Below are 144179 nucleotides of genomic sequence, written 5' to 3'. Positions count from 1 at the left end.
TCACCACATGCCAAGAATTGTGTTATGTGCTTTACAAAGGCTTTATATAATCACATTTAATCTCTGTCGCATGTTTTGGGCTGTTTTTCACAGAGTGTTTCCTGTGTGTCTTGCACTATGCTATGTACTTTCTATACGTTATCTTATTTAATCTCCACAGTAAATGTGGAAATAATAGTATTATCTCTATTATATTTATATTATTATTTCTATTTTATAGAGAAGGAAACTAAGACTCAGTGGAATGAAATGATTTGCTTAAGAACACACACACATAGAAATAAGTAGATTGAAATTTAAAATCTGGCTTTCAAGGAAAGACCTGAGTCCTTTTCACACTAGGATGTAGTGTTGGGTTTAGGAAGATGGGGAGGAGAGTGAAATGTCTGGTTCAGGTGTAAGATTTTTCATCTGATCATTCATTCAACTCCTTTTTCAAGTCATTCAGGTTAAAACTCTTGGAGGCATCCTTGACTTTCACAACCACATTCATTCTACTAGCCAATCCTTCAAAATATAGTACAGTTGACCCTTGAATGACGTGGGTTTGGGCTGCCTAGGTCCACTTATACATAGATATTTTTCAATCGTAAATACCACACTACTACATGATCTGCAGTTGGTTGAATCCATGGGTGCAGAACTATGGATTCAGAGGAACTGCAAGTTCAGAATGTGGACTGTTAAGTTATACTCAGATTTTTGTCAGCATAGAGAGTCGACACTCCTAACCATTATGTTGTTCAAGGGTGGACTGTATATCCATAAGCCAACCACTCCTCCCCACCTCCACTGCCACCACCTTAGTCAAAGCCACCATCATCTTTCATTTAGATGACTGCAACATCTCCTGTCTTTCACCTTTGCCCTTTATGGCAGACACTACTAGCTGTACTTTAAAACCCATTAGTCTCTTTATATATAGACAAAGAAATACAATGGGATACACAGCAATCCTGCTGGACTACATACCCTAACATTGCTTGCAGTTAGCTGTAGGCATGTGACTAAGTTCTCATCAATGGAATGTTAGCAGAAGTGACAGGTGCCATTTCTGAGTCAGGTGCTTGTGACATTTGGGCTTGCTTCCTCTATACCCTCATCCTCTTTTTCTGTCTGCTGGAATGTGGATATCTTGACAGTCTGGCTTTGACCTTGCAGACCATGACAAAGCCCTAGTTGATGGCAGAGCAACAATTTGGAAAGGATCTGGGTCTATGAATTACCATGAGCAACAGACTTGCCCTCTGGACCTGAAGTATTCACATTAGGGCTGTTAAGAGAGAGACAAATTCCTTTGTTCTTTAAGCTACCATAAGGTTGAGTCTTTTTGTTACAGCAGCCTAGCTTTGTCCTAAGTAATACACCCTCTACGATCTGTATTCTACACAGCAACCAGAGTAAACCATATAATAAGTCATATCATTTTACTTCTTTGCTTAAAACTCTCTAGGGGATCCCTATTTCTTACAGTGTTGAAGCCAATCCCCTTAGAATGGCCTACAAAATCCAACAGGACTTGTCCATACTGGCACACCTGTGTCACCTCTCTGACTCGAATCCAATCATTTTCCCACCAGCCCATCCCCTGGCCTCTTTTTTATTTTTGAACATGTCAGGTGCAGTCCCAACACAGGGTCTTTGCCTATATTGTTCCTTCTGCCTGGAAAACTCTTCCCCAGATATCTGCATGGCTCATTCCCTCACTTCATTACAGTCTTGTCTCAAGTATAACCTTTAGAGAAAGGCCTTTCTGGACCACCCTATATGAAATAGCATCCCCATCACTAACTAACTAGCCCTGCTCTACTTATCTTCATAGCACTTATCACTAGTTAATGTTATGCGTTTGTTTATTTTCTGCCTCCTCCATTTGGAATGTGCACTCCATGAGGGGAGGCAATTTCATTCACTGCTATATCCCTAGTGCCTAGAAGAGTGCCTAGCACACAGTAGGGGCTCAATAAATTGTTGAATAAATAATTTTATTCATTGATCTTCCAACATCTCCACTAAGTCACTAACTCTCTGACTCCAGTGTGCAAAAGAATCACCAGAGGTGCCTGTTAAAATGGTGGCTCCTGGGGTCACATCCATTCAGATCAGATTCTGATTCAGTTGATCTGTCATGGGTCCCAGGAATTTCCTTAATGTACACATATACCCACCCTCTATAACTTGGATACGTGGTAAGGTGACACCTCTTTGAGAAACACTGCACTAGACTGTAAGCTCCAGGAAGACTTTCTCAAGATTGGATCCATAATGCCTTGCATAGTGCCTCACACATAGTTGATATTCAACAAGTATTTTTAAATAGATCAATAAACAAATATTTACTGCAGTTTCTTAGGTTCCAGGCACTCTCCTGGGTGCTGTGACAACTCCAGTGGAAGCACCTTAATCCTTAAACTTATGTGCCCAATAGTCCAAATCCCTTAGGCCTGGGAGTCCACCCAGTGCTGTCCCAGTATGGACTAAGCTGTTCTTTAAGGCAGTGCCTTTCTCAAATTTCATGCTCACACAAATCATCTGAGTATCATGTTAAAATGCAAATTCTGATTCCATGGGCTTAGGATGGGCCTGGGATTCTGCATTGCTTACAAATTCCCAGGTGGTGCTGATACAACTTGTCCATCAGCCACACTTGGAGCAAGGCCTTAAGCTAAAAAAGGGTAATGGGCATAGCTAGCCAGGTGATTGCTATTTACTTGGGGCTACTTTTCTGCAGAGAAACTTCCTTGCCTGAAGCCCAATGGTAGCTGCTTAATTTTCAAGCTCTACCAACAACCATACATGTTTTAATTAAAAAAGACCCCAAATCAATTAAGATAGACATCTCTGCAACTATAAAATTCACGGATGTAAATTGTGTTGTTGTTTTCCTGAGGGGGATGGAATAATGTTCCTGTCTTTGTTTAATTAAAAAATGAGACAAGGGAGGCTTTCACAGTGACAGACAGATGCCTGAAAGTGCTGCAAAGAACTTGGATGAGATAATTTTTGTTTGGTGAATGTATTAGTCTTCTGGTCTACCGCAGACTGAGTGGCTTAAACAACAGACATTTATTTTTCACAATTCTGGAGTCCAAGATCAAGGTGTCAGCAAGTTAGGTTTCATCCTGAAGCCCGTTCTCTTGGCTTTTAGGTGGCAGCCTTCTTGCCCTGTGCTCACATAATCTCTTTGTGTGCGTGTTTTGGAGATGGTCCTAGCTCTCTGGCATCTCTTTTTATAAGGACACTAATCCTATCTGATCAGGGCCCCACTCTTATGAGTTCATTTAACCTTAATTACTTCCTTAAAGGGCCCATCTTCAAACATAGCCATACTGGGGGGCTAAGGGCTTCAACATACGAATTTTGGGAAGACACAAGCATTCAGTTGATAATTGAACAAGACCTAGAAACAGTACATCTTGTAATTTAGGCTACCTGTTTGGGATAATATGGTGGCCTTTCAAGAATCCTAACATTTCCATTGTTACAAAATTCTTTTGCCTTAATGCCCTAGAGTCCAGAAGTTCCCCATGACCACTGAAATGTCCCGAAATTAGGAAAACAGTAACTACTTACTCATCATGAACTTCTAGGCATTTAACTCTGGAGTTCCTTATTTAGGCTTCAGGGGATCGCTGAACTCCCCAATATTTAATGAAACATTTATCTATATACATAGGTATGTACTATCCGTGAATTTTTTTAATTTTTAAAGTTTTAAATTTTAATTGATGCATAGTCAGTTTACAATATTGTGTTAATTTCTGGTGTACAGCATAGTGACATATATATATAAATAAATATTCCTTTTCATATTCTTTTTCATTATAGGCTATTATAAAATATTAAATATAGTTCCCTATGCTACATAGTATGACCTTGTTTATCTTGAATTTTTTTCCTAGGGAGAGAGTCCACAGCTTATATAGAATTCTTAAATGGATTCTGCGATTCCCCAAAGGTTAGGAATCTCGTTAGATATGAGGACAGTTGAGCTTAGAACAGGGGATTTTGAATGGTGGGGAAGAAATGTACAACTTTATTGCAGTTTGTTTTACTGTGTTTAGTTTTATGGATCTCTTTTCCTACATTATCTTGTGTCTTCCTTGAGGGAAAGTCATACTCGTCTGTGTTTCCCTGATGCCCAGCATGGTGTCTAGTACAGAAAAAGTACTCAACACATGATTTTGAAACAAGGAATGAATCCAGGCTGCTAGAGTAAGGTGGGAGCTCAGGGAGGAGGGTGCATTGAAGCACAGGGCTCTGGGTATCTAGGTCCCCACTTAGGTGAGTATGGACAGAAAAGACAGAGGCAAAGAGTATCCAGAAGAAACTTCAGTTAACTGATGCTTATTACAGGGCTCAACTTCATGTACACATATTCTTTTTGGGGTCATCCTCAATGGAAGGTAAAAATCTAAGTCTAACATCTCAGCTCTTCTTGTTTCCTAGTTAAGACATGATGTTCAATCAATAAAAATGAATAATTTAAATTCAATATCCCTCTGTCACTATCAGTAATACTTTTGTGAGTGATGCAGTACTATGGTAATTCAATTTGTTAGTCACTGCCACACTTTCACATGACAGTCTGCTGAAGTTGTAAACTTAATTTACTCTAGGCATTTGGTACAAGTAACATTGATGGGTTTTGTCGTTAAAAGTATTGATCCCCCCCCCCGAAAATATCTCCTCTGTATTTGTGTTTATTGAGTAAATAGGCACCTGTCTGGTTATGGAAAAAGTTTTTAAGCTAAAGAAGCTTCTCACTTGGTTTTATGCATACTTTTGTTGAACAACTTAGACTCAGAACCTCAGAGTTCGGAGAGACCTAGGATGTTGTGTTGTCCTGTTTGCCCACTTCCAGGGACAGCTTTTTATCATCTAGGGTACAGACTCCCACTCTGGATAGCTCTCACAGAAAGTTCTCTACAGTGGAGATAAAACCAACTGTTCTGCAACTTTAACCCATTATTAGCTCTCCTGAGTGATGCATGGTAAATCTATCCATCAACTGCTTGCCAGCCCTTTCTTATATTTCAAGGCTATTTGCATGTACATTCAACATTTTTCTTGTCTAGGTTAAACTTTCCTAGTACTTTCAATTCCTTTTCATTTGACAAGGTTTCTAGCTCACCTCACCTACATCATACTAAAAAACAGAAAATATTTACAAACAATATGATAAGTGGTTAATAACTAAAATAGATATGAGGGGGATTGCCAAGATGGTGGAGTGAAAGGACACATAGCTCATCTCTCCCACCAAGAATTACAGACAGAACAATTTGCACAGAATACCTACTGAACTTCGGCAGAATAGCTCTTACTTTGGAAATACAAGAAGAGTCCTCAACAAAATGGGTAGGAAAAAAACAAAGAGGAAATTGGTTTGGGACCTGTCCCACAGAAAGAGAGCAGCAAAGGAGGAAAAGTGCCCTTATGCTGGGAAGCCCACTCTCCAGTGGGGAGGTCAGCAGGGACAGAAAGGGAGCGTCTGAGGCTCAAGGGAGAAAGCTGCAGCCACTTGGCAAACAGAACGGAGAAAAACCAGCACAGAGGGTATCTGCGATCCCCAGCCTGAGATGCGAGCCTGCAGGGAGAGGCTGAGCAGGGCTGCTGGAGCTCGGGTTTCCACGGAGGAGCCCGGGGAGAGGACTGGGGCTGACTGTGCGGAGGCAGCCTCAGGGGGCCGGAGTGTGGTGCGGGCTGTGGCTGGGAGTGTGTGCAGAACAGAACAGCCTGCGACCCCTATAAAAAAAGCAGTACTACTGGTGTGCATGGCGGAAGGGGCACAATGCAGCCAGGCCATGGCCACTGTCTCCACTAGCCCAGAGGGTATTGCTTGGCACCAGAGTTGGCGCACATTCTTGTGAGAAGACAGGCAGATTTCAGACATAGCCATCTTAGCAGCTTGCACCAGGACAAAATCCCTGGTGTGCAACTCCCCGCCGGAGGTGGGGCTGAAAGCTGAATCCATACCCAAGGGTCCTACAACCCCACAGGCAGGACTGAGATTTGATTCCATACCCAGCAGCAGTGGCGGATTTGGTCCACTGGTGCCTTTGTGGACCTGCACCTCAAAGACAAATGAGTCAAGTTCCGGTGCAGGACAGGGGCGGCTTTGGTGTTAACAGTGGGCCTGCGTACCATACGAGGATGTGGGGCTGGGGTCTGCGCGGACCCTGTGGCACACCGAGGATCCATGTGTGTGACTACATGCTCACTGTGGCGGGTCCTAGTGCCTGACGTCAGCAGATCTGCATTGGTGGCTCTGCAGGTGCAGAACCTGGGGGACACCAGAGCAGGTTGCCAACATTGCCACAGCTGAGACGGGGACAAGGGCAGCATCAACAAAGTGCACTTTGTAAGCCCACATAACAAGTGGCAGTCAACACCACAGAGGGCACTTCCTAGTGGACATCTCCTGTGGAGGAATACTTGGGGGCTCCTCTTCCAGTGGAAGTGCTCCAGCCCTGCCTATCACACCTCAGCTCAGAAACAGGCCTGGAAGCCTCATTCCAACAACAGGGGAGCAGACCCTGCCCCTGTTGTGGCTGTGACAACCACAGACCAAAGTGGAGGCCCCGCTCAATAACCAGGGAAGGCTCTGGTCACCACAACACCAACCACACCCCCAATCAAGGGGATAATAGCCAGTACACATAGAGGAAAGACATGACAACCATCCATACTAAAAACAACCTTCATGACAAAAATGTTAGATGCTCGTAGTCTACACAGGAGTGCTCCCATTTGAAAAAAAAAAAAAAAAGCCCTTCAAGACCATAGTAGATAGCCAATACTCCTAAATCCATAGAGTCAGAGAAATATAAGGAAAATGAAGAAGGGGAGGAACCACTCCCAATTAAAAGAACAAAAGAAGTCCCCTGGAAGAACAAACAATGAAGTAGACTTCGAGGGTCTACTAGATCCTAAGTTCAAAAAGGAGGTGATAAAGCACTTGAAGGAAATAAGAGAGACTATGAATAGAAATGCAGAATACTATAAAAAAAAAATAGAAACTATAAAGAGCCAATTAACATCAGAAAACTCAATTGCTGAGATAAAATCCAAGCTAAAGGCGGTCAATAGCAAACTAAATAATGCAGAACGAATAAGTGATTTAGAAGACAGGATAATAGAAATCACCCAATCAGAACAGCAGACAGAAAAGCAAATGAAAACCAATGAAAGCAATGTAAGGGACCGATGAGATAATATAAAGTGTGTCAGTCTATGCATAATAGGGGTCACAGAAGGAGAAGAAAGAGAAAAGCGGATCAAAAAGGTATTTGAGGAAATCATGACTAAAAACATCCCAAACTTGAAGAAGGAAACAGATATTCCAGTACAGAAAGCACAGAGGGCCCCAAACAAGAAGAACCCAAAAAGACCTACACCAAGATATAGTATAATTAAGACAGCCAAATTTAAAGATAAAGAAAAGATTATAAAGCCAGCAAGAGAAAAACAAAGAGGTAGTTACAAGGGAACCCCCATAAGGCTTTCAGCTGATTTTACTACACAATATTGAATATATCCTTGACTATACTTCTGAATATGTTCTTGATTAAACTCTTAAATATATTCTTCAATATCTCTTTGAATATAGTGGCTATATTTAAAATATTTTCTTAAATATGCCTTTGAATACATGTTTTTGAATTTTGTTTATTGAAATGTAGTTGATTTACGATGTTAGTTTCAGGTGTACTGCAAAGTGATTCAGTTATATGTATACATACATATCTATTTTTTCAGATTCTTTTCCATTATATTATTAAAAGAAATTGGATATAGTTCCCTGTGCTGTACAGTAGCTCCTTGTTGTTTATCTATTTTATATATAGTAATGTGTATCTGTTAATCCCAAACTCATAATTTATCCTTCCCCAACCCTTTCCCCTTTGGTAAACATTTTATTTTCTATGTCTGTGATCCTATTTTTGGCTTGTAAATAAGATTTGCATCATTATTTTAGATTCCACATATAAGTGATATCATATGATATTTGTCTTTCTCTGTCTGACATACTTCATTTAATACAATAATCTCTAGGTCCATCTATGTTGCTGCAAATGGCATTATTTAATTCTTCCTTATGGCAGAGTAATATTCCATTGTGTAAATTTACCATGTCTTCTTTATCCAGTCATCTGTCGATGGACATTTTGGTTGTTTCCATGTTTTGGCTATTGTAAATAGTGCTGCTATGAACATTGGGGTGCAGGTGTCTTTTTGAACTATAATTTTCTTTGAATATACGCCCAGGAGTGGAATTGCTGGATCATATGGTAAGTCTATTTTTAGTTTTTCAAGGAACCTCCATACTCTTCTCTACAGTGGCTGCAACAATTTTCATTCCCACCAACATTGTAGGAGGGTTCCTTTTTCTCCACACCCTCTCCTGCATATATTATTTGTAGACTTTTGAATAATGGCCATTCTGACTGGTGTGAGGTGATACCTCATTGTATTTTTGAGTTGCATTTCTGTAATAATCAGTGGTATTGAGCCTCTTTTCATGTGCTTTGTTGGCCATCTGGATGTCTTCTTTGGAGAAATGTCTATTTAGGTCTTCTGCCCATTTTTTGATTGGGTTCCTTGTTTTTTGATATTAAGCTGTGTTAGCTGTTTGTATATTTTGGAAATTAGTCCCTTGTCAGTTGCATCATTTGCAAATAATTTCTCCTATTCTGTAGGTGGTCTCTTTGTTTTGTTTATGGTTTCCTTTGCTGTGCAAAAGCTTTAAGTTTAACTAGGTCCTACTTATTTATTTCTGCTTTTATTTCCATTACTCTAGGAGCTGGTTTGAAAAAAATATTGCTGCATTTATGTCAAAGAGTGTTCTGCCTATGTTTTCCTCTAGGTGTTTTATAGTATCCATTCTTACATTTAGGTCTTTAATCCATTTTGAGTTTCTGTATATGGTGTTAGAGAATGCTCTAATTCCATTCTTTTACATGTAGCTGTCCAGTTTTCCCAGCATCACTTATTGAAGAGACTGTCTTTTCTCTATTGTATATTCCTGCCTCTTTTGTCATAGATTAATTGACCATAATTGTGTGGGTTTATATCTGGACTTTCTGTCCTGTTCCATTGACCTATGTGTCTATTTTTGTGCCAATACCATACTGTTTTGATTACTGTAGATTTGTAGTATAGTCTCAAGTCAGGAAGAGTGATTCCTCCAGCTCTGTTCTTCTTTTTCAAGATTGTTTTGGCTATTTGGAGTCTTTTGTGTTTCCATACAAATTTTTATTTATTTATTTATTTGCTCCAGTTCTGTGAAAAATGTCATTGGTAATTTGATAGGAATTGCATTGAATCTGTATCTTGAATTGAGTAGAATGTCCATTTTAAGAATATTGATTCTTCCAAACCAAGAACACTATATATATTTCCATCTGTTTGTGCCATCTTCAATTTCTTTCATCAGTGTCTTATAGTTTTCAGAGTATAGGTCCTTTCCCTCCTTAAGTAGGTTTATTCCTAGGAATTTTATTCTTTTTCATGTGATGGTAAATGAGATTGTTTCCTTAATTTATTATTCTGATATTTCATTGTTATTGGATAGAAATACAACTGATTTCTGTAATTAATTTTGTATCCTGCAACTTTACTGAATTCATTGATGGTGGCCTCTTTAGGGTTCTATGCATAGTATCATGTCATCTGCAAACAATGACAGTTTTACTTCTTTTCCAATCTGGATTCCTTTTCTTTTTCTTTCTTTTTTATTGCTGTGGCTAGGACTTCCAAAACTATGTTGAATAAAAGTGGTGAGAGTGGGCATCCTTTTCTTGTTCTTGATCTGAGAGAAAATGCTTTTAGCTTTTCACTATTGAGATGATGCTAGCTGTGGGTTTGTCATATATGAACTGTATGTTGAGATATGTTCCCTCTATGTCCACTTTCTGGAGAGTTTTTTTAATCCATAAATGGATGTTGAATTTTAAGCAATCACATATATATATACAGAATGTTATACCAAACAAAACCTTATGATAATTGCAAACCAAAAATCTATGATAGTTATACACATACACACAAAAAGAAGTCCAAACATAACACTAAAGAGAGTCACCAAATCACAAGAGAACAAAAGAAGAAAATGAAGAAAAAGACCTACTAACCAAATCCAAAACAATTAACAAAATGGCAATAAGGACATATATGTCAATAGTTACCTTAAATGTAAGTGGACTAAATGCTCCAACCAAAAGACACAGACTGGCTGAATGGATACAAAAACAAGACTCATATATTTGCTGAATGCATTCTTGACAATGCTCTTGAATATGAAGAATTCTTGTGAATGTAACCATGTTAAGATAATCTTGAAAAAATATTGACTTCCTTTTATACAACAGCATATTCCTAGGAATGCATTCTCCTTATACCCTCTGTTTCATTCTTTCTTTCCGCCTCTCATTCTCCAGCTGTAGCAGTAGGCAGCTAAGGCAGAAATAAATTGAATGTTCCTCAAAATGCTGTTATGAAGACAAAATAAAAACTAAAACTAAAAATGTGAAAAAGCAAGGAACTTAAGGCCAGTTAGCAAGCTGACTGGCAAAATTTTGGTGATTTGACAGACTTATACATGGTGGATGATATTTATGGCTGTAAGACATGGCATATCCCCTGCTGCTGGTGTTGGGGAGTTTATTGCCTCCTCCCTGGTCTTCTCTGTCCTTCAGATGAATTTCTTGCTGCTGTCAATCAATAAACTCCAACAGTCCCATTAAATCATGCTTATTAAAACGATGTCTTGAGAGCATTATGTTAAGTGAAACAAGTCAGACAAAGGCATAAGATATCACTTATATGTGGAACCTAAAAAAGACAGAGAAACAGAGTAGAGTGGTGATTACCAAGGGTTGGGGAGGGTAATGGAGAGATACTGGTCAAAGGGTATAAACTTCCAGTTACAAGATTAACAAGTCTGGCGATCTAAGGTACAGCATGGTGATTATAATTAGTAATACTGTATTATATACTTAAATGGCCCTAAGAGAGTAAACCTTAACTATTCTCACTACAAAAAAAGAAATGGTAACTACGTGAGGATGGAGATGGTAGCTAATTCTATAGTGGTAATCATTTCGCAGTTTATAAACATGTCAAATCAACATATTGTATACTTTAAACTTATACAATGCTATGTGTGAATATATCTCAGTAAAGCTGGGGGTAAAAAACTATGTCTAAAATAAAAATGGGATCTGAATATCAGCTTGATAAATTACCCTTTGAGTAAATTAAACCACATTAGAGCATAGACATCGTGATGTCTACTTTTGCTTCTTTGAAACTTGTTTTTTGTTTGTTATTTAATTTAGCTTTATTTTGCTTATTTTCCTTTATTTCCACCTTATTGCAGATAAATGAGGTTTCTGGAAAAATGATCTCAAGTTGAATGAAATATGAGAGATTACTGTTATTTCTGTAGTCCTCACTGGTAGAATAATTTGTTTGGCAGTTTATTTCAAAGTCTAAAGAAATTCCCAAAATTTGTTATACTACTGCTGGAATCATTTATGTTGTTTGATCTCTAGCTATACTTTTATCTTCAAAAGCGATCAAATTTACTTTTGCAATTGCATTTATTATCCCAGGTAATTCTGAAGTCTTGATACATGTAAAGTATGGAGTGGGCCCTGGGAAATTTATTTTAGGATATATCTATGTGTTTCTGTCCTGTGCTTTAGGAAGCATTCTGGAGTAGGAGCAAGGATTGAAAAGCCAAACATGTCAGAACAGCTAGGCAATCTGTTTCCCCTGCTCAGGAGAAAGAATTCATATGTGGATCCCAAGGAGGGTGATAAAGATTAGGGGTTGGTATTACTAAGTCTGTGGTCCTCAAACGTTTGCACCAGAATCAACCGGAAGGCTTATTAAAACACATATTGCTGGGCCCCAGTCTCCAAATTTCAGATTCAGTAGGTCTGGAGTGGGCGCCTACGTTTCGCATTTCTAACAAGGTCCTTGGTGATGCAGATGCTGCTGGTTTGGAGACCACACTTTGGGGACCATTTCGCTAAATGACTCTCACTGGCTCTACCCAAAAATAAACACTAAGAGAATTGCTTTTCAGAATCCTTCCTTTAGGAACTCACTTCAAGTACACAATCATACTTGTATCTACACATAAATATATATACATTTATTCACATTTATACTGTACTAATTTTACTGTTAGCACTTCAAGGTCTGTGGTTGAGTCTTACTTGTTTTTGATTCCAGGCCCCTAGTTGAGTAAGGGTTTGATAGATTAAATTATGCTGTTAACTTTTTTCTATAAAATAATTCATCCAAAAAATTCTTAGAATTCAGTGCTAGGACAAAGTTACTTTATCTGATTTTCCTTGTTATTAGGTAAAGAGTGTTGCATAATTCCTCCACACCACTCTTGCATTGGCTGCCAGGAAGCACAGAACAATTTTTTTACACAAATGTTGTACCTATCATTAATCACGTTATATAGTCATATTAATTAATTATATTTATATTTTACAAATATCTCTTTATTACAAAACTTTGACTTCATTAGTCTGGCTTTAATTGTTCATGTTTCTCTGTTTCTGTCCTGTCATATCTTTAATTAAAATGTATCTCAAATCCTTTACTAAAATAAATAAATACATAAATCAGTGGGGGGAAAATAATCCATTAGTGCCTGTAATGGGAAGAATCGTAGTGGACATGCGCATCTGGGTAAGTGGCCTTCTGCAGCCTTGTATGCAGACACCAATTCCAGAACTCCTCTTGTACTTTCCTTGGGGTAGAATACATGTCATCTTGGCACTCACTGCCTGTCTGCTAGCATGGGTATGATGTGTCTGCTTGTACAACAAATGATATTCATTACATATTACCCTTATATTAGTCCTTTGCCGAGGCAGGAAAAGGGGCACAAAATAGCTCTCCTGATGACGCATATTTCAAAATGCTTAAATTATATCTGGGCCTGATTATCCTAGATATACATTATTTTCTTCTACTTTTGGACCTTAGGTTTAGGAGATCGGGTTGAGGGATGCTAAGAGGAACAAATCTTCAGAAAATATGATACCCTATTTTCTATTGAAGAGCTGTACATAATCAGGGACGATGAGAAAAACTGCATTACTCAGAAAGAGGCTTTTCCATAATACCCTGTAAAGCATCAGATGCTCTTTAAAATTGACTTATCGATGTCAAGGGAGTGAGCATAATGAATACAGCACAGACGTGATCAAGAAATGTGGTCTGTGTTAAAAAAAAAACCTAATTGCTACTTGCTGAATCCATCCAATAAGATATGTTGTCCCAGGAGGCAGGCTTATGGAAAGAGCATTGCAAAAAGCTACACACTGTCACTTAGAAGTTGAAATGAGACTGTCAGCATCCAACACAAGATGCACAGCATCGCTCTATGTTCACCCAAATCTCCTATAACTTCATCATCATTATCTATGTCTGGACACAGACTTGGTGTTCAGATAATGGCTATGCAAGATTTCCAATAAAAGAAAGTTCATGAGGTTAGCTAGACTTGGTAAAGTAACCTGGTTTTTGCCATTCACTTTCAAAGAAGATTTATTGAGCACCTATTGTGCTCAAAGTACTGTGTTAGCCACTTCAGGGAATACAATGTCTAATGAGAGGGGTAGTCTCAAGGCAAACATAACTACTATAGCTGATGTCAGAATATGAGAAGGGCCTTAAAAGGAGTACACAGTATTATGGGATTTCAGAGGAAAACAAGATCAGAACTGATCGGGGGAGTCAGGGAAGGCTTTAAGAAGGAAGAATATGCACAGCTTTAAAAAAAGTAGGAAACAGGCTTTGGCGGAATGGAGTGGGGTGGTAGTAGTGGAGTTCTTAATAAAAAAAGTTATTTAACAAATGAAATAGGTCTTGAGTCTCTTCCTCCAAAAGAATATGTTTTGAAATTTTGATTTTCTAGATTTATAGACTTTCTTCCTCCCTTATTTTCTCAAGAATCCACTTTAATACATGTTTTTTTAATGTAGTGTTTCAAAAAATGTGGTATGTGCAATGTCACCCAAAGTGCACAGCTGATAGTTATACGTGTACAGGGTGATTCTTTATATTTTAATAGTCACATCTTCAGTTTGATACGTAGTTGAAAAACATTCTAACTCATATATCAACCCCATGATTTCATGGATAGTATAGCTTAGGAGGTGTAAAAAGTAAACCAGGGACTTGATTAAAAGAAAATGTTGAAAAAATAATAATTAGGTCTGGGGAACTCCTTTTCCCAACTACAAGTATATGTGTGAGTGTTTGAAAATATTGGAGAAACCTTAAAGTCTACAACAGTGAAAATTAATGCCAAATTAAGCTCCAAATAAAAGGTACCATTTCTGATCATTGAAATGATCATAAGATTTTGTTTTTAAGAGGTTTATGGTATGGGAAATACAGTGATGATAAAAAATACAATTTTCAGTCACATTGTCCCAAACTCCTCTAATGCCAGACTCATTATTTGGCAGGAACAATGCTACCCGATAATGAACTATTTTCTATTCAAGGCAGCAAGTCAAATATTCGTTTCTCATTAATAATTCAATGTGACAAATTTATTACCTTGAAGGTGCTGCAAGTCAATTAGACAATGGGAAATTGTGTCTTCCTTTCAGCCCATTTAATTGGCTTCCAAGTGTGACATTCATCAAAACCTTGACTTTTAATGTAAACTTTATTATATGAGCCAGAGTTTGAGTCTGACACTGGGCACGCTTGACTAACCCTCAGCAGTCAGGGGCTCCAGAGCCTTCAGAGAAGCCTGGTCCATCATTGCTGACATTTTGCTGTAGAATATCAGGGCCTGGTTGTACAGTATCTCTCTTGCTGATGCTGGGCATGGGAGAAACAGCCTTTAAGATCTTTCTGAACTGTATACATTTTTGGCATTTGCATATCTATCTTTAATGAAAGCTCATGATCTTCAAAATGATGGGACTGGTCTAGTTTAGAGTTTCCCAAAGTGTGGTATATGTGCCAATAGTAATATACTAAATTCTTTTAGGTAGAACACAGATGAAGATTTTTATTTGGATTTGGGGGATTATTTCAATTATTATAGTTTTTTTTTACAATAGATCCATAAATACTGAAATAAAAATGTTCATCTGTGTACTACTGAAAAGATTTCATATGACTAGGACAAAGACCCATCATTTATAGATGTGACAGCATAGAATGAGACCAAAGTAGATGTTTGAATGAAAACTAATTTAAAGAAAATATTCAGTAGATAATAGTACTGCTGATACATAATGCATGGAAAATCATAGTACTGGCAATTAATTCACATATGGAAAGAATTGTGTAGGTGGATACAGATGGCTGAATTTGGGGAACACTGCAATCTGTGATCAAGGTTGGCTTTATACATTAGGTAGAATTGATGGGTGATGTCAAGGGAATTCAGAGTCCTTTTCAAGCTAAAGGACTTTCCTTCATCAGTCTGCCTGAGGAGATCCCCATCATCAGTTTTGCATCCTACGTATCCCACCGCAAGACTCGTGCCAAGGAAATAAGTATTTAAACTGGGTGAAAACTTTATGTCACAGAAAAATATACCATGCGTCATTAAGGGTTAGTTTAATCTGATTATCCAATCCATCATTTCTTATTTCCTGTGACAGAGACTAGGATCCTGAGTAACGGGACATAGGATCAGCAAGGACTTGTTGGAATGGGGAAAGAAAACTCATGAATGTGGATTCCTACTTCTAGTCCACCTATATGTTCGGGTAGGGTGATTCAAAAGGACAACCTTTGCTTTCAGGACCCCATGCTCTTGTTTCAGTTTTACACTCACTCAGATAGGTCTTCCTTTAAGAAACTATGCTCTACTAATCCAACCCAAGGAGACGTACAAATTAGCGAAAGATTATTCCCATGATAAAATGATGGTTTCATTGACCAAAGGATTCAGTGCTGGGCACTTATACATGTAGAGCTTCCTCCACACATGGGATGTTGTTAGAGCAAAAGTATTTGAGAAAAAGACCAAAGGGGACAGCAAAACTTTATTTTTTTTTATTGAAGTATAATTGATTTATAATGTTGTGGTAGTTTCTGGTGTGGGACAGCAGAACTTTAGAAAAAAAATGTTAGAGCCAAATGTCCATGGACATTTCATCTAAAATGAAGAGAAAACATCAGGGAGAGTTAAGTGAAGAAGGTCGAGTTTGCTTTTCAGTTCCGTTTACTTGTGACATATTCAGGAATTCATTTCATTAAATGAAACTCTCGCTATAGGGATTTGATTTTCTTACACCGTATCTTTCCCTTTGTTTTCCCAACGCTTCCTAGACAACAAAATGAACTTTAGAAGCTTCCTTCGAGTCATTTGCCTCTCAGGAGATGCTTTACTTCAGTCATTCCATTTGCATCTTTTCAGTGTGTGTTTGGCCATAGAGATTCCTACTAGTCTACTAGTAGGTTGTTGTTCTATTTTTGGATCTGATGGTTTAATCTTTTCAAAATATATGATATATTCATATATCAATATTTGATATGAACTAATAGGATCTGGTGTATCCTTACTATTATGAGGAATTGGCTCACCCAGTAATGGAGGCTGAGAAGTTCCATGATCTGCCATCTGCAAGTTGGACACCCAGGAAAGATGGTGGTTTAATTCTAGCCTGAGTCTGAAGGCCTGAGACCCAGGAGAGTCAATGGTATAAATCCCAGTCCAAGGGCAGAAGAAGACTGATGTCCCAATTTAGCAGGCTGGCAGGAAGCAAAAGGGGTGAATTCCTCCTTCCCAGACCTTTTTGTTCTATTCAGGCCCTCAACAGATGAGATGATGTCCACCCACACTGAGGAGGGCGATCTTCTTTAGTGAGTCCACTGATACAAAAGGCAATCTTACCTGGAACATCCTCATAGACCCACTTAGAAAAAAATATTTAATCTGGGTGCCACTTGACCCAGTCAAGTTGACACATAAAATTAACCATCACAGATGCGTTTCTGTCTGTCTTAAAGGTATCTTCTCTGGACCTAGAATCTGAAGTCAGGTCCTATGCAGGGTCAGGATCTTTGAGAAGTGTGTTTTCCATCAACTGATGTATGGATTAAAAAAATGTGTTATACGTATATGGTAGAATATGATTTCGGTATAGAACAACATGACATATTCTAGAACATGGTTGAATCTTGAAACATTATGTTAAGTGAAAGACATCTGACACAAAAAGCCACACATTGTATGATTCCATTTATATGAAATGTCCAGGATATGCAAATCTATAGAAACAGAAAATAAAGTCATTATTTCCCAGGGCCTGGGAAGAAGCGGGAGGTAGAGAGTGACTGCTAATGGGTATGAGGTGTCTTTTCAAGATGATAAAATGTTTCAGAATTAGATAGCAGTGAGGCTGGCACAACTTTGTGAATATACTAAAAAACACTGAAGTATACACTTTAAAGTGGTGAATCTTATAGTAGTGAACTATATCTCAATAGCGTTGTTTTGAAAGTATATGTATGGCCTGTCTGAGATTTTAGGTAAGTCACTCAAGCTTTCTTTATCTCAGTTTCTTCCTTTGTCAAATGAAGGAGAAAACAATCCCTGACCTTTCTATCATGCATGTGTAGGGTGAAGATCAAATGGGATAAAAGATATAAAGCATAAAATGCTTTATAAATTCAAAGACTTCTTTCTTTGATGCTTCTAATTCTTCAGCCACCTGCCCCAGCAGAATGTAGGTGGTCTGTGTGTAGTTAGAGCTGGGTAGGGTCATGATGTTAGAAAACCAACCCTGTGCCTTACTGCCCCTGCCACGCCAACACACACACACACACACACACACACACACACACACACACGCTTCCTCCTGAATAACATTTTCTCTATTTCTCTGTTATGGGGTGAGGAAAGTCCTGTTTCCTTCCTTCCCAAAGGAGGAATGCAAGTGATGGCATTAAGATGTATGGCAAGCTTTTAAGCAACTTGATTTTAGGATGGAAAAAAATAAATACAGCCTACAGTTGAAAGCACAATAGGGCGGGGGGGGGGTGGGCAGCACAGGGGCTACGTGACTAATCTCCCTTTTCTTCTTAGAGGAGCACTTTTTTATACTGTTCAAGTTGTTTTAGATCAAGTGATGGGCAATCAACCCCCCAAATTGTCGTGTGTTGTTAATTCTGCCTTCCTGATTGAAGCCAGGAAGACTGGGATGTGAGTGGAACCTGGCACTCCTAAAAGTAGCACGGTCAAATGCAGTTGAAGGGTTTGTCTATAAATACGAATAGACACATGCAAACTTGTGCACATGTGTCTTCCTTTATTTTATTTGATTGTACCATTTATGTATATTCCCTCAGGGTATAAATCAGTTTAACATTAATTAAAATGTATGAAGCCTCACAAAATGGTTTTAAAATGCCAGGCTTTGGTTACCACCCCTTTAGAAAAGGTCTATAAAAAAGGGAAATTCTGCTCATCTTTCTCACCCCACCTCTTTTACATTCATACATAAACACATACACCCGTTTTCTGCAGGATTTTGTCTGAGTCTCTACAATAGCTCCCTGTTGCCTTTGGGATCAACTCTGAATGCTTCGACCTGATTTTGTGGCCTGCCATAACTTGGTCCTCCCTTATCCATCCAACCTGCCTTTTTTTGCTCCTGGATGCAGATCTTCCACTTCAGGTCTGCATCCTCACCGCTTCCTGCTCACCTCATGTGTATTGTCCCCAGCTTACTCCCCAAGGCCTATCTACAGCCTTCTAACCTATTTTCAAGAAGTCTTTTTTCCTTTGCGTCCATAAAGGCACTTGGGAACTACTTCATTCCGTGGTAATCTCTGTCTTCACTGAGCATTTATGGCACCTACAGTCTCTGCTGAGTATTCTCACCCACAGTATACAACACCAATTGTGAAATGTGTTATAATTTGGTAATAAAAATATTTATTTTGGGAGGGTCTCTCTCTCTCTGTCTCTCTCTCTCTTTCTCGCTCTCTCTCTCTATATATATATATACACACACATATATGTAAGTTTATATGTTTATATGTTTGTGCGTGTGTGTTATTTAAGTGGATTAGTACTGCAATGGACATCCCTTTCAATCACTTTTATTCGGATGGATATGATTATCTTAAGCATGTGAAGATTCATTCATACATTCATTCAATAAATGATTGAGTCCCTACTCTATTCAAAGTATAGGGAACATTATTCATTATATATGTTGCAGAGGCGAAAAAGTTGAAAACTGCTCACTTACACCACACAATTTGGCACCTAATTATGTACCGTCTGATATCAGTCTAATTCTTTCGTGGGGTTAGGTTTTGCTTCCCCAACCCCAACTGAAGCTTTTTGAAGTCACTGAAGTCTATTTTAATCCTCTGCAGAAACTAGTATAGGAATGGACATTCCATATGTAGATATTTACTAAATGCTAGCAATTGGTTAAAATATTATTAGTGAGAGATGAAGATATTGGGAAAATTGAAGTGCACATGAGAAGCAAGAGAAGCTGATATTTATACCATCCAATTAAAAGTATAAGCTATTAAGTTGTCATCACTCCAGCTTTTGTTTATTTCATTTTTGTCTCCGCCTGAAATTACCTTCATTAATGAAAAGATTATAAATCTGAATGTTCTAGGGTGTTTAATTACTTCTCTTTTTATGTATCTAAAATTTCCTAGTTTAAGAACTTTAAAAATATATTTAGAAAATAGAATATATGTAGGTGGAAGGGAGATTTTTTAAATAAAATGTATAATTTTCTAGTAATTTGAATTAGAATGCAAAAGTAGAATTAGAGCATTTTAGAGCCAGAAGGAATTTTAGCTAATATCTAGTCCAAATCATTTATTCTATAAATGAGGAAATTGAGGTCCAGTCAGGGAAAGGACTTGCTCAAGGTCACACAATCTGGGTACAAAATGAATGTTCTCAGTTATCTGGTTGCACATGGATGGCTCTAGTACCCTGGATTTTATTTGTTAAGAATGGCAGAAGCACAGAAATATAGAATGAATGAATGTCTATTACCTGGGAAATAACCTGCAAAATGACAAAGCTGACACACTCATCAACATGGTAAATTAGAAGTGGCTTAAAGAAATTGCTAACCATTTTTCTGGCCAAATGGTGCAAAATGAGGAAAGATAATAAATAATCCTGAAATGATTGATATGGTGATGGTCTCCTGAAGAAGACTAAAGGCTAGCTAGTTAGTTCCATGCTTCTCACTTAATCACAATTAATCATGGGTTATTTCCTAAACTTCTGGCATGACTTCAGAATACACTGAATGAGGAAGTATTTTAAATAAGAAAGTATGACATTCTTAGGGTTTTCAGTGTAAGTCTGTTTCAATCCATTTCTTTTTTACAACATCCCTTCCAAACTTCAGTAGAAGAGTAATTTTGTCTTTATTATCTGGTTGACAGTCATTTTCCTTTTTAATTATAACCTATGTTCTACATATATACTATACAATATTGCTATTACAGTATTGACTAAAGAGTAGCTTTTGGTATAAAAGGGACTAGGATTGAACTTCATTTTAATTCTTCTTGGTTAACTGAGATATGATTACATGCTTTAAGAGAAAATCTGGTACCAACAGGGTCTCCCTCTGAGGTGACTGTGTCCAAAGCAGAACCTTTTGGAGCTGGACAGGACCTTGGAGAGCAGTGCAGCACTTCCCTGAGTGCCAAAGTGTGTTCCTCGGGATGTTCTCTCTGGAATGCGACAGTGAAAGGAGTTCCATAATCAGTTAAGTTTTGGAAACACACAGTCTGGTCTGTTTCCTTCTTAGAGGTTCTCAGTCTATTTGAGAACACTTTAAGATTCTGAGAAGCTGTGCAGTATAGAAACTGGCTTCATTCTATCCAGCATTACAGTCTTTTTTTTTTTTTTTTGCATAACATCTACTAGCATCACAGCAAACAAGATTTTGAGGGATACACTTGGAAAAATTGATTTAGGCAATCTCTTTATTTACTAATCATAAAATCAAGGATCTGCAAGGGAAAGTGACTTACTCATGGTTGCTAGCTCCTTAGTAGCAGCACTGGGGCAGTACATCAATCTTTTGTTGCTAGGTACAATATCCTCTGGCACCTGTCAGTGCAGGGTATGATGCTGAGGATAACGACTGAACAAAGAGCTACTGCGTCCCTTTTGCTTCCCTTTTTATATGCCATAGATTTTTTTCTCACAGCATCTTTCTCTAAACAGTTACAATGACATCCATCATATAAGGCCTTTCGGTCCTTTAACTTTTCTCATCGGTGTTATAGGCAATAAACTCATCTCTACCTCTTGATTATGTGATTTCTCTAGCTCAGCATGTGGCTAGATCTTTATTACTCCTCAGGTCTCAGCCTAAATGCTACCTCTTCAGTGAGCCCCCCCCCCAACCCAACCACTCCAAGTTGCCTTTTCCCCTCCCACAATTATTATTCTCTCTCACAGCACTTTCTTCCTTTTATGGTACTGCACAGTCTGAAATCGCTCACCTGTTTTGCTCACCATGTGCCCTCAGCACAGTGCCTGGCCCATAGTAGATACTCAATAAATATGTATGGAATTCATGAATGAATAAAACAAGCAACTAAAACTATCTCTGTTAACAACTTTGATTCAATGAAAGTGCTTCTTTTCACCTTCTTTGATACTCTGGCTTCTTTATAAGACTTTTCTCATGAGGATTCACTGGGTAATTTGTGGGATTCCTAACCCATCAATGTGACACGATTTGCCTGCATATTCCACCCATTCCTCTTCAGGCCAAATAACTATTTATCTCCTTCACTCCAGTAAAGATATAATTCAATATTTCCTAAAGAAAGCATATAAGGATTTCTAGAAGTTTAGTGGGGGAGACTTGATGGAAATATTTGCCAGGAAAGGAACAGACGAATGACAGGTCTCTAGCACAGAAATGATATACTTTGTTTGATGTGATAGATTAGATTCCTGTTAAAAATATCTACTCCTTCCTCCCAAATCCATGGGATGAGTACGCCTTCCCACCTCTTGACTTTGAGCTCAATCATGTGACTTGCTTTGGTTAGTGGGATGTTAGCAGTCGTGATGTCAACAGAGACCTGAAATATACCTTTGTCTCTTGTGCTTCTGCCATCACCATAGGAAGAGCTGTACCTGAGGCCTGGGTCCCAGAATAAATAGACACACATGGACCCGAGCCTGTCCCTTATAAGCAGCCAAGCCCACTGGACCTGCAGTTTGACACAGAACTGCTGGTCTGAACTCAGTCTAGATCAGCCAACCACTGTCAATCTACAGACTCATGAATGGAAATAAATGGCTGTTCTTTAAAGCCATTGAGTTTGAAGTGCTTTTTGTTTATTTGTGTTTGCTTTACTAGCAATAGGTGACTGACAATTGACTTCAGGTCAATCTGTTAATTTTATCGAGGCATTTCAGGTATCTTTAAGTAACTTCATTATGGTTTCTTTAGGATAATGCTTGCTAATGCCTTTCTAGTCTAGGAAGAGACCCACTTTGGAAAGTTGTGATGAGATACCTGGAAGTTTATCAATTTAGCTACTGCCTAAGATTGAGAGATGTGATGGAGCTAAATTGATCTTGACAAGAAAGAAGAAGGTTGAATGAGGACAGGAGCAGGAAAGACGAAGAAAGTGGCAAACTGGCAGCTGGTTGTTGAAGGGGAAAAATGCCTACTGAGGATTTTTTTCATCTTATGAATAGTATTCATTTATTTTAACTGATTTCTTATTAAGAAACAATAAAGAAAGATCTGATGTAATCTTTAAGCTGTTTCCTCCTATGATAATATCTTACAAAACTCAAGTAGAGTACCACAACCAGAATATTGATATTGATACCATTCAGCCATCGAACTCAGATTTCTCCAGTGTGATATGCTCCCTTATGTGTTTGTGTGTGTTTAGTTCCATGCAATTTTATCACATGTTAGGTTTGCATGTCTACCACCACATCAAGATGTAGAATGTTTCCATCACTACAAGGATTCCTCGTGTTGCCTTTTGTAACCACAGCAATTCCCTCCTGTCCACCTTTCAGAACCCCTGGCAACCACTAATCTGTTCTCCCTTTCTAAGATTTGTCATTCCCAAAACATCATACACAAGGAATTGAGGATTTTGATTAGTTGTTTTTGATGTAAACCTTTCCCCCTCCTCATCGCAAAATTGCCAACAAAATCTCCACTGTCCACTACTGCTTTATAGAGGGTTTTTCTTTTGATGTGGTGTAGTTCTGCCTTCTGCTTTGGGGCTGACATGTGGAGGACCAGAGGCTAACTAACAGGCCTAGGTTTTAACACCTAGGTTCAAACTGCTGATGTATTGAAGCACTGGGATAGATCTATAAAGGGCAGGGAGGGGGACCCCTCACAGGGAGAAAGTGGTTCTAAAAAACAGTAACAACTTTGTAAACTCTAGCTGCTCCGAGGTAGTCCTTTAATTCACTGCCTGATCTCCTCAGCTTGCTTTTTTCCTTTCTTCTACTTTCTCCTTGCTCTTTTCTGTGCACATCTGGGTTAGTATATGAGAGATACCATGAAGGCTCCTCCTGCTCGTTCCTAAATCTTAACTCCTGGTCTGTCTTGGTACCTGAAACTCCAAGATTAGGGATTCATTCATCTGGATTCAGGTATGATTTGTTTTTAAATGCAAATGATGGGTATTTATAGTGCCTCCTCAATAGATATTTGCTAAATAGATAAACAGTTTAGTAGGAATTTGCTTGTAAGAGAAATGCATTGGAGTGGGCATTTTGATGGGGGCTAGGCAATGTAATTTTTTTCTTGTGTTATTTATTTTTAGATCATGAAATATTTCAAACAGAAAAGTATAAAGATCAATACAATGAACATCCATGACTTTAACCCAAAGTTAATCAATGCTAACATCTTGCCTTTTTGTAAGAAATAAGATGTTATGGATGGAGTCGTTGCCCTGTTTGTACTCCAGCCTCCCTGATTACGTTGCTCCCCTCTCTCTCATTAGAGGTATCCTGTATCCTGTATCCTGTATCCTGTATCCTGTAGTTGGTTTGTACGCTTCCCATATGTGATAATATATTCTGTGTGTGTGTGTTCACAGAGAGTATACAGTATTATTATTCTTTAAACTTTGTATAAATGACTTCCTATATACATGTGATTCTGCAACTTTCATTTTTCACGTAACATTATGATTCTATTTATCCACGGTGATACATGCCTATCTACATCATTCATTTTACCTGCTGGCATGGTGACTATAACACAATCTATTCATTTCTCTTTTGATAAATACCTAGATTGTTTTCCTATTACAGTGCTGTGCCAACATATCCTTGAACATGCCAACATATTTCTTTATGTGTGAAAGAGTTTTTCTAAGATAAATAAATGACTAGAAGTGGAACTACTGAGCTTTAGGGAATGTGCATATTCAGATTAACTAGATATTGCCAAATCTCTCTCCTATGTGATGTCCCAAAGTGCAGGCATACCTTACAGGTAATGCAGGTTCAGTTCCAGATCACTGCAATAAAACGAACACTGCAATAAAGTGAGTCACATGCACTTTTTGGTTTCCCAGTGCATATAAAAGTTATTTTTACACTATACTGTAGTCTACTAAGTATGCAATAACACTGTCTAAAGAAGTGATATACAAACCTTAATTTAAATGTTTTAATTGTTAAAAAATGCTACCCATCATCTGTACCTTCAGTGAGCTGTAATCTCTTTGCTGGTGGAGGCTCTTTCCTCAACGTCAATGGCTGATGACTGATCAGGGTGGTGGCTGCTGAAGGTTGGGGTGGCTGTGGCAATTTCTTAAAATAAGACAACAGTGAAGTTTGCCACACCAATTAGCTCTTCCTTTCCCAAATTTCTCTATAGTATGCAATGATGTTTGGTAGCATTTTACTCACAGTAGAATTTCTTTCAAAATTGGAATCAATCTTTTCAAACTCTGTCCCTGACTTATCAACTAAATTTATATAATATTCCCAATTCTTTGTTGTCATTTCAACACTCTTCACAGCATCTTCCCCAGGAGTAGTATCCATCTCAAAAAACCCACTTGCATTGCTTATCCTTAAGAAACACCTCCTCATCCATTAAGGTTTTATGATGAGATTGCAGTAATCCAGTCCCATCTTCAGGCTCCACTTCTAATTCTAGTTCTCCTCCTCTGAAGTCTTAAACCCCTCAAAGTCATCCATGAGGGTTGGAATCAGCTTCTTCCAAACTCCTGTTAGTGTCAATATTTTGACTTCTTCCCATGAATCACAAATGTTTCTAATGGCATCTAGAATGGTGAAAATTTCCAGAAGGTTTTCAATTTACTTTGCTCAGATCCATCAGAGGAATCACTATATATGGCAGCTATAGCATTATGAAATGTATTTCTTAAATCATAAGACTTTAAAGTCAGTATGACTCCTTAATCCATGGGCTGAAGAATGATGTTGTGTTAGCAGGCATGAAACAATATTAATCTCATTTTGCATCCCCATCAGAGCTCTTGGGGGACCAGCGACATTGTCAATGAGCAGTAATATTTTGAAAGTAGTATTTTTTTTTCTGAGCAGTAGGTCTCAATAGGGACTTAAAATATTCAATAAACTGTGTTGGAAACAGATGTGCTGTCATTCAGGCTTTGTTGTTCCATTTGTGCACAGGCAGTGAAAATATAGCATAATTCTGAACGGTCCTAGGATTTTCAGAATGGTAAACAAGCATTGGTTTCAATTTCACACTACCAGCTCCATTAACCCCTAACAAGAGAGTCAGCCTGTCCTTTGAAGCTTTGGAGCCAGGCATTGACTTCTCCTCTCTGGCTATGAAAGTCCTAGGTGGCATCTTCTTCCAATAGAAGGCTGCTTCGTCTACATTGACAATCTGTTGTTCAGTGTGGCCAGCTCGTTAGTTATCTTCGCCAGCTCTGCTGGATGACTTGCTGCAGCTTCTACATCAGCACTTACTGCTTCACCTTGCACTTTTGTATTATGGGGATGGCTTCTTTCTTTAATCCTCATGAACCAACCTCCGCTAGCTTCAAACTTTTTTTCTGTAGCTTCTTGACCTCTCTCAACCTTGATAGAATTAAAAAGAGTTAGGGCCTTGCTCTGGATTAGGCTGTGGCTTAAGGGAGTGTTGTGGCTGTTTTGATCGTCTCTCCAGACCACTACAACTTTCTCCGTATCAGCAATATATCTGTTTTGCTTTATCATTTGTGTGTTCACTAAAATAGCACTTTTACTTTGCTTCAAGAACTTTTCCTTTGCATTCACACTTTGGGTAACTGTTTGGCTCAAGAGGCCTAGTTTTTGGCCTGTCTCATTTTTTGTCATGCCTTCCTCACTAAGTTTGATCATTTCTAGCTTTTGATTTAAAGTGAAAAGACACATGATTTTTTCCCTTCACTTGCACACTTAGAGGCCATTGTAGGGTTATTAATAGACCTAATTTCAATATTGTTGTGTCTCAGGGAACAGAGAGGCCCGAGGAGAGGGAGAGAGATGGGGAGAATGGCTGGTTGGTGGAGCAGTCAGAACACACAAAACGTTTATTGATTAAGTTTGCTGTCTTATTTGGTCTTGGTTCACAGCGCTTCAAAACAATTACAGTAGTAACATCAAAGATCACTGATCACAGATCACCATAACAAATATAATAAAAATGAAAAAGTCTGAAATATTGTGAGAATTACCAAAATGTGACACAGAGACACAAAGTGAGCAAATGCTGCTGGGAAAATGGCATCGACAGACTTGCTTGACACACGGTGGCCACAAATATTCAATTTGTGAAAAATGCAGTATCTGTGAAGCACAATAAAGAGAAATGCAATAAAACGAGGTTTGTCTATATACGAAACTCCACCAGTGTATGAAATTCCTCTTTTCTCTCTTTTCTTAACAATGTTTGGTATTGTCTGACTTTGCATTTTTCTAGTAGTAGAAATGGCACCTTGCTCTTTTAATTTGTATTGTCCTGGTAACAATTGAGATGAATGTATTTTCACATGTGCACTGGGGATTTGAATTTCCTCTTCTGTGAAACACCTGTTCAAGTCTTTTGCCCATTTTTCTATTGGGTTGTTTTTCTTATAGATTTGCAAAAATTCATTGTATAATCTTGTTCTCTATCTTTTGCCAGTTATATGCTTTATAAATCCAGTCTGTGGTTTGTTTTTTAATGTGTTTTTGATGTATCTTGGATATAGAAGTTTTACATTTTCATATAGTGAAACCTATCCATCTTTTTATTTGTAGTTTGTGTGTTTGTGTTTTGTTTAAGGAAACCCCAGCATGCTGAATACCTGAGGGAAAGGAGGACCAGAAGGGCAGGCGATAGAGGGTGGAAACAGATACCCCCTTCATCCTTGTTTCTCTCTTGTTCTTTCTTCTACTGTTTCTCCCTTTTCCCTCATCCTGAAATCGATGCCTTTAACAAACAAGTTAGGCTGCTTTTTGGCTTTGATTTGTTCCATTTTATATCTTCGGCTCTGTTCTGCTGGGCTACTTTCTTCAAAACTTTTCCATCTATTTGGTGCCACCAGTAAATGACAGTAGGGAAGATTGGTTTGCACCTTTAAGAAGAAGAAATGAATAAATACACCACAGGATTGAAATAATGGTGCCAATGGAATTACCTCGGATAATGAAAAGTAGCAAGCAATAGATCTCATCTGGTGAATCTCTGTTGTTGTTTGGTAAAGGAAGACTTTTTAAACAATCATTTTCTCAACTCTTATTGATTTAAATCACTACTTCAGTATCACAACGCTACCTCCATAAACCCCGTTGGAATCTAATCACAATTGTCTTAATTTGGGTTGGGGACCAGGGGAGAACTAAGAAAGCTGAAGGGCAATGTTGCATCAAGCTTTCTCAGACATCCCTGAATCCTTCCTGTCTTCCCCCTAGCCTCCACTACACATTGCAGCTTGAATTATTTAGTTACTCAAATCAATCCATTTTTCTCTGTTCAGTGGTTGGACAATAAAAGGAAGATTTACTGCAGCAAGTGAATAATAAAAAAACGAATTAGCTGAAAACAAACAAAAAGCTGCTTACGTGGCAATCTTCTGTGTTAATCAAAACCTTGAGGACAGGTTGGAGGATCAATATTTGACTACAAGATGAAAAGAAGCAAAGCTTCCATGGAGGGTGGGAGAAGAGGGAGATCTGGGGGGGAAATAAGAGCTAAGGGCAGGGTGCATCAGAAGTGGCCAATGGCAAAATTCCATCCAGTTCTCTGGTCTGCCTCTTAGGGAGTCCTCCTCTGTTTGAGAAATGACAGTGTTTTTTATGCACATATCAAAGTTCAGCTTGATTGTCTCATCTAGGGAAGAAAGCCATCTGTCAGTATTCTCCAAATAATCTACATAATTGACTTTCAAACAAGTCTCAAAGAAAAGGGCATTTATCACCCTAATTGTGGCAGGCGGAGTGTGTGTCACTGCCGTTTTATCAAGATAATGGTAAATGGCAGCAAGTTTCTTCTCCCCTGTCTTCTCCCAGATTTCTTTCAATTTGTACATACAGCTACATTCCCTTCTGAGATCAAATTCAGAAAAAGGCTCCCTGGGTCTAGAGCAGGAGAAAATTTTGCTTGCCTTCTGACAAGCCATGGAACCAGACACCAGCCACCTGCCACCCTTCACCTTGCTCCTAGGAACTCAATTCGGGGTACTCAGTAGGAGAGCATCACTAAGAAATTCTGTACCAGGACTGGACCCCTGAGTAGCTCTGTTCTGTGGGCCTGGATTTCCTGGCTTGAAGTTCCCTTATGGTGCTCGTGGTGGGACAGGGAAGGGACACTCTCTGAACTAGCTTGGTCTTAGCTTCTAGCCCCAGCTAAATGGGCTAAGTGGCCTCCAGTACAGAAGCAGAGTGTCTTAAGGGAACGTGTCCTTTTTCCCAGAGACCCGGGGTGAGACTAGGGAGGTGTCAAGACTATCATGAGGTTCTTTCTTCTGCAACTGAACCCAGTAACTCATACCTGTAGGACATTGCTACTCCACCAAATATGTATTAAAAAACTGCATTAATTATCAGATCTTGCCTCAAATTCAAGATCCAAGACAACTCTGCCTCAAACCATAGTCTTTTGTCATGTTCAAGGCAAAGGCCACTCTTGGCTTTACATTTCCAGACTCTGTGAAATATGTTTCTTAACCAGCCTAGCTTGAGGCATCCCCATCTTTTCTGTATGAACATGGAGACCAAAGACTTCCCACTGCCTGATATTTAGCAGAGAGGAAGAAAACGCAAATTAGTAAACTGGGGTCAAGTTGAAACTTTCTCCCCCAGAGGATTGTAGCTACAGTAGAAACGGAAGTGTGTTTGGATTTCTAAAGAATGTTTGAAAATGTGTTTGCTTGTCAGGAGTCCCGTTTCCCCACAGACAGGCAGGTTACTCAGTAATCCATTAAGGGGGTGGTAGAAATTGAGGCAGAAGGCTCTTGTTAAAAAATAATCCACTGAGGGCAAAAATATAAATGAAAACAGCAGTCACATATCTGAGAATTATCCTCCTTTCTTGTGATCTTGAACCAGTTTTTGGTCTCTAGCTAGCATGTGCATCTATGCATGATAGCTCTAGACTTTTCTACATAGACAGAATATCATATAATTGTAATTATTTCCCAGTGTTGGAAGAAGGAAATATTTAAGGCTTGAGTCACCGGATATGAGACATCCTATTTTTCCCTTCCCAGTTAACTCCAATATTGAACTGTCTTTTCTGTTCTGTTTTCTCTCTGATGCACACAGAATGTGGTGTTCTGTATTTGGATTAAAGAGTGGAAAACAACAGCAGCATCTGGGCTGAATGGGGCAGGGAAAATCCAACTGGTGCCACCAATTATGATGGGCAGTGTTATTCAGTGACCTAGTAAGGAAATGAAGGTAGAACAAAATCTGGCATAAGGAGGCAAGTACACTTGTTTTATTTGGCATGAATGTCTCTCGCCTGTGGTTTCCCCTGGTGGGTATAGTATAGTACAGCAGTGTCCTTCAAGCCTCCCCAGCGGCACAGTGAAATCGTGAGCATCATGTAAATTGCATGTATGTTGCAAATGAGGAATCACACTTTGAGAGTAACGTGTGCTGCTTGAAAGTACAGCCAAGTGCCACCTGCTTGAGGAAGCCATAATAGGCATAGCATGTCAGGTCACATCAGGGAAAAATCATGTGTGTCCTGGAACCTATGAGAATTTTTCCTGTGGAGCAAACAGTTCAACTTAAATGATTTAGGGCTGCAGGGCAGTGAAATGAATACATAACTGTAGCTATTTTTATAAACATAGTGAGATACTGAAACACTGCTGTGGGGATTGTTTTATATTTATTACTCACTTGTTTAATGTTGTTCTGAGTCTTTTAATGCCTTCAAGTGTGCTGCCCCAAATGCCAGTACGTCTGCCCAGACACAAAAGGGTAAATACTGTATGATTCCCTGCATGTCAAGTTCCAGAACAGGCAAAACTACTCCATACTGATCGAAGAATTGACAACAGTGCTTGTCTCTGAGTGTATATGTACATGGAAATGCAAGAGGCAAGGGGAACTTCTTGGGATAATGGGGATAGTCTATATCTTGTTTTGAGTGATGGTTACAGAGGTGTATACCCTTGTCAAAATATATCAAACTGAAAACTTAAAATCTGTTCATTTTATCGTATGTTAATTCTCTCTCAATACAAACAGAAAAATGCAGAAAAAGAAATATTTCCAGATCACAAGAACAAGGAGAGGCACTGATGCTCTGGTTAATTCAGAGTTCAGCTACTTTGGTTTGGGGCTATTGGTCATGGGTTTGTCAGGCGTTCCACGGAAAACTTCCTTTACATGGAAAACTTCCTTTACTTAGAAAACTCATTTCAGCAAAACCAAGCATAAGGTCAGCTCCCTTCACATTTTGCAGCATAATTTTATTAAGTGATATATTTCCCCAAATCAGAGCTGTTCAGTCTTAAATGTCACCCCATGTGGTGATGGAGTTGATGGTAAAGACACACTTCCGTTAGATGATACTAAGGATCCCTTTTTGAATGTTTGCAAAAGGCAAATTTAGGACAAAGAAAAGACATTACCTCAAAAGGTGTGGTGCCGGATGCTGAGCGCATAGTTTTTAGGAAGGCTCCAAGCCATGGGTAAAGCCCCACACTGAGTTGATGAGGGGCATATGAATACTTGAAGAGCTTCATGCATCTCCACCCATGAGGTCAACAGGTTACAGGTTGAAGGAGACAACCAGGTTCTTCTACTATATATTGTCCAAGACACAAGGCTGTGAGTACGGGATAAGTACTTGATATGTAACTGAGTTGGTGAATGCAGAAGTGTATTCTAATGGTAAGAAATGTTGGTGAAAAAGTAAGGCTGCCGATCACTGGAGCAGCCTCTCTATGGAAACCTAGGACTTTGAAGGATAGTTTGCTCTTTAAGGCTATTATGAACTTATCCTCCTCGTGAGTGTCCCAGCTCTCAGCTCCATAAAATCTGTAATAACTGCTGTTTTATGACTTACACCTGGTCATAACAGAAAAGATGGATTGGGGCTCCCATCCTACAAGGCGGGAAGACAGCACCTTCAAATATATGGCCTCCCAATAGATTTTTCATAAGATGAGCCAAAAGAGCTTCTTCCAGATTCATGCAAGCAAATGTCATCAGTGCCCAAGACTGTAAATAACACACCCAATCTTTCCAGCTTACACTCTGACCCTTTTGAGTTTGTGGTATCCTTATTAGAGCCAATAATGTGTTAGAGAGATGAACTGTGTTTTTACCAAAAAAATTAGATCAAAATCTTTTAGGGAAAAATATTGCCCCTCTCTCTGTATTCTTCCATTTTCTTATCTCCTCTCTCCACTCTCCACCCAGTTCCGGAACATTTCTCTTAAATCAGCTTGATATTTTCAAGACTAGCATAAGCTGTTGACAGTTTTATGCAACTAATAAAGAAGATTAAAAAATAAATAAACTCTGTAACTTTCTGTATTCTGAACTCAATTACTGAAAAAAAAAAAGCCCTCTTGTGTGGGAAATGTTAAATGCTGCTTTGTCAGAGGGTGCTGGAAATATGAAAGAATGACTTTTGTATATCTAAATGGCATTTGAAGAACAAAAATCAGGGGCTATTAATGTTAAATCTTGGAATTCATGTGATATGTCCTGTAATTCATTCTGACTGATAGTGGTGAGGAGAAATCAGAGTAGGGCTGACCAAAATACCACCCCTTGAAAAAATCCGCAACAGGACTTCAAAATTAATCCCTCACATATCACCCTGATCTTTCTGAGGGGACTCTTTTCCAGCTAAATCCTGAAGTTAATTCTGTACATCACATTTCTTTGGAGAGATTTAGTACTTTAATTATATTTTTTATGTGTCACAGAACTGTAAACATAAATTCTATTTTTGATTTCTCTATCTTTAAAGGAGAGCTTAGAAAAATAATAGTGATTAAAGGTGTACATGATTTTCCTTTGAGTCTTTTTGTTGCTGGTGTGGAGGGGCGGGGATAGTCATTCTCTGTATCTGCAGCTGAGGAAATCTCTGACCAGATCTCCAGGCCATCTCAGGAAGACTGGAAAGTCTAATGGTCACTCGATCAGCTGTCTGTTTTGCCTACAGAGATGATGATGATTTTAACTGTTTCTTCTTCGTGAAATGCTTTGAACTGAGCTTTCATTTCTGTACAGGAGAGCTGTTACTTAGCTGCATCATGAGCTAAAGGGAAATCCTTGGAAATATTTTTTTAATTTGAAAGATATTTTAATTGGAACATTGTGACTCAGACCCAGAAAAAATCTTTTTGACCCAAATGTGGAAATCAGTGGTATTGTATAATATAGGCATTGTTAATAATCTAACAGAACTGTCTGGGCATTTCTTTGTGTATCAGTGAAACTGAGCAGGACCCTGTGGGGCCCTTCCAAGTACAAAAGCCTTTCCTGTCCCTCATTTCTCATTTGTAGGAAAAAGGTTTCAGCCTCCTAGACCTTCCCTAAGTTCCAAAGGGCAGATTCAAACAGTTACTAATTAGGGGAGGGAGGGAATTGCAGAAATAAAGGAGAGACAGTCAAGAAACAATAATGCAGTGATGGGGCAGGGTCCTGGTTCCTCCTCAAGAAATATAAATAACAATCTGATACAGATCTCTGAGTTCTGCGAAAGGAACTAAGACTCCCCTCCCAGGTGGAGGATGGTAACTTCAGGCTGAGCGCAAGCAGGTGGACCCCAGACTGGCTGGAACTAGAAGGCTGACGATTGAGATTCCTGGAATCTCACCACCAACCAATCAGAGGAGGGTTACGTATCCTGCAGCCCTCCCAGCAAATTTTGCCTAGAAAAACTCTTCCCCCAACACCATCAAGGAATTCGGGCTTTTTGAGCACGAGCTGCCCATTCTCCTTGCTCAGCCCTCACGATAAACCTTTCTCTAATCCAGACTCCACTGTTTCAATTTGGCCTCACTGTGCATCAGGCACATTAACTTGGGTTTGAAAACAGCATTACTGCATGGAGTGGAGTGAGATCTTTTAAAACCAGTTGTTCTTAAAAAAAAAAAATCTTCGTATTGTATCATGTGAGCAGTTGTTTGTAATGGGGAAGCTTGCTGGAAAGCTGTTACTCAAAGACCAACCTCTCCCCAGCCTACATCTGGCTTGCAGAGCATGCCAACAATGCTTAATGTAATGGGTCACATCTGTCAAGTAGGATTATAAATTGTACCTGTGATGCCCTGTAATTAGTAACCCTCAAATGGCTCCAGCTGCTATTTCCCCGAGCATTTGCCTTGGTAACATCTTATAGAAAATATAACTCAGAGCCAAGAGTATTTAGGTCCACGAGACATTGCCTGTAGTGAAATAGAAGAATTTTCTTCTAATCTGAAAATCCCTCTTTACTTGTTGCTCTCACCAAGTTTACCAGAGGGCTTTTCATCTGGAGACCAGCGTGGAATGTGCTTCAGCTTGTTGAAGAGAGATTTGGTTGTTGACTTGGTTTCAGAGCACAATTCATCCTTGAATCGTGTGAAAAGTAAATATGTCTGTTTTCTCTGTGTTACGGTGATTTGAGAATGAATGTGAGTTTGTAACTGGAGGCTTCACACTGGGAAGTTGACCTTTAGCTTGCAAAGGAGCTTTGCTATTTTGTTGGCTTGTGGGTACATCTGCAAACGCTGGCGTGCTGTGTTGTGTTTGCACATCAGAATTCATTACCTGCTGAGACCTAAGGTCCAGTATGGAAAACATAGGTTTTGAAACAATTTTTCACTAGTTTGAGAGTCAGTACACCCTTTCCTGGATTTATTTCAGTGAATTTCTGGTGAAAATTCATTATCCCATAAATGGCTATCGACTAAGAATGAACTAAAATCAGACCCTTACCTTGTACCATTCAATAAAAACTTGCTAGATGGTTTAAAAATCAAAATGTGAGAAGAAAACTATAAAGTAACAAAAAGAAAATATAGGTATTTATTGTATTTCTGTATTCTTATAGTAGCATATCTTTCTAAGCATAGCAGCAAAGTCATAAAATCAGGAAGGAAAAGACTGAGAACTTGAGTTAATGCTACCAAAAAACACAAACATATGAAGCCCCATTTGTAGATCAAAAATCCATAATAAACAAAAATTAAAGGAAAGCAACAAATGGGAAAATGTTTTCAGTAGATATTAAGTATAGTTGGCTTACTTAAACAATTCTTACAAGTTAATTTTTAGAAGATGAAAACATAAATAGGAAAGTGGACAAAGGACATAAAAGGTAATTTACAAAGGAAGAAGCAAAAAATGACCAATAAATAAATGAAGAAATATTTACCTCCGTTAGCAATCAAACAGATACAAACTAAAGCCATCCATCACATTGGCAAATTATAAAGTTGATAATAACTTGTGTTGACAAAGGTTTGAGGAATCTGAAATTTCATATACTGAAATCAGAATATAAATAGGTAAATATCTTTATGGGGTAACATGACAATATATACCTAAATCCATAAGTGATACAACTCTACTTGTAGGAAGTTACCTTAAGGAAATAATTAGAGATGTGTGGAAAGCACTCATTAGAAAAATGTTTACTGTTTTTAATGGTAGAAAATTATAAGAAAAAGACAATAGGAGATTCATTAAATAACTTATGTATGCTCATAGGTTGAAATATTATGTAGTTATATAAAACCATGTCATATAGAAAACAAACTTATAGTTACCAAGGGGAGAAGGGGGTGGGAAGGGATAAATTAGGAGTTTGAAATCTGCAGATACTAACTACTATATATAACAAGTTTCTACTGAATAGCACAGGGAATTTTATTCAATATCTTATAGTAACCTATAATGAAAAACAATATGAAAATGAATATTTGTATGTATATATATGACTGAACTATTATGCCTTACGCCAGAAATTGACACATTGTAACTGACTATACTTCAATTAAGAAAAAGTAGTGTAACAGAATATTTATTGACCTAGAAAAGCAACCACAATATGTGCTGTGCTTAAAAAAAATCAAAACAATTTATTAAACAGGAAATAGAGTAAGATAACATGTTTTTAAATACTACACGCGCACGTGCACGGACACAAACACACACACACACACACACACACACACAGATAATGAGACACAAACGAGGCAGAGTTACAAAGACAAGACTAGAAGTAAATGCTCCAAAATATTTATCTTGGGGTGATGAGATTACATGCATTTTTTCCCTTTCATTCGAGATATATTACTTTTGAAATTAGGAATTAGAAATGATGAAATTATCTATGAAAAGAGATAAATGCTATAAAAAGACACACAACTCAGTCACAGGGAAGTATTGTTCATGACCAGCTTTCAGGACAGTGGTTATATAGGCCAAGATTGCCTTTGGAGTCCCAGTGCCATTTTTGTGCATCCTTCTTTCTTTAAATCCTCACGTCCTACAAACTTCTGAGTCTTCAGAGTTTTCATTCATTCATGTATTCATTCATCCATTCAACAGACAATTGTGTTCATACCACGGGCCAGGCTCAGTCCTTGTCCTGGACTCACATTCTATATGGTAAACAATTTCCTAGTTGTTTCTTATCTGCTTTACTTATCAGTCTTGGAGCCTTTCTCTCAAGACCCTATTAAATGACTGACTAGGAAATCTTTTTAACAAGTTCTGTGTTATCTAATGAACTCATCTATAAAACAGAAACAGATTCACAGACATAGTAAACAATCTTATGGTTAATGGGGGAAAATGGGGTGGGAAGGGATAAATTGGGAGTTTGAGATTTGCAAATATTAACTACTATATGTAAAAATAGATAAAAACCAAATTTTTTCTGTATAGCACAGGAAACTATATTCAATATCTTGTAGTAACCTATAATGAAAAAGAACATGAAAAGGAATATATGTATGTATATGTATGACTGAAACGTGCTGTACACCAAAAAGTGACACATTGTAACTGAGTATACTTCAATTCAAAAAAGAACAAGTTCTGGTATTACACAGGTGATGCTAGTATGGAACTTGAACTTTAAGGAGGACCTTCAATGTCTTAACCTAAAGAGTGAGTCCTGTGAAACTTGCAGACATCTCTCTGTGGATATGCTTGCCAGATGATGCCACTCCCTCCTGCCACAGGGGTTCTAACTAGACAGCATGCTTCCAACTCTGTTCCCTCTACAAGGTCTGGGCTCCCTACGTTAGGCTCAGCCCCTTGGCCTGACACTCCATTGTCAAGGATGTGTCTGCATATTAGTAATGCAGAGCAATTCTTCTACTGTCTTTGTCCTGATCTCCCTCCATGGCTTTCCTCGTTCTTGCCACCTGCCCTGCTCTGCCTTGTGGCGTTTACATCTTCTGTTCCACCATCTGCCCTCTTGATTCTGGCTTCCACACTTGTTCTGATCCAAACATTTGCTCTTAATGTTCCTTAATACTGGCAGAAATTTTTCTAGCACTGCTATAACAAATTCCCACAAACTTAGTGGCTTAAAACAACACAAATGCATATCTTACAGTGCTGGAGGTCTGAAGCCCCAAATCGGTTTCACTGGACTCAAACCAAAGGTGCTGGTAAGGCTGCATATTTTTTTATGGAGGCTCTCAGGGAAAATGTTTCCCTGCCTTTTTCAGTTTCTAGAGGCCACTTTCATTCGTTGGCTTGTGGTCCTGTGCTACAATCTTGAAAGCCAGGAACAATGCCTCTATTTGACCGTTCTTCTGTAGTCACATCTCTCCCTGATCAGAGCCAGAAAAGGTTCTCCATGGTTAAGGGCCTGTGGGTTGAACTTTGACCCCCCAAAATATATGTCTACCTCCTAATTTCCAGAACCTGTGAATGCAAATTGGTTCTTTGAAGATATAATTAAAGATCTGGAGACAAAAGTTCATCCTGGATTATCTGGCTGGGCTCTAAATCTAATGACAAGTGTCTTTAGAAGACAAAGGCAGAGGGAAATTTGAGGCAGACAGAAGACACAAAGAGAAGGCAATGTGATTACAGGGGCAGAGGTTAGAGTAATGCAACTGAAAGTCAATGGACACCTGGAGCCACCAGAAGCTGGAAAAGGAGGAAGGGTTCTCCCCAGGGCCTCCAGAAGGAGTGTGTCCCAGTTGAAACTTTGATGTCAGACTTCTAGCCTCCATACCTGTAAGAAAATTAATTCCCGTTAAGCCACCAGTTGTGGTAATTTGTTACAGCAGCCACAGGAAACTAATACAGGCCCCATCTGATAACACAGAGCCCTCTGGGGTAGTCCAAGAGAATCTCCCCATTTCAAATTCCTGAACCTTAATCACATCAGCAAAATCCCTTTTTCCAAGTCAGGTATACTCACAGGTCCTAGGGATTATGACGTGGACACCTTTTGGGGGGCATTCTTCTGCTCACCACAGTAGGTAATTAGACTGTTCATCCCTAAAAGCATTTTTGCCCATGAACTCCACGTGGAAAGCCACCTCACGGGCTATTTGTTGTGTTTTGCTTCCATCCTTACTTAATTGTCCACTATCTGTCTCCTGGGTATTGATGTGGAATAATAGGAAGCATATAAATTGGAGTCAGGCTGACCTGTGTTGAAACCCTGGCTCTTTATTCTCTGTGTATCCTGGGCAAGTCATTCAAGCTCTATGACTTTGTTTCCTCGTCTGTAAAATGTGAGTAGTCATATGCATATCGTGGAGTCTTGTGAAGATTAAAGGACATAGCACATATAACATGCTCGCCACATAGTAGACGTTCAATGAATGTTGCGTGTTCTCTCTCTTTTTGCTATCATCCTATAATCTGTGAACCTGTGGCAATCTATAGTCTTGAAGTAGATGGTCTGGTAGAGGAGATATTTGTATAGGAGCATTCTAATTTTCCTTCAAATCCCACTGTGGATAGAGCTTTCTAATCTGATATTACATAAGGTTCCCCTGGTATCATCACATTTTATTTTGGACTGTGAGTCTACCTATACAACACTAAAGGTCCTGGTTGAAAAGGGAAAAATCCTACCAAACTGACTACTGAGAATAACACAGCTATAATAAGAAATAAACAAATACTGGTTGTGGACCTACTATGTGTTAAATGTTGTAATAGTCACTAGAGGATGAGATTGACACAATACTTATGCTCATGGAGTGGGAAGGTGGTCAAATAACTAGGTGATTCTAATATAGTGTGATTGGTGTCAAGATGAACCGAGCACAGAGGGCCTTAGGGATCACATAGCAGGGGATAAAGGCTCCCTGGAGTAAGTGCCGTCTAACGTAGGATCTGAAGGGTAAATAGAGGTTAGTTATATAGAGTCCATCTTATCCTCCACAGAAAGGAAGGGGAGAAGGATAAAAAAATGAAATCTTGTTTTAATAAATTCAACTGACAAACACTAATATCAATAAAACAATTTTGGGCATATAAACATAGCCATTCTTGTTTATTTAAAATTGTTTTAGATATAGTTGCACAACTGTGATAAGAATAAATGGTCCATTGATAGACTTCTTTTAGTTCACTTGGAGATAAAGAGGGCTTTTGTTACATTTTGTACACATGACCCCAGTGGGCAGGCTGGTGACTAGGAAACATAGAAATACTATACCAAAATGTGCTTGAATATAAAGCTCTGATTTAGAGAAGAGGGTGGAGGTGTTATGGTGTTTTGGTCATGGTGATGCTGGGTAGGTGGTGCTGCCAAATGTTTGGAAGACACAGTTTATGGCTTGTGGGAATAATAATAGAAGCAAAAATATGTCATGAATTTATTATGAGCCAGGTACTATTCTAAGCATTTTTTGTATATTAACTGAATTCTTTCAATGATCTGTGGGTAGGTAATACTATTATCTTTATTTTACAAACAGGAAAAGTGAGATACAGAGGTTAAGTAACATGGTCTAAAGTTAGTTACAACTGACAAAGCTGGGATACAAGTTAAGATAGTTTGGCTTGAAAGTCTGAGCTCTTAACCTCTATAGTTAGTATTGCCCCTTTGGGGAAAGAGAGACCTTGTAGGAATGTACAGAAATGACATATAAAAAGAGAAAACAGGAGCAAATGCCAACATGACCATATGGACATGTATCCATTAAGTGCCAAGAGATTGGCTGAATGAGTAGAGTTACTGCACCTGGGGTTGGGATGGGGCGGAGGATACTTGATCAGGAAGATTTATTTTTTAAAAGTCTTTTTTTAAATTGAAATATAATTGATTTACAGTGTTGTATTAGTTTTTGGTGTGCAGTGTAGTGGTTTAGTTATACATTTATGTATATTCTTTTTCATTATAGGTTATTACAAGCTATTGAATGTAGTTCCCCATGCTATACGGTAGGACCTTGTTTAAGAAAAAGAAGTCTTAAGTAGTGCTGATTTTTTTTAAATTTTATGAAGTATAGTTGGTTTACAATGTGTAAATTTCTGATGTACAGTGTAGTGATTCAGTTATATGTGTCTATATTCCTTTTCATGTTCTTTTTCATTATAGGTTATGTGAGATATTGAATACACTTTCCTGGGCTTAAGTAGTGTTTTGTTAAGAGAGGAATATACAGTTGACCATTGAACAACATGGGTTTGAACTATGCAGGTCCACTCATACGCAGATTTTTTTCACTAAATACAAAGACTGCAGTACTACACGGGCCACAGATCTGCAGATATGGAAAGCCAACTGTAAAATTATACTGGATTTTTGATGATGCAGAGGGTTTGTGCCCCTAACCCCTGCACTGTTCAAAGATCAATCGTATTTCATATAGTGGATCCTTCCCTTTCTTCTGGGCATCACACGTGGTTTTCTTCTTATCTCTCGGGCTGCTCCTGTTTTCTTCTGCTGGTTCTTCCTTCTCTCCCCGACTTCTTAATGCCAGAGCCCTGGACGACTTCTCACTTCTATCCACAGTCACTCCCTCAGTGTCATCATCCTGTCTTGTGGTTTTAAATACCATGTACATGCTGTTGAATCCCAAATTTATATCTGCAGTCAAAATTTATCTTCTAAACTCCAGATTTGCATGTCCAACTGCCTCTTTGTATTATCTCTTGTATATCTAATAAGAATCTGAAACTTAACAAAACCGAACTGCTGATATTTTCCTCACAGTCTGATCCTCCCATTACCTGGCCCATTTCAATTAATGGCCATTCATTCTTCCAGTTGCTTAGGCCCCAGACCTTGGCATCATCTTTGACTCTTTCCTTTTTCTCATCCCCTAGTCTCAGTCTAAAAGCCATCTTAAGTTGTTTATCCTTAAAAATAGAATTAGAATCTAACCACTTTTTAATTCCTTTTACTGCAATCACTATGACGTGCTTGGATTATTGCAATTGCCCCCCTGTTTCCCCTAGTTAAATGACTTTTTTCTATTTTTTATTGAAGTATAGTTGACATACAAGTGTACAGCAAAGTGATTCAGTTATGCATATATATATTTTATATACATTCTTTTTCATTACAGGTTACTACACGGAACTGAATATAGTTCCCTGTGCTATACTGTAGGTATACCTTGCTGTTTACCTATTTTATATATAGTAGTTTGTATCTCTAAATCTCAAGCTCCTAATTTATCCCCTCTCCCATTCCCTCATGATAACTATAAGTTTGTTTTCTATGTCTGTGACTCTGTTTCTGTTTTATAAATAAGTTCACTTTTTAGATTCCATATATAGGTGATATCATATGATATTTGTCTTTGTTTGATTTACTTCACTTAGTATGATAATCTCCAGGTCCATCCATGTTGCTGCAAATGGAATTATTCTATTATTTTTCGCGGCTGAATAGTATTCCATTGTGTATATACATGCCACAACTTCTTTATCGAGTCATCTGTCAATGGACATTTAGGTTGCTTTCATGTCTTGGCTACTGTAACAATTCCTGCCATGAATATTGGAGGGATTATAGCAGTAGTCTCTTAACTAGTCTACCTGATTCCACCCTTAACCCTCCCATCTTGAGCAGCCTGAGTGATTCTGTTAAAACGTAAGTAAGATCAAGTAATTTTTCTTATCAAAACTCACCAATGGCTCCTTTAAGCAAAAGAGAATGTACAATGGCCCATGGCCCTGACCCAGTGGTTTTTAACCATTATTACACATTTGAATCACCTGGAAAACTTTTTGAAAAATACCAGTATCTGGACACTGCCCCCAAATAAATTGAAGCCACATCTCCACGAAGGATAGTATGTGGTGTGGTCTAGGTATCTGCAGGTTTTTTTTTTAAAGTTCCCCAGGGGATTCTGAGGCCCAGGGATTGTTGAGAATCTCTGGCCTCATTACCTCTTGATCTTACGTTCCCCTCCTCACTATCTGACTTACTCTTCCAGTCTCATTGGTCTCCTTGCTGGAAGGAGACCCACTGGTCACCCTTCTCTTGGGGTCCTTGCACTAGCTGTTTACTCTGCCCAGTGTGCCTGTCCCCAGTGCCCAGCATGGCTCACTCCCTCACCTTTTAGGTCCTCGCTCAAGTGCTGCCTTCTCAGTGAGGCCATCTCTGGTTTTCCACTGAAAAGTACATTAATATTTCCTCCTTTATTTTCATCTATAGCATGCATCATCATCTTACATAGTGTTGTTTTACTTATTTCCTTGCATACCTCCCTCAGCTAGAATATAAGCGCTGTGAGGGCAGGCATTCTGATGTTTTGCTTATTGATGCATCCTCAGTGTCTGGTGCCTACTCAATAAATAAACTGTTGAATGAATAAATTAGTTAATAAAGCAACACACAATAAAACGAGGTTAAGGCGATCAAGCAGCCAAGTCAAATGAAGAGCAGAAGAAAGTCCACAGTTAGGTAGTTAAACCTATTTGCTGAGGGCAAAAAGATACCCACAAACGAAGTCTCCATGCACAGTCACAGAACTTGAGACTCATTCTCAAGGTAGCCAGGCATTTGTAAGTTTTTCTTGTTAGTGTGGTGAAGTCTTATGGAACTTTTCTCAAGATAATGCTTTTATATGAATACCATAGAATCCATAGGATTTAAAGGAGATGACCCAGGACATATTTCACAGAACTAGAATAAATCATAATAAAATTTATATGGAACCATCAAAGACCTAGAATTGCCAAAGCATTACTGAAGAGAAAGAAAGAGGCTGGAGGAATAACTCTCCCAGACTTCAGACAATACTATAGAGCTACAGTCATCAAGACAGCATGGTACTGGTACCAAAACAGACATATAGACCAATGGAACAGAATAGAGAGCCCAGAAATGAACCCACAAGCTTTTGGTCAACTAATCTTCGACAAAGGAGGCAAGAATATACAATGGAATAAAGACAGTCTCTTCAGCAAATGGTGTTGGGAAAACTGGACAGCAGCATGTAAAACAATGAAGCTAGAACACTCCCTTACACCATATACAAAAATCAACTCAAAATGGATCAAAGACTTAAACATAAGACAAGATACAATAAACCTCCTAGAGGAAAACATAGGCAAAACATTATCTGACATACATTTCAAAATTTTTCTCCTAGAAGAAATAAAAGCAAGAATAAACAAATGGAACCTAATGAAACTTACAAGCTTCTGCACAGCAAAGGAAACCAGAAGTAAAACAAGAAGAAAACCTACGGAATGGGAGAAAATTTTTGCAAGTGAAACCGACAAAGGCTTGATCTCCAGAATATATAAGCAGCTCATACGACTCAATAAGAAAAAAATAAACAACCCAATCCAAAAATGGGCAGAAGACCTAAACAAGCAATTCTCCAAGGAAGACATACAAATGATCAAAAGGCACATGAAAAAATGCTCAATATCACTAATTATCAAAGAAATGCAAATCAAAACTACAATGAGGTATCCCCTCACACCAGTCAGAATGGCCGTCATTCAAAAATCCATAAATGACAAATGCTGGAGAGGCTGTGGAGAAAGGGGAACCCTCCTACACTGCTGGTGGGAATGCAGTTTGGTGCAGCCACTATGGAAAACAGTGTGGAGATTCCTCAAAAGACTAGGAATAGACTTACCGTATGACCCAGGAATCCCACTCCTGGGCTTGTATCCAGAAGGAACCCTACTTCAGGATGACACCTGCACCCCAATGTTCATAGCAGCACTGTTTACAATAGCCAAAACATGGAAACAGCCTAAATGTCCATCAACAGGTGACTGGATAAAGAAGTGGTGGTATATTTATACAATGGAATACTACTCAGCCATAAAAACCGACAACATAATGCCATTTGCAGCAACATGGATGCTCCTGGAGAATGTCATTCTAAGTGAAGTAAGCCAGAAAGAGAAAGAAAAATACCATATGAGATCGCTCATATGTGGAATCTAAAAAACAAAAACAAAAACAAACAAACAAACAAAAACAAAGCATAAATAAAGGACAGAAATAGACTCATAGACAGAGAATACAGACTTGTGGCTGCGAGGGGGGTGGAGGGTGGGAAGGGATAGACTGGGATTTCAAAATTGTAGAATAGATAAACAAGATTACACTGTATAGCACAGGGAAATATACACAAAATGTTATGATAACTCACAGAGAAAAAAATGTGACAATGAGTGCGTATATGTCCATGAATGACTGAAAAATTGTGCTGAACACTGGAATTTGACACAACATTGTAAAATGATTATAAATCAATAAAAAATGTTAAAAAAAATTGTAATGTAGTAAGAGTAAATGTGCCTGCATATTAAGGTATGAAATCAGGGGTTGGTAAACTTCTTTCCATAAATGACTAGATAATAAATAGTTTAGACTTTGTGGGCCGTATAGTCTGTTGAAACCACTCAACTCTGCCATTTGTAGCAGGAAAGGAGCCACAAACAATAAGTATATGAATTAACATGGCTGTCTTCCAAGAAATATTTTATTTACAAAAGCAGACAGCAGGCATAATTTACCAAATTATAAGATCTACTGATGGGTCTAATAATTATCATGATTTTGAAGTAGCAACGAGCATAAATGATATTTCGAGATAGCTACAACACCTGTAATGTGGTAGAAAAATGTGAATTTTTTATTGCTGACAAACTCACAGTTACTGCTAATATTAACTATGATTTGTACATTCATAGTTGAAGGAAAGGCTAAATTATACTTAGACGTTAGTGAAAATACATATTTAATTTTTTCCCATCCAAATTCACAGAGCTTCTTAACTCTATTAATGGACCCCAGTATAAGAACCCTGGAGCTAGGAGTCTTGTGCAACAGTCAAAACGCATCTCTTGACAATGGAATAAACAGTTCAAAATGAATGACATCCCCTTCTGAGTTGGATAACCTTGGAATAGACACCGATCCTGGTCACACATAGCTTTGACGTGGTGATATGGGGTGATGGTAAGAACTGATCTCCAAAATATCCTACAGCCATTAGTAAAGAGTGTCAGTAGCAGTTACTAAAAGGAAACAAGTCTAGAAGGAAGCAGAGGGCTGACTCCAGTTCTTTGGAGCACAGAGAAGGAATGAGCAGGTTGGGGTCTTCCAGCAATCTTAAAATTCTGAGGAAGTTGCACAAACTTCCTTATTGCATTGCCAGGATTGGAAGGCTTCAATGAGGCTGGCTCTGTTGTAAACATGCATAAGATGAAAAGGAATATTGTTAAGGGAAGCAGTGAAAGGCCCATCACCTCGGCCAGAATATGGTGGATATCTTTTCTGTGATACACACATTCCCCCAAAGTGTCCAATTTCTTAGAATTGCTTATAAAAACTCCAAATATCTTAGCAATAACTTTCAAACACCTCCATTTTCACTAATACAGCCTCATACTCAATTCTGCTTTATAGGGCATTCCAGTGTAACTGTAGCTACTGCATTGATTGGCTCAGACAATCTATGTGGATTTTTAACCAGATCCAAGTAAGAGCTTTTTCAAGACTCAGAAACCATTGTCCTTTTAAAGTGGTAGTTAAAAGAAAACGAAATAAGCCTGGTATTTTGAATTTATGGCAATAATAGAAAAATTGCTAGGTACTTTTGATGAAGGAGTTTGAAGTGAATGTAACGCTGCATATATTGACTTCATATTTCAGTGCACATCCAGATTTATTGATTAGAGAAGGACTGACTCAAGCTAAGATTGATTTGATAGAAATCACAGCCTGCTTATTTATCATGTGGAGAAAATTTACACATCTGCCTAGGCATGGGAGTATTACTTTATTGACTCTGAATTAAGACTTGGCTGAATGTCAAGTTTTCACCTGCAGCCCCTGAACCCCTTTCAAGACAATGCTTGTTTGCATTTGAGCAAGGAACTATGAAATGAATGCTTTTTGTTTGTGTTTTTTTGTTTCAATGCCCAGACGTACTTTGAAAAATCAAAATATGGCAAAATCTTGTTAATTGGTGTTTGTGGTGATACTAAGATTGCTGGCTGCATGAAGGTGCTTTTTTTCAATACTATTTGTAAAGAAAACAAATGAAGAATAATGTTAACAAGGCGAAATTTCAAGCACTTTAGAAATACTCATTTATGAAAAATATTAGTGTCCCAATTAAATATGTCAACTTATTAAGGCAGGACGTTAATCAAAGGTGGTCTCCTAAGTGACTCTACTTAGACACGCTTGGTTAGATTAGCAGTAACTTAGCTAACATATGCCAGGATTACGCTATATACTTTCACTCTTTAAAAGCTCTAGAAAATGTCTATTAAATAGTTATTGGTATATTTTCTTTCTACATTTGAGAAAGCTGAAATTCAGAGTGGTTAAGTAACTTGCCAGAGGTCCCACAGCTAATACAAGCAACTAGGACCAAAACTGACTCTTCCCAGAAAGGCATTTCCACTGGCCTGAGATAAATGGACTGGCTCCTTACGGAAGTATCAATGTGTCAGATGATACGGAGTTGGTGCTATAGAATTTGGGAGTTGAAAATGAAACTAGATATCATTTCATCAAGCTTCTTCCTTAGTAGTATACAATCATAAATATATACCTGTGCATTTTGAAAACAGACAAAATGTTTTCAAGTACATAGATTTTTTAAAAATCTGAAACTCCAGAGATGTTGGCACTATCACAATCTCCATGTTACAGATGGGAAAACTGACTCCAAGAGGCAAAGTCCTATCACAATTTATAAAATCGAATTGTCAAATAGAAACACTAATTTGCATATAAAATAGAACTCATTCCCATAAAGAACTTAACTATGAAAAAAGCTCTGATTCTTCCAGGCTCTAGAGTCTATGTTCTTAACAGCTACACTCTACTGCCCTTTGCCTGAAAGCAAAACACTTTATGTTAAAATATTATGCAGTTCAGATATTTTCTTAATTGTGAATGGACTCACCCAAATGTTTTGAATCATAGGCATTTTACCCTAAATTTGATGGGTTCTCCAATTTGGAGGGTTCTTAAGTGCACTATTCCTCCCTCCCAGTGAGGAGGAGGTAGGGGAGTCAGGGAGAGAAGAAGTAGATGGGAAATGTTTAACTGGAAATCCAATTTGTTTTGTCTTTCAGGAATTCATCACTCAGGGCACTGGTTCCTAACTACAACCTAAGTAGCATTAGATTTTGGAAGACAAGGGGTTAACCCAGTTTGGTACTGGTTATTTCCCTTCAGCACAATGACTGCATCACAAGGGAAATGGCTGTTCATAAGTGTTAAGAGACTTATTACTGTTCAAATGTCCTTTCCTTTTTTCCAAATGCCCTTTTAATACTTTTTATGCTGGCAAAGTTACATTACAAATGAAATACAGGGGAGGAATAATTCAGACTCCTCAGATGGTGGCATTTTGTAAACCTTGGAGCCACGGTACAAATCTCTCTCAAACCTCTGGAAATCCGTCTTCATAGCATAGAGTAGGTGGGAAGGGGCTTGCAAATCCTTTTCAATCTGACAGCTCAAAAACCTAACTTGTTTTCTGATTCCTCAGCCATGACAGGTTGGTGGTGGTGTATTTTTCATTTTAGAAGCTAAGGACTCTTGCTAGAAAATGGGGGTCCCAGCAGTCGGCTTTAATGCTAAGTTTGGGGCAGGAAAGACCAAGGAAAGAGCAGAATAAATTATATGTCAGGCCTCTTCTGGTGTTTTGTATGAAAAGTATTTGATGATCAGCGTTATGGTTTAGGAGTTCCTGTGCCTTTAAACACAATATTCTCTTCATAAATTCTCAACATATATCTTGTTTGCCATCATTACAAATCTATTTGCTCCACTCAGTCTACCGTTTCTTTAACCCTTCCTTTTCAAGGAAGTCTATCTCCATACAACTTGAGGTGACAAATAACCTGTCTGCCCCCAAATATTACTCCTATCCTTCCAATGAGCTTGAAATTTCTATCATAGTGTTTCACTTATTCAGTTAATTTTTCCACTTATATCTGTCTATCCATTCATCCATCCATCTATCCACCAATCTATTCAAAAAATATTTATTGTCTGCTCTGTGCTAGGCACACTGCTGGGTTCTGGAAATTGGTGATTAAATCAGACACGGTTTATGCCCTTGGTGAACAGCCTGTGGGACAGACAGACAACGAACAAGTGAAGGAATAAAGTAGTTCACTTCAAATTGCGCTAAGTGCTATGATGAGTGTGAATGCAGTGGGGAACAATGATAGAAGATATCAGGTGGGGGAGATCAATTAGTGTGCTCAGGCGTCAGTTCAACTGAGACAAGACATTCCTGTAGAGGCAACTCCATTTAAAATATAAATAGATTATGTAGCAGGGGTAATGCACTACACTCACTGGCATGGTCATGTTAACAGAGGATAGGACTCTGAGGGTGTGAGTTTCAGAACAGACAAGTTTCTTTGGGTGATGTGTGGGTCAAGGAGAGGAAAGATAAATGAACTGAATCCTTTCTATGGGCTAGGCTCTGTATCAGGTGCTATTGTTTAAAAGGTTATTCTCTTTTCATTCTAATTGCAACACTAAGAGATGGGGATCAATTCTAGCGATGGGAAAACAGGTTCTGAGAGGCTAAGCAACCTGACCAAGGCCACAGGGTTAGTTGTTGGCACAGCCTAGGAGTTGGAAGGCTGCAGTGTTACAGGGTGATTGGGTAAACTCTCAGGCTTACCAAAACAGAAACAGATGGGGAAAAAAGAAGGGGTATGGTGTGATTGACCAAAAATGAATTAAAAGATCTGGTCCTGTCTTTGAATGGCTTACAATTCAGCTGAAGAAAGATGACGACCTCTTGAGAAAGGACGGGAGAATATAATAAGCATCACTAATAGCCAGGTGCAAACTGTTCATTATTCCTGAGGAAGATAAACAAGGGGCACCAATAGGAGGAGTCAAGGTACTTTAAAAAGGTGACTGGGAGGAGGTTGTCAAAGCCATCTAAAATGGAGACTTTTGAAAAATACAGTGCTTGATTCCCTTTACTTGGATAAAGTAGTTTTCAATTTCAAGCAAGTTAGGTACAAAACAATGATTACTGAACTCTCGGGAAGGTCAACAGACACATTAAGATCACTGAGTTACAAATCACTGAAGGCTGTGTGGGTCCGGGCAACATCCCAGCTCTGGCTACTATTTCAGGTCAAAATACACAATACCAATTGTCCTCCGCGCCACTTCCTGTCACTAAAATGTGACAGTGATTAAATGCAAAATGCAAATATTACAGTATGTAAGTACAAATTTAAGACAATAATGGCCTCTTGTCAGACAATATGGAAAGGCGAAGTTGCATGGAATTTGTTATTATACTTGCAAATGCATCAATATTTACAGTGGGTTGACACAGTGCTGCATAACCCGGTACAAGGCAAGGAAAAAGATTATGGAAAGCAGGACTGGAAAGTTGTGAGCACAGAAGAACACTACCTTTTAAGGAATCACAAAGGAAGGCACAAAGAGGGAGGAATAGTTTCAAGGTCAGGGTTCCTTGGACATGTCTAAATAGCCCTCGTGCTCCCAATTGCTTTCATGAATCAAGGCAAAGGCCAAATGATCAGGTTATTGAAGTTTGCTTTTGGACTAACGTCCGCAGCTGCAATTTTAATTTCTTATTTTTCTCATGCTTTTTCGAGCTCTCATTCTTCTACCAACCCTAAGCTCCATGGGGCCAGAAACCACGTCTCTGTCTTGTTCACCACTCTATTTCTAGTATCTAACTACATCTGGCACGTAGCACATGCTCAATAAATATTTGGTATTTGAATAGTTGTTCTCATGGCTTTATTCCCCTACTGAGGAAATGCCCCAAGGCTCCCTGCACCTCTCCTTGCCTAATGATTTTCACTAAAACCTCCTTGTTCTATATTTTATTCCATCAGGACTTTCAAAAGAGAGATTAGTCATTTCAGACACAGCATCAATCTAGGTCCAACCAGAAAAAAAGACAGCCACTATGAGTGGTTAAAACAGAGGTGATACTTTGCAGGGAACTGGTTACACAGATGATGAGGTGCATAAAAGAGCAGTTTGATCTCCCAGACTAAGAGTATGTTGCAAGCAGCTCTACTGAAACGTCATTCTATCTATGCTAACATAATCGAATGGGTGGAAAGAATCTTAAACTTCATTCAACTCAAACTCATCAGAGAGAAGTCATGTCACAGATGTCAATTGCCTGCTCCAACATCTCTTCTCCTCTCTCTCTTTAGGTACCAAATGCTAAGTTTCAGTTGGATACTTTTCCACCCAGAAGAAAAGATCCTATTTTCCTGCCTTCCTTGCAGCTAGCCCAGGCCAGGAGACTAACTTTCAGGCAGTGATATGAGAGCAATGGTTTCCTGTGGGACTTCCAGGAATGCTTCTACAAGGGACTTGGCACACTTAAGAGGGGCCCTTTCCGTTTTTCTGCGTTTCCTCCTTCTTCAGGCCAACACTGAAGACATAATGGTTGGAACTCCAAGGGACCATGAGGAATCCTTGAAGGTAGAAGACAAGTGATAGGATGATGCAATGGAAGGATAGGAACCTAGGTCTGTGAGCTTTGCACTGCCTTCCTCCAAACCTCTTTCATCGGAAAGAGAAATACACCTCTATGTATGATTTAAGCCATTATTTTATTTTCTGATTTTTTTTTGCGTTCTTTCTGTTATATACAACTGAATATAATCTGAACTGATCTATATTGTATTTATTGCATCTGGGACAAATGGCCATTTAACTTTGTTTTTGTTTTTGATTTTGAAGAGGTATCTTTTTTTTTCCTTACCGGAGGTACTGGGGATTGAACCCAGAACCTCATGCATGCTAAGCTCGCACTCTACCACTGAGTTATACCCCCACCCTCGGGCCATTGAACTTTGTCTTGGATACTTCCAGTGGAGGGAATTTACTAACCCTTGAGTTGGCCTATCTATCTTGGGACAGCTATTACTCATGGGAACTTTTCTTTACAGAGTGCAAATTTATATATATGTAGAGTTCACCTGTCAGTCCTAGCATGGCTTTGGGGTCACAACTTTCTTGTCCTGTTTTCACCTGTCCTGTATTTGAAGACTCGCTCATGTTCCATTGAGTTGGTTCATCTCCAGGCTAAATGTCCCTGGCTCTTTCATTTCCTCCTCCTAAGACATGGCTTCTCCATTTCAACAAGCTTAGCGTAGCTTCCTGTGTAAGTTAGCTCAACAAACGCTTACGGAAAAGGCTCCAGGCTATCAGATTCAGCTGTGTTGCCTGCAGCCCTATTTATTTAATAGGTACAATTGAATTAAAGAAAAGATACTTTTTACTTGCTCTATGCCAAATTAACATCCTTCAGTTTACATAATGGCCCTCGCTATTTTGGGTGGGCTAAAACCTGGGTTAAAACAAACACGATCATTTAATCCTCTACTATATTATCATCAATGTGTGCAGCAAGAGACTTAAAGTTTTAATTCATTATTAACCACACTGTACACAAACCAGCTTCTCCTTTTACATAGTAAGAGGCAACATTCTCAGAGTCATTAGCTGTTGCTTAATCTGCTTAAACAAAGCTCCCCTCCTGAACGTTTTCTGTGGGGGTAGCCCATCCAGACGGTCGGCCTCTCATCTCCTGACTGCCTGCTTAGCACCTGTCAATCACTTCTAATGGAAACATAATCTAGTTGTCTATTGAGAAACCATTTTCCATATGCATTACAATGACTTTCCAGTCTTTCCAAATGTGTGTCTATAAGTTAGGATTCTCCCCAACTGCTCCACTAGAACAACACTAGCCAAAGTCACTGACCCCTACCTGTCAAAGTCAGTAAACTAATCCGTTTCCTCTTGGTTGACACCTCTGTGGTATTTGACACTGACGACTACTCTGTTTACAAAATGCCTTCCTCCCTCGGTTACTGACAACCCACCCCTACTGGTTCTTCTTCTCTGTGGTCGTTGCTCAGTCTCCCCTGTTGGGTCCTCTTCATCTAATCACCTGTTAATTGTTGCTATTCTTCAGAACCCTGACCACAACCCTGTGCACTCCTCACTGTACCTTTCCCCTGGGCCACCCCATCCATTTCCGCAGTATCAGCAACGTCTGATGACTTCTGTGTCTGTATCTCCAGCTCTGACCTCTCTATTTTAAGCTCCAAACCAATATTTTCAGCTGACACAGGGGCAGCGTTACCTTGGTGACTCATAGGCACCATAAACCATATATCCTCCAAAGTCATCCCCTTCCCCTCCAACTCAGATACTCAAGCCAAAAAAATCTGAGAACCGGGCACTTTCTCACCTTTCTGCAGCAATTCCTTTCAACAGCCACATCATGTAAGTGTCATCCCCACTTAGGTACGTGAAAACCCAGGCTCAGGATGGCTGAGTAGTGTGCCCACAAATCCCTCAGCAACTACATTGCAGATTCTAATGCATTTCAGGCGGACTCTGGAGCTGAAACTCTTAACTATGTTAAATTCCCCTTGCGAGAGTATTGAATTATCATACATTTTGTCTTCATCTCGAAAATCAGAGAGCAAGACCCTGGAGGAAGGGAATACTCAAGAGGAAAGGGTTGTTGAGGCTATGGGGCTTAAAGGGAAGGTGCAGCCGCCCAGCAGCCTGGGAGAAGCACCAGCTCAAGGAGGGCAGGGAGCAAAAGGCAGCAGAGGCAACGAGGGCACAGAGGCAGGGCAGGAGGGGCCTCAGGCCAAAGGTATCTTCTTTAGGGTCCTGTGGTGGGACAGCGGACCTCACTGAGCAGTCCTGCCTGTAGGGAAGCGGCTTCCAGGTGGGAAAGGGAAAAGCTTTTGGTAGTCCAAACTATGAATCCCATATAACCTGTACTGAAATGAAAAGGGCCTATTGACTGATCCATGCCACTGGTAAACAGGCTGAAGAGCTACAGAATATAATAAATTGCGGTTATATTCCACATATGTGTGATATCATATGGTATTTTTCCTTCTCTTTCTGGCTTACTTCACTTAGAATGATAATCTCCAGGTCCATCCATGCTGCTGCAATTAAAACAAAACAAAACACACACACAAAAAAACAAAACAAAACAAAACAAACAAACAAACAAAAAAAAACAAGGAACACACACACACACACACACACACAGTCAATGAATTTGGAACAGAACCAAAAAGGTACAGTTTTCATCGAAAGCACAGCCTTGAAAATGATAAGCAAATTGAGAGAGTAAAATAATTATTCTTAAAATATTTTTTAAAACTCAGTTTGGTTAAGCATCTTTCTACTGCTGTCACTTTCATCCTCTCCTCCCCAAATGTCTTCAACCATTTTTTTTTACTTCAGATTTTAAACTAAGCATTCCTTTTAGGAATAAATTCATATCTAGTAAATGAAAGACATTGGGACAGTAAATTTCTTTAATCTCAACATTCTATCGGTATCTGTTACTTGACCAAATTGATGTATTCCAACAATGTTGACTAAGACAAATTCTATTTTATGTTGCCTCACGTTAGAACCCTGAAGATGTGTTCCCATGTGTACCAGCCCCTTTGCCAAATAGAATGTTTTACAAATACTGAGACAGGTGCCAAGAAGACATTTCTGAGATGGCCTTGAAGCCATGATTATTTGGGGGGGAGTTGTTTTGTTTGTGGTCTCTCTTCTGCCGTAAATCCACTGTTCCTTTTAGTCTTCTCAGGAAATGGATTTATCCCAAGCCTGGGTGATTTCTTGCATGTACATCTTCACTCTTTCCATGGAGCAAAACAGCATCTAAAACCTTCAGTGATGCTGTCTCACCACTAAGTACTACGTTTTAACACAAGGTACTCCAAATTTTCCAGCATGAAAATTCCTTAGAGACTTCAAAAAGTAAATTAAATCAACTTCTTTATCAATTATATAAATTAGAAATTTAAAAAAGGAATTTTAGTTAAAGCTCAGGTTTCCATCACCTCCTTAACAACATTGCCAAAATGCTTGCATATGGCTGATGGTTTAATTTATAAACTAGTTAGAAAAAACGCCAAATACTTAACTTTTAATAGCTACTGATTTTTTTTTTTTTGAGGCAACCAAGGCCATGTGGTCTTTATAAACTGATAAAAGGCAGGACTGAGAATTTCATGTATTTCAGTTTCTAAATGTCATATTTGTTATCGTTAGACAAGCTACATAACCTCTGAGTTGTTATGTTTAAAATAATAATTTATCATTGCCCTATTGCCTTATAGTATTATGTGAACTTATGAATTAATGATTAGAAAATGCTTTGAGATTCATGGGTGAATCTAGCTTTTTTAAGGTGTCTCACTGGCATTCAATGATATCACCAGTTTTATGAACTCTGAATTTTCATATCCTTTCTCTGAATAATTTTGTCTCTTTCTCGTGTTTTTATAAGAATTTAAGACCTGCCAGATTGGGTCATATCAGTATTCCCTATAGCCTAAGACTCTACCTTCAACTGTGGCAGTAAGAGATATTTCGTGGGAAGATGCATGTTTCTTTTTCATGACATTAACCTTCACAGTTTTGGGACAATCCCTAATAATCTTAACTATTCCCCAATTCATTAAGGATCTGTCTTACCTAAATTTACCTTACCTTTGTTATTAAGTATTTTTCACTTGGACTACTATGCTTTTCCATGTGTGCTGATAAACAACTGGTTTGACTAATCTTAACCCGCTGAATTGCCTGATTTATTGACAGAATATGTTGGATGTTTTGGTATTTTATAGATACAGCCCAAGGTGCACACCACATAAGCAAACTGAATAGCGAAAATCCTTGTTGACAGTTAGGCCCGAGGGCACTGTCAGGCTCCCCCACACTCAACAAGATCCCTTTTCAAGGAAACCAAAGGGCATGACAAGACCAACTGTCAGATCAGGTCAGCATCAAACATCAGTAACTACGGAAGAATGGAGGGACTGGTGGCCGACCTGGGTCAGGAGCTAAGTACCAGGTGGTATCAGGCATATATGTGGGTATAAGTGACTTCTGACCTTCTTGTCACATATGAACTGGTTGGTCATTGATTTCAAGATAGTAGTTAAGATAGGAAACTCCTGTGGCCTAGGTCGTGGGCTTCCAGATGATTCAGTTACTGACAAAAAAAAAAAAATCACTTATTTAAACTGGGGGAAGAGAGAAGGAGGGGACATTTGTAGAAGTGTAGAATCCCAAACCAGCAAGGAAATGAGCCTGCTCAATCATTACTGACCAGATTTCACCTGGAATATTAGGTGCCTTTTGGACACCATCCTTTATATAAGGTAGAATCAGAATGAAGTCCTTTCAGAAAAGGATTGCTAGTGAGATGAGGCGACTCCAAGCCATGACATAAGGAACTCAGGAAGCTTAATTAGGAGTGAAAAAAATATTTAGGGAGGACCGCTCTATCCATGAGGGATTAAATTTGTTGTGTGTGTAGCTTCTTCTGACAAATCTAGGAACAGATTACAGCTAGATGTAAGGACAAATTTTTCTATCAGTTGCAGCTGCTCTAAGAAGAAAGGGCAGCCTTGATGGTGTTTCCTACTATTCTAAGTCTTCAGGTACACAGATGTGGGGTGAACAGTGGGTAGGAAAAGGAGGTAGGGATTCTGGAAGTGCGTGAATGCTTGGACCCAGTCAGTTGTTGGTGGAGTCTTGGATCTATAGCACTAGTTAGTGAAGGTTAAAAAAAAGAAAACCTGAAAGTACTGATATAGGTTTCCAATTTTTTATTTTTTTTAACCAATTGAGGCCTGATAAAATTTAAGGGATAACACTTTTTGGCAGTAGATAACACTTCTATTCTCTTTCTGAGTCTGAAACCCATTAGAAATTGGAGCCAGGCTGCTTGCATCTGAATATAGACTTGTGCCACTTACTAGCTGAATAACCTTAACTCTTAAACTTTGTGGGTGTCAGTTTCCTCATCTGTGAAATGCGACAATAATACCTCAAGTGTAAAGCATGTGAACAGTGCCGTGTTTATCAAAAGTGTTCTGTAAGTGTTAGCTATCCGCTCTTAATGGAGGTATAGATACAGGAGTTAATTAGAAGATAAAAATACCACCGCTAGCACTGATAAAGCAGAAATGGAGATTGTGGCTTTAGCTCTGCAGCCCATTGAGTGTGCTAATACTTCAACCCTGCTCCACTTATCCACCCGGCCATCGTGCCAGGTGCACAACTGTTTGGCACTGAATGTGAATATCTATGGACAAGATGGCTCCAGAAAGTGAGAAACTCAGGAGGAGCCAAGTTGAAGATGCTAGGTTCCTTCTTTCAAGCTTATTAAATCAAACTCACTCCTCCCAGGGAGAAAAGTAAATGAGGGTTGAGAGAAGGAGGAGTATTATTTTAGTGGAGCTTTCTCCCTGTGGAGATCCAAGACAAGAAATGAAAGTTCACCTTCTAATGAGGACACTTAGGAAAAAAAACCCTACCATTTTGAACATCATCACTTTACACCTCAAAAATAGAATGAAGCAAAGTCCTTTAATAAATTTAGCTTTCTGCCACATTGCTCTTATCTTTCACAGACCTACAAAATTTCGTTAGGATTTGGCACTAGTCCCTGGACTAGCCTTTGGGAACCACTAAACTAGATGAGTTTTAAGATCCTTCTAACCATGAGATGTTATAATTCTATGATAGAATTTCATTTGTACCTGGTCTGCAGAAGAGAACTGAGGGACTGAACCTGGGTCAAGGGACAGGCAGAGCCTGAAAATGTGTTTGTGAAAGGGTTGGCAGTTAGACCCAGAGCAGGCTATTTTTTTCTCCTTGGAATTCTTAATCATATTTCCCTATTGTCAATATGAAGAAGAATTGATCTAAAAAGGCCAGAGGGTTGTTGTGAGGAAAACTTGATGTTGAACCTCTGTGCCCAGTCTTGGGCTTTGGGATTTCCATTGCGAGAATGTGCACCGTGATAGTTGGAAGAAAAGACAGATATGTCACAGTAATAACATTTCAAATGTGTTTATTTCTTTGTCTTAATATTTTATTACCAGCTTGTTATTCTCCTCATCCCACCTGTGGTCCCGCTCCCCCTCTTGTGAACAGATGAAGCTACGTTGCACCAAATTGAAATAGAAAACTACATAACCAATGTGATTTATTGTTAATGTGAAATTCTACCCTAACCTAAAGTCAGGGAGCAGGAATCCCAAGCTATTTAAAAATTCACATTGCAAGACAGACGATCAGATGCCCCCAAACCACGACATCTTGTAGTCTATTAATCGTATATTGACAGAGCCCTTTGGTTGCATTTGTATTTCCAAATAAATACAAACATATGTCACCATTTTTTTTTATTGATTTTGGACTTTCCTAGGAAGGAAATGCTGTTAAATTATAATAAATGGTGTCAACTAAAACAAATAGTGCAAAACCCATTAAGAAGGCATTTGTTGCAGAACTTGTTTTGATTTGTTGGCATCAGTTGAAATCATGTCAAAATAATGTCTTTGGAAACCAAATAAAAATTTGTTTGCAAATTTGTCTGCAGCAAGCATTTCTAGAGCATAAAAATCCTTAAGAATCAATATGGTTTTATTCAGCATGCAAATGTACCGAAAAGCATTATGGCAAAAATTCCATTGCTGAATTATATGATAGTGCTAGTGAATTAATAAATAATAATAGATGATAAATAATATAGTGGCTGAATTAGATAATACATTTATGAAGAAGTAGAGGGAGAAAAAGATTAAGGGGGATAGTCTTGGGAGAAGATCAATTTTCAGATAGGCTAAACTAACATTTTATATTCAGAAAATTAATGGAGTTTAGTCCGGTAACTCACCAAGTCCAGTTAAACTAAATTTCACTGCAGCCTTAAAAAAAAAAAGGAGATGCAAAATGTCTAGTTCTGAAGTGATAACCATTCGAGTTCTAATATTAGTCAGCCTGCATCTATAATTTGCATAACTGTGTTTGCCTTCTAGGTAATTAGGAATTTAATTGTTATCAGAATAAAATTTGAGTCTTATTTCCAAATGATGTCAGTGCAATGTATCCCAGTGTGCAGTTTTGAGAGTCACTGTAATCAGGCAAATGAGAGGGCTGTGGTTATAGTCGGGCTTCAATATAACATCAAAAAGAGTTTGTCTTCAGTATAGCCCAAGTCCTCCTCTGTGACTATCCGCTTTCTCCTTTTGATGCCTTCAGGGCGCACTTTGCAGAAAACTCCCCACCTGTGCTGTTTCAGCTGCGTCAGCACTTCTTGGCCATCTATGTTTCCTCTTCCCACTGAAACAGATCTATCCTACTTTCTACCCTGGTTTTAATCTCATTCCTGGTTTGTTTAAAGGAGCTAATTTGATCAACTAGTTAATGTCTTTGTCTCTTATCTCTTTCTCTCAGGTAGTTTATTTTTGCAAAGTTAAACACACACACACACACACACACACACACACAGCCAAAAAAAAAAAAATCCAAGCTGAATTTCAACCACCAACTACTATCACTGTAGTATTTATGAAAATGAAAGAAAGGACACTTTAATGCCCCTCTCCCCCTACAATGAAAGAAAGGATAGATCACAGAATAAAGGACAGTCCTTTTAATTACATACATTTGGCTTTATGACAAACTCTCATTACACTGATCTTATTTTTCTAATTTTGTAAAAAAAAAAGAAAAATCAGGAAGACTTCAGCACAGCCCAGCACTATTTTGTAAACTAGTGTTGGAAAACTGGCATTTTAAACAGAGCACTGCTGTGGTGTTCAGAAGGGAGGGCCATGGTTCCTATTCCTGACTTTCATGATGGCCTGAAGCGTGGTTATTGAACAAAGTAGGAAGGGGCTATGGGGCTCGTCTTAGGGAAAGGACAGTAACGGCAGGCTCGGGTGACACAGAAAGAGAGCGTGGAGCACAGGAAAGACAATAAGGCCTGATCGGAGGGGAAGGGTGGTGGAGGGGGTCACAGGGGCTCTACAAACCCAGCTGCTCTGGGGGAAATGCCTATAGGTTCTTTTCCTGGTGCTCACAGCCTCTGACATGAACGGTGGGAACCGTGGGGCTTTGTCTAGCCAGGCTGGCCTTTTGCTGTCCACCTCCCCCTGTGCAGTCGGCTGCCTGATCACAGTGATTGGAGACTGCAATTCCCCTTCCTCTGAAAGTCACCACTGATATTACCCCATTCCAGGTTGGAAAGACAGCATTTTAAAATTGATTTGAGTTTTGCAAAGTGTTCTGTAAGCAAAGTCTTTTAGAATCAAGGAGAGTGAAGTTGCTAAATTATGCATGTTATATGTACCTCGTATATTTGTGCGTGTGTGTTTTCCAACTTCCAATACAGATCAGATCAGTTTCTTTTTTTTTATTCCTTTGCAAAAAAGGGACCAAAAGAGCTAAATCAAAGCTTGAAAGAAGTGCTGTCAGGGTTCAGGCTTTGAGGGTTTTTAGAAGCATTGCGAGGAAAAATCCAACAGAACAATGCCCTGTTGTTAGTTGTGAGTGAAACCCAGAGACCATCAGAGGGAGTACTTCAGCTGCTGTGAAAAGGCTCAGAGGGAGACAGATAATAAATGTACAACAAACAATCCAATGTCAGAAATGATCACTATTGCAAAGTAAGACCGAAAGCCTATTTTTTTTTAAGCAATTTCTACAGAAGAAGTCCCAACTCTGGCTATGGCTGATATTAGCTGGATAATTCTCTGAGTCTGGCTAATGTGGAATCTTGCAAGGACAAAGAAGATTTGCTCACTCACCGGTAAGAGAGGTACTGGTCATGCATGCTTAAATGTGCTAATAGTTCTGGTCTTGAGTGGTATGGATTTCATGAAGACGATGTTATGCATTCGTAATTGTTCACCTATGATTGGACATTAGCCTTGCCTTTCTGATGACTATGAAGATTTGTTTGCCAGCAGTGACATTAGCTGAAACCTGGGTCTTTAAATGCTCAGTTCCTCTCACATTCCCATTCCCCTTGCCTTGGCCTTCCATAGTGCCTTGGTACTCATTTGCAGCCCAGACCACTCCCTATACTAATCCTAAATCAATTTTTTTAAATGACAGAAAATATACCACCACCAACCTCAGACCTCTTTAACGGAGCTTGAAACACTGAGCCAGGAGTGAGCTTTATGCGTTCATTCCACCCCCCATTTGCAATGCTCCTCATCCCTCTTTCTAGGTGATGTTTGCTTTCATCTCCCACTCTACAGTTTATCCAGTAATTCTGCTTTGTCTCCCTCTAGGGCTGTGTCCCCCTCCTGAACCTTGCCTACCTCCCGCCAATCATCTCTCTCTAGACTCCACCCCAGCCCACTCCTTGATATTCTACCAACTGGCAAGATATGGACTAGTCATAATGTTGACAGACACTGTGCTTGACTTCTGGGTTGGAACTTTTCTAGAATATCTTATTGCTGGGTTGGATCTCCTCCTTCTGACCATTGTTTGAAGCTGTGGACATGGCTCAGAAAATTCCAACTGTCCTGGCTGAGGCCAGTCTGTACATTGCTGGTCAGGTTTCTTCAGCACCTATCTTAGTTAATGGGTATTTGTTTTGGTCCAGTTTCCTCTCCCATCATATTCTGTGGCTGAATCCATCTCTGACTTGTCTTTGTAGATGATGTGATGGTACTGCAAACAACTCTATCCCCAAAATCTCCATCAGTGATAACCTGAAATCTATTGCTAGTACAGATTCAGCTCTTTGAGTTAGAGGATTGTGTGTATAGCAGATACCTGTGAAAATGCATATATTCCAGATGTCTTAGTAAGGGCAGGCTAGGCTAGTTTGTGGTAATGAGTAAAACCAAATATGTAATGTCTCAACACAATGGTTTATTACTTGCTTGCACTCTGTGAGAGTTTTCAGGCCCCAAAATGGTTCTCCTCCCCACAGTCATTTAGAGATTTGAATTTTCCCCATCTTCTGGCCTCTCAATCCCCGAAAGCATCATTGGCATCTACACCCAGCTGGTGGAAGAGAAGAGTGAGCCTGAAGAGTCACACCCACTTCTTAAAAGCTTTGGCCTGGAGGTGGTGCCTACAAGTGATCCTCACATGTCATTGGTCAGATTCAATCACATGGTCACATCTAATTGTAAGGGAGGCTGGGGAATGTAGTCTAGTGATGTTACCAGGGAAAAATGGGAGAATAGATTTTGGAGGACAGCTAACAGTCCCTGCTATACCAAATAGGATAACACTAATTCACTTTCAGCCTTTGAGACCTTAACCCAGTTTTGTTCATTAAATTGCTAATGCTTTAGGAGGCAGATTACAAAAAAATAGGATATAGGCTAGATTAGGGGAGCAAAATAGGGAGGAGCAGGGGAATATGTTGCCAATACACGGGTCAGTGATGGGAAAAATCAGGTTTCTCTGAGGTGACAAATTTGGGGGGACAGGACTCTTAGAAAGCCAGGGGTCAATATGAGGGCACTGGAAATATGAGAGACAAAGGGACAGAAACAATGATGAAAAGAATGTCTCAGTTTTGTTTCAGGTTAAACCTGGCTCTAATATCTATATTCAAAATGCTTGCCAAATGAGGGTCTTCAAAATGTGAATCATTCGGTTTTCTGCCTATTTCTGCCAGTCATCTGTCTTTGTCAAGGTGTGGGAGCAAAACACTTTCAAAGCCCTGGTTCTCAGTGTGCTCAACTAGGCTCCTGCTTCTCCTAAGATTTTTCCACTTAGCTCCAAACCAGAAGAATTAAAATCCCATCAATTTCATCAGTCTCTGGCCTTTGCTCCGGTCACAATGAAGCAATAGCTTTCTTACAGCTATCCATCTGGTGTCAGGCTGCCCACCGGGAGCCTTATTATGTATGAGGCAAAATCTTTTCATTTGGGTTTTGTTTCCTGTCGGACTGGTCACTTTATACAAATGAGGACTGATGTCTCGTTCATTTGCATCCTCCCTCCCTCCACAGCCCCACAGACTGCGAAATACTGATCCATGCTAGTGACCTACCGACACATCTTTAACCGCCTGGGTTGGAGCATGAGTTGATTCAGCAGGAAACAGAGAGGTGAGTGGAAGGGTGGAGGTGGCCAAGCGATGAGCCTCAGCTGTTGTCTGCAGAGCTGTTAACGGGGCTGAATCTGTTTTGTGTTCAGCTTGAAAGCACTTTGCAAAGGCAGACAGGAGGCAAAGGTCTGGAGATGCAGAGGCAGAGAAATCATAGCTTTTGCTTCTTAGCTTGTGTCCTGGATGTGTTCACTAGATGACAAAGTCTCATTGAGGGTGGATAGCGAACGGTACTCATCCAACCTGGATGAATAGATTTGTAAGGGTTTTAAGGCCTTGTGAGTGGTAGATGGTTATCCATGCCATGTGAGGTGAGGAGTGCCCTAAATATGCTTTTCTTGCAAAAACTTCAACCCCATCATTAAGGATCATCCTTTAAGAGCTTTCTGAAGCAATTTTAATAAACTAAGTTTATTTAATAAACACTTATGAGCACTTACTATATGCTAATGGCCTTATAGATATTAACTCTAGAGAGTTGTTCCTTTTAACAACCCTATGAGGTGGGTACTAACTCTAGTATCCCCATTTTAGAGATGAGGAAACAGAGAGAGAGAGAGGGAGACAAAGAGGCCCAAGAACACACAGCTAGTGAATGGCAGACCCAGGATTGCAAATCCAGCTCCTACTCTCCCTAAACATGCATCATTCAAAGAAGGGGGCTTCCGCCTGTTTCTTCTAGTTTGTACGCATTTCATTCCAGTGATTGGCACTTTCAGACTCATTTCTTGTTTTCATCCTATTTTATGTTACGGTATGTTATTTTATGTATTTTGTTTTACATACTCAGAAGTGGACTCCCATTCACCCAGGGAAAAAAGAATGACTTGGGCTGATGGGAAAGCCGTGGGTGACCATCTTAAAACCAACTCCGTGCTCTGTATTCAGAGCTTGCTTTCCCGGGACAGCTCCAGGAGGCTGCCCCGACAGGATTACTTCCTCTTCCCTGGATACTTTGGTACTGGATGCTGCTCTCTGATCACTCAAAGCTCCCGTTAGCTTTTCCCCATCCTGCTTCTTCCTCACACTGTACTTTATAGGTGACCGTCTTCTCCGTTGGCATCACGTGGCAAAGGATCACTGCTGTTTCTCCAGAATGTTTTCACCTGATGTCACACAACCCATTATTTGCAGTCTACAACTGACTCTTTTACATGCCTGCCTATGGTTTTTCCAAACTTCAATTTTTTCTATTAGACTTACATTTCACTAAATATTCCTGAGGAATATCTGATGGAAAAGGGGAGTGGTGAGGATTTTGGTGAATATTACTCCACTGATCCTTGTCCCTGGAACATTTTCCCCAGCTAGATACTATAACAAGTCAATCTTCAGAAATCTAAGTACCTACTGTGACAGGATGCTACGTAAGCCACCACATGCCCCAGGCAGTCTGAGCTGACCTCGCTGGACTCTTTCATTCTCTGCTCCACGAGAAAGAAAAGGTATCTTGACTGACAAACAGACTTTTCGTTGCCTATGCATAATTGGGAATTTAGCTCCCTCATCTTGGCATGAAGCTCATTGTCTTCATAATTAATGCTAAAAAGAACAGAATCAGAAGAACACGGGAAGAAGAGGCTGAGTCTCCAGAGAGAGCCTTAGAAGTGGACTTGGTGCATTTTCCCCCCTACACCAGTAATCCCCCAAGGCCACACATGTGAATACAAATGCCCTTCTCCGGCCTTCCAGTTCAGTTTCACCGTAAGACAATTGACCTATTGCCGCCGGGAGGAGCAAAGCCTTGAACAAAGCAGCTGCCGAAAGGACTTTGTCAAGCTGGAAATGAATTATTAATATGGCTCCGAAAGGGAACGGCATCGAAAAGCAGGTTCTTTATTATTTACATTAATGAGCTGGAAGGCGATGCAGTGAACAAAAATCCCAAGTTTGGAGAATGCTACGGCGAATGAAGATACAATGCAATCCAACAAATGTAAATTCAGACTAATATGTCTCTGAACAAAGAGCCCAAAGAGGGGAGAGTTTTGGAGAAGGAAAGAGCAGGGTGTCAAGTCATTACTGAAATTCCCTACAGTCGGTTCATTTGAGAAGGAAGTTCAGACCTAGGAAGGAAGAAAAAGGCCTGATTGCCTGCTGGCCAGACACAATACAATGCACCTATCAAAGGAGGCCACGTTCTCTCTCTGAGAGATGTGTGCCCAGTTCAGTATGCCATTCGCCTCTTATCTGGGTTGAACGGAAAGTCATTCTAATACAATATCATATTCTGCCCCCCAGAGAGATTCCCAGTCTTCACCGCTTGTTTGGCAGAAGCGTGTGCACGCGCGCGCGCACGTGCGGGCTTTCTGTGTACTTCCCCTAACACTAGACGCTTTCCTTTTGCTGCAGAGAGAGCCCTCTTTCGCACCAATAACCCCCTTCCCTTTATCAGACATGGTCTTCTGTGTAACCCTCTCTGCCTTCGCCCCAGCCCTAGTCTAACCATTTCTCCCTGTGAGCCCCAGTGTGGCCATGCCAGGAGTGATCCCGGCCTCCACGGGCCGCACCCCAATCTCCTGAGATGGAGATGCGAGAGACGGGGCAACATTTTGCCCCATTCAATTAGACCCTCCCCCAACTGACATTTCTAGTTTGTTTGAATTGTACTTTTGTCCCATATTACATCTCTCAGTTTATGGACATTTGGCTACTTGGCTTCCTTCGAATTTCTGCTTTTTACAGAGCTCCCAGCTTGTGTCTTATTCTGCTTCCAGCATCTGTGGCCTCTTGGTTATGGTTTGTTTTATCAGGCTTCTGGCCCACTACTTGCCCTCACCTTCCCTGTTCCCTTTTGCCCTGACTCTAGCTTGTGAGGTCTGCTTGACCCTGACCCATTGTGGGCTGTGACTTCTAGAACCTGCCTAATTGCTACGGAAATGCCTTCCTTTGCCGGCCTGCCTTCTCTCCTATGCAGTACTTGGACTTGCTGTAATTGAAACTTGGAAGGGATGCCATGAGGGGTACTTCTGTTGTACAACTCTGTACTCTCTTTTTCTAACACAGCTTTGGGTCAATTTGAGGAGAGAGGAGGATGGTTACGGGGTGTGTGTGCACCCGTGTGTGTGTGTACATGTACACATACACAGACACACAGGGGCCCACTGGGAAGTTACTTCAATCCCCTTCTGTTAAAAATCTATCTCAGTGAGGCAGGACATTTTAAAATGATCTTAAACATTGTCAATAATATTGGTTCACAGTGCTAGACCTGGGCTGTGGCTACCTTGAATCTTAAGTCAGGAAGGACTTTAGCAAAATTTGGGGAAGAGGTTTGAGCTGATCTGGCTGCTTTTATTAGTGGAGCATAATGTAATACATATGCATATTTTTGAAGTAGCAACAGTTATGACTGATCATCAATGATCTGTGGCATTTTACAGTTTAAAATTGTTTTAAAATATATTTTTCTCTTTAATATTATTATGTTGAACCATATGAAATTTGCCGATATTTGAACATTTGAACCTTCAAAAATGAAGTGGCAGTTTCACACAATTCATGCTCATAATTTACAGATGAGGAAATGGAGGCTTAACAAGATGAAGTGGCTTCTCCCCAATGTTCACAGCAGCACTATTTACAATAGCCAAGACATGGAAGCAACCTAAATGTCCACCGACAGATGAGTGGATAAAGAAGCTATGGTATATTTATACAATGGAATACTACTCAGCCATTAAAAAGAATAAAATAATGCCATTTGCAGCAACATGGATGGACCTGGAGATCATCATTCTAAGTGAAGTAAGCCAGAAAGGAAAGAAAATACCACGTATCACTTATATGTGGAATCTAAAAAAAAAAAAAATAATCCATGAATGGACTTATTCACAAAACAGAAACAGGCTCACAGACATAGAAAACAAACTTATGGTTACCAGGGGGGAAAGGGGAGTGAGAAGGGGTAAACTGGGAGTTCCAGATTTACAGATCCTAACTTTTATATATAAAGTAGATAAACAACAAGTTTCTATTGTATAGCACAGGGAACTATATTCAATATCCTATAGTAAACTATAATCAAAAAGAATATGACAAGGAATATATATATATATGTAACTGAATCACTGTGCTGTACACCAGAAATTGACACAACACTGTAAACTGACTATACTTCAATAAGAAAAAGAAAAAAAGATGAAGTGGCTTCTCCAAGGTCACTAATTTACACACTAAGTAGTAGAGCTGGGATCCAAATTCCCTGGTCTCACTCTCATTTGCTTCATTGCATCCTACCTTTGTTTCAAGTTCAAGATTCTCTGAAAAAGCACAGGCTACATGTTCCAGAGCTCAAGTATTAGTTTTTATCTATAGCGTCCCAGTGGAATTAATGATTTTGAAATGCCCCTGAACATTTAAAGAACAGACTCAGAAACCTCAAACTGACAAAAAAAAAAAAAAAGGATGAATCTTCACACAAACAGTAATGCCCCACCTGTGTGTCCTCTGCTTTGGAATATGACAGTATCTGAAGATCTGTCTTATTCTTGTTTCTCCCTTGCTCACTACTTTTTATTTCACTTTGGGATCTCTTTTTTTTTGTTGCTCATTTTCTATAATAACAATTCTGTAATAATAATTCCCCATCCCTCCTGTGCCCCAAATCCTTGAGCTTCCTTCTCTCTTTAGGGGTCTTTTTCTTGGCCAAGATCTGATTGTACCACTGGTCTCAATTCAATTCATCTCACCAAATAACGTCATGGAACAGGAGAACTGGAGTGTGGAATCAGACATCCCAGCAGGGGTTACAGCCACTTGCTCTCTGAGAGCTTCCTGTTTTCTCACAGGAAGAGTTGCAGGAAGAGGCTGGCGGGCGCCCCGCCCTGCACTGCTGCTAATGCTGTCCCAGGGGAACCGCCTTCAGACCTGAACAGCCTCCTCTCTCTGCTGGACCACAATATTATCTTCAAGTGGTGCTTCACTTAATTAAGTCAAACTGGCGAGCACCGTGCATATTAATGAGCACCCTAATGAGCATTAATTTTTGATGTTCTTCGTTAACAAGCATTATAAACTACGACAAATTTTGGTTTGACTTTGTGCCAAAATGAGGATGAGTGGTTGTTTAAAGCTGTAAATCCCAAAGCTTCCTCTGGGACATGGAGGGCTGCTTATTAATACTTCTGGAGCTCCCAATGTCAAATAAGACAAATAAATGGCCCTGTATGATTCCCACAGCCCCTTCCCCCACCTGCCTTCATCACACCTTTCTTTTCTAAGCAGACTCCTTAAAGCGTGCACACACACACACACACACACGCACGCACACACACTTACTGAAAACCACTTTTCACTTTAGACTGTTGGAAAAATGCTCACATCTTGGGAGTTACTAGACCTAGTAATTGCCTGCAAATTTCAGATAATGAAACTTCCAGCTTCAAAACACAAACGCTTGGCAGGGATAAATAGATGGATGGAGAGATGTTTCTTTTAATTGAGAACTGGAAACTGCATTAGATTTTTTTTTTAAAGAAGCCATGTTTTGTTCTACTGCTGATTGTTGAATATGTGCAAGCAATGATGTGTTTAAGGCACACGTCAGACTCAGAAAGAAGAATAGACATGATGGGGGGCAGGAAAAGATCTTTTGGCTCCAAAACTTCCTCCCCGTGGACCTGCCAAAGTGTCCAAATCCCTGTCATTAGATTGCCTCTTTAGGGGTTTTCTCTTTTAATGGAGCTAATGCTTTATATTACCTGGGAGGGGCAACCCATTAGTTACCTGGTAACAGGATTTGATTATTTCATTACATTCATTGCCAGCCCGCAGGCTGTGGAATTAAGCGCCTGAAATATAGAGTACATGTGCTTGTTGGAAGAATAAGGCTGGGATTTCTTCCTAGCCTGATAAGGTGCTCTGGGTAGCCAGAGGGAAGTCATGAGGCAGAAGGTTACCAGGTGTCTGGGTGTGGATGAGCACCGAAGAGAAATCTTTTCCTGCTTTCCAAATTTCCAGAATCTGCTATAGCCCTTTCCACGCAAGGTCTACTAAAATGAGGATAAGGGCTGGATCTAGAGTGTAGAGACTGAGACTATGGCTTTTGGCTTCTGATAGTTCTGGGTTTCAATCCCAGCTCAAATAACTCTTAGCTGTGCAATCTTGGAGAAATCCCTTAACTTTTCTGAGCCTCAACTTCCTCATCAGGGCAATAGGACTCCCCACAGGAGCATCTCTCTCACAAGGATTGTTGTATGGGTTAACATCAGTTGATTTGTGCAGAGTTTAGCACGATGGCTGACAGTAGACACTCAAAAAACAGTGGATAATATCCTTTTGCAAAATGGTCTTTACGATCTTGTGTGTGAAATATGCAAGGCCTCAGGGTCCTCTCTCTCTCCATCCTTCCCTCTGTCTCCACCTCTGTTTTACTTGGTATTTTCATTACCTTTGTTGTGGGTGATCTCCGGATTATTTCTCTTTCTCAGCTCGTCTTTCTTCACCAGCCACTGTTTTCTCAGGTCTCCCCTGGCTCCTGTCTCATTGTGTTCTTGTAGATGATTTCAGCGCTATTCAGGGAAACCCTAATGAGTTCACAGCACATCTGCCTTCCTGATCATAGAAGGGATTTCAAATCCAAAATGAAATGGCTTTTGGATTAACTGTGACATTAGTTCTTCTTTCATTGCTGCCCATAATAAAAGTTGTTCTCTCAATATGGTACCTTCTTACCTGCCGGTGATGTGGAACAAATAAATGAGACAATAATTTAGCAGAGAGGAAGGAGGTAGGGAAGAGGAGGGGTGGATTTTGCAGAGATTCTCTCTGTTGCTCTAAAAGCCGGGAGAACATGCTGGCAGTGTTTGTAGGCATGAAGCCACATTAAACGTGACAGGCAGAGTCAGTCCACTGACATCTACTTACTTTGTCTGTGTCTAGCCCAATGCCAGGTACCCTGGAGCTATTAAAACTTAACGAGATTCTATTCCTGACCTCAAGTTACGGAAACTCTAGCTTAGAAGTTGAGATTCTTTATTTATGTAATAAATAGTTAAATAACACTATAAATAATAGTTCCTAAAACTACTAGATAAAAATGAAGTGGGGAAAAAAATGAAGTTTTGTGGGGGAAACGGGACCCGAGCTAGGCCTTGAAGGTTGAGTTTGGATAGCAGGGGAGGATGGAAGGCGTTTGAGTTATACATATGTTGGTAGCAGTAGGGAGGAAGGGGAAATCCTGCTAATAGAAAGCTTAGGAACAGGAATAAATGCGATGTATGCAGAAGACCATCTGAGGAGATCAGGTGGACATGAGCAGAAAGTGCCTGGTGGAGAGCAGTGGGAAAAATGACTCTAAAGCGTAAATAGAGCCAGCTTCTAAGGGATCTTGAAAGGCAAGCTGAGGACTTCTTTTTAAACTTCATTTAGGAATAATTAACAAATATAATTGTATATATTTAAATGTACAATGTGATGATCTGCTATATATAGGCATTGTAGAGTGATTACCAAGATCAAGATAATTAGCACATCCCTTCATTTTGCATAGTTAACGCAGTTAACTTTTTTTTTTAGTGGTGAGAATGCTTAAGATCTACTCTCAGCATCTTTCAAGTATACAATACTCTATTATTAACTATAGTCACCATTCTCTATATTAGATCCTTAGAACATATTCTTATAACTGAACATTTGTACTCCTCGACTTGTATTACCCTGTTTTCCCCTCCCTCCAGGCCCTGGCAATCACCATTCTATTCTATGTTTCTATGAAATCAGATTTCTTTGTTTTAGATTCCATATGTAAGTGTCACCATATAGTATTTGTCTTTCTTTGGCTTATTTCACTTAGCATAATGCCCTCCAGATTCATCCATGTTGTTGAAAATGGCAGGATTTCCTTCTTCTTATGGTTGAATAATATTCCATTTTGATTAATGTCCAATAAATAGATAAATGAAAATATGACATTTTGTTTATCTATTCATCTGATGAAGGTTGTTTCCTTATCTTGGCTATTGTGAATGATGCTGCAATGAACATGGGGGTGTAGATATCTCTTGGAGATACTGATTTCAATTCCTTTGGGTATATATTTAAGAGGGGAATTGCTAGATCAGATAGTAGTCCTATTTTTAATTTTTTGAGGAGCCTCCATACTGTTTCCATAGTGGCTGCACCAATTTCCATTCCCAACAGTGCACAAAGGTTCATTCTCGCCAACGCTTGTTATCGTTTGTCATTTTGATAATAGGCTGAGGATGTTGACTTTATATGGTAGGTAATAGAGAAGCGTCTGGCATTGGGAAACAGGGATGTAATGGGATTGGAGCAGAGAGATAATTGAGGTAGGGACTAGGTGACAAGCTGTTGCAATGGTATGTGGCCTGCTACTGAAGCACGGTCCAGCAGCATCAACATTTGTGTCTGTTAGAAATGCAGAATTTTTCAGGCCTTCCACCAGACCTACTGTGTAAGTTATCTACTGCTCCATAACAAATGACTTCAAACCTTGGCAGTTTAAAACAACAAACATTTATCTCACATTTTTGTGGTCAAGAATCTAGGAGCGGCTTAGCCAGATGGTTCTAGCTCAGGGTCTCTCATAAGGTTATAGTCAAGATTTGGCTGGAGCTGTAGTCAGCTGAAGATTTGACTGGAGCTGGTGGGCCTGCTTCCAGGCTCACTGGTGTGGCCCTTGGCAGGCTTTAGTTTTCACTAGCTGTTGGCTGGACATCTTAATTAGTTGCTATGTTGGCCTCTCCATAGGCTGCCTAAGTGACTTCTCGACATGGTAGCTGGCTTTCCCCAGAGTGAGTGATCTAAGAGAGAGAGGGAGAGAGACAACAACCAAGACAAAAGCCACATTGTCTTATTGTCTAATCTGAGACAGGATATCCCATTACTTCTGTCCTATTTTTCAGTCATGCAGCCCAGCCCTGATACCATAGAGGAGGAGACGACACAGGAGGTGAATACTGGGAGATGGGGATCATTAGAGGCCATCTTCTAGGCTGGCAATCATACCTACTGATTCAGTATCTGAATTTTAACAAGCTCTCCAGGTAATAAGTATGCATGTTATTAACACTGGCCTAGGGCAATATGCCTGCAACAGCAAATGTGAGGAAGAGATAAGTGAAAGGATAAATTGATGCATTTAGTGGATCTACGGGATGAAGTAGAGGGAAGAGTCAAAGCAAAGAACCCAGTTTCTAGCTTAGGAGATTAAAAAGTAGGGAGGTTCAGATGAGAGAGGGATGACACGCTCACTGAGTCTGAGGTGACAAGGTATGTAGATTTGAAATGCTGAGCTTGTGATGCTGGCATTTTGGTAAAAAGTGCCCTGGGGAGTCAGCAGCAGAAAGGTAGTGAAATCATGAATGAGTGTAGGAAGTTTCAGACAAATGAGGAGACGGAGGTGATGGAAAGGAAAGGGATATTAAAATTAGTAAAAAGCTATAGTGAAAGGCATGGGAAGTGGAAATTATGGGCCAAAGAAGAGTATAGGTGGAGGAGATGAGGCCAATCTAAGATGCTGGGGAGCTGAAATAATTTAGACATAGAATCATTTAATTAAAAAGACAGGTATTATTTAAGCTTTTGATACAATATTCAAAAGGTATAAACGTAAATCTTTCATTCTATCCTTTAGCCAGATAAAACTTCTTACGTAATCTCCCAATTATATTCTTTGCATATTTATTTAACAGATTCTTAAATAGTACTTACTATGTGTCAGGCACTGTTCAAAGACTTTTACAAATATCAAGTAAGTAATTTAATCTTCAGAAAGGCCCAACAAAGTAGGTAATATAATTATCCCACTTTATAGATGAGATTGAGGCACATTGTTATTAAGTGGTAGAGCCAAGACTTAAATCCAAGCTGGCTGACTTCAGAGTCCATGCTCTTAACCATTATGCTCTGCTTACTTTCACATACATATATTTTACCCCCAGATTTTAGACAAATTGTAGCACACTATAAGTGTTGTTATGTTCCTTGCTTTTCACTTAAGTATATATTTTGGAGGGCATTTTCCACCAGTAACATGTCGATGTCCAATGTTTGGTTCTACCATAATTGATAATCAAATATCCTATTGATAAACATTTAAAGTGTTTCTAATCTGTAGCTACTACAAAAATACTCCAATTAATATCTTATACATTTGTCATTTACTATACATGAACATACCTATAAGATAAATTCCTAAAAGGGGAATTTCTAGGTCCAAAGGTAAGCGCGTTTCAAATTTGATAGATATGGGCAAATTGATCTCCATACAGGTTGTGCCAATTATTCTCCCTTCAGCAACTTAGGAGAGTGACCGTTTCCCTACATCCTCACTAGCACAGTGTGTTAGCAAACTTTTTCCGCATCATTAGTCTGACAGGTGAAAACTAGTATTTCAGTGAGGTTTTAATTCGTATTTCTCTTATTATGGATAAAATTGAACAACTATATGTTTGGTATTTTATATTCTATAAATAATCTGTTTATTGTCCTTTGATCATTTTCTATTTGCCTGTTGGTCTTCTAAAATTGACTTATAGGAGATCTTTTTATATTAAAAAAAAGAAAAGAGGACAAATAAAGAGCTATATTTACTCTGTAAAAAAAAAAAAAAGAAAGAAAACCCCTTTTCAGTGATATGTGTTGCAAATATTTTCTCAGTTTGCCTTTTTTTTTTAACCTCATGGAAGTTTTTGCCATGAAGCAATTTTTATTTTCAGGTAGTCAACTGTATCAAACTTCTTTTTTGGCTTCTGGGTTTTGTGTCATACTTAGAAAGGACTTCTCACCACTCAAAGATGATTAAAAACATGATTTGGCTTTTCTAGTCTTTTTCATGGTTATATTTTTTGTATTAACACCCTGGTCTATTTGGAATTTATTTGGGTTAGGTGTGAGTTGTGGCTTCAACTTTACTTTTTCTGGATTTCTACGTAGTTGTCTCAACACCGTTTATTCAACTATCTCTTCCTCATGGATTTAAATACCACTTTTAGCATGTACCAAATTCCTATATGTGTTTGGATTTATTTCTGGACTTTCTGATCTGTTCTATTGAGGAATCACTCACTTCTTGAAAGGACTCTCCAGCCTATTAAAAGACTGCTAAAGGAGTCCTCTACATACTGGGCTGCCTTTCGTATTTGTGCTTGTTTACACATCATTAAGTACTTGGCAGAGAAGACTGGGGGAGAGAGGGTGGAGGCAATGAAGCTTAAGACTAATTTGTTAAGAACAAGTACAAATTGACAGTCCATCTGAAATTTTCATGTAAATCAGTGAGAAAATAGCAGTTGATTTATAGAAAGAGTAAGGAAACCCTTGTTAATCTAAAATGTGAGATGCCTGTGTAAAGTCACTCACAAGGACTGTTCCAGCAGATGCGCAGTAGAGGAGAGTACTGCTCTGGAGTCGGCCTGTCTGGGTTCAGATCCTAGCTCTAAGTAATAGCAACAGTAATTCTTAGAAGAAGTGCTGTGGCTGTTCTCCAAGGGCCTCAATGTACGACCTAGCTTATATATTCTTGCACAGTTCTTTTGGAACATTGCTTGATAGATTTACCTGCTCTAAGTCCAGTTAACTTTGGCCAGTTAAACATGTGGTAGATTTGTGGTCTCACTACCACTACTGCTTGATTGCTTAGAATTCTAGACCAGACTTTGAGGCAGGATTTGTGTTGAAAGTTCGAGTGTGTGTTCAAGAAAGACTTCTCAGGCTGTGACCCATCCCAGTTGCAGGTTTATTTAGAGTAAATCAACGTAACTAGATGTCAATTTATTTTTAAACCATCTATGTTCTTCTGGTTGGTTTTCTTGTGCACTCATGCTGGATTATTTCTTTCCTTTGCTCTTCCCCTCCCCTCCTCTGTGCAGGGACACACATGTACATACTCCCCTTAGCTGAATCTCTGCTGTCTGGAAATTATTTCTTGGGTCTGTGGGATCACTGAATCATAGAGTATTTTTTTTTATTGCATGCTGCTTTTTTTTTAATTGAAGTCTAGTCAGTTTACAATGTGTCAATTTCTGGTGTACAGCATAATGCTTCAGTCATACATATACATGTATTCCTTTTCCTATTCTTTTTCATTATAGGTTACTACAAGATATTGAATATAGTCCCTGTGCTATACAGTAGAAACTTGTTGTTTACCTGGTTTTGTGAGGATTTCCTTGTATTTCCGATTGTAAGACATATTCTGCCAAAGTTCAGTAGGTATTCTGTGAGATTTGTTCCATATGTAGATGTTGTTTTTGCTGTATTCATGAGGGAGGGTGAGCACTGCGTCCCTCTACTCTGCCATCTTGGCAACTTCTCCCACTGAATCATAGAGTATTAAAGCAATGATAATATTATACAATATTTTTATAATACTTAAGGATCTTCAAGATATTTTACACAATTGCATTGTATCCACCATTACACAATTAAACCAAGGCTCTTATTTTACAAACCAGGTGACTGGAGCCATAAGAAGTTTAGTGAAATGTCCAAGGTCACACAACCAGGAAGGAACACAGCTGGATTAGAGGATAGGTCTCTTGACAGCTGTTTCATCATCAAAAATACATCACTTACCCTGCTGTGTATGTCTCCTCTTTTCTCTGAGATGCTAAAAGCAAGCTAGGTTGGAAAGGCAATGTAAAGGCTGAGACTGGCATTCTAGCTCATTCTCTCTTCCTTAGCGTTCAAATTGGGTCTCTCCATGTTAACAGTTCCTCTCGCCATACGCCGCAATAAGGAGGAAATATTCCATTCAGTTTTATTCTTTTATTCTTACTTGCCTTAATATATACCTGGATTGCTATGACTGCCCATCTTACAGTTTATTTTTGGAACTAAAGCTGTTGTTGGTTATTTAGAGACAGACTGTTTTTTTTCCCCTCCCCCAATATTTCATCACTTCCAATCTCATCTGGGGTATAATGAGCTGGATTACCTTTGTTAAGATATTCCAATTCTGCTAATCTCAGCCTCAGTATACTTTGGCAAGCAGGGGCTGGAATTTCTAGCCTTCACATTTTGGTCTTGTCTCCTAGTTCTTCCCTGAGCTCAGTCTCTCTCTCTCTTTTCCTAGGAATATGTTTTAAAGACTTCTCTGCAAGTTCTTAGGAAAGGCTTCTTTGTGCATAAAAGGGAAGAGAAACCATATGGAGTATCCACTTCATTTTAGAAGCTGCTTGATTCTTTTTTTCACATCTCTAGAGACCTAAAAGTTTTTTTTTTTCCCAAGGTAGAACAGATCCTAGTGGCATTTAACAAGTGGAAACTGTGTGTAGAGTGATAAAGCTTAACTGAAGTGGATAAAGATTTTTATTTTTTTTTAAACTCATGAGAATATCCTTCATTGAACTCAGAGAACTCTCCACATTTTAAGACAGTCTCTAAGGGCTTTTAGTCTCTCAGCTCAAATTCCAAGCTTTTCAGGGACCACTTAGCTTTAGCTATACCTGTGCAGCCAAATCACTCTCCATATTTCGTGAACTAAGATATTTCATCAGTGATTGGGAACAAATGATGGAGATGTTGAGCAGAGACCAGTCTGAATTAATGAAGCGTTTTAATGTTCTATTGCCTGGGATATGCATTCTTAGAAGGGCCACTTAAAAATCTGAATGTGAATTATTCTTGGGTTTTCCATAAATTGTTAGCTGGATATGTCTTTCAATAGATTAAGTAACCCTCTGATTATCTTATTTATAGTATCCACTAGTTAAGTCATCACCAGTTCCATGTGCGTGGGGTCCAAATCAAAGGGTCTCTCGTGTAAACCAGGCTCATTCTTTGGATTACAAGAAGTTGTGTTACAGTCACTGGCAGGTACACCCACAGTCAGATCGCACAGAAAGGGCTGCATCTCTCAAGTATTTATAAAGGAACAAAAGAGAGACAGTCTTATGAATTTAGAAGAAAAACCAGATGCTACAAAATAGTGGGGGAGGTGGAGAATTTTTTTTTTTCTGAAAAAAGCAAATATCTACCTCTGGTCACTGGGCACCTCGACCTGGCCCCATGCTACTTTTCTGACTTTTTCACTCAACGCACATCGATCCAATACATACTCTGCCCAGTCCTGCCTTTTGTCCTAAGCCTCACAGGCCCCTTTTCTTCAGTGGCTCTTTAGTTAAAGTCAGAGGTGTGAAGGTTGGTTGAAGGCTTCTTTGTAACTCCTGCTGCTGCTGATCATTGGCTTCACTTCGCTTCACTTCCCCTGTTCATTACTTTGACACTGGGTGCCTTGAGCTCCACCCTCCCCTCGCTGCCCTGTAAGGCTGCAGTGTCTTTAACCAATTAGCAGGGGTTCACTGAGTACACTGACATGTATGCAGCGGAGCTGAGCAATGAGGCTCTCCTTAGTGATTCTGTAAGTACTGTCTTTTGCGAGAGCGCAGGGCCCTGGAGGGGGAAATATTTGAGATGTATGCAGAGGATGGTCAGGTGTCCTGGGCCAGGAACCAAAGTTATAACACTGGCATTTGTAAGTTTCAGAGCTTTGGTTTATTGCAGATAAATCTTTATTACTTAGGCCAGTGATTCCTACCCTTTTGGACTTTTCATACCCCAGCACTTGGATGACAGGACAACCTTTGAGGGAGATACTCTGCTAAGACTGCCTTCTAGGGGCCCATTTTCCCATTCATTCATAGTCTCGAGTGACTGACATAGGCACCTATGCACCCACAAACTGGAGCTCTATCTGGGCCTGTTTCCTGTTGTGGACTTTCTTAATATCCCCACATGCATCCTCACTTAACTACTTCCAGAGTCCTGTTCTCTGAGGGCTTTATTCTACTCAATGAAAAAGGGTCGTTGAGGCCCCAGATACATGAACCCATGCCAATCTCTTGCTTCTTTCAAGGAAAAATGTCTCCATATAACTTCAATGCACATGACTCCAAAAGGGCCTAAGTGTTGAATCTTTGTCTCTGAATTCTCTCACTGAATGGTGAAACTGTCAGGCATTTGAAACGTCAGTGGAAGAAGGATTTCTGGTGGTGGTAGGATTGTTCCTTGGTATTTCCTTTGGATGTTCCTGGGAAACAATCACCTTTTTTTGGCCATATGCAAAAATCCTAGTGAGTATTTTTCCTTCACTTGGATGTCAGTGGCCTAAGTAGTTGTGATTCCTGTGACACTGCATTGAAGCATAAAGGTTCAAATAGACATAGTTACTCCAGAGTGGTGGGGAGAGAGCCATACTCTAGCAGAGACAATGGAAAAAGACCCAATTCCACAAAAGGAAGGCCCCATTCTATTTGGGAACTATGGCCAATATTAACATTTGCTGCTATTGGCAGGTAGCTATATGCTATAAGCAGAAGAGAGATTAGTACCCTTCCCAGCACCATATCCAGTCACCAGGGCTCTCAGTTCTACCTCCTCAATAAGTTTCCATCTTTCAATTACCATTTCCACGGTATTAGTTAAGATGTTCATTGCTTTAAGCCTGGATAATGATAGCAGATAACCCATGAGTTCCCATAATCCTCACCATAGTCTTTAGTTTCTCCTTCCTACAGTCCTCTTTATGAAGCACGTAATAGATAACTGCAAAATGTTGATTCAACTGAATAGAATGCCACAAACTCAATTTTCCTATAGTGTGGTTGTGATTGGGTTCTTTTTTTAAACTGAGCTGTAATTGACACATATAATTAGTTTCAGGTGATGATTAGGTCCATTCTACCTCGCTATTGTCTGCTGAAATAGAACCATAAATGGCCCTCCCCAGTCTTTCCAGCTCCTTCTCCCACTGTGCTCCAATATGGACTTGAGGTTTCCACCACACTCAGCTTAGCCTTTGTCCTTTCCGACTGCTTGATGCTTTCTGTGTGTATACCCCCACCTTACTTGAAGTTCCTCCACTTATCTCCTTCACACGGAATCTCCTTCAGTTTTTCTGTATTTTAAAACATTTTCCAAATAAAATTTTGGGAAAAAAACACAATACCTGGCTGGCTGGTAAGCGACTGGGTAAATCACATCGATACTGACTTTCAGTTTCTCTCTCTGTAAAATGGACATGCTAATAATAGTGGCTACCTCACTGGGTGTTCCTTCTCCTAACCTTTCTCTATCTGACATTTAGGGCCAAAGTACCACCATTGTGAATGCAGATTATGATTTTTTAAATTCAAAAACGGATTAGAGCCTAGGGTAAAGGTTTGGGGAAAACGTATTAAATCCATCAAGGTTTTGTAACACCTGGGCGATACTTACAATAAATTAAGAGATCATTTGAGGACCAAAAACTGTTACCCTGGCAGACTACTTAATTTGTTACTATTCACATCTGTCCCTTGGCACATAGGTGGTAATATTTTGGCAAAGACTTTTATCTATTACAATTTTCAGAGTGAATGACATGCATTTTCTTTGGGGATTTTTTTTTCAGAATTTTATGGTGAAACTGGTGACCCACTGAGTTGTTATAAACAATGCTTGGGAACCCTGAAGCTTGGCACCTCATATTCTACCATTCATTTGGCAAAGATTTATTGAGTGCTTACTCTGCCAAAACTGTGTGAGGCGCCAGGGTGACAGAGTTGGGGGAAGACACACAGTTGAGTGGGAGAAACAAATGGGCAAGCCAACAACGACAAAAGAGAATGAGAAGAGCAGTGAGAGTGGAAGGTACAGGGGGCAGAAGGACTCGGCAGGCTGTAAAATTGCACTTGGTGCCCTGAAGTGTGGCTGTGCAGCCCCCTCGTACATACAGGGGACCCCTGGAACTCTGTCTCTGCTGGTTAGTTTTCACTGAGCCAACCACCTTCTCTTGGCGAACCTTGTGACCAATGGCATAGAACTGTGAGATGATTGGCCAGAGTTCAGGGGTCAGTAAATGGCTGGGAAGAAAGCAGAGCTAACTGGCCCACCTGGGCTCCCGACTGGCCAGCACAGCCTTGTTAGCCCCGTGCACGCCCCTCCCTCCTGCGTGTTCCTGCTACCAACTCTGCTTCCCCAAGGAGCGTTTAGAATTTAAGGATCTTTGGCCAGTGTTTTGCTCTCTGGGTCTTAGAAGCGTGCCCGAGAGTATTCTTTACCCATGATTTTCAGAAATCAAGGCACAAAGAAAATCAGATTGAACTGAGATTGTTGACCACTTCATGAGGCATTTTCTAGCTTTTCTGATGAGTTTTCCATCCTCATCTGATCTGTTCACCCCTAGGGTCAGTAATAGACCACTTCTTCCAACATTTGACCCTCTAAGCTGTGGAGGGTCGCTCATCTCTAATGGTAAGGTTAGCTCTGAAAATGAGTCTTTCAAACACAGGTGGGGGCAAGTCTCCCAAATCCCTTTCTCTTCATGCCTCCTCCAAGTTCAAACCATTCTGTTCCTCCAAAATTTCCAGTTTTCTCCCCTGCACTCCCCAGTCCCTATCAAGCTGTTGATGTTCCAAGAAATGTCTTTTCCTACGAAAGACACATCGTGGCAGCTAAACAGCTGGAGTCCTCTGACAGCAAATCAGCCAGGCCTTGGGGTATCAGTGTGATGAGCAACTCAGCCAGAAAGTGTCTATTCTCTAGCTAAGCAAATGTCATCTCCACCAGGAAGCTGCAAAAGGATGGTGAGAGACTGCCCTGAGGTGTCCGTGAGGCTGCGTTCCAAGGGGAAAAAAAATCTATAAATACAAATATGCTGCAATCTGGGGGTGCCTGATTCAAGGGTAAATAGATAAATGCATCTCTCTTTAGAATGTTCAGAAGCACTATTTACATGCTCTGCACATTAAACAGAATGATTATTAGTCATGTGTCTTAATACCTTAGCGTAACACTGACCTTAACAATATTAATTCATAGATTTCCCTTTGATAGACTTGCAAGAAATTAATATTACTGTATAACTGAACTAAATAAAATTTACTGTCCTTTGTACTTGAAGAAAATGGCTACCTAACTGCAGAGTTCAGCTGTTAATTGGAATTGGTTTGTTCTAATCCTTCCATACCCTCGTTAAAGTTATCAACATCTTTCTGAGCAGAGGTTCTCAGGCCAGTTGCAAAAAAAAAGAAAAAATTGTGTATGTGTGAGTGTGTATAGATAAATATAGATATATACTTAGAGAACTAATATTAAATTGCCAGAAATTAATTTTGCCATGTAAGAACACACACACACAAACAACTCCTAACTACTATTATTATTATTTTATGAAAGAAAAGGCACTTTAATAACAAGCAAGCAGGAAGGCCAGAGTACTAAAATAAAAACAACCATTTTCATTGACTACATTAAATTTTATGACTAAGTCGCTGTAAGAAAAAAAGAATAAATAAGAATTTAAAAATAGACACATCAAAAAATAAAAATGAAAACATAATTAAATTTAGTCTTTGTTATCTTTGTTTTTTGTTTTTATTTCATCCCCAGCAGGGGTACACAGACTGGCTCGGTTCCATGAGCCGGCATATGGGAACCACTGATTGAGAGTCTGAGCTGAGCCCAACTGTAAGAAATGGGCGAGGGACTAGATCTTTGACTCTGGTCCCTTCATAGACCTCATTCCAAATGTGGACCTTCCCTCTTATTATGGGATTTTGACAAGGTTTCTAAGAATTTTTTTTTTAAAGATCTAGGTTTAGCTTGGATTCTCTAGTCTGCTGACTATTCAGTGAGGGACTTTCCAAAGGAGCAACAGGATGATTAATAAGATGTGAAAATCTGAGTGATCAGAGAAACTGTTAGTGTGTATTACAAAATGAAGCTACTCCTCTCCTCTTTTGGAAGAGTGAGTCAACAATGATAAGTCTTCCAAAATTATACTCTTTGCCCCAATTTCTGCTGAAATAATTTGACATTCAACCAGCTGATGACTTCTTATACTGCATGAAGTAATTAAACTTTCTATATGGTTTTGTCTATTCTCTTTCCATTAGTTGACTCTTTTTGACTTTATGTTCTGACATTTATCACTTTCAATTATTTGATCAATTACTGGATCATGTGGGATTCCCATTGTTCCCCCAGCCCTGTGATCAGGATATTAGCAATTCCTAGCTGTCCTCTTGATTACCTTGTGGTTTTCATCCTGGCACATTCCCATGCCACCTGGTTTACACTCTTCCTAGCTTCCTTCACCATGTAGACTTGTGGTACTTATACGTATTTCCTTCTTGCTTATTTCTTAATAATGTCATTCTGACATCTCTTCCAATTTACATTTTTCCCCCTACATCTCTCACTGTTCTCAGTTCTTTGTTTCATAGCAAGATGTGACTTTAGTTCTCAACTGGAAATTAAATTCAGTAAATATGCATTTGGATCCACTATTGCAAGGCACTGTGTTAGGCTATGTGGACAATTCATAGGTGAGTGTGGCTCAGTTTCTGCCTCTGAGGATTTTATGGTTGAATAGAAGGTGAGGATAAAACAGTCATCCCAATAGCTACTAAAAGCTATACCATCATAATTTCCCAAAGCAGAAAGATAAGGAAGAAGACATCATACCTAATTAGATGACTAGAAGAGGTTCAGAGAGGAGGGAGTATTTGAGTTGGATCTTGGAGGGGATATATGATTTTGATAGGTTGGGATAAAGAGGAACAGGAGCAGATTTAGAATGATTCCTGATGGCTGGCTACGCCTACAGCAGGGACATTACCGTTTGTCTGACTAAAGCAAACTGTAAATACTATGGCAAATAGAAACAAATAAAAATTCTACTAGTTAAAGGCTCTGTTGATTTTAAAATCAGCAAATTATAATTGGTTTAACATAAGTATTTTTAACCGTGTTGAGTAGTAAGTGGAATAAATTAATTAAAAACACATGGAGTTAATTGGGTTCCCATCTGTTAGCTGTGCAATCTTTGGCAGGTTACTTAGCAGATCCATGCCTCAGTTCCCTTACCTGTAAAAAATGAGATAATGGTTAAAACAGTGCCTGGCATATAGTAAGCACACAATAAATTGTTGCCATTATTACTTGGAAACAGAGTCTGCTTATGGATTGAGTTTCAGTTTCTCTCTTGAGGCCTCTCTGCACTTAGGGAGTTCCTATTGGCTAATTTGCAGACACACCACTTAAGTTCTATGTCTGGAGTGTTTGCCTATAGCTATGGTCTGGAGGTCATGTACCCAGAGCTTAGACTTGAAAGACTACCAGGAAAAAGGAACAAACATGTGTATTCCAAATCCTATGTAGCCGGTAGAGAGGTTTCAAGCTTACCTAAAGCGCTGAAAGTCACTTGGCTTGAAGTAGACAATTTTCCAGATTTAGTCACAAGATGCTCAGTACTGGTGCCACCTTTGCGAGCACAGGTGTGAGGCAGTTAGGCATAGATGTGCGATTTCCTCGTTTTTTCAGCTGATACAAAGAAAGTCTGATTGCTTTGCGTTGATGCCTAACAATAGGCAGCAGCTGTGGGTTCACGCAAGTATTGCTGGGAGGGAACGTGTTTTCCTCGGGGGGTGTATTTAAATCTAGGAGGTTGCTTTGTGGAAGAGGGGCTGGGGAGAAGTTGCTGCTGCAGGCGGCCCGACTTTAGGAAGACCAGGTTCGTCAAACTTGTTTAAAAGATCAGCTACGTTATTGGGGAGGTTATTTTTTAGAGTACAAAAGGGTTCCTTAAAATTGAAGGTGCTTCTTTCATGCGTTTATGCTTTGTTAACCTCTCATATAGACCATTGACTGAAAAGAGTCAAAAGGAAAGTGTTTGCAGCTATTGCTCACTGGAGATCTACTAGGAAAGCTCAAGTCTCTCGAGTTGGTGTAAAAGTAGGATTCGCTTTGTTTATAATCTTGTTTGCCACCTATATTTGTTACGGTGTCCGAGCTCATACTGCTTGCCGCCGGACAGGCGGATAAACCGACAGATGGTGTTGGGGCGAGGAATAGCGACTTTATTCGGGAAAAGCCAGCAAACCGAGAAGATGGCGAACTGTGTAAAGAACCCACTTGCCGTGGTTGGAATGTTAGTTTCTTTTGTGCTACAAAGAGGGGGAGGTGCCGGGAGGAGACAGTAATAGGTCCTTGTAAATTTCTTGTCCGGGGGGTGGGGGCAGAACCCGGGGGGGTGGGGGTGGGGACTTGTTACATTCTTTCTTGCAGCCCTTCAAACCTGGGCTAGGTCAAGAGGTTCCTGCGAGCTAAAAAAAAAAAATGTATTTTAGCTTAAGGCTCTAGCAAGAGGCAGGGTTCCGGAAAAGGGGCCATTAGGTATATTTTAAGCTGCCAGAGGCAATATCCCTTTAGTGATTAACTTGTCTGCTTCGTACCAATCGCTATCGTGTGCCCCACGCACTGTGAGGCTAAGCAAACCGGGAAGTCGGAGGTTGGAGTGGAGACAGCTTTATTCGCAGGGTCGAGCCAGGAGAACGTGGGCTTGTGCTCAAAAACCCGAACTCACTGATACTTATTGGGAAAGAGTTTTTATAGGCAAAATTTGGGGTGAGGGCTGCGGGATGTGTGACTTCTAATTGGTTGGTGGTGAGGCAGCAGGGCGGTTTTCCAGGAATTTCGAGCTCAGCCTAAAGTCACCATCCCCCCTCAGTTCCTGCGGAACAACGCAAGGGTACTTTGTATATTCCTTCTGGAGGAACTGGGACCCTGCCCCAATGTTGCACTGTGGTTTCTTGAGGGCTCCTCCTCCCCTCCACCCCCCAACCCCCACTCAGTCCCTCCCTTCCTTGATGAGAGATTGTTTGAATCTGCTCTTCAGAACTCGGGGAAGGTCAAGGAGGCTGAATGAGGCCTATTTCCTACAAACATGAAATGCGGGGACTTGGAAAGGATTTATACCAGGGAGGACCCCCCCACAGGGTCCTGCTTGAGCTAGTCAGACTAAGCAAAAGCAATAGAAGACAAAGGTTAAAGTAAAAGGAACAGAAGCAATCGAAGACAAAGGTTAAAGTAAAAGGAACAGAACCAGTACGGAGTCAGATTTGTTCTTCCTGATTACAGACTGCGCTTCTGCAATGGGCCCTGGAGAAACCAGGATCTTGCCTTCTGGTCTGCGAGGAAATGGTGAGTCCAATAACATATGAGGTATCCTACGGTGACCAAGGTGGGGTTATTGGGGATTGTGTTTTCTTTATCTCTGTGGTCTCATGCCTCTTCCAGTGCCTGCTTGACAAATAGTAAGAGGTAAAAACTTTTTTGGGGGGGAATTTACAATAGTAAGAGGGGAGTTCTACACAACTCTGCTGGAGTTCAGAGAGCGTATAGGGTACAGCTACTGAAGCAAGTCTTAGCAGCCATAGTCTTTCCTGCATCAAGGCCTGGCCTCTCTGATGAGTGAGAGATGAGTCTTTATTTGGATGCTGCCGACTCTTACTATTCTTCTGGCCATTTCCCTACTGTGTGAGGATCTCTGCTTAGCTGAGGTCTTTAGGAAGGAAGGCAGTGAAGAGGGTACCAAAGACAAATTTTTCTGACTTTGTAATTCAGCCAGTGGTTGGTATATTCTAGAAAGCAATTTGGCTCATCAGGCTATTAGAGCCTGGTGGCACTAGACAGGTGAGGCTGCTATAGGACCCTTATCTCCCTGTAGCTGCCAATTTTACTCAGGACCAGAAGCGCTCACTGCCTTCCTCAAGAAATGCGCAAAATCAGGAGACAAGCTGCACTTGGCCTTAATCTGCTCCAAAGTTGAAGGTGGTATATGTGAGTCAGGAGTGAGGTATGCGGTAAAGAAAGGATCAGGGAGCAGGATGCTGTTAGCCGAGGCAGAAGTTTCGAGAAATCTATCTTCCTAGCCAGTTTTTGTTAGTAGTAAAACAGAGTCTTTGAGTTAGTTTGATGGTTTGGAATACTGAGGAACATTCTTTTTTCATTCCAAGGCAGAAGGAACATTACTTAGGTTGCTTTCTATAATATGTAAACCAACCACTGGTCAAGTCAGGAAGTCAGAAAAATTTGTCTTTGGTACCCTCTTCGCTGCCTTCCCAGCCTCCTTCATTCCTTTTAACCCCTTGATGGTCTGTCTGTCCATCCCTTTTTTCCTCACCACCTAGATTCCCAGAGTCTGCCTCTTGTCCTCTATCCCATTCTACTCAGAGTGTGGAAAACTATCAAGGGAGAATAACCTATGGCAGCTCCAAGGGCCACTGTGTGGGAGGGGACCTGAATCATTTAGTGGGATAAATCTCTATATGACATTTTTAGCAGCTGGCAGTTTGGGTGGGGAGAAGAGGGTGGGGTGGGACTGGGGGCATTTTGTTTCCTTCCTGATGCACACGGAGTTTGATTCATCAGGCAAATGGACTCTGCTCAATATAGTGGTAAAGCACATAGGCTGTAAAATCAGACTGACCTGGATTATGTCCCAGATGCATTTAAACAAGTTTTGTAACCTGTCTGTGCTTCAATTTCCTTATCTGTAAAATGTGGGAGACAATACCTGGCTCACAGGGTTGTCTTAAGGATCAGGTAATGGTGTAAGGCTCTGGGCATGGTTGTTAGCTCATAGTGTGATCTTAATTTAAGTACTTAGTATTACAAATTCAACCGTATTTACATCACTCCTCTGCCCGGAAAGCTTCCATGATTTCTTACTGTCCTAGAGAATCAAGTCTTAAACTTTTATCTTGGCATTTACAACTCTCTTTAAGATTGGACCGAAATTTAAAATACTCTAAGAATGCTCTGGACATGTACTTTCCATCAATTATTTGAATTATAGAGTCAGACTCAATTAAAGGAAGGAGAAGCCCTCTTTTGGGGAGCAGTAAAATGTGTATAAGCCTAAATAAAGCCAGTCTTAATTCTGTTGAAAAAAACATATAAAAGTCCAAAATAAGTCCTCTTCAATTTAGGCGAGGCCGGGATAGACTGTGGAGGCAGGCAGGGGAGTACCACAAATGGGTAAGAGGTTCAGATACTGATACCAAATAAATGACACAGCTCAAACAGAGACCTTGGACTAGGACCCTGTTGTCCCGACTTTCAGCCTAGTGGATTTTTAGGCCAGCTGTCCTTGACTGTACCATGCCCCCTCCTGTTTGCTAGGGTGGGATACATGTGGGCTGAATAACAAAACTCCTCTTTAGCCATTAACAAATCGTCGTAATTAATTTCTCAGAGCTGCTTGCAGTCCCATGTGCCGCCCTAAGGAAAGGGGTCACTTAGACAGATAAGTGGAGGTGAGAGACATGCAGTCCTGCAGGGAGGGCAGTACCAGATGGTCCTCAGCGGCGGGAGGGCACTGGGCAGCTGGAGAGCTGAAAGCTGGAAGGGGAATGAAGGCATTCCCGGAGCAAGACTCCTCTGCCTTTCAGGTGTACTTCATTTGCCTTTGGGGGGCGGTGGGGATGGGGAATGTATTGATGGCTGAGATTCAGGGTTGACTTAAAATCTGATGAGATGTCACCTAAGTCTGACCTTCAGTCATTGACCGATGCTGAATTCTGCATTCAAACAAATTACTCTTGGCAGTTAAAATCTCCACAAAGGAATCCTTTTGTATGCTGTGCTTGGTGTGCTCGTGAACCATGCATGCTTGTCTATGGATTCACCCTTGAAGGGCTTAGGTGGTGCACTCTATCAAAAATGGCTTAGGTCTTCAAACAGCTTCTAGGATTGTCATTGGTGAATGCATTTGGGTGCTCAGAGTCCCCATGATGGCACCTTACTTGAGTTTTAGCTGTGATTGTCTTAATGCTCTGACACCTCATGAGCCTTGCAACTCCTAAATTCTACAGAACTTAGATAAAACACTTCAAGAAAGGTGAAAGGTATTTCCAGGGAATAGAATGCTCATATCAAATGGCTACAGAAACATTTCCTGATCTCCCCGTGCCCAGGAAACCAAATTGGTAAAGCAGCTTCAGTGTCTTGGCAAGAACACAACACTTGCTAGCTGTGTGGCTTTGGTCAAGTCACTTCCCCTGAGTCTGGTTTCCCTTCCATGACACAGGGAATAATTCCCCTGCCTCACAAGACAGTGGTGTTGATTAAAGGGGCTGCAGGGAAGTACACCGTACTCATGACGTGTGGAAGGAGTTCATTACAGGAATTAGCCCAGAGAAGGCAAGATAGTACACACATGTCAGATATTAACGTCAGGAGGTAATGGAATACAGCAGTTTAGAGAATAAGGCTCTGGAATCAAACTGCTTGGTCTCACATGATGGTGCTACCATGTACTAGCTGTGTGATCTTGGGTATGTTACTCTCTGAGGCTCAGTTTCCTTACCTGTCAAACGGGATAACGAGAGAACCCATTCCCACAGGGTAGTTATGAAGAAATTAATAATTTAAGTGTTTGGCACAGAACCTGGCACATAGTAAGATGCTGTTATGAACAAAGTCATAAAGCAATTTCTTGCTCTGTGCAGCAATGATCACCTTTCATACATACAGTCACATTTGATTATTATTAATACCTGTTTTGTGAGGTCGGTGGGACGAGTATTATCACCATTTTACAGAGAGATTGGTGATTCTGTCAAGGACCCTGAGAAAGTAGGTGATAGGCCTTTGATTAGCACCCAAGAGCTTGGATTCTTTACTTCTTAAGGCTGAAGTGAATTCTGAGACTGTCCAGATGATGGTAGCTCAGCAGCAGGGAGCTTGCTGGCCAGGGACCTCCTCAGAGACATAAGCCTCCCTCCTCTGCCTATGTTTGGGGCCTGACCTACCAGATGAATTATTATCAAGTTATCAAATAAGCCATAGGGAGGGGCAAATGAGGCTTCGTCCCCTCCTCCCTGTGTTGGGTAACACCTGAATCGGGGCCCCTCACTTCAGCTTGTATTAATTAGTACATTTCATCATGAATGAGATTGCAGCTTCCTTCTAATAAAACTTAATGTTACTGTTACTGTGTATTGTGCTCTGTAAGCCTTTCCCACACTTGTTTCTTATGAGGCGGTCTTGAAAAAAAATTTCACTTCTTTGTTAATCACAGCAGATATCTCTGTCATTTGGGGACCCACTCTGTATTAATGAATATGGATTGAATGCTTCCTAATTGTTCTCTGAATACCTCCCAATTTTCAGGAGGGTAATTGATTTCAATCAACTTCTTTAGGGCACTCTGCACTCTTGAAGCCTGTAATTTTCAAGTTCAATGTTTGTGTGCTCATACCCTCAGGAGTGCTTCAGTTGGATCCTGCTATAATCCTGGAATTCTAACCAGTCACCAACTTGAAGTATATTTATCATTAAATTCACTTATTTTTTTTTTTAGTATAGCTGAGACATACTTTAAGGCATAACTCACAAACTCTAAATTTTCTGAAAAGCCAAATTACAAAAGCATTTAAAATTTGAAACACAAAACTACTTGGCTTTAGTGATGAGTGTATTAAAATCTTTCCCATACCTTTAGCTGTATAATAGTCTGGGACAAAGAAACTTAAAGGTCAGACGTTAGGTGTTTACTGTGGACAATTAGTCAAAGAGAAAAGAGCTCAAAGGAGGAGCTCTTTGGGAAGATCATTTCATTTACAAAAATTCAGTTCTAGTTGAACTTCTAGAAATTCAGATGAGTATATTTGTATACATTTCCACATAATAGCTTTTTCTTGTTATGAAAATTCTTCCATATTCTAATTTTTTCTTTTTTTGCTCAAGTCCATGTTCAAAGATCTATGGTGATTTACTATTTTTCTATGGAATTTGGCACAACTAAATTTACCCTACACTAGATAGTCTATCATTAGTTCTACCTCTAAAAGTGCATAGCTTCTTACCAGACTTTTTGGGGAGGGAACACCTAAATTGAGAATAGCCACTTCGATCACTATATTTGACCTAGAATTAACATCGTTGAGGTTCTTCACTGCCATTTTTGAGCTGGACAATTGCAAAAGTTTAACCAGGCTTCGTCTCTTTCCCACTTCAACTTATCACAGACACTGTTGCTAGAAAAATTTCCCCCAGACATTATGCCTTTCCCTTGTGAGATCGTCAAGGACTCCCTGTTAACCATTGGCCTGGAATACCAGATCCCATAATCTGAATTTTGAATTAATACCTTTCCAGTTTTTTTTGCTATTAGGACTTCACATACCATAGGCTCCTGCCAGCCAAACTATTGCAACACCTTGAACACTGCATGCACAGTCACACATACCCCTGTGTCTACTGATGTTGCTCCTTCAACCAACAGTAATACACTTCACCATCTCTCTGTATCTGCATTTCACGTGTCTGCGTCTGTGAGGGTAAAGTAGGGCCTTTTTTTTTTTTTTTTAAAGAGACCATAGAGGAGAAGGGCTTTAAAAATTCAGAAGTTCATTTTTTCCTGTCAGTTCTGTTGTGTTTCAGAATGACAGTGGCTCTGCGTCTTCATTCAAGAACTTAGGCTCCTTATAAGTTGTCCATTTAACAGGCTGTTGCTCTACCATCCCCTGGGGTGTGGTTCTCATCTGAGTGGTCAGGGCTGGCCCGCCTCATCCAGGTTCCAGCTGGAGGGAGAGGAGAGAGTGACTAAGACTGGTCCACTCCCTTAAGATCTAAGCCTGGAAGTGGCACGTGCTGCTTCTCGCATCCCATCGAAAAGAAATTAGTCACTCACTCCTGTGAAAGAGGCTAGGCAGTGTAGTCTAGCCACAGGGATGGAAGAAACGGAGGGCAAATTTTGGTGGCCAACTAGAAGTTGGTGCCACATGATTAAAATCTGACTCATGGGCTGTCTTGAGCCCCTCAGCTGAAAAGCCATTTCTCTCTCCTCTGAATTGCTCTGGGCTGGGGCTTTTCCAGCGGTGAAGTGTATCAGAATTACCTGTGGTTCTTGTTTAAACTACAGCCTCTGAATCAGTCATTGAGCAGGGCCTGAGATGCTGCATTTCTAACCAGCTCCTTGGAGATACTCATGCGCGGATCTGCAGAATCCTCTTTGGGTATGGAGATTTGAATATATTTTCTGTTTCCCACTGATGGAATGTAACGTTCCTTACTGGCTATTCATGTGCATATCCTAACCTCCTTACTAGACAGTTATTTCTCATAGCAGACTCGGGATTTCCTTGGTATCTTTCTCGCCCTGCCTCCCCTCCAGGACCAAGAGTAGAGTCTTGTACGTTGAGAAGTACTTAAGAAATACCTGACTAAGTGACAAGCGGTGTCGACTAACTCAGAAGTTTGAGCATAAACTTTTGAAAAGGCAGCCCTACTTAATGCCAAGTTCTGGGCTATGCTGAGTGCAATCACTTGTTTGGAAATGGTCTCGTGGAAGCCCCACTCCTGCAGCCAAACCAAGGGAGAAGCTGTCAGAGGGCTGAGCTAATTGGAATTTAGCAAATGGAAACCACATTTGATCAAGGATTTTTCCCCTCTGTGTGCTGTGACCGTTTCAAAAGAAATGCTAATCCCTATGTTGGGAATTCATTTCCAGAGAGCCTCTCTGTTTAACAAGAATGATTTTTGTGCCCACAGAACTTTCCGAGCCAGTTCGATAAATTTTGTTGAAGAGGTGGCTGTTCCCCACCCTTCCCACCTGGAAGCATGCAATGATCCTCCACTGGGAAAGTCTCAGGTTCAGTTCCAATGAAAGCTGGATGAGAATGACTTCTCAGTGGCCCCATGTTTGCCTGTTTTCTCAATCCTGACATAGGTAGTCATGTTCTGGGGCTAGAAGAAGGGAGAGGGCATGAAGTGAGCTGGGGTTTTAAAACCAAGGCTACTTGGTAATTTAGCCTGAGCCACATGGAGCAAAGTAAGATCTGAGGTCTCCTGCCCCTCTTCCTTAGCCTGCCTGATGGAACCCCTATCTAGAACTATTTTCTACTTGGAAATGATCATAAAAGAGACAAGATTGAAGTTCCCTTTGGGGCTCCATAGGGAAAAAAATTCACAAGCAAATGAATCATGTTACCCAGATTTTAGAGATTCTTAGCCTAGTTGAAGAAATGAGTTTGTCTGTTAGCCCCACTGGTACAATCTACTAATGCCCCAACTACAAACCACAGAACTTCAGAGTGGGGCTCATTGCGACCTGCAGGCTCGAGTACTCCTTTGCAGTACCTCGTTAGCACTTAATTCCATTAGTGGGCTTTGGAACTGAGAAAAGGACACTCAGGCATGCTACTAGATTTTCCTGATCCCTGCCCCTCCTTCCTGTGACCGTGTGTTTGCGATGTTATCTGCACAGTCTGTCCTAAGCTGTTACTACACTTGTTATACATGATCTTGTAAGTATTCCACGTTGTTGGCCTTCCCATTTCCTTGGTGAGAACTTAGAGCATCACAATTCAAGAATGAAGATGTTCCAACCAGGGTGCCACAAGCCCTAGGGAGCAGAATTTCAGGAGGTGCTCCCTTGAACATGCTGGGCCCGCTCCTGCAGGACCCTAAGAGTGAGTGCCTCCTGCAGTTTTGTGCCCCACGGGCCTTGTTGGACTTATCCTAGTCCAGGTCCCGATTCTCAAGACAGAGCCCAAAGTGCCAGTTACTGAGATCATTTGGAGAACAGTCAGCTCTTTAAATCCTCCCACTTTCTTTTTGGTAAATGCAGAGATTTTCCACATGCAGACAGGACACATAAAAATGAAATTCAGCAATCATAATTTTATCCATGCCTTGAACGTAACTGTTACCTATTCACTTGCCCTCTAAGCTGCAGCTAAACAAAGTCTTGCCATAGATTTTATAATGAGCACATATTCATTATTGGCTTTGGGGATCTCCTTGGATTTCACTCTTGACATGGGTCTCAAAGCCCCCTGAGTTCTCAGCCCATCCGTGGTGCATCTCAATGCAGGCGAACATGTCATTCCTACCCACTGCCTGCCTAGACCCACTTGCAAGGCATATGTGAATGCCGCCTAATTAGCTGTGACGTGCATTTTGGCATATGTCGGAAGTTAAAGCCACTTCCTTAGAGGTACTCAAACTCCGAATTTATCTTTATTAAGGCCTTGTCCAAATGATAAATATACACTGCCTCCTTGCTATCTACTGCTGGGAAATAAATCACTTTAGGATTGATTTGCTAACGGCTTTCTTAACTCCAAGGGTCCTCCTGCCCCAGAGGTCACACTGTCCTTCACAAACGCTGGTAACCAAACAGAAGACCCCAAGCTGACCATGCAGTGAACAAAGCAGGGAACCTGGGTGGAGGGGAAGCGATTCCCTGCGCCCAGCCCAGAAAAAACAGCCTTACAAGGCACAATATGCTGGAGAAAAAAAACCAGTGTTGAGTATATGAGTGAACAGATGGCATATATTTACTTTTTTTTCCAGCAAAATGCTATGAACTTGGGTACTTCAGACAGGAATTAGAAACTCCTCCCAGAGTCTACCAGGTAATATAAATAAGCAAAGCTGACTTAAGTATGAGATGTTTGAGAGTGGGTGGGGATTTCAGGAAAGCAGAGGCTGCGTTCCCCAACCACCCCAGCCTCCTTTTGCTACATGGGAACTTGGGCCACGTCTTGCTAGATCTCCCGATTCTTCAGGAGGAGGTAATTTGATTTTTTTTCCCCTAACATAATAGTTCTATTTTTTTAAATGTTGGAAAGTTAAAGAAAATTTTAAAAGATACTATGGGGGACAAAATATCCCTGAAGAACAGATTTGTCTTACAAAGTCTTGAAGTCTGACTCCAGCCCGTTTGTGGTTCCTTGCTTAGGACCACGACTCTTGTACTCAGTGACTTCTCATGCGCTCAGCCAGTCATGAGGATGGATGTTCTTAAGATGCCATGATGTTAAGACTCAGTTTTCAAGTCAGGTTTACGATGATCTTTATCTCATCACACTCACTTAGCTCCTCCTCGGCATTCCTGGGATAACATAACTGCACAAACCCGAGTCCCATTAGCAGATGCCACTAAGTCTCCTGCCTTGGCCTTTCTAGAGTGACCACAGGAAGCCCGTGGAGCCTCCCGCTTCCTGAGGAAGCAGCACAGGGAAATAGTGCTGACTTCGCTAGCTTGGTTTTCTTAAGATTCTTCATATTTTGCTTGTCTCAACTGCTTGCTGCTTGGCCCTTTTGAATTCTCCTGGCCTACTTCTGACTTTGTCAGTTGTTGACTAATAGAGGTGGAGTGCATATCGAGGTGGCCACTTCTTGAGGGAATGTGTTCTCTGAATTTATTCCTTGTAGGTTGAATTAACAGGTCTTTGATTTGCTTTGTGGCCTATATGGTTGACGTCAGCTTGTTCTGCCCTTGTGATCTAAGATGTGAAAGGACTTCATGGCCTTTGGAAGCTCAAACACATACCAAAGATTCTGGTGAACTTCCAAGGGAGCCTCATATACTTCCTGGTCGCTCACTGTCCCAGTCCCACACTAGATTTACTGGATGTGAAACATAGGCCCCACCTCCTCCTCAGGCCCCACCCCTGCCCTCTCAGGTCCCGCCCCCATCCTCTGACACCACCCCTGAGCGCAGACTTTCCCCAGTCTGTGTGTGGTCAGGATCACATCATCACTCACCCCCACAGACTGGCTCCACCTCTCCCTGTTACTCTCCCATCTCAGCTCACCTCTCCCTCCCATATTGTCTTGGCAACATTAAATTTTTTCCTCCCTCTGACAGAGCAGCTTCCTCACTCTTTGGTGGCCTTGTTAACACTCTGGTTGTTAGGGTTGGGATCACCTTTGTGAACCTGTAAAAAACATTCTTCTTGTTAATTAACAGAAGCATATAGTGCTGAAAGGCCTTGTTTAAAATCTCAGGCTGACACAGCTTTGCTTTTGAAATGGCATCAGTGATAATGGAACATCCCATTCTTGGCTGGAACACCTTGATTGGTTTTGCAGAGCTTCCCAGAAGGGGATTTGGGACAACCTTCAACATTTATCTCAGTTCTGTATTTTTCCAGAAGGTGGGACCCTGAGGCTACATCTCAGCCTAGTGCTAACATTCACCCGTTTATACACAGCCCTGCTCTACTGTGAGACCATCAGACCTTGGCTTCACTTAAGTTGTTCCTATACCACTCTCCCCCACACCCTGCCTGCCTGATCCGAAATAATGCTGTCACTTCCTTTGGTGAGGTATGCCATGATTTCTCTGGTGTGTAGTCTCCCTTGCTGTAGCAAGTTAATAAGCCTAATATGTGACTACAAGGCTGTCTGTGATATTTATCTGATGGGCTTTATCACCTTCTGCTCCACTGCTATTAAAGTATTTGTCCCAAGACATGAAATTTTCTAAGAGGACTTACCTTTCATTGTACTATAACTTCCATGGAAGCAGAGAATTTTGTCTGTTTTCTTCACTGCTGTAGAACAGTACTTGGGATGTGCTGAAAGAATGAATGAATTGTTATATAAGAATGTGGAGACCGGCTTATAAAAGAGTATGATACCTCATTTCATCTTCCTTTGAACCCTGCCTGGAGTTCTGGAATCAGAGTGACCTGGGATAGACCACGTCTTAGTCTGTTCAGGCTACTAGAACACAATACCATAGACTGGGTGGCTTATAAAACAGCACAAATATATTGCTTCCAGTTGTGGAAGCTGGGAAATCTAAGATCAGGATGCCAGCATGGTTGGGTTCTAGGGAAGGCCCACTTCCAGTTTCTAGACCGTGATTCTCACGTGGCAGAAAGGGCAAGGGAGTTCTTTGGGGTGTCTTTTATAAGGGCACTAATCCCATTCATGAGGGTTCCTCCTTGTGACCTCATCACCTTTCGAAGCCCCACATCCTAATATTTTGGGGGCTGACATTTCAACATGTGAATTTGGGGAGAGTTATAAGCCTTTGGTCTATTGCCGACCCCCATTCCAACATTAAACTAGGTGTATGATTTTGTATAATCTCTTTACACCTTGATTTTTTTTTTAAACTGTTAAGTGGGGTTGATGCTAGCTGTCTTGCTGGTGGTTGTGAGGATTGAAGGAGGTGACTGATGTGAAGAGTTTATCATGGAATCTGGCATGTGCTAAATGCTAAGTAAACATCAGCTACTATTTTTCATTTTGGCCTTCATCTTTCCAGATGCCAGGGACTTAACTATCTCTGGGCCTCTGCTACTAGTCAGCACTAAATTTCATTTTGTCCTGTGGTAGAGGACCATATGTATGTCGTCTTTGAGTTGTAAACTCTGAGAGGGCAAGGTCCATGCCTTTCTAGCCATGTATCATTTTAGAGAAACACACCTATAGATCACTGGCGCATGGTAGATGCTCTAAATGTTTGTGGTTGGAAAGTCTGCCGAGCCGGAGCGGGGAGGGCAGGGTGTGCCCTGAGTGCTAGATGATTATGGTACAGCATTAACACCTGTCCTGAGCCGTTTCTGAATCTACCACAGAGGAGGGGCAGGGGTGAGGAAGGAGTGCTGCCTGCCCCTGCCCAGCGTGCAGGGCAATGACCCAGGGAAAGTGAGGGGGGCCAAGGAGGTGGGTACGGAGAAGCTTGGTGGGTGAATACCTTTATTTTTCTGGAATTGCCCCTTGAGTCTAGCCTAGCAATTTGAGCAGCAGGGGGGATTCTATGTGGCTCCTCTGTGACCAGAGACCGTTGGGTGGAGCTGTGCTGGAGTGGGGCTTTCCTGGTGACCGGGTGGGGATCTGCAGCCGCTGTGCCTTTTAGTCCCTCTGGGATCTGATACTGCAGGTGGAGGAAGCTGGACTGTGCCTTTCGGGCTGAGCTCTGAGTGGCTCTCCACTCGGAATATTCATGACGACTGCTGTAAGCGGCCCCTCTCACACTCTCAAGTGCAGGACTGAGAAAGGGGGAACAAGAGCCAACACCTAGGGAATGGGAAGAGGGCAGGGTTTCTTCAACATCCCTTTTCATTGCAAATTGACTCCTTGTGGCTCCCCCTGCCCCCTCTTCCCATGTCCCAATCCTCTTCAGTATTTTCCAGGGATAATGTTGGATGATGACTACCTTTGAGCTTGTGTGGTGCTAATAAACTGGATATCTAGGGGGAGAAGCCCTGATTTGTTGTGTTGGCTGATTTCTGTGGCATAAATAGTCCCATCAGGGTGGACTTCTGACTACTAACTTGTAGCCACTGAATGTAGTGTTGAGAGGAGGTGTGGGTAATTGGCTCCAGCATCCAATTGCCTTGAACTTAAGTCTTATGACTATATGGGCTTGACCCTTTTTCTCTCCATTCCCTATACCACACCAGCGGCAATAACTACAATACCAAAATGAAACGCTAAAGCTCCTTCTCATGCTCAAAGGCAAAAAAAGGAAAGTCTTTCTTACAGACGTACTACATATGTTATATCAAGATTGCGTCAAGGGTGAGTGCTGGCTGCTAATTTTTCATATTAATTAAGGCAGAAACAGCAGGAAACACCATGGTCTTGTGATTCTGTAAGTCTCCGAATTGACAGGAGCCTCTGAGTCAAGCGTCAGGTACACTGATGGTGGGTCCCCTGAGCTGCTGTTTATAACACACAGTCGTCTCTCCATTAGCCCTGGGAGAGCTGACAGGGAGCGGCAGTATCAAAATAGAAACAAGTACTACCTTATTCACTGCTGTGCAGCGCCTTTTCCCCATGCCCTCACAACATCCATCAGAAAAAGGCTTCCCCCTAAGTGAGTAAGGCCATTTCTGCTGCCAGTAGAAGCTTCTGCAAATGGAATGTGTTTACTGGAGCTTGGGTGCTGAGGATGAGTGACAGGAGCATGCTTGCTCGCTCCTGGTCCAGGTGGGGGAGGCAGAGAGCCGGCTCGAGCCCAGCTGGGCCAGAACTGCCGAACGTGGGTGAGGTTTGGTGCTAATTCCTTCCATTTCCAGGGGAATCGATCTCTTATCCTCCAGCCTCTGCCTAGCTGCCTCACATGGTCCCTCCTTTCTCATCTCTGTTTTCCAGGTTGGAGCTGTTGCTCAGCCAGCCTCTTGTCATTTGGAGAGACATAAGCAATGAACTAGGACTGTAGTGATGATTGAGACATACTTTATATATAATTGTCCTCAGAGCAAAGGGACAAGGAGCCTGTGCTGTCGAGTAGAAGTTTAACAGCAAACTCGCTAGGGAAAAAAAAGAGTGTGGTGTGTATTTCTACACTTTATTGATATGAAGCATGAATAGCACACGATTTCGAAAAACCTAACCAGTTTATTCTCACAGGACGCTTTCTGTCATTTTGCAGAATTGTATCCCTAGCCAACCTACAGTTGGGGTTGAACGAATGTGGTCCTGCCATCAGTGTTGGTTGAGATTTTCAATTCTGTTGATGAGTAAGATGAGAGGGAAACAACAGAGATGCAGGGCAGGACTTCATTTCTTCATCAGCGATGTGAACAACTCTTGTTGAATTGAATAAGGGTTCAAATACTGAAAGAAAATGTCCTTCATTTTGTGGTGGGCACCATGTAACAGCTACACAAAATGCTTTTAAGTTTAACTTGTTATTAACACTTCATCACTTTTTAAAAGTCTAGACAATAACAGTCTGATAAATTGAGTCTAGGTTTCTAGGATTTTTGAAGTCCCATGATGTAAATACTCCCCACTCTGACAGGAGTAACTGAACTGAATTGTCAGGCTGTAATTGTGGTGTAACTGAAGGAGGAGTCAGAAGAGATGGGCAGCAGCATGCTACTAATAGGATATTTCCACCACACGGATGCTAGAGACAAATAACCTCAAAGGCATAGATAATAGTAAAATGTAGTACAAGAATGAAGAAATGTGTTTGGAGTATTAACTTTAGTTTTAATATGATTTGTTTATTGGAGATATAGATCCATTAATTTTTAATAATGGCTGTGTTTACAAACTGGCTCACAAAATGTCCAAAAATTTAACAATTGACTCTTGAGCTGGAGTAGACCACCTCCAGCACATTGGTAAGGAAACGAACTTTGCAGGACTTCTATATGGGCCACACTGTATATTTTGCATGTATAACTTCTAAGATTCCTTAGTTCTCAACCATCTTAATGATAACGGTACATAATTCAGTACCACTGGCTCTGGTTCTACCTGCTTCTTGTAGGGTCCCACTCCCTTGCTGTGTCCCTGAAATTCTTGAAGTCTCTAGTGGGTATCTCCCCACAAGTCTCCTCTCATTACCATGTGCTGATGCTGCTTTGTTGGATGTTGATGAGGTATTCACCTGTTCTTTCTGTCTCTCATTAAGGCTGTGCTGTTCCTTGCTGCCACTGCCCTGCTGAACTCACGTCTCCTGACCCTATTGCTCTTCTGGGCATGACAGCAAAGTGTAGAAATGTTCACGGTACCAGGGCACCTGAAGAATTTGCCCCAAAGTAAGGGAGAACGCACCTCTCTCATTGGTATTACATTTTTTGGGAAGGGGTCTTCAAGCAGGACTGCTGATAACCTTACAATTTTGGGGGGGATAACTTTTATTTCCGAATAGTTTTTAGATTTACAGAACAGTTGAAAAAGGTAGTATACATTATGTGGTGCCTTTGTCACAATGAATGAATCAGTATTAACGTGTTATTATTAACTAAAGTATGTACTTTATTCAGAGTTCGTCTTTTTTTCTTAATGTTCCTTTTCTGTTTGAGGATTCCATCCAGGATCCCACGTTATGTTTAATAGTCACATCTTGGATTCCTCTTGACTGGGACAAGTTGAACTGATGTCTTCAACTCTCACCACATGCATCATTCTTGCCTCTCCCCTTGATTATCTGTAACCTGCCATTCTGACAGCAAGAAGCCTGGTTCCTACCATCTGCCATGCCTTTACTTAATTGTTCAATTCTAGTCTACATGTCTAGTGATACCAGCATTGTTCACCCAAAGCCCTGTGGGAAATGACTTTCTCAAATAGACTATGATGATTATGTACGGTTTCTTTTGTGTTTTATCTTAAAACCTCCACTTGCCTCCGAAAGTTACTTAGCTCAACGCTTGTCCTTCCCTTACAGCTTCTAGTAACACTCTAGTAAACAGTGTCCTTACCTGTTTCAGTCCTCCCTACTCAGACATAGGATATGTGGGACTGAGCTAGGAAGCAGATCCAAGTGGCAGGCATCACACTGTCCTCGGGATCCCTGATGCTGGAGATATTTTACCCGCTCTATCTCTTGATCAAGGTCAGTGTGTCTGATTCCTTCCTGTACTACAGTTCTCCAGGAGCTTTCTTAAGAACCTGAGGTAGAAATAGCTTTCTTTAGGGTTCTTTAAAGATTGTTCCAGATGTACCCAAACATGTTTGAGTCCTAATTAGGTAAGAGCTGGGACCCTTGTTCTACATGCTTCATCTTGCTTAACTTAATCATCATAAAAATACCTGCTAAAATTTACTAAGCGCTTACTATTGTCAGGCATTTTTCTAAGTGCATTAGAAGTATGAACTTGATAAAACCTCAAAATCCTATGAAGTGTAAGGTCTGTTAATCTGCCATTTTACAGGTAGGAATCAGAAGCTCAGAGTAACTTACTCAAGGTCATACACATCGAAATCTGTGCTCTTTCTACTAGACAACACTGCCTGCCTCAAATTACATGGTACCTAAAGCTGAATCTCATGATTTAAAAAAAAAATTAAAAATTTATGTCTCTTTCTTTGCTAGAGAATGCTTTTTTAGAGAGTTAGGCGATTATTGACGGTGGGGAAACATAAGGAAATCTAGGTCCCAATGCATTGTATTGCTTGTGTAGCTTGTCACACATCTTGGGAAATCGTTGTTGGTGTGTCCGGTGCTCTTTAGTCAAGGTAATTGAGCAGAAAATCCACAAAGAGAAGGAATGTTACTGCAGATGATCAGAAACTCTTCCTAGTTCTATTCCTCTCCTGTCCTTAGCCATTTTTGAGATGCAAACATATTTCAATTCAACAAACATCCACTGAGCACTTACTTGGTGTAAGCACTATGCTAGGCACTAGTGGGGAATAGAGAACAGAGAAATGGGTGAGGGATGGTTCCACAGTTTGAGCTTTCAGGTCGGTGGGGAAGAACAACATGTATCTAAAAGGCAGTTTCATTTTATTTTTTTAAATTAAGGTATAGTCAGTTTGCAATGTTGTGTCAACTTCTGGTGTACAACACAATTTAAAAGACAGTTTCAAATAACACAGAAATGGAATAAAATTCTGGCTTATGACCAGCCCAGCTCGCTCACTTTGGGGGCTTTGTCTTCTGTGCTGTGCTTGATTTGTGTTAACATTAGAATGGCTATCTGGTGAGTCCCAGTGGCCTGGGCCTCTCGGGAATACTCAGAGACTCAGGGAGGCCAGCCTGGGGTTCCAAGGGTAACCCACGTGATAGAGCAGCACAAGTTGGCTCTGGGCCTCTGTAGAGGGGCGGTGCTCTGGGTCCAGTGGAGGGTCAGATCTGGTGCTTTGGGCTTGTCTTGTTTCTGCTTAACACTTACTGAGGGAGAGTCTGAGCTTTTCCTAATTTCCTTTTGGCTCCCAGACCTCCTACCTCTCTTTCAGGTTGGCATTTCCTTGCCACCTTGCCATCCGCTTTTTCTCTCCCCAGCCTAATTAGTATATTGGTGGGAGGTAGCATCAGAAAGGGGAGGCTTTTCCCTGTGAACCCATTCTTTGCAGCAATCCAGTCATTTGGGCTTTAATTGGCTTCAGAAGTCCCGTCAGTGCTTTGTCCTCTGTGCATCAGGAAGTTAATTACTTAATAAACCAAATGGGAGTCTTTCAAAAATGCAGTGTTAGCTCTTCTCTTTCTTAGAGCACAACTTGGGCCAGACAAGAGTGCTTGAGTCACTGAGAACCAGCCTAAGGTAAACTTGAGAGGCTGAAGTTTGTGTTGAGTGCTCCAAACTTAGGAGTCCTCTTTCATAGTATGGCCTCTCATAGGCCCCTGGGCCCCTCCCTACAGTTCCTCTCCTGGGCTGTCCCTTTCCCATGCCTGACCCCATGCTTTGACCCCCCCCCTTTTTTTTTTTTTTAGCAATTCCTTCTATCAGAATGTATATTGTCTGTGTTTCATTTATAGGAGGTCCCATTCACTCAATTTGATAAAGCAGTTTACGTTAGCATTAACAACCGACACAATGGAATCTGACACTTAGAGGCCTTCTGCTAAATACAAATTCATTCATTACCACCCAACAACCCTCTGAAGTTGATTTTTCCTATTATAGCCATTCTACAGATGAAGAACTCAAGGCCCAGAGGGGTTTAAGTGACTTGTCTAAGATCCCACCGCTAGCAAGCACGGGAGCTGGGATTCAAACCTAGGTTGTCTGACACTGGAGCCCCTGTCTACAAATCACCAGGTTGTAATGCCAAGTGGTTTACTAATGGCTGATAATGACCTACTGCGGAGGCATGTTTGCATACTTCTCTAGCCTCTTTCCAGAGAGCGCATACATTGAGCACCTACTATGAGCTAGATGATGTTTTTCCTCTTAACAGTGACATTTAATATTTGAATTTTTAGGAGTGATTACTGTAGGCATCATGAAAGGATTGAAGAACAATTAAGTGTTAAATTGCTTAGTATTGATTGTAAGTGCACTGGTATTGTAGGAGGTAGAATTGTGCTGGGGTTGGATAGGTAGAGAGAAAGGAGGGGGAAGGCATTTTTGGCGGCAGGGACTGAGACAGCAAGGGTAGAATTGAGAAGGTGAGAAAGGAGCAGTAAGGAGGTGGACTTGGCTGGCACACTGATGATCAAGTCTCTATGCAACTAGGAGTACAACCTCCCAGACCTTGTGGCTGCAGCTCTGCTGCTACATCTGCCAAGGACTATCTCTAGCCGGGAAGACACATTGTTCTATAATAACAGGTGACGTTTATTGAGTGCATGGTTCTACAGCATTGACAAGAATGACTTTATTTAATCCTCAAAACAACCTCATGAAACTGGAACTGTTAGTCTCCCCACTTTAGTTAAGGAAACAGATTCAGGGATGCTAAGAAACTTACCCAAGGTCGCATAGCTAGTGAAGAAGCAGGGCTGGAAAATGAACTCAGGCAGTCTGGCTCCAGAGAACTTGAACTTAACCATCAAGCTATACTTCCTCTGTTTGAGCAGTACTACTCCTGGCTAGGCTCTTGTAACCCCTTTGTAAGCTTCTCCTCTGGTTTATTAACCAGATCTCTTATATTGGAAAGGACTACTTCTGTCCTTTGTGCCTGTGATCTAGACCAGAAGCAGACCAAATAGCCTCTAAATTTTTTTCCCCCTAGGGCCAAACCTTGGTTTTGATTCTCCATATCATCCTCACCCTTGGAAAATGCAGCATAGAAAAAACAAAGCCAAAAGAAGATAGGACCCTTCTTCCTAAAGTCTAGAGCAGATCTGGCCTTCTTTGTCCTTGCTAGGTCTTTTTACCTGGGGCTCAACCGTGGTCCTGTTGAGCCTTACAAGTGATGAGTCCTTCCCGTTAGGTACTTGAAGAAGACCATTCCAAGCCAGAAGCAATGGAAAGAGCATTTCTCTTAGTCTATTTATGTACATAATCCCTTTTCTCCTCCACCGAAAGGTGTACCTTCTAACACGGTGGATCAATTGGTTTCTTGGACCCTCATTTTGACTCTCAGCCTTAACAAGAACTTCTATAATGTAGACTTAGAGAAGATGGAGAGAGAGGCTGACTTCTGCTTTGGTGATAGGGCGAAGCCACTACTACACCAGTTTGTTGCTCTGTTTACACAGAAGGGTTAACAGTCCAGCCTTTTGTTACCCAGGAGAGTTGCTCTTTCTCTTCATGAAAGACCTCAGTGGAAAGTCCCAATCCTACCTCTGCACCTGTCAATCTGCCTTTCTAATCCTTGCCACCTGGGCCCTGTGAGATGGGAATTGAGGCCCTCGAATCTTCTGTGAATGTCGCTTTCGTGTGTGTCCTTTCCCCTAAAGCGTCTGAAATTGGTCCACACAGGGAGTTACTTCTATGAAGTTGACCAAACTCAGAAAGCTGCCTTGAATTTTTGATTTCTCATCTTTTTCATACACAGCTATGCTAGAACACCCTCTTCAGAGACAATTTAACAATGCACACATTGCCCCAAGTTGGCCCCCACCCAGAAAATGTCAACGCTAAAACCCTCCTTCCATTATTAAGTGTATCCCTGTTTTCAAAGAGAATTGAAAGTTCTAAGAAATAGCAACAAAATCCCCCTGCCCCAAACAATCTCCCTTCCCTTGTTTGCACAGAAATAAACTTTATTTCGCAGGCAGTAGGTGGCCATTATAAGTTCTTAAGCAGCATGAAAAAGTGGTGGTACAGGAGGATTGATCAAGCAAGAGCAGACTGCTAATACTTTGCAGGCTGTGTGGCTGGTCTTGGTCATAGCTACTTGGCCCCGTTGTTGAGGTGTGAAAGCAGCCGTAGACAGAAGGTGAAGGACAAGTGTGGCCGTGTACCAATACGACCTTAGTTACAAAACCAGGCGGTGGGCTGGAATTTGATTCTCAGTCTAGAGTTGGCCAACCTTTGGCACAGTAATAAATGAGTTCAACAGTTTGTTCATGAGTCTTGCCAATAAGCAAAGTCATGCCTTGAGGATGAGGGGTCACAGAGCGGCCGTGTATGTTATTCTAGTGGAAGCTGCCACAGGGAAACCTGGGAACTGCTAGCTCCTTCTGATGGGTACCATGGACAGAGCAAAGGTGACTTGGAAGAGAAGTTTTGTGGGGAGATGCTCATCTTTGGAGATGAGTTTGAGGTGAAAGCAGAATGTCCAAGTGAAGGTCACCTGTAGCCACAGTGATTGTATAATATCTCTTAACTCCGTGTTCAGTGACCTCTTAATGACAGCTTGAAATTGGCCGTGGTGGGGGTATTGACAGCATGGAAATTGGCAAAGGCTAGAAATCAGATTTCCCTGCCCTTAACCACACAGCACTGCACATAGAAGTTGTGAAGTATGAATCTGAAATACACTTGGAGGTAGGATCCTGTAAGTGAATCATCTGCTTGGAGGAGACAGCTGAAGTTTTGGCAGTGGGATGAGTCTACTGAGTGTGGGTGGGACAAGGGCAAAGTAAACAAGGCAAAATACTGGCAATATTCACAGTTTAGGGTCTGTAGAATAAGAAGACAACAGGGACTTCAAAGAAAAATGGGAAAAGTAGGAGAATGGGGAAGAGACAGTGTCAGTAAGTGGCCATCCTTCACTTCTATGATGTCAGGCCCCTTGATAGACCTATTAGAAAAAGACTGCTTATTCCCAGTTAATTACAAAAGAACACGCTCACATCCTCCTGAATAGGTTGAGTGGAGGTGGAGCAGAGATTCCAGGGAAACTGGACCTTCCAAACATACCCAAAGTTTGTCCCTCTAAGTCTTCCTCCTTGGTTCTGTATGCTATTTCAGACAAGATCAAGTGAGCTAGCATTACATCAGCTGCCCCAAATTCTATCTAACGAACCAGTACTAAAATTTTAAAAGCCCTGAATCCCACATGCTTGCACTTTAACTCACAAAGAATCCAGCTACTGTTGTGGTCTAAAACCTTGGACTGCAGTCCTAGCTGAGAAATAGAGCAGAGGAGGAATCCCCCTAAACAAAAAAGACTGAGCCTGTTAACTACTCTCACATACTAGGGATCAAGTGATGGTTACACCAGCTTGTTTGCCTCTAGTAAGGACCTTGCCCCTTTCCCAGGGAATTCTCATGCTCAGGGAATTCTGCCACCTTTGTAGTCCAAGGTGCCCCAGAGTGTTTCTCCAGACTCTGGAGCTCACCTGGCTCTTTCCCAAGGCTAAATCCCTGTAAGGCCTCAGACACCCCAAATCAAGCTCTTTAGCTGCAAATCATGGCCCCAGACCCAAACTTTGAGGATGCTAGGTGAATCCCTATGTAAGGCTCCGAACACCAGTGCTGGTAAGGCCCACCAAAAGCTTTGGATTCTTAATACCGTACTTTAGTCCCCACACACCACTCTTCTTGTGTTTATTCCCTAAGTTTTCCAGGCCATGTCAGAGATTTGTGAGGCTCATCTGGTTACCCTGCTTGGCTCTAACCAGTTGACAACAAACACAAGGAATTAGACGTAGATCACTGTCATACCTTTAGTAACCCTTGTTAATGATAAAACTTAAGGTAGCTATTTCATATCACAGTATTTAATCCTTGTATCAACCCTATGAAGTTGATGTTATTAATACTCCTGTTTTATAGAGGAGAAGATTAAGGGACAGATATTAAATGATTTATCCAAGGTCACTCAATAGGTGGCAGAGCCAAGATAAATATCTCAGTGATCGAAGTCCACACATTCTATTATGTCCTGCCTATCCAAAACACCAGATTCTCTGTTCCAGATGGACCAGAGGGTATGGGGTAGGCAGGAGACAGAATGGGGCTTCTGACTATCCCAAATGACAGGCTTCGAGGCAGAAGAATGGAGAATTTCTTTTGTAATTGAGAATCCCCACCCAGATGGGCCAGCAGAATGGAGTTCAGAAGCTGGGAAAGTGCTAGAGAGAAAAGAGGCAGGCCCATCTAATCCTTTCAGTGAAGTAACTCTAAAAACCTGCTGTTAATGTTGCCCAACTAACGTTTGCTTTTCCTACTTTGAAGAGGACCAAGTGTGGGATTCTAATACCGTTGCCTCCTATGCACTGAAGCAGTCATCCCTCCCTCCACGGAGATAGGAGGCAGGGAGCCGTATGTGCGGGGGGGCTGCTACCAAGCAGAGAGCCCAGGCACATTGACCCTGGCCCGTTGACGTTCACCCAGTCTGCTCATTCCTCCAGCATTTGTCTCTCCCTACAGCCTGTTAACTGGTCTGACTTGCAGTTCTTCAGTCTCTCCTACTTTGGTTCTCTGACCTGTCTCTTATAAAGGAAAATCCAGACAGTAAAGAAAAAGTAATATAATGTCAGGTTAAGTGCCAAGGAGAAAATAGAACATGGTGATGGGGGAGAGAGTGGCTGAGGGGCTGGGCAACATGAGTAGCAAGGCCAGCAGAAGAGGAGCTGGCATTGGGCTGACCCCTGAGTGGTGGGAAGGACTCGGCCAGGCAAGGTGAGAGGAGAAGAGGGTCCTGGGCAGGAGGAACACAGGCTCGCAGACTCCAGGTGGGAATGGGTTGGCAGGTCGAAGGAACATAAAGGAGGTCAGTGTGGATGGAGCTGGTGGTGGGGAGGGGGTGAGTATATGATGTGAAGTTGGAGAAGCAGGTAGAATCTGGGGCACTCCGGGCCTCATGAGCTCTGAAAACTCAGCTTGGATTTGATTCCAAGGACACTGGGGAGCCCCTTTTGGGTTTACCAGTCTGGCTTCTGAGATTTGCCTTTGGGCCCCCTCATTTCCCCTCACCTTGCTTCTTTCTAAAGTGAACGATGCCTGGTTTTCACTGCCCAGAGAACTGCTTGATCTCCAGTGGTCTAGAACCATCCATCCTGTGCTGTCACTGCCCCTCCCCAATCTCCCCCTCCCTGCCCCAGCTCTGAGTGGGAACTCATCATTGTTCTCAGCAGAGGGGCACACCCAGAATTGGGGAATCAGGCCAGAAAATGACTCCCCCCGAGATGAAAGGCAACATGAATCTTCCTGGAGGGGATGAGCGCCGTATCTTGCAGCAGCGACAGACAGTGAAGGTGCAGCCGCGGGCGGGGGTGGGTCTGAACGCCAGGCAGGGTGATGTCCCCAGGAAGGCGTCCATCTGGAGGGCAGTCACGGCAGAGCCCCTGCAGTATCGGTCACTGCAGTGTGTGCTTCATGAGCAGATGTCAGGATGAGGGACGCTGGTGGTGTCTCATAAGGAATTTTGAAAAAGGTGTTAGACCTCTGGGATTTCTCCACATCCAAGAGACAGACTCTGTGTGGAAGCTTTGAGTCCTTAGAAAAGCAGTCTCTGTAGTGCGGTAAGAATTCTTCTGGTTCTGCCAGAAAATCCAGGCCCAAAGAATTAAGTTAAGTGAAGCCATGAGCCTAGACTTAAATGGATGCTGTTGATGTTTATTTTCTCCTTTTTAGAAATGAGTGTCATTTCTTTTCTAGAGACTGGGCTAGTGGGCCCAAGTATTTTGGTTGTTGGCTCCATCCTACCGTCATCTATTCATACCTTGGTGGTCCAGGTCATCAGTCTGAGTTTGGCTCCTGTGAAGCAGTCCCTGGAGGCTAGGGAAGGTTGCAGAACCGAGGTCCTGTAAAGCAGAGTGCCAGACCTCGGATTGTGGTGACCATACCAAGGTGCAGACACCCTCACGAGGCCTGGCTGGAAAGCAATCTACTGACCTTTTCCAAACTTGTAACTGTAAGATCACTCAACTTTTGCTACTTTGTTTTCAAGCTGCTTGAAAAGGAGCGAACAGCTCTTAATTTTGCATAGACGTTTGCCAGCCAGAGGTGCAGAATGGCATTGGGTGGGGCTGGTGAAGATGTGGTGATGGCTTAAAAACTAGGAGCCAGTTGACCTTAACTGTGTGTTTCTTCCGGCTTTTACATGTCATTGTTGAAGCTGTAGGTAAGTGATTTGCTAGCCTCAAGCTCTGGAGAGGTTTTATGTATTGTTCATGTGGGGTCATAATTCTCACCCATTTTCCTTCCATACTTCTTCAGTTAGGGGAATAATTACTGCCTTGGGTTCCTGCTTTTTGGGTATTGTCATGTGACACACTGAAAAGCCGAGTCTGTCCTTCCTTCCTTTCTTCTTTTAACGTCTCTTTGTTTACAAGAAAGAGATCAATTTTTGAATTGATTTCAAATTGCATTTGAATTTGGAAAATTAAAACAGATGAACAGCAAAATACCATTATTTTTAGAGCTCATAAGACAAAGCCTGGCTGACTTGGGGTTTTGACTATTGGTTCTTATAACAAATGGCTCCTTTAAGATGGCACCAAAGTCAATACTAATGGTTATTATGATTAAGTACACCTCCCCTGGCGTCCGTTTCCTGCTCTCAGGCTTCCCTCCCCGCTCTCCAGCACATGGATTCTGTAAAGTCAAACGTCCCTGAGATACACAGGCCAAGGAGAGAAAGTTTGTAGCTGGTGCTTCAACCCGTCCCCTTTCTGTGTCTTCCCTCTGCCTAATAACTCTGTGTAGTGGCTCCACTAGGCCCCCTCCCCTTGGCCTGTGTTTATTCTTTAAAAGTCTTCTGCGCTTAAAGCATTTTAAGATTCTCCTATTGTCTCCCCTCCTCCTGAGACCAGCTCTCCTGAGCCCACTGTTTTAGGACCTTACTCTCTGCCAGGTAATGAGGTCAAATGCCTGCACTGAAGGTTCATAGTGGTTTTGTATTTTGCCTCAGAGATGAGCATTCAGCAAGCAGCGTGACTGGTGGGGTTTTCACGTGCCCGTGGTGGGCGTGCTAGAGAGAAAGCAGAGGTAGGTACTTGTTCTAGGTGCCTCATATAATAATTCACATTTGTACAGGACTTCACATTTTACCAATTTTCACATTCATAATTTTTCTTTCAGTGTTGTGAAGTAGGTGACTTTATTTTATATTTAAAAAAAAAAACAACGGAGGCTCAGATTAAGCAGTTTGTCAGATGTTATGCAGCTGGTAAAAGGCTCAGCTAAAACTGGAACCCTGATCACCTGATTTGAAATTTCCTGTGTTTTGGCTGTGCCATACTGTCTCATAATCATTTACCTTAATGTTCTGAGCACCAATTTTGTATGGTCCTGTAGAGGATACAGTGGTGAGTGAAGTAGACATAGGCAGGTCTTCCCTGGCGCTCACTATATTCTAAGTACATAGAGAATATAAGTATATGGAGGTGTAGGCAAAATGAATGTATTTATAAAATTACAGATCACGAGAAGTGCTATGAAAGCTGAGGTGAGGAACATTGGTGGAGGAGCTTCTCTAGATAGGCCTCTTGGCATTGGGTGACATTTAGGCTGAGGCCTGAGGACCAAGAAGATACTAACAAGGGGTGGATGGATCTAGGCAAAGGATGTAGAAGTCCTCGAGGCATATTCATAGTACATGGAAGCGTGCCTGCCGCACTCACTCCAGGTCCTCAGGAGATACATTCTGTACATGCAGATGCTTTTAGTGCTTGATGGAGTCTCATCAGGAATTGTTACACTGTCATGCCATGCCAACCGTGTCCACCAGCTCCCTTACACACTGGGCTCATTTCCTTGCCTACTTTAAGAAGGCCCTTACATTAGAGGCTAGGCTGATTGTTTTTTTCACCAGAACATCATGAGGTTTTTCTGTGAATTGGGGCATTTTTCCCAAGCTGTAACTTTAGCCTCACCTGTTGTTTTCACAAAAACCATGTCCCTGGTGTGAAGTTGTGGATGGCTCAGGCAAACCTGTGCCTACTGCTGGAGACAGAGCTCACAGAGGCTATATTGACAAAGGGCCAAAAGGGTGTGACTAGCTGGAATTGTGTGTGTGAAAAACAGCAGAGTGAAGAACAGATTGTGTTCGGGGTTGGTAAGAGAAGACTTGCGCATCTTTTGCCAGTGGGCCTCTATACTAAGATGGAGCGGCACCTTACACGTGGGAGGTGCTCAATACCTTGACAGTGCAAGAAGATTAGGTTAACCTGTATACCTGACTCACTCCCTGGTAGCCTGCTTTTCCAGATGTTTCTAAACCACTTATTTAATTACACACCAGCTGTGTGCCCCTCCCTGTACCATCATGTACAATTATGATCAGTTGCAGAAGTATCGCCATCTTTGTCCCGGCCTCTGAGGATGTCATAGTCTACATGAGGAGACAAAACATAAACATGTTTTAACAGAGAAGAAAGAATCGAATGTTCCTGCACATGCTAGGTGTTGGCATAGAGAAGCACAGTAAGAGCTCAGGAAAGGTGAGGGCACTTCCTAGAAGCTGTCAGATGGGACGGGGTTTGGAAGGGTGCTAGGAGTTGGACTTGTGGAGAGCAGATACAAAAGGACATCCCAGGAGGGCAGCATTGCTGTGTCCCAGTTATAGTCGGTTGGGTTTTTGGAAGTGGGCTGTGGGCTGCTGCACGTGCGGGCTAAGGCACAAACCAAGTGGTGGGGGGCGCAGGGGGGGAGGGGGAGATGAACCTGCTGTTGTGCTGATAAAGCCCTAAGGCAAGAGCGTGAAGTGCCCTTGCTTTTCTGTGTTTTGCTCATCCTCCTCAGGTTCTACACTGCATTCTGTGACTGACTTTTCACCTTTCAGGGATATTCTTAAAGTTGACTTGGGATGACATTAACCTAGATATACAAAGACAAAGGGTTGGGTGGTGGTGCCGGTGTGCATGCATTGGAGAAATGAGGTGGTTGGAGTTCAAGCAAATCACTTTCTTTACAGTGGACATTTCCCAAGGATGGCTGTGAACTTGACGTGATCCTTCAAGGGTGACCCTGGCCTGAGCAGATAGGTAGAGTTGGAGTGAACGAAATTCAGATTTGACGGGAAGGGGCCGTGGGAGGGGATGCTCATAAGTGGAGAAACTTGGAGCACGATTGAGAACACTACCCAGCAGCCTTGGAGCCCGCCACCAACACTATGGGAATGCATAAGGAGCAGGAGACGTGGTCCATGCGCTCATAAACCATCTGGTGTAGTTGCAGACATAGTGCACACAAGGAGATAGCATCAGATGGCAGGAGCGGCAGACATAGTGCATGCAGCTCCATGGGAAACCTAGGGAGGCAGATGGGGACTGGGTACAAGGATGGCCTTTGAACCACTAGAGCTGTTCAGCAGCAGAAGCGCTGCCGCCTCACGGTGCGCTGAGCTTCCTTCTTTCCGGTAGAGATGTTCAAGTGTGTGATGCCTCTCTGCCCAGCGTGTTGCAGTCCAAACAGTGTCATCAGCATGCCTGCCAACCCCCTCCTCCATCCTAGTGTCCAGGAGTTTGCAGCTTCCTGCCTTTTAACTGACCTCACACTTGGAGGACCATGTCAGCCACCCATGGTGACAGCATAGGCTTGACCAGCAGGTTGGAAGGGCACACGGGACTAAGAAGTTGTCCCCCAGCTCTGCAGCGGGATCTGTGCCTGGTGGGGAAGAAAGGCTGCTGAAGGCAGCGCTGACTTGTGAAGGCTCATGGGCTGCTCTGGGCAGGTGGTTTCAGCCTTCCCCCTTCATAGGCAGGTGTCAGCCAACTGTGTGGCAAGTCATCTTACCCTGGGAGGTGCTTCTTATGCCCAAAGCCTGGGAAAGCGCTAGAACTGAGACATAGCCTGAGGGAATCAGCTGTTGGTTTGGCTCTGCAAACCTTCCCAGCCAGCTAATGATGAAGGCCTGATGGAAATTAAAAAACAGGAAGCAGCTTTAACCATAGCCGCCTCCCCCTCCCTACTCCACTAAAAGCTAAAGCCTGGGCCCCATATTCGCGTGCAGAAAATGAAGCTCAGACCCAAACTGAGTCTTACGAGCTGAATTCTGGGTTCCTTCCCTGGCGAGGTTCCCCAAGCTTGGAAAGGGCTCCACGGAAAGCAAAATCCACTTCCCAGCCCTAACCCACAGTGAAATTCATGGAGCTAGGCTGACTGAGCTTCCTTAGAGGAAGATAAGCTGTAACTCAAGTTTCCTAGAGGTCTCCAGGGGCAGGGTAAGGGGGCCGAGAAGCCAGAAAGGGCTGCCTCTTGCTGAAATGCAGTTTGTGGCCAAGGTCTGGTTCCACACCAGCTCTAAAGGAATTATCACGATGATTCATGGGCATAGCTGGTCTGATTTGAATTTCCACTGCCGACAGCAACCCCAGGGGACTCACTTAGGGGTGAAGTGGGGAACTAGACTCTGAAATCAACCTCAGAGCAAGGGATCTGACATTTATCGAGAGCCTACTATACCTCTAACTTAAAGGTTAGGTCTATCCTGGCCCATCTTAGCAACAATTGATACCTTTATGCCTTATGGCCCTCCGCTCTGGCTTGAACTGTCAGTGGAGTCTGCTTTGGCCGCAGTTTCCCCGGCAAGGGGTCTTAGAGATTGCCAGGGTGTCCAAGATCATTCGGGATCATTGAGGTCTGCCTCTGCTTCAGCTCACTGGGGATAAACCTTTTGTTTCCTCCGATATAAAGGGACTTGATGTATTAACTGCTCAGGGCCAGGTGTGGCCCGGGTAGCTCTCGCAGCAGGTTACTTACCAGTTTGCTATGCCTGGGACATACACAAGCGTGTGTCTGCAATTTCGTTAAACTTTTCATAGGATTTCAATATCGGAGGCACCAAAGGCTCAGATCCATGCACCCCCTTGGCATGCTCATCATTCTGGGCTCTCCCCTTTCTCTTTTCTCTGTGTTGAAATATGTTTCTAATCTTCCAGGCCTCTCCAACACATCGGTGTTTCCTGCTTCAGTGGTCCCGGCGGAGTCACTCATTCTGTATTTAATGTATTCCGCACTTTAAATGGGCCTCTTAATTACTCCCTTCTCACTTTGAATTTACTAATTTATTGATCAAATTTCTTTTTGTGCATGTGAGTTTTATTTTGTATCTGCAAAGAATTTATGTGGATCAATTTTATTGACCCTCCCCCCCACCCTCTGCCTCCTGGGATACTTTCCCAAACTTTAATTAAGTCTCTGGGAAGTCTCTTTGCTTAAAGGGGAGCCTCTTGTTTCTTCCTTTTTAAAAAAAATCCCTTTTTCTTCTGCTTCCTCCTTTTGTGAGCATTTAACAGCATCTAGGGACTTTGGGCTAATGTGGGTCTGACCACATTTCCGAGCAGGTGGATAGTTGGAAGGGTAATTAGAGTTGAGAACTAGGGCAGGGGCTCTTCAAAATGTGGTTCCCAGATCAGGAGCCTCAGAATCACCTGGGAATTTGTTAGAAAAGCAGATTCTCAGCTCCATTTCAGAACTACTGACTTAGAAACTCAGGGTGGGTTCCGGCAATCTGTGTTTTAACAAGTCTTTGGGAGGAATTCTGATACCTGCTAGAAATTGAGAACCACAGCTCTAGGGCAGGGTTTCTCAGCTGTGGCACTAATGGCATTTTGTGCCGAATGACGCTGTGTCGTGGGGGTTGTCCTGTTCACTGTATGGTGTTGAGCAGCCCACTGGCCTCTACTCACTGGCTGCCAGTGGCATCCCCCTGTTGTGATGACCACAGACCAGACATGTCTCCAGACATGGCCAAATGTCACCAGGAGACCAGTCCTTCCCAGTTGAACTACTGAACTCAGGGTTCAAATCACTCTCCTTTCTCTCTCTAGAACTGTCTTCTCTTTAATTTACTTGGGGATTCACACGTCACATTAAAGTAACGAAGAGTAAGTATGTACCTCCTGGCCTCTAGCATACTGCCTTGTTTTGTTTTATGATTCATATGTGTGTATTCTGTCTTGGGTGAGGCAGAGAATAAGCCCAATGCCTGATGGGTTTTAACAGTTCATTTAACCACCTAGGATTCATGACCCATTTCCTGGCCTTGTGTACAAAACTACTTAAGTTTTCCAAAGAGTGATCTGATTTCCATGTCCCTCAGAGACTTGAGAGCATTTCCAGGCTGTGAAAGACATGACTGGGTGCAGGGTTGAGACAGTGTCTTTACTAAGGAAGAGCTTCTGCTCCTGCCCTTCTACTGAGACACCCAAGGACCACTGTGAAGAGGGCAGGGGAGAGTTAGTGTTGGTGCCTAGAAGAAATGGATTAGGCTGAAGAGATTTGCCTTTGGACACAACTCTTCTTTCTGCTGCCACTTGCTTCCTCTCTCACCCTCTATCTTTTTCCCTTCCACCAGCTCCATGGCAAGCCTGCCCTTTATTACCATACCTGGCTGACTCCATGTCCACCCACTTCTGAAGCACAGCTGTTAGTATAGAGGGCCAGGATGCAGACTGAAGGAGGGGCTGGGTGTATGGTGATGCCACTGTCAACTTGAGCATCTGGTCCAGTGGGAGAGGTACCAGTCCAAGGGGCAATCATGGAAACCTCAGAAACGGGCTAGGACATTTAGCTTCTTTCCAAAGGCCGATCTGGGAGATGGAGTGTCTGCTCCTGCATGGTATCATAGGCTCATAGGCCACTCTCCGCCCACCCAGGCCAGGTGGCCAATGAAGAGGTGGCCAGCTAGGGGCTTTCCACGGTGCCACTCTAGCCCAGGCCCTAAAACATGACTGGGGTAAACCGGCAACCTAGTGCTAGTTTCTTGAGGTTTATTTATGTACATGACCTCACATAACTAGTGTCATGCATATTGGTTCTGTTCCTTCCAAAGTAGACAGCACCCTCTTTCAAAAATTAAAAGGAAAACCCAAATGCCACCACCATAAACAAACACACTTCACTCATAGTCTGTGGCGATGCTGCCCTCTAATCACACAGCACGGTGCTGGTAATGGCAACAGGAGGTTTATTAACTCAACTTGAATCCCTTTAATATGACTCTTAAGAAGTTGTGGGCTTCAGAAATTTGCAAAAGAAAAAGGGGAGCAAGAAAGATGAGGAGAAAACATGCTGCTAAAATAGCCTGGGCCCCTGGGAGTAAATTAATCAATGACTCTATTTTTATTAATAGCAAATCGGTTTTACCCCCACCCCTGCTAAATTAATGTTACACAAATATTTGAAAAAAGCATCCCTTAATCTCAAGCCTTCCCTGCTCACATCTGCAGGAAAGCACCTAAAAATGCCCTGCCTTCATTGGCGTGGGGAATGAAGTCTTTCGGCCTCCATCGTCCTCCCTGCCTGCACCATGCATCGCTCGGTGTGCATCTGTGTTTTAAGTTACCTTTGGGTTTCTTCTTGGCTCTCCCTTCTCACCTTTCTTTAGACTTGGTAGCCTGGTTCCTGTAGAAGCTGTCAGTAGGAATTGCCTCACCCTCCCATCTTGAGACATTTTGTTTACATGCACCTGCAGCAGAAGTGACTCTCAGCCCCCACCTCGGGTGTGCATAAAATGTAGCTGTCTTAATTTCCTTGAAGTTGTGGGGAAAAAAGTGCAGACTCAGAATTTTTAGTGAAGTCTTTGTCAGTTTGTAAGAAGTATATGGAAGAGGCAGTGGAGAAATAGTCATTAGCCAGAGCTGAGGCCCACCATACCCCTGATCCTTAGTACAGATCACAGGCTGTGTTTTCTATGAGTACAATCTCAACGACCTCAGACTTCTTCCCAAGAATTGTCTTATGCTGGCAGAGGATGAATGTCCTTCTGATCCTTGGATGGCGATGGCAAGACCTTGTGACATTCAGCAGGCTATAAGGAGTAGTCATAAGTTAGCAAACTTCCAGAAGTCTATTTAAGAGGGGCTGTTAACATCCATTTGAAAGGGAGATCATTGTTGCCCTAGTGAAATATTTGAGATCATCATGCTGACACTTTTTCTCAATGACTGACACAGGGCACGGCCTTTTAGTGGAGGAACTAACTTCTTCCTCATGTTCTGTCCTCGGTGGACTTGAGTTCCCACGTTTTCACCTGTACGTACACTCGGGTATGAGTATGCTTCAGCAAAGATGACGTTTGTTCACGATCACCATAAGAGACGCTCAGGGGAGATGGATGAGGTGAAGGCAGGGAAGGAAGCTTTTCCTCGTAGATGATGGCAAACGACAGTGGTAAGCGAGGTGAACATGGTGAAGAAGACGCCGGTTGGTATTAAGTAGCTCAGTTGTTCCCAGTTCGTGTAATTAGTCCGGGTGTTATCCACCCATGCGTTTCTTTAAGACTTCATTGTGGTCTTCGCCTCAAGAATTCGTGGATACCAAGAATGACTCCCTTTTCCCTTCTAGGCAAAAAATGCCCTGGGCTTTGGAAACCTAAAGGTTCCCATATAGGCTTTGAGATCTTCAGTTGTGTCTATGTTTGCATAGGAGTTAGGTTTGCCCTGTTCTATGGGCTTGTGGCTTGAGTTTTTGGCTCTCTGGTTCACAGGTGGGGTGGGCTTGGAATTGGGTAGGTTTCTATTGGGTGGTCTGGAGTCCACACGGCTACCTGAATGTGCTATGGACCGTCTGTAACTCCCCCCAAATGCTGATGTTGAAACCGAACCGCTGGGGTATAATTTATATATATCTGGAGATTGGCTCTTTGGAAAGTAACTAGGTAATGAAGGTGGAACCCTGATGAATGGGATTAGTGTCTTTATAAAAGAGGCCCCAGGATAGTTACATGTGGGCGGAGTTGTGACTTGCAGTTCATAGGTTCCTCATAATTTGAGGGGCCTTAGGTCCCTGAAGGCCTGTTCCATGGCAACATGTTTTTAGTCCTTGCTTAATATCTCATTTTGTCTTGCTTCTACTCTGCCAGAGCTTTGAGAGTGATAAAGAAAATGCTCAGAATGTGATTTTTTTTTTTTTAAAACAGCTTTAAGTACATGTGGTACATATGGGACATTTTATCCTATAAAACAAAAACCTTGGTCTGAGTTCATGTTCCAAGAAAATCCACAGAGAAGTAATTCCTGGAGCATTTTTAAGAAACAATGGTACTAGCATCATCCTTACTGCAGAAACAATGGTACTAGCATCATCCTTACTGCAGAGGAAAGCCTCGGGCCGTCCTGAAAAAAGTCACACAGCTAAGACATGGGAGTATCCTGCTTCCTGGAAACAGTCAATAGAATTAATTTGCAGGTAGGAGAAAGCCCTGTATCACAAGTGTAGTAGCTTTCTCGCATAATAAGCAGCGCAAAGTGGGTAGTGCACACACACACGGAGAAGATGCTGTATTGGAAAAATCTCAGTGTGATTTCAGCATCTTACATTTCTTCCATAACACTACCCTCTTCACCCCTGTGTGCTTTACATGGGGAAGGACATGGAGGCTTTCGGACTCCCATCAGGATTTAGTGGAGACAGGTTGCTGTCCAAGCTGGCTTTATCTTAGAGAGGCCCCATTGTGGATGGGACAGAACCCAGGGATGGGACAGCGGGGCATCTGTTGTGGGCTGACAGTCTGTGGGGGGTGGTGATGGAGTGGGGAGTGATATTAACAGCTATGTTGCCTCAAGCTTATCCCCTTGTAGTATTTGAGTTACCTGATCTTCCAGACAAATCTGTGTAGGAACTAAAAATTTCTTACAAATTAAATTCATAAAAATGACAACCCTGAGAATCTTAGATGTTTCAGCACTGAAAATAACGAGATTTCACTTGGAAATCATAACTCAGAATTAATTACATGTTTCAGATTAGATTGACAAGGCTATCACTAACAGGGCACTTTCTCTCCTGTATCACAAATATATAAAATATCAAATTATGCACAGCTTTCTTAACACACAGATATAAATATAATGGGTTACTTCTCTTAAATATTGCTATACTTAATTCTAAGTCATTCCACATAAAGAATTACCATACCAGATACATGAGGATATTTACTGCCAGAGATTTAGGTATGGAGGCCGACTGAATTCTCATTCATGACTCTCATAGGCATCTTGAACCCTATTCGTGATAGTACTGTGAGTGATTCTGTAACCTTCAGCAGTGAGTGTTCAGCTAATTAGCCCATTTCCCTGGATTAAAATTTCACACATTACACAATAAGCCTGCAGCTTCATCTGGTTGATAAAACCTTACAATGCATTAATGTATTTCTCCTCACTCTAAAAAACTTGGAAATTGATGGGATCTTGAGGTATGTCAACACTCTTCACATTCATTCATGTTCTTAGAACCATATCAATCTTAAGAATAGTTAAATTTATACCAGTTGAGTTCTAGACAGTTCACTTAGCTTTGTTGAATTTGAGACCATGGTTTATGGGCCATTCTGATACTCCTCTGGAGTCAGAAACTGCCCTCCAACTGATGGTACTGACCATTGCTAATTCCTATATTCTCCATTGACACAGTAAATTAGTGAAAAATGCCTCATGAATGAGAAATGCATTCTATTCTTTTCACCTCCTTTTAGAATCATTTGTTATCTTTTCTCTTTGTGTCAGTCATTATGGACATATGATTTTTTTACATATTTAACTATGGTCATTATTCACCTTTTTAAAATCACTTTAGTGAGGTATGATTGACTTAGAAAATTGTCACAACTTTGGCCAGTGGAGTCTTTTAAATTGGCTCCTGTGTCCTTCTCACATGACTCACTAATCATTGAAAACCTTGTTGCTTTCTGGCACAGCAAGATTTTCCAGGCTCATCTTATACTTTTCTGCTCCAGACATGAAATCACTCATTTCTCCAAGGAGCCGTGTTTCCTTAGTGGAAAAAAAATAGGGTCGGAGATCAGAATCTGAGCACTAGGGGGCACTGTGGGGGTTTCATTGCTCTTGGGTCATTTCAGTGAACAGAGCCAGAAACGATGTGTGCTTTTTCTTACTTCGTGTTGATATTCCAATTCTTTTCTAGTGGTACAGAATTCCTTCGGAAGTTTTTGATCCCTGATACAATAAATACAATGGCTTCTTTGCTTAATCTGGGCAAACAAGAGTTCCAAAATAATAATGCAATATTAAAACGAACGGAAATGCTATTGAATAAAGTTCAGGATTTTCAATACAGTTCCTTTTGTTCTTAGCTGCATCCCACTAAGAATGCACAGTCAGATTTCTTTATTTTAAAATCACTCAGCTCCTTATTCTGTGTGGTTAAATAAGAATTTGTCTGATGGTTTTGTTCAATGATTTGTTTGCTTTCAGTTTGAAGGCCTTGACTTCAGCAGTTGATAGTTCTTTAAAGTGAAGGTTTCTACTACTTTTTTTTCCCCTTATATAGCAATTGAAGGGGAGGGTCCACTTACCTGTCTACCTGAAGATGATGGAAAATTTCAGATGCTGTTTATAAGGTTCTGTTTTCATGTATGATGGTGTAACATTTATGTATATGATTGGCTGAATAAACCAAGTCTGGCTAATTTCCAGTAATATTTGAACTTCACATTTTCAAATATTATTTAATTCTCCAGAATTCTATGCTTAAAACTCCTTAATTTCTTGCTCTTTTCTGAGCTACACACACTTCTCCTTTTTATAACATTGCAGCATTCCCTTAACAATTACATATATCATGCTCTGTACTGTTAGACAAAGTTTGCAGTTTGTAAAATGATTTTTCCAATTAATATTTTAATGAGGTTACCTTATCTTAATTTTCCTACTGAGGACCAAGTTGATGCCTAGTAGAATTCCATATGAATTTAAAAAAACAATACCTATAAATCGAAGTTCTAAAGGTTTTGCCGCAAACTCTTTTGATTCATGGCTCATAATTCAGATTTTTTTTCTTGGTATATCTATTTCCAGTATCCTTACTTAATTGTATACATTCTTAGTGTAGAATTTTAGTTTCTTAGAGGCTTTTGGATAAATACTTGAATGCTGTATAAATTCAAACTTGCAGAAGCCAATTAAAATGTTAGAAAATATAACTAGTATATAAAGATGTCTTCCAGTATTTTTAAATTGGCACAGAAGCTTCAATTCGATTTTTTTTCTTGTGGATTTGAAACATTTCCAGATTATCTGTCAGAATTTGAGACAAGTTTAGAATTATAAAAACTTTTAAATTATAAAAACTATCCCGTCTTCTGAGGACAGTGCAAAACTAAGGTGCTTCTGGGTCCCGAAGATTCTGTAAGAGCAGTATTAGGAGTCTGATAACACATTTTTTTAAAAGTAGGAAGCACATCAGCTGGCCATTTTAGGGAGAATTCAGGAAGATTCCTTGTTTCTAGATTTAGAAGTTGTATTTAGCATCTTATTACTCCAAAAGACCATTTATCTCCTTTGTTGGATTATTTTTCTCTTTTTGAGGAAGTAGTTGGAAAAAGAGGATTTCCCAGCTATTGGGGAATATTTGAAAGAAAGGAAACCAAGATTTCAAATCTTACCCCACCCATCCAGTGACCTTGGGGAGAGGGAGAATGAGCTATTTCCAACCAGTGATGACCTCCACCCTCCCCTACTATTGCCCCCGGCTCGCGCTGGCAGATCACATGTGCCAAGGGAGAAGGCAGAAAAGTAGCACTCTGGGAGATGACAAAAGGTTAGACAAAGTTTTCTTTCCACTGCAAACCTTTCCTTTCAGCTTTGTGATCAGTGCTGGGGAGGCTGGTGGCCTGTGGTCCCCTGGTGGAGGGGAGTAAGTGTCTAACCAAATCTCACGGCAGGGAGAGAGGTATGACGTCCCAGAAAGGAACATATAGTGCAGAGTAACATGGGGAAGAGTGAGCCAAGGCTAGCCGGCCAAGAATGTGAACACCTACTTGGCAATGGAGCTGAGCAGTGCATAGTACATCGTATGTGCATCTCTCAAAAAAAAATCCTTGGATGCCCAGGTATGGCCACACCCTAGAACAACAATGATAAACTGAAAGTTAATGGATGAAGTCAAACAAAAAACCACCCTCGATGCAATGAGGCAGTAACTGCAGCATCCAGAAAATATTTGGGTAAGAAAAAGATTCAAAGACGCTTAGGCCAGTGAAGTTGCCAACTGGCTGTATGCTCTTAGAATTTTCTCGATGCCTCCAGGAGACTGATTCTATCAGTAAGCCTATTTTATACTTTATTCCAGAGGATGGGGAGGAACAACCTCAAACTAGATACACTAAAAAAAAAATTGAAGAGAGCTGGTTAGAGGTCTAATAGTGACCTGTATGAAACTATTACCTGTTGAAAAAAAAAAAACAAAAAACACAACACTGCCTGGTGTATAGGACAGAATTGGAGAAAGCGTGTCCAGAACCTCTTGGGCCACCATGCAGGGCATGGCATTCATGAAGGTTTACTAGACCAAAAGTCTGAAGTCCCAAACATTCACTGTGTTTAGGAAGCATGGAGCACACTTATGCTAATGAGACCAGATTTACAGATTAGCAATGCATTTTAACGATTTAATTATAACCCTGAAGTGATATACAAGGGATGAAATTGTCCATTGCAATGCTTTTAGTAATCGAAGCTGCTTGGCTTTCTTATTTCTAAAGGTGCACACATGGGTGGGGGAAGAGGAAGGAAGCTGATAAGAGTTCTAGAACGCTTGTGTAATAGATCCCTGGCTTACAATAAAATAACTGGAGCAGAAAACCTGCAGCATTGTAAACTCAGCAGAAGGGATTGCCACGAAGTACTTTGTCTCTGAAAGGACAAACTGAGTAAGGGGCCATCTACCTCCAAATGCCACCCCCTCGTAAGAGCCAGTCAGTGAAGGATTTTGTTGAAATTAGTATTTAGCCAGTGTTAAGGCAGAGTAAGCCACTAGGAGTCACAGATAAGGTACTGGTAAATAGCTTTTAAGAGAGTCCTTCATCTGAATTGCTTATTTAGCATTCACTTTAGTTGTGAGCATGCTGTCTAGGGGAGACAGGAAGCTTGATAGGGGTTGAGCAGAGAGGGGGGGAGGAGTTGCAGGATGAGCCCCTGTTGAGGCCTTCCCTGGCCTTGGGAGTCACAGCCTGAGGGCATCAGGGTCAGCTGGCAGAGGACCAAAGACAAACTTGATCCACTTACAAATCTGGCTTGGTCCTATTATTTAGTTTACCAGGCAACCTGAAATTAGAGAGGTAAGCCCTTTACATTTCTAGAATACTTTTGAACTTTGTAACAAGCTCTGCTATCAGTTGATTTTCACAGAACCCTGTGAGATTCTCAGGATCAGATTTTATTGCATTTGGCAAACAGCTGCCTGCATTTTCATCCTCTTCCATTTTTGTGGTGGCTCCTTCTTGGGCACGGAAGAGGCTCAAGGAATTGGGCAGGTACTTAAAGAAATACACTGCCAACTGGAAACAGAACATTTGCTATTTGATCTGGATAACTTTTTTTTTTGAAGTGTAATTGACCTACAACATTATGATTGTTCCTGGTGCACGGTATAGTGATTTGATCTTTCTGTACTTCACAAAGTGATCACCATGATGAGTCTAGTTACCATCTGTCACCATACAAAGATACTAGAATATTATTTGCTATGTTGCCCAGGCTGTCCATTTCATCCCGTGACACATTTATTTTGCAGCTGGAAGTTAGCCCTTCTTAAGCTTCCTCATTTATTTCTGACAACCACCTCATGTATCTACAGGTCTGATTCTGTTCCATTATGTCTGTTCAGTTGTTATTTAGATTCCACAGATAAGTGAAATCATACAGTATTTGCCTTTCTCTTTCTGACTTACTTCACTTAACATAATACCCTCTAGGTCCATCCATGTTTTTGTGTATGGCAAGATTTAATTTTTTGTGGCTGAGTAATCTATCACATATATAAATGTGTGTGTGTATTATACCACATCTTCTTTATCTGTTCATCTATTGATGGACATGTAGGTTGCTTCCTATCTTGACTATTGTAAATACTGTGACATTGAATGTACGGGTACATACATCGTTTCAAATTGATGTTTTTGTTTTCTTTAGAAAATACCCAGGAGGAGAATTGCTGGATCGTGTGATAGGTCTATTTTTAGTTTTTTTGCGAGACCTCCATACTGTTTTCCTTAGTGGCTTTACCAATTTATATTCCCAACAACAGTGCATGAGAGTACACTTTTATCCACATCGTCACCAACACTTATTTCTTATCTTTTTGATAATATTCTGACAGGTGAGGTGATACTTCATACTGGTTTTGATTTGCGTTTCTCTGATGGTTAATTCTCTTCATGTCTGTTGTCCATCTGTTTGTCTTCTTTGGAAAAATGTCTATTCAGGTCCTCTGCCCATTTTTTAATCATGCTGTTTTTGATGTTGAGTTGTATGAGTTCTTTGTATATTTTGTATTAACACATATATTGTTTGCAAATACTTTCTCCCATTTAGTAAGCTGCCTGCTTCATGTCAGAGAAATGCTGCCTGTGTTTTTCTAGGAGTTTTATGGTTTCAGGTCTTACATTTAAGTCTTTAATCCATTTTGACTTTATTTTTGTATATGGTGTAAGAGAGTAGTCCAGTTTAATTCCCTTGCCCATACTTTTTTGATTACTGTTGCTTTGTAGTATAGTCTGAAGTCGGGTAGTGATTCTTCCAGTTCTTTCTCAAGATTGTTTTGGCTATTCAGGGTCTTTTGTGTTTCTATACAAATTTTATTTTATTTATTTTTAAAGCAAGCCTGCTGTTTTAATTTAAAAAAAATTACTATATTTTGGTGGGAGTGGGGGGGGGGGTAATTAGGTTTATTTAGTTTTAGAGAGTGTATTGTTTTGGGGATTGAACCCAGAACCTTGTGCATGCTAAGCATGTGCTCTACCATTTGAGCTATACCCTCCCCGCCATACAAATTTTAGGATTATTTTAGTTCTGTGAAAAATGCCATTGGTATTTTCATGGGAATTGCATTGAATCTATAGATTGCCTTGGGTAGTATTTTCATTTTTACAATATTAATTCTTCAAATTAAGTATGGTTTATCTTCCCATTTGTTTGTGTCATCTTCAGTTTCTATCATCAGTGATAGTTTTCCAACTACAGCTCTTTTACCTCCTTGGTTAGAGACTTATTCCTAGGTATTTTCTTTTTTTGGTGCAGTTGTAAATGAGATTTTGTTAATTTCTCTTTCTGATATGTTAGTGTATAGAAATGCAAAAGATTTCTAGATACCAATTTTGTGTCATGCTAAAGGTTTACAGATTTTGTGTATGTTTTTACAGAATCAGCTCTTTCATCTTCTCTTTTTGGGGGGGCCTCTATTTCATTAATTTCTGCTCTGATCCTTATTTCTTTCCTACTAAATTTGGGTTCTTTTTCTAATTGCTTTTCGCTGTAAGGTTAGGTTGTTTGAGATTTTTGTTTCCTAGTATAAGCTTGTATTACAGTAAACTTCCTTGGAACTGCTTTTGTTGCATCTCATAGATTTTGGATCATTGTGTTTTTGTTTTCATTTCTCTCCAGGTATTTTAAAATTTCCTCTTTGATTTCTTCAGTTACTCATCGGTTGTTGAGTAGTGTATTTAGTCTCCATTATGTTTGTTTTTTTGCAGTTATTTTTTCTTTTGGTTGATTTCTAGTCTCACAGTATTGTGGTCAGAAAACATGCTTGATATGATTTTAGTCTTAAGTTCTTGAGTAATTGTTTTGTCATTTGGAATATTCTCCAGAACAGATCATATTCTATGTGCACTTAAAGACTGTTCTGCTGTTTTTGGATGGAATGTGTCCTATATACATTATAGGACACATTATATCAGATGAGATCAGATTGACATTTTTATAAATGCCAAAGTGTCATTTAAGGCCACTGTTTCCTTACCGATTTTCTGTCTGGATGCTCTATCCATTGATGTAAGTGGGATGTTAAAGTCTCATACTGTTAAATTGTGTTACTATCACTTTCTTCCTTTGTTTGTTAACATGTGCTTTACGTATTTAGGTGTTTCTATGTTGAATGCATATATATTTACAATTGTTATATCTTCTTGTTGGATTGATGGTCTTATTATGTAATATCTTTCATTGTCTCTTGTTACGGTCTGTCTTTTATAGGTATTGCTACCCTAGCTTTCTTTTCGATACAATTTGCATGGAGTACCTTTTCCTACTTCTTCACTTTCAGTCTGCGTCTTTGGATTTGAAAGCAGCATATTTATGGATTTCGGGTTTTTTAAATCCACTCAGCCACTTTGTGTCCTTTGATTGGAGCATTTAGTTCATTTACCTTTAAAATAATTATTGATAAGTATGTACTTTTTGCCATTTTTCCTGGTTTTTATAGTTCCCTTGTTTCTTTTGCTCTTTCTTTGTGGTTTGATGACTATCTTTAGTGTTACATTTAGATTCCTTTCTCTTGTGTGTGTATGTATCTATTATAGATTTTTGGTTTGTGGTTATCATGAGGTTTATATATAATACTATATATAAATATATTTGTGTGTGTGTGTGTATATATATATATATATAAAGTCCATGATCTCTTAAGTTGAATGCATTTTAACAGCCTTGTATTTTTACTCCCCTCACCACACATTCAGTGTTCTGGACATTATATTTTACATCCTTTTGTTTTGTGTATCCCTTAACTACTTATTGTGACTATAAATGATTTTACTACTTTTGTCTTTTAACTTTCCTACAAGCTTTATAAGTTGATGTACTATTGTTTACTGTATATTTACCTTTATTGAAGAGACTTTTCCTTTCGTAAGTATTGTATTTCTAGTTGTGGAGTTTACTGTTTGGAGAAGTCCTTTAACATTTTTTTGTAAAGCTGGTTTCATGATGCTGAACTTCAGCTTTTGCTTGTCTGTAAAACTTTGATTTCTCTTTCAAATCGGAGTGATAGCCTTACCTTGCTGGTTAGAGAATTCTTTGTTTTAGGTTTTTTTCCTTTCATCACTTTAAATATATCTTGCCATTCCTTTCTGGCCTGCAGAGTTTCTGTGGAAAAGTCAACTGGGAGTCTTATGAGAGTTCCTTTATATGTAATTAGATGGTTTTCTCTTGGTGCTTTTCCAGTTTCTTTGTTTCTTTTCTTTCTTTTATTAACTTACTGACTTACTGTTTTAATTACACTGTGTCTTGGTGTGGGTCTCTTTGGGTTCATCTTGTTTGGGACTTTATGCTTCCTGGACTTGGATATCTGTTTCCTTTCCCAGTTTAGGGAAGTTTTCAGCTATTAGTTTTTCAACTAAATTCTCTGTCCCCTTTTCTCTCTTTTTCACTTAGGACCCCTAGAATAATGGGAATATTAGTGTGCTTGATGTTCCAGAGCTTTTTTTATACACTATCCTCACTTTTTAAAATTGTTTTTGCTTTTTTTCTGTTCAGCTTGGGTGATTCCCACTATTCTTTCTTCTAGTTTGCTGAGCTGTTCCTTGGAATTACCTAATCTGTTGATTCCTTCCAGTGTATTTTTTTTCAGTTATTGTATTCTTCAGTACTATTTGGTTCTTCTTTATATTTTCTAAATGTTTGTTCAGCTTTTCACTGTTCATCCATTCTTCTCCAGAGTTCGTTGAGCTTCTTTATGATCAATACCTTGAACTCTTTACCGTGTAGGTTGCTTATCTCCCCTTTGCTCAGTTCTTCTGGGATTTTTGTCTTGTGCCTTCATTTGGAACTTACTCCTCTGTTGCCTCATTTTGCCTAATTCCATTTTTTTTTAATTTCTATGTATTAGATAGGTTGATTACATTTACCAATCTTGGAGAGGTGACATTAGGTAGATGTCCTATGGGGCCCAGCAGCACACTCAGCTCTGGTGACCAGAACTATGTGCTCTAGGGGTGCCGCCTATATTGGGTTTATGGACCCTTCTGTTGTGGAGGGGCTGACTGCTGTGGGTGTGCTGATAGGTGGGGCTGGACCATAGCCCAGTTGGCTTCCAGGCCATGCCTCATGTGCAGGATGCTGGCCTGCTGGTGGGTGGAGCTGGGTTTCTGCATGGTTGACTGCTTGGCCTGGATTGTCCCTGAACTGGTGCCACCTGGCTGGTGGGTGGGTAAGCCTCCATTTCTAACAGGTTAAAGGGAGGGCTCCAAAATGGTGCTTGCCAGCATCGGTGTCCTCAAAGTAGAAGCAGCTCCCCAAAATGGCTGCTACCAGCATCTGTGTACCCAGGGGGAATCTCAGTTACCTTCTGCCCCTCTAGGAGGCTCTCCAAGATCAGCAGGTAGGTCTGACCTAGAATCCTTTCACATCACTGCCTCTGTGCTGGGTCTTAGAACATGTGAGATTTTGCATGTGACATGTTAGAGCAGAATCTCTTTTCTACAGCCCTCTGGCTCTCCTATACACAATCCCCACTGGTTTTCACAGCCAGATATTCTGAGAGCTTGTCTTCCTGGTGCAGGACCTCCAGACTGGGGAGACTGACATGGGACTCAGACCCCCTAACTCCTTGGGGAGAACCTCTGAAAATGTGAATATCCTCTTATTTGTGGGTCCCCTCCCTGGTGATTGGGTCTTGACTATACCATGTCTCTGTCCCTCCTACCTGCCTCATTGTGACTTCTCCTTTATCTTCAGTTGTGGAACATCTTCTCTTGGTCTTCAGGTGGTTCTCATTGATAGTTGCTCTGCAAATAGTAGTAATTTTGGTGTTGTCCAGATAACTTCCTGGTCTTCCTACTCCACCATCTTTGCCCAGGGTTGCATTTTTAAAACCGATCTGTTCAAATGTACTTGACATATATAGTATGACTGCACATATTTAAAGTGTGCTATTTGATAAGATTTGACGTATGTATATACCTGTGAAATCGTCACCACAATCAGAATGAGCTTCTTTAACATTTCCAAAAGTTGCCTCATACCCCTTTGTAATACATGCCTCCCGGTCTGTCGTCTTCTGATATTTTTCTTTCTTCTAATTTGGTTTTTATATGTTCTTCTTCTAGTTTGTTAAGGTAGAAGCAGAAGTCACTGATTTGAGAACTGTCTTCTAACTTAGGCATTTTGGTGCTATAAATAGCCCTCCGAGTACTGCTTTGTTGGTAACCCCAAACTTGGATAGGTTGTGTTTTCATTTTCATTTTGTTTAAAATTTTTTCTAATTTCCCTTTTGAATTCTTCTTTGGCCCATGGGTGTCAAATAATGTACTATTTATCTTCCAGATATTAGAGAATTTCCAGTTAACTTTCTATTACTTGTTTGTAAGTTAGTGCCATTGTGGACAAGAAGTATAATTTTTATGACTTGAAGCCTTTAAAATTTATCAAGACTTGTTTTATGGCCCATAATATATTCTGTCTTGGTAAATGTTCTAGGCGCATCTGAAAAGAATTTGTATTCTGCTGTTAAGTGCAGTGCTCTATAAATACCAATTTGGTAAAGCTGGTTGGCAATGTTGTTAAAATATTTAATAGCTTGATTTTCTGCCTACTTGTTTTATCAGCTGTTGAGAGAAAGGTGTTAGAATCTCCATCTACAATTGTGGATTTGTCTGTCTTCTTTCAATCTGTTTCATGTACAGATCTTCCTCAACTTATGATGGGCTTATGTCCTGATAAACCTACTCTAAATTGAAAATATTAAGTTGTGAAGTCGTGAACACATCTAACCTACTGAACATTATAGCTTAGCCTAGCCTACCTTTAAAGCGCTTAGGACACTTAGCCTATAGTTGGGCAAAATGATCTAACACAAAGCCTGTGTTGAATATCTCATGTCATTTATTGAATACTGTAGTGAAAGTAGAAAACAGGATAATTGTGTGGGTACAGAATGGTTGGTTGTAAGCTTATTGGTTGTCTACCCTTGTGATTGTGTGGTTAACTGGGAGCTGTGGCTCGCAATTGCTGCCCAGCGTCATGAGACTATTGCTCCACACATCCGTAGCCTGAGAAAAGATAAATTCAAAATGTGAAGTAGGGTTTCTATAGAATACGTATCACTTTTTCATCACTGTAAAGTCGAAAAATCATAAGTTGAATCATAAGCTGGGGACCATCTGTATATTAATGCTCTGTTATTAGATGCATAAATGTTTAGGATTGTTATGTAATCTTAATGACTTTATTTCTTTATTCTTATGAAATGACTTTCTTCACTCCTGGTAATTGATATCTAATTTTTCTGATATCAATATAGACACAACTTTCTTTTGATTAATGTTAACCTGAAAGATTTCTATCCTTTTACTTTTAATCTGTTTATATATTTAGATGTGAGATGTGTTTCTTATAGCTATTTTCTTCTTGTCCCATCTAGTCTTCACATTTCCTCTTTCTGCATTATTTTGGATTAATTAAATATTTTTACAATTCTATTAATTTCCTTTGTTAGCTTGTTAGCTATTACTTTTCATTTTAGTGGTTGCTTTAGGGTTTATATTAAACATCTTTTATCAGAGTCTACCTTCAAGTTATATTGTACCATTTCATGTCCAGTACAAGAACTTTACAATAGTTTACTTCCTTATTTCTCCCATCCCAACCTTTGTGCCTTCCTTGTCATATATTTTACTTGTACATAGTGTATAAACCTCATACTACCTTGTTATTTTTATTTCAGTATTCCATTATCTTTAAAGGAATTTTCATAATAAAAAGTATTTCATATATCTACTCAGTTACCATTTTCAGTGTTATTTATTCCTTTGTGTAGATCCAGATTTCCATCTGTCACCATTTTCCATTTTTATGAGACTAACTCTTAGTCTCTGTCAATATCAGAAGAAGGCTCCTGGGGATGAGGAATAAATAATTGTCATAGATCTATGTATGTATGTATCAATCAATCAATCAATCAATCAAGGTTACTGACCTCCAGGGATGTGGTCATAAACTTAGGAGGAGTAGAAAAGTCTGAACTCTGTTCAGAGAGGTCCAGATATGATTACCTTAATGAATCAAAAGAGCACTGGAAAGTTATGAGAAAAGAAATAAGAAATCTTGGCTTGTAATGTTGTCTGGCATGACCCACTTGGGAAGTGTTTGTCGGATTCAAATATGGCAAAATAAATCTGAGCAGTGTAATGGACAGGTTTGTATAAATTCAACCAACTGACCAATATGGATGGTATCTTGGGTGTATGGTGTGGTGTGGAAGAGGACAGGGGAAGTCAAGCAGGGTCTCTGCTAACCTCCTACAGGTTGTTGTAATAATCCGTATTGGAGCTGATGTGGTTTTACTATAGTACTGGCAATGGAGAACAAGGAAATTAGATGAAGAAGATAGAATCAAAAGAACTTAGAGCCTAATGTGATGTGAGGAAAGGGAACAGAAGATTTTAGGATGTTTCTCAAACATTCAAGAAGTGTATGTGTATGCTCTTAATTCCCAGGATCTCATTTCAGTTGAGTGTCTTTTATAACAATAATGGTCTTAAGAAAGCCATCAGCTTCCAGTGTGGTTACTTGAACTCATCAGATTGAAACCATATCTTTGACTTTTCCATAGACAGAGTTATCCCCGATTTCCATTCTATCTTCCTTCCATAATAATAAAATTGTCAGCTTCTTAATGGACTTAACAACCATTCATGAAAAGAACTACTTTATTGCTGTTGGATGTGGCTGTATAAGGCCAATGGGATGACAGTAGAACTTTATGGCAGTTTTGGGGACCTTTTCTTAGAAGAAAATTGGCATGTTCTCTTTTCTCCCTTTCTCCTCCCTCCCATCTTCATTCAATTCCTGGATGCATGTGAGGTCCCTGAAGACTTGATGGTCCACAGTCAGCATGAGCATTTTAGATTGCCTATCTCCAGACTTCGATTTAACAGACAAACGAACTATCTTGTTTGAACCACAGGTATTTGGGATCTGAATTACAGCCAAACAGTTTTGGTTGATACATCTAGATGGCTGTATATTAAGATTACAAACAGTTAGCCCACCCTTCTATCTTGTTTAAATTAAAAAGCATTGGCCTGTTTAAAAAAAAAAGCTTTCTCGATTATGTTCCCATATAAATACTCATCCCCACCTCATGAAAACGAGGAAAAAGGAGACTTTTTTCCCTATAGTTTGTGTTTTTGATCTATTGATGATCCTCCAGAATGAACTTACAGAAGGTGTTATAAATGACTTGTTGAAATAATATATGAACTTTGAGAGATTACAGGGGCTCTAGGGGAGGACTTGGTGCTGCTTGGACAATTCCTGTAACCTACTATTTTCTGTAATGGGATGAACATCATTTGGGAAGACGCATTCCCCTAGTCCTTGGTGTATTAGTTTTCTCTTGCAGCAAGTAGCTGGCAGAATAATGGTCCCTGAAGATGTCCAGAACCTGTGAACACATTGTCTTACACGGTGAAAGGGACTTTTGAAGATGTGATTAAATTAAGGATCTTGAGATAATTCTGGGTTATCTGGGTATGCCCAGTGGAATCACAAGGATCCTGCTAAGAGGATGGTGATAAAACAGTCGGAGAAGGAGGTGTGATGAAAGAAGCAAAGGTCAGAGAGACAGGCGGAGACTTGGAGAGGAGAAAGTGGCTCCAGGCCAAGGAATGGAAGTGGCCTCTGGGAGCTAGAAAAGGGAAGGGAACCGATTCTCCCTTAGAGCCTCCCTGAGGAGTGCAGCCCTGCCAGCACCTTGATTTAGGATTTCTGACCTTGAGAGTTATTACCATATGTGTTGTTTGAAATCAGTAAGTTCATGGTGATATGCTACAGCAGCAATTGGAAGCTGATACACTGTGTAACAAATTGCCACAGAATTAATGACTTCAGACAGCCCACATTTATTATCTCAGTTTCTGTAGGTCAGAAGTCTGGGTTTGGCTTAAGTAGGTCTTCTACCCACTGCCTCACAAGGCTGCAACAAAGGTATCAGCCAGCTGTGTTCTCATCTGAAATCCCAACCGGGAAATAATCCATTTCTAAAATCATTCAGTTTGTTGGTGGATTTAATCTTGCAGCTACGGAACTCGGGTTTCCATTTTTCTTGTTGGCTTCGGACCAGAGGCTACTCTGAGCAACTAGAGCCTGCCTGTAGTTTCTTGGCACGTGGCCCTCTGTGTAGGCCTTTTTACACGTGTGTGTGCCTATGTGTAATCACGGGGTGACATCTGATCCCCATGGCTGTATAACTATAATGTAGTCATCAGTGTGACCGCCTTTGCCATGTTCTGTTATTTAGAAGCAAATCACAAGTATCACCCACACTCTATGCGAGGGGGTTATACATGGTGTGTACATAGTCGACGTTATAAAAAATCACTATAATTAATCAGTCCTATCAGCGCTGTTTAGTGAGATTTAGAATCTGACAGAGCTTTGAGCTTGGCAGACATGGGGAAACTAAAGTCCATGAGAACATACATATGTTCCTCAGAACACTTGTACTAAAATGTGCATAGCAACTCTGTGACAGCTACATATTGGGAAACTACCCAGGTTCCCCTCAGTAGTAGAATGGATAAATAAGTTTGTATGACTTGGGATGAATATGCAGTTAACAGAAATGAGAAGGAAGTTGCTAAGAATGTATTTGAACATTTGAATGAACCTCTTAATACATAATAGTGAGCAAAAGAAACTAGACCCAAGAGTGCATACTGTAGGGTTCAGTTTATATAAAATTCAGAACAGATGAAATTAATCTGTGCTTCTAGAAGTCAGCATCCTCATTATCGTGGGGATAGTGACTGGAGGGAAGATGGGGAGTTTCTGGGTTGCTAGCAGGGTTTTTGTTCTTGATCTGTGTGTCAGTTACGTGGATGTGTTTAGTTTGTGAAAATTCACTCTGCTGGACACTTAGGATGTGTGCATTACCCTGTATATACATTATATCTCAATTAAAAAGTTCTCTTAACTCCCCCTGACCAAAAAAAAAAGAAAAAAATCTTGCCAGGTGGAATCCAGTGAGAGGTGTGAGAGTGGCCTAAAGGGCAGCGGGGACTGTAATACAAGGAACTGGGAAAAGGACAGGGGATTGCAGTCAGGGAGCCTGCGGTAGGCACTGGGCACGTTGTCAGGAGATACCCCGTGTTTCCCAGGCCCTACATTTAATCCCCGTCAAGGGTGTTGATGTTTACTGTTCTCCTCTGTTACCGAGGACTGTTCTCAAAGGCAACTGTCCATCGATGGGCAAAATGGACCTCCGTCCCAGAGGCCCCTGAATAACTAGTTGTGTGGCTTCAAGAAGTCTTCTGTGCCAACGAGAAACCCAACTTGGCTGGGTTCCCGAGTGGCCTGTCTTTTTGCGAGCCCACCATAATCTGTCAGCTGATAGGTGGGGAGAGGAGCGGGGCCTGAAACAGGAACACAGAGTTCCTGAGGCAATTAGGTGCCCCGATGGAACATTCAGGTTTGTGGTGTCAAGTCCCTGGCTTCATCTTGGCCTTCGCGGACCTTTTATTTACTTGTAGGACGCTCCTTCCCACAGGAGTCCAGGGGAGGCAGCAAGAGGGTGGCACAAAGCCAGGGTCCTCCATGAGCGAGCTCTTGATCTTTCACAGAGGCTCTGAGCAGACAGAGCAACTCGGGCTGTCCCTTAAGCCCCTTCATTGTCAAAGGCTCAATAGAATTCTCTTCCTGAACAAAAGGAGATGCATTTCTTTATCTCTCTAATTAATGCCCAGACTTAAAAAGAAGAATTGTGTTCAGTCTGCAGCCTAGAGGATGAACTACCTGAAAAAAAGAGTATTCTTCTTTGGGGAGGGGGGGAAGAGTTGATGCTGTCTCTGCTGTATGGATTTTCACATCAGTCAGGGAGCTTGATAAATAGAGATTCAGGGAAAAAAAAAATTCCAGGGGGTGTATTCTGCCCTAGCCTAGACATTCAGGCTCCAATGGCCATTATCTGGCAGTCCAGTGGGTTGAAATGGAGCAAATGCAGATCACTGGGAGCTCCACTGAATGTGTCTTGCACCAACCACTGTTTAATATGTGCAACGCTTTCTGCCTTCACAGTTAAGCATTTTCTAGGCTTGTGCCAAAAGACCAGTCATCAAAATACAGTGTGCTGGTGGGGGAGTAGAAACAAGTATAGAATGTATTCAAACTTCCTGTCACCCAGATCAATTCTAAATTGACCCCGCTGGCTTAGGGAACTCTGCGTGGATCTGCTAAAGCTTATCTCCCTGAATAAATCTCTCCTCTCCCCCTTTCAGCCTTCCTACCACATTGCGCCCTCACCCTTTCTGCTGCTTTTTGTCTTGCTGTCCCTTCCCCGCTGCTTTTCTGGGTGATTGGACTGTGGCATCTTCCTTGCCACAATTCAACATGTGATCATTTGAAAATACTGCCAGAGCCACAAAATGAGTAAAACTCAGGTGATGGCGAGACTAAATGATGGGAATTTTATCTTGATCAAACAACATCTCAGAGGAGTTGAGCAAAACGATCTGGGATCTTTTGTAACATGCCTGGCCAGAGAATATTCTAGAAATTGAATAGCTGTGGGCTTGTGTTCTGTACACATCGTAAGGCTTCAGCTTCAACTATGAGAGAGACTGAACATGAAGTGATGAGTGCAGAAGGCAGGGAAGCCAGGTAGTGGAGCAAATGCTTTCTCTTCCGCTCCCTTGGAAAATAGGAGAGATGTTTCTATAATTCAAGTGATGCCTGTATTTTCCCCAGACTCCGTCCTTCTGAGACCATAGGATTCTCTCCAGAGCTGGCAAATTCAGGCTTCATCCAGGGATGTTATTATACCTTGTTGTCAGAAATTCCAGTCTCACCTCCTTCCTTTTAGATTGGAATCCTTCCTCCCCAGAGCACCTGGTCCAGCGTGGCCTCTGTCCCGTTCTCGGTTAGAGGCTAGCAGAGTCACCCTAGGCCCAGTGGGGTCTTATGCATTCCCGCTGGTGTCCACCAGAAAAGGTCATCTGGTGGGGGAGTTTGGGACATGAAGCCTCAAGGTCTAACAGCAACATTGGCAAATCCACGGAGGACGAAGCAAGGAGGTTGACAGGGGAGCGAGGGACCTGGTAGGAGAGGAGCTGTGGCCCTTCGGCCATGGAAGCCCTGCTGCTAGCCTGTGCACTCGGCCTCCGCCCCAGGGGAGCTGCTGTGTTTTCCCCCACGGTTCCAGATTGGCTCTCTTTCTGTGTTCACCCCTCTGCAGTTTTGTTTGTTTGCTTCAAAAGATTCTCTTGCTTGAAACTTCTTGTTGCCACTTTTGGTTTTGAATTTTACAGTGACCATCACACTGATTCTGCCACCCAGGTCATCTCATTTGGGAAACCAAGGAGGTTGCATGAAACCTCTGTATAAAGATATTAACACCAGGCTCCCAACTAACCAAAAGACAGTATTACCACCCCACCCCAAACAAAAACAAAATGAGAGAGAAATTCAGAGGGGTAGATAAGGGGACAGTAGTCTTGTTCATTATAGGACCCCATTCCTGAAAGTTCCATCCTCAGTCCCCTTCTCTGGCAAATGCCCAGGGGAAGGGGGTATACCTCACTGGCCCCTGCGTCAGCTCTGATTCCTCCCATGTGGCCGCCTCCTGCCAGACACACTTGAACTACTCCCATTCAGGCTTCTGTCTGCCCCATGGCCCCACATCCTGCTGGAATTCTCTTCTGGAAGTGTTTAGAATCGGCTTGTCCTCTGACAGACAAGCTTGGACTTCTGCCCTTCCAGCCCTGCCCTTTATTGTGGAGTCCCGGCAAGGTGCAGGGCGATTGTTTTTTCCTTCATCCACGTAGCTCTTCACCGTCCGGGCCCGCTGTAAACACAACTGTGAAGTATTTCCTGAGCCAGCGCTATCCAGAGCCATACAAGTACCATCTCATAAGCCTTGCTGTGTCATCGTTTTTACTGCCACACAGGTGAGGAAATTGATGCCCACGAAGCTGAAGTAATTTGTCCAAGGTGAGGTGACAGGAGTCAAAGCTAAGGCAGAGGTGATCTGGCAGAGTCTGGCCCAAGCGGGGCTGCCCACCCATTTTCCCCTCGACTCCACCACGGGTACCTGGCACACTCAGGTTTCATCAGGACCCTCTTGGCACTGTGAGCAGTGATTTTTGACCTGTTCACCTCTTCTGGAGGAAGATGGGCACTGGGAAAGGGCCTGAGGAAGAAACCCCTCCGGGTGGGCTACTTCGGTTTGTATAGTTTCCTGGTCAGGGATGGACTTTGACGTGAGGCGGTGGTCTTTGTTTCTCAGTTCATATGCTGGAGATGTGTTCCTACTCTAATCACACGTGAGGCTAGGCTGCAAGCCATATTTCAGATGTTTTAAAGATGTACAATTTGGAGAAGGACCTCAAGAAGTGGTACAGGAGTCCTGTATGGGTGCTTCCCCTTGTGCTTTGTAGCACTTTGCCTTTAGTGATGCTCTGAGATCCTAGGGCCACCTCCCTGTGCTCTCCCGCGAGGTGTCCTTGTTCCCCTATCTTTGATGTCCTTGTGCTTACTAGAGGGGCCATTCCTTTCTCTGGCATTTCCTAGTTAGTTTTGTCTACTTCTCATTTCCCTTCCATGGTAGTCTTCTTAAAGCCCGGGAACCACACCCCATGTAGTCTAGCACGGTATCTTACTTTAAGTCAATGCCCCATACATCTTTGTTGAACTGAAATGAAGTCAAAAGGATGAATGTTGTTTGAAATTTCAGATTTTGGTGCAGGCTGGAGGGAGCTCCAGATATGTCATAAGGCAAGCTCTAGCTACCAAAAAAAAAAAAACCAACCCAAAACATTGATTATTCTTTGTTTCTTCATCCTTCCTCTGCTCTGGCTCCTTGCTTCCCTGCCCTCCCTCCACTCCCCCGCCTCCACCATAGGAGACCATCTGATGTGAGGCACAGAGCAGGCTGGAGAAGATAAAGAAATCCGACAGTGAAATCTTGGCACGGAAGCAGTGTGCTTTGAATCAGCTCTATACATTAATAACAGGGACCAGTGAAGGGGCATTCTTCAGGCTGAAAGGAAGGTCCTGAGATTAATAGCTTCTAGAGACCTGATGGATACCACTGTCTCTTTGGGGGCCCGGGGAGTCGACGGGGGCAGTGGATAAAAACAGTCCCTGGGTTCGTCTGTGATCGTGGACTCACAGATCACAGTGCAGGGAAAGCCTCTAAGAGGAGATGTCTCAGCATGCTTCCCTTTCCCAGGGAGCTGAGCCTCTGAATAATTTGGACTCAGGGTAACTGGGGCACATAGAGGGTCACCAAAGCCAGAGATCATGCCTCTGCCAACTGTGCCTTAGTGTCCAGTTGTTGAGAAACTAGCAGTGGTACAGCTGCAGGAGGGTCTTGCTTTTGTTTCTCTCTGTGCTGAAAGCCCAGGAGGGAGAACCTTACTGGGAGAAATGCAGCTACTGAAACAACCCTTAGCCGGCCACAACGTGATGGTTTAGCACCGATCGTCCATGGTGCTTAGATATGTCATTGGGGGTCTAAAATGTAGTGACGCCAAGAGGGGCAAGGTGGACCTGGCTGCTGACACTGTATGCTCCTGAGTTGGACAAAATAAACATTAGCTCAGATTTTCAGTGGGCACTGGCTTTGGAGGTTGAGTAGCAGGGTATAGTCTATAAGATGGCTGATGAGATGCATAGAGATCAGGGCAGTGCTTTTTATCTTGGGTCGGGTACCACCTGGGGCCTATTTGATGGACAGCAGAAGGCCTATACCAGCACCCGTGCCCTTCCTTTCCCTAGAATACCCACCGTTCCTCTCCTGGGAAGTTAGAAAGGGAAAGCCCAAGTGTGATCTTTCCTAAGGCCACTGCTGCATACTCCTAATAATTAATAATTCTTTTGTTATGAAAAATGACAATATTAATAGGAAATCTAACATAACAGTGAACTTGGAGTGGGGTGCAGAAACCTTTTACACTTGGCTTCATCTCCCGTTCTCTGCCACCATTCCTGATTATCAGAAAATCAGAAAGGCTTTAAATGACCATTCGTCTGTCGCTTCCCTTTGTTCCTTTCTTCTCCATCTAATTCAGTGGAAATACTTGGGCCACATACACGTGGTTTGGACCCAGTTATAGCCTCCCTGTAAGTAAGGTTAAAGGTGGAAAAAAATTTGATTCTTTTATACAGTCCATAAATACCTGGAATTGAGGATTTTTGAGGTTTGACGTGGTGACAAGGAATCCTGTCGTGGCCGAGTTTGTAAACCAGTGGGTGAGATGAGATGCTAGAAAAGATCTAACCAGAGGCAAGCAAGGGCAAACATGGAAAGTGTAACTGCAACTAAATTATACTGTCTGTTGGGAGAGTTCCTCCACCATCAACCCTGGGTCATGTGCCTGCTATACTTGGGAAGGGATCATATTTACTGGAAGGGGACTGGGGAAGTGGGGCTCATCAAAACTTTGTGAAAGCCTCTCTCCTTGAAACAGGCTTGAAGTGCAGACATTGGCATTTATGACATGGGGTTGGCCATGCGTCAATAACATTGTCGTAGATTCTTCTAGACTGGTCTCTGTTCTCAGATTTCATATGCATTTATTGCTGCAGGATCCTAGATGCCGTGGCTATAGGGGCTCCTGGTTCCAGTAAAAATTAAATGAATCTGGATCATTGGTTCCTCTCTCGTTACTGTTATTTTATTGACCAGATTAATTTAGTTATGATCAGCTTAACCCAAGGTTAGAGTGAGGGTGGTGGGATCAAGGCAAGCTTCAGAAGGGACTCACTGAAGAATTGTTAGTAGATGGCTCAGGCCTCTGTGCCTAACCTTGTGACACCTAGATTTTGTCTGAAAGGGCCACTGATCACTTCACCTTGAGGGAGCTGTGTTGTGTCTCTAGAGGATGGATCCTTTCTGATTGCTTCTTTAATTTTAGTCCCTGTATGTTTGTAGTTGGCTTGTTGATTCCTGCTGCCCATGTGAATGTCCTATATTACATTAGTCATCCCCAGTGAATCACTTTGATACACAAGGTTTAGGGCATTTACTGCCTGCCCAGAGTGGAAGTCTAATTAGACACCTGATCAGCAGCTATACCTGTAGTCTGACATGTTAAAAAATGTACGCTCTGCCCTTAGCATAAGGGTTGTCGAAGCACAGACACCGCTTTGGACCTTTAAACTTTCTGATTGATCTATAAAAAAAGAACTTTTTGTATGGTACCAGTTTATCCCCAACAGATGGTTTATTAAGTAAAAATCAGCTTTAAGACAAACATGTGACAATTATTTTATTCTCTGCCACAGAATTCCTACTGTTGATGAACCCCTAATTGGAATTTGATTCTGGCACGGAATGAAAAACAGAGACATACTGTGAGGACAGAGTGCCAAAAATAGCCCACCGAGCAGCACAAAGGATCAGAGCAGTCCTACCTCGTGTTTTCTTTAGGCCCCTTTTCTTTCCTTTCATACAGAGAAGACCATTTGGCCCCAGTGCCATCCCATTTTGTGGTTAAGAGATGGAAACATTAAAAGGTGTGGTCCAGGCTAGCAGTAAGGAAAAGATCCAGGATTTCTGATGAGTTCTGTTCTGGGTGTGCTGCAATTGACAAGTGTCCCAAGCTCAGCTGCCCTTAACCAGCTCTCCCTCATACCCAGAATTACTGTGGTTACTAGGTCTCTAGAACTTTTCTGCTGAAGTGCCAGCGCTGCTGGAGAGGAGTGACATCAGCAACATCAAAATGGCTAAAAATGACTGGCCATTTGCTATCTGATGGGTTCTGTACTACATGCTGTACATACATTACCTCATTTAATGCTGGTAAAACCTTTTGAGATCTGTGCTGTTATTTCTGTGGTTTGCAGATGAGAAAATGGAGGCACACAGTGGTTAAATGACTCACTCAAGGTCAGGCAGCTAATAGGGGATAGCGCTGGCATAAGTGCTGGTCCAGTTATGTTTGGCCCCTAACCATGATGTTACTTACCTGACACATTTAAGTGTGATCATTTGGCCATTAGTGCCCGTTTAATACACTAGGCTGGACTTGGCAATTGAATAGCAGTCACTCACCTGTATGCCTGGTCTAATGGCACGTAGGAAGCAGAGTTTTAGAATGGGGTCTGTGTGTGTGTATAGAGGGGTATAAGTCCAGAGCAAGGTTCCACACCTCATCTATTGCAGTGCATCCAACACTAGAAAATCCAAAATCGTTGCAGTGGGGGACATCAGTGGGGGCCTTACGACTATCCCTGAAGTTAGGTTTTATTCATGGCAATGTCTCATCAAGTAGCTTGACTGGCTCAGGGACTGAAATCAGCACAAACTCTTCCCGTGAAGCCTGCTGAGTGCCTCATTGTCAGCTGCCCTGAAACATGTGGTTTGAAAAAAACCACCTATGCTTGACACAGCCACCAGCCCTGGCTGGGGGAAACAAAGCAGCCTCGGGTCCCAAGGGATGCTGCAGTGAAAAGAACCCCAGGTGGTCTGCGGAATTACCAGCTTCCGAGAGGTAGCCTTTCCTCCGAGCCTGGGGGCACCAGGTCCGCTTGGCTTCTAACTCGCCATATGGCATGCGGTATTGGGCCGGGCTGCTCTGCTCAGTCTCGGGTGTGATGTGGTACTTAATGCTGTGGAATTATTTCCTTACTCAATTAAAAAAATACCTCGCTCTAAATCCTCATCTGTTTCTCCCCGCAAGCCCCCCTGCCAATCCCCTAGGCACTGAGTGTATTTTCTACTTTCCTCCTTGCCTGCCCGTCCTTTCTTTTGGCTTTTTTCCCTCAAAACTCCTCCTCCCTCCACCGACTTAAAAGTGCAACAGGAGAAGGGAGTGTGGGTACACACCCTGGGCCTGGATTCTCACAAAGTAGCTGATCCTTGAGACCCGGCCATTCCTTTTCTGAGGACAGCTTCAGGTTACTTCTCCCCTGCTGTGTTTTTCAGGCCCCAAACATCTCCCACAGAGCTTGAAGTCCTAAGAATTGAATGGTGTGTCTTGAAGGCCCCAGTGAACAATGCTAACGGTTCCTGGGATAGACCCTGCCTGAATTTATGAGCATTGGCCTGTCCAGAGTTTGCATCAGAATTACTTGGGGAACCTGTTACAATGCATATTCCTGGGTCCTACCCGAAACCTACAGAGTTATAACTGCATGTGTGTGCTGGCTTGTGTGCAAGAGGCAGGAGACAGGCTCGAGAACCTGCATTTAAAAAATAAATTCCTAGCCAGTGCACACGGCAGTTGGAGCGCTATCCTCATAAGGTTCTTAAGCAGGGAAGAACCATGATCAGAATTTTTTTTAAAGGAAAAAATCTGGTGACCATGTGGAGGTGTTCTGGCCTGGGGCCAAGTAAAGATTCAGGAAGGAAAAGTCACTTAAAAAGCTGTTGTAGAGGGGGACAAAATCACAGGTCACCTAGGGGAGACCAACAGAAGGTTCTGCTTTCAGATGTTGGGGAAGAAGTTGGAAGTCTGGAATAAAATGCTACTTTCTCTGAGGCTCCACCTCAGGCCTCTCCCCTAGAATTTTCTATCCTTTGCTTTTTAAAAAAAAAAATCTTAGAGAGCTGTGCCTTCATCCATGTCCATTACAGGGAAAGCACTCACCTCTCCTGTTGCAACCAGAGTTCAGAGGTATGCTGTCTCATCTCTGTGAAGGATTGTGATTCTGGAGCAGTGGATCCAAAGAGTGGTTCTCAAAGTGTGGTCCTCTGATCACCTGCATTGGAATCAGCGGAAATGCTGGTTAAAATGCAAATTCCTCGGCCTTGCCTCAGACCTACTGAGTCAGAATAGGAGCTCCCAGATCTGCATTATAATCAGCTGTCCAGGTGACACTGAGATGTAATGAAGTTTGAAAAGCAGTGTTCTCCAGTGTTGATGTCTTTATACTTCCTGGGACATTCTTGGCCTCTGTTTCTGCCTATGGAAATCCCTGATCTGCTTACCCTAACAGAGGCGAGGTCGCCATGTTCTGTTGCTCTGGAGATGAGAAATATGGGGAGATACCATTGTAGTGCAGGGGAGCTGGGGAACCCCAAGATGCAGTGGCTTAACTGGAGATTGAGGGGAGGGACCCAGGGTTTGTACTTAGAATTTGTGCCCTTGAGCTGGGATTGCAAAAGGGCAGGAAGCCCAGGGCAAACCAGCCACAAAATGAGCCAGCCCAGACCACTGACTGCACTCAGCCATGAATCCCACCCCCACAGCAATCCTGTTTGAGGGTGAGGATGGAGGTCATGGCGGGGCAGGGCTCTGGACTGGAAAGTGAGACCAAATTCCTGCTCACCTGATACGTGCACGGGCCGGGAGTGGGCAGAGTGCTGGGCAGCTTGGATTCCGCTTCCCCGCTGGCCTTGCCTGTGGGAACCCTCTTTTGTCCTCAGCCAGCACAGCACCTTGTCCCGTGACCTGGGCCACCCTACTCTGACCGCGGCAACTGACCCCGAGGCCCTCCCACCTCTTTCATCTGAGGAGTGAAGGGCTGTACTTTCCTGGGATCTTTTGCTGAAATCCTCAGAGGCCCTGGGATAGCAAATATCAAGGGACAGTCCACATTCCTTGTGAGACTCAAGCTACAAGAAGGTCTGTCCAGGGTGAAGGTGAGGTCTGGGGACTCCGTGCGTCAGCTCAGGCTGCTACAGCAAAGTTTCATAGGCTTGGCGGCTTGGACATTCCTTTCCTCACAGTTCGGGGGGCTTGAAGTCTGAGCCCAGGGCGCCGGCGTGGTCGGGCTCTGGGGAGGAAGCTCTTCCTGGCTGCACACATCTGCTCCGTCCTCACAAGGCATTTCCTCTGAGTGCTCTAGAGGGAGAGAGTCTTCCTCTTTTTATAAGACCACTGGTCCTATTGGATTAGAACCCTGCTTTATGACCTCATTCAACTGTAAGTACCTCCTAAGGGCCCTGCCTCCTAGTATAGTCATACTGTGGGGTTGGGGCTTCAACATACGAATTTGGCGGGGAGCACGCTTTGGCCTGTAGCACCCGGCATCACTTGTGGGTCTTTGGAAAGGCTTCACCTTCCATGTCCTCAATCAAGATCTCCACCTGAGTAGAGCCAGGGAGTTGGCAAGCGCTTCAGATAATTCTGATGAACACTGATGTTTAAGAATCACTGCTTTAAAGGTCCACTGTATGTAGTTCGTATGATGCCAGCGTTTCTCAAGCTGGTTTTTTTCGCCCAGCATTATCTCTTGGTGGGTAGCACAGTCTTAACTTCTAATTATTCTTGGCTGAAGTAGGGCTTTCTTCTACGCATCCTCAACCGGCAGTTCTCCAGCTTTAGTCCGGATCTTGTTCAAAAGCAGATTCTGATTCAGCAGGTCTGGGGTGGAGCCCGAGGTTCTGTATTTCTAATAAGCTCCCAGGTGATGCTGTCGCTGCGGCCAGGTCATGGACGACAACTTTGAGTAGCAAGATCCGCAACCATTGTTCCAAGTTTAAAGGTGAGCCTCTAATTCAGGGCCAGCAAATTCAGATGTCTTCACTGGCCAGGCCGGAAAGTAACTGTAAATGTGTGAAACCACCAGAGGTAACATGAGTAGGCTGTGACAGAAGCTGTAGGCATTCACTTAGATGTTTTTGAAGCACACTGGGCTGGCCATATAGGCTCAGGCTTCTGTCTGAGGCAAGTGACTTGCTAGTCCAAGTATTTTAAGATTTGTCAAAAAAGTATTTATTTTCCCATCTCCCCACTTTATGGGTTTGCAGATTTTGAGCTTAGTCCCTTTCACTCTTCCTCTCCCTGCTCCTAACTGGCACTGCCTAATGTTGCTTTGTAAGCATCTTTAGGGGTTATTCTTATAAAATGTGTGTCCTATATGAGCAACAGGGTTGTAACTCTTCAAGGACAGGAACTGAGCCTCGTTCCTTTTGTCTCCCCTCAGTAATGTTTAGTTCCGTGTTCAGCTCAGAGAGGGCACTTGGTCACTGATGGCTAACTGATTCACTGTCAGGACCAGGACTCACTTCAGAAGAGAAGTGAGTTCACTAGGATGGCTGAGATTGGTAGATAAGGACCACATCCTATGTGATCAGCATACCTCCTAGTTTGAAGAAGGCAAGCCAGAATTTTTCTTTTTTTTTTTTAAGAAACATTGAATGTTTCCAATATTAGAACACAAACCAGGCTTGCTCAACTGCTATTGTTTTGAATTAAGCAGGATGTGTTGTGTTTGCAGCTTCTGGACTCACTCGATCTGCTATTTTTGGTGCTCTTCATTAAATAGGTTGTTGATATGTAAATACACAAGTTGCTATGCAAAATTGCCCTAATTTTCTTGTGAACTTTCTTCCTGCAGCTTGTGAAAAGGCATTTTGTTACTTCCCCACATTCAAGAATATTTTAAATACTTGCAGCTAAGTTGTGCTAAACCAATTGTCAAAACTTGGGAGTGTACCATAAAAGAAAATTGATACAGATAAAATCAACCCATTTGCATGGTCTTCTGTTTGTTTATATGTATGCAAATGTATTTGTATGTGGCATAGATATACACACATTGCGTAAATGGCTGAAGATTCAACTGGAGTTAATGACCATACACAGGGAAGAACTATTAGCATATCAATTAAGAACCTGTCTGTCATGCTATTGTAAAACACAGGCATTTGTTAGCTTAAAGAGGAACTCTTTCCCTCACTGAAAATTTGCATTCTATAGACTATTAGCTGACTTTCGCTAGAAAAGAGATTTCTGTTCAAAAAGCAAAAGGTTGTAGATGACTAGTCAACCAAAGAAGTATAAATATGAGCTGAATTGAATACTTTGTGATTCCTTACTTTCTCATTTGTTCAGCTGTTGATTAATCAGATGGGTACAGGTTGAACAAGGGGTTCTAGTAGTGAACGAGACACCCATGGTCCTTGGCTTCTGTCATCAGTGTGTGTATGTGTGTATTAGATCCTTTGGGCTGCTCTAATGAAAATATCATAGACTCAGCAGCTTAAACAAACATTTCTCACAATTTTGAGGGCTAGGAAGTCCAAGATCAAGGTGCTGGCAGACTTTGTCTGGTGAGAGCTCCCTTCCTGGTTCATAGATGGCTGTTCTTGCTGTCACCTTACATGGCAGAAGGGGAAGGAGCTCTGAGGTGTCTTTTATAAGGGCATTAAACCCTCATGACCTTATCACCTCTCAAATGCCCATGTGCTAATACCATTGTCTTGGGGGTTGGGTTTCAACATAAGACTTTGGGGGAGGGACACAAACTTTCAGTCTCTAGCAATGTATTTTCTATGTTATAGTAATTATAACAATATTTTCTTTATATAATTGAAGAATTATACAGTAAGAAGATGCCTCGAAATTGCCATTCAACTTATTCCTTCGTCCTTCAGGTAGCTGGAACAAGTTGTGCGGGGTTGCAGGCACACTGAGTGATGAACCCCACTCATATCTCCTGGGTACTTATTTCTGTGTATACCCATCTGACATATTTGAACTACAAGCACTTGTCTGTGTGCTTTTTCTGGTGTCTGGTGCTCATGTGACCTATGCTGGGGAGTTAACACATGTCTCACAACCAGTGAAGCAGCCCTCAACCAAGAACTGATGGGAATTGGTGGATAAATACCCCAAATCCCTCCCACTCTCTGGGGATAACTCTGAGGAGTGTTCTGTACTGTCTTACAGAGGTCCCCAGTGGGATTGAGCCCCAG

Source organism: Camelus ferus, chromosome X (assembly GCF_009834535.1).
Source record: "Camelus ferus isolate YT-003-E chromosome X, BCGSAC_Cfer_1.0, whole genome shotgun sequence".
Lineage (NCBI taxonomy): Eukaryota > Metazoa > Chordata > Mammalia > Artiodactyla > Camelidae > Camelus > Camelus ferus.
Note: the sequence above shows the minus strand (reverse complement) of the source record.